Source organism: Piliocolobus tephrosceles, chromosome 13 (genome assembly GCF_002776525.5).
Source record: "Piliocolobus tephrosceles isolate RC106 chromosome 13, ASM277652v3, whole genome shotgun sequence".
NCBI lineage: Eukaryota > Metazoa > Chordata > Mammalia > Primates > Cercopithecidae > Piliocolobus > Piliocolobus tephrosceles.
Window position 1 is genome coordinate 27,653,499 of NC_045446.1, and position 117,272 is coordinate 27,770,770.

Here is a 117,272-nt window from a genome sequence, read left to right on the forward strand (position 1 = left end):
CTCTGAACATTTAGAACTCTATAACACTACCGATTTAATTTAGAAAACGCCTGCTCAGGTGAGCAAGTTTCTGCAGCAATGTGCTGATGATTTCATTATGCCTATAGGAGATACACAGAGTAAACATTATCATCCCCAAACCGGTAAGAGATTTGTTTGTCTGACAAGTTAGTAGAGGAACAAGAAATCAATCTCCTCTCATGGAAAATAGAAGAGACCCCAGGAACTAGAAAAGAGACTTGGCTTTTAGAGTGAGAACAACTGATAAAAATATATTTGAACAAAAGCCTCAGTTTCACCAATATTGTTTAAAGAAAGTTAAGAATCATGATGGTATAATCATTGTGTCATATGAAGTTAGCCACTCAAGTTGCTTTCAACATGGATTAACAATCTAATGGGTGTTGTGACTAGGAAAGCATGTCTTGTTTCTCATCAACTTTACTTGGCTTACACACAATGATGGTTAAGAATATTCTCTCTGGGTTGGGCCCGGTGGCTCACGCCTGTAATCCCAGCACTTTGTGAGGCTGAGGCGGGCAGATCACGAGGTCAGGAGATGGAGACCATCCTGGTTAACACGGTGAAACCCCGTCTCTACTAAAAACATAAAAAATTAGCCAGGCATGGTGGTGGGTGCCTGTAGTCCCAGCTACTCGGGAGGCTGAGGCAGGAGAATAGCGTGAACCCAGGAGGCGGAGCTTGCAGTGAGCCATGATTGCGCCACTGCACTCCAGCCTGGGTGACAGAGCGAGATTCTGTCTAAAAAAAAAAAAAAAAAAAAAAAAAAAATGGCTTTTTTAGGTGGTATCTGGGGACCAAGTGAACCATGTCCCCAAAGAACTTGGAAACAAGGAGCCCCACTGACAGATAAGTTAACACTGAATAGGAGGAAACAGAAAACCTACTGGATTCTTTACTGAAACATAATCAGTGATGTTGGGACCTCACCCTGACCCAAAAACAAAACATTTTTCAAAACTATATGCATCCTTTTGCTCTAAATCCTTAACAATCTACTGATTAATAATGTAGCTCAAGTCCTGAAAAAGGAGCTATCCAGGTACGGACAGAAGTCATCACTCACTGTAAATAATCACATTGGCATTCCAGTTTATTCATCAGTCTCGTGCAAACTGCATTAGTGAGTATCTGTCACCTTAAACCTGATCAAGTGTGAGTATGCTGATAAGGCCCATTATCTGCACCCCATGGACAGTGGCACATTCACAAAACTGCTGCTGTGTGATGCCAGTAAGCTGTTCTATGGCTTTATCCTTTCCATGGACATTGATCTTTCTCCAAACTTTTCACCTCTGTTTAAAATTCGATTTCCTTTGATGGTATTACTTAAAAAGCAGTATCTATACAATACCAAATGAGCTACGGGATCTATTTTACCTGGTCAGTGAAAACTCAGTTGAAATTATTTAGCATCACTGGCAGAGATGCAAGCCTAGATTTGACTATGATCTTTAATAACATCTGAGGTTAAATTTTTTTAGTGCAACAGACCCCTTTCAGAATCTGATGAAAGCTATAGATCCTCTTGACATAAAATTGCACAATCAAAAGATTTGGCATTTTGAATGATCCATGGATCCCATCTACAGACTGCTATATAAGAAGCCTGATCTCATGCAAATCCCTCATGTTGTAATGGGGAAACTGAGGCTCAGTGAAGGGAAATGACTAACCCAAGGTTGCACAACTTGGGTTTGGTGCCTTTCCAAGAACAATGGGTTTAGGTGAAATATCGAATACCTTTCAATAGCAGAAAGAGAATTAGGTCTTTAACGTCTTCAAACCAACAGTTATATGACCAATCACTTTTTCACTATATAAGAAATCATACTGACATCATGTAGACACTTTCCATAATGTGAAAACCAGGTGGTCAATTCTGCTTGGGTACCAGCCTCTCCTGCTACATGAAAAGGGATCCAGAAGTATCTCATGTCCCAGCTGACCCCCATTCTCTAAGCCAAACTGCATTTTGCCATTCAACTCTTGGCTGTTTATTTTTGTCTTTAAAAATGGGAAAGCAGAATTGACCAACCCAATCTGGAAAAAATTCCAGGCGTTATTAGTGCTTCCTCCTGCATCCTGGAATATATTAGGCGAACTTCCAGTTTGTCCAGTGATTTCAAACAGTTATAAGAAGAACCTCACAATTGGCTAAAAATAACCGATTTATCCAAACAGACTAAGCTGGTCAAGGAAAACAGACAATCTAAAGGATCTAAGAAGGTTTTTTCCTAAACCAAATTCTCTGCGAAACATTAACCAACATTTCTATGGTGTTTTGTATTTTATAAAGTGATTTCAGATGCATGCATATATCAATCTAGCAAAGAAAAGGAAAGAAGCAACAAATCCTATGAGCAGTGCCTTTATATTAAATATTTTACTTCCAAAACAACTCAGAAGTACTATTTCTATCCATAAGGAATCAGACTCAGAGTGGCTAAGTAATTTGAACAAAGTCACATAGCAATTAGCAAAGGCAGGATTCAAATCCTGATATCTGAGTACAATCCTATTTTCGAGACGACAGATGGAGGTTATGGGAAGTTAAGTCATTGGCCTCATATATCTAGCAACTAAGTGATAGGGCCTATATTTGAATTCACATCTCTAGATCCTAAAGCAAGCATTTATTCTATTGAGTCAGTATTTCTCAACATTCTCTGCAAAGCACCTAAATGAAAATCACCCAGTTACCCATTCTTTAGAGAAAATAGGTCCAGCATCAGGGTTCTAAAAGCATGACTTCTGGACCAGCTGCACCCCCATTACCTGTGAACTTGTCAGAAACACAAATCCCCGGGCCCACCGTAGACCTACAGAATCGGAAACTCTAGAGGTGAAATCCAGTGATCTGTGTTTTGGTAAGTCATCCAGGTGTTCCTGATGCCTGCTAAAATTTGAGAGCCACTGATCTAGCGGCAGTCTTTCCCTTAATCTCCTCCATGAAAGCAACTCATTCACACCTGAACCTTTTCTAGGGCGAACGACTGTAACACTTGTAACCTCACCTTAATAACCGTCAAAAGGTACTCAGTATTTGATCTACGCCCATCATACTCGGGAAGGCACCAAATCCCTTGGGGTTTGATCATACCACCAAATTTCATTTTAGTCTCTTCCTCAAACACAATTAAAAAACAGAGAACTCAAGGGTCTGTGAAAAAATTAAGCCTGAATACGTCCTCAGAAATTGACTCCTAAAGAAAAAGATTCCAGCAATATCATTTGCATAAGAGCATTTCATGACTCTGAACAGAGATTTTTCATGCAGAAACTTACATTAGAAAATGGAGTTTCCTCCAGGAGAATCCACCAGGGTGGGTTGTAAGGCTTTGTTTTAGAGCTGAGCTTGGCAACATGACGTCGGTGTGTGGGCTTTTCTCAGTTTCCTTATTTCTTGGTGGGTGGTTTGTTTTCTGACACTAACTGTTCTTCTCAAGCAGGTGTTGGCTAGATGGAATAAAACTAATTAGTCTGATTTGGGGAAAACCAGGTCTAGAAGACTGAAATTCAGACCATGTCTGTGTTATTTACTTGAATTACATGAGTGTTCCAACAAGGGGTGAAAACGTATTACTTTTCCTGGAGTATGCTACATTTTATCATGGAAAGCACAATCAGTAGTACCAAATACAAGTATAATGTTCGCTGGTTAAACCAACACGATCCTGCATCTCCCAATTTATTGCTTAGCAATTGAATTCACCTGGAGTCAGGACAGCCATGGGCAAAGGTCTTGCAAGGAATGATGCAACATTGCCATCTTGTGGTTTCAAGATGAAAATGACTGAGGCAGAAATAATATCCACCCCCATTAAAACAGGCTTCTTTCTCTAAGTGTCTGACCTTTGCATTTTCAGCTGAGAATTCGGCTGGTAGGGAAGAGACAAGGCCTATTTCCAGATGGACACAAGACACAGTAGAAACTGGGTAATCAGGTTTACCCTCCTGAGCTCCCGTTGTTCCTTCTCGTTCGATTCATTGAGCTCTCTCCCCACTCTGCTCGTCTTGTTATTAATAGAAGCTACTGTATGACTCCAGCTTGATCAGCCTCTGTCATTCCTGAATCTCAGCTGCCAGCCATTTAAGTGTGGCTCAGAAATCTAAATCACATGTTCTATTCCCTTTCTGATTCTCCAGGTTTCAGAGCCCATGCCCATCCATTAGGAACCAAATCTTATTCTGGTCTCTAAGAGAAAAAGAATAGAAACTCAGAAACTCTAACAATGATCACTCCAGCTGTTCATCTGCCTGATCCTCAACATTTTTTACTTCTTTATTAATCATGTAGGAGTTATGATAAGTGTAAATATCAAGGAGTCTGACAATCCATCGATACCTTTAGGGAAAGAATTTTCTAAATGAATCAAAGACATATCAGTAATCTTATGTATCTGCAGAAAAACAATCTCCCCCAAATTTGCATTAATTTACTTTCTCGATTCCAATAGCATATGCTTACTTATAATCAGCCAGTGAAAAACTTGACCACATACAATGTACCAAGCATTGGGCCATGTGTTTTGGATAAGATAATAAAACAGACCAGGCCCCAGCAAACATGTTGCTGGCCATCTAAGAAGGAAGATGTATTTCATTTTTAAAAATCTATCAGGGATATCAGTTTTACAAAGGAGGAGAAGTACAAAGTACAATTGTGGAATCCCTCTGCGAGATTTTCTCACCTTTCCCCTGAGGCAGCGGGGTGGTGTCACACAAAAAGCATGGGTCTTAGATCTAGGTTTGTATTCCAACCTTCACACACATCAGCTGGTAATGTGGACAGGTCAGTTTAACTCTTGAAGCCTCAGTTTTCTTATAGACAGAATCAATACATATTTCTCTACTTCATGAGAATAGCAAGAGGATTAAATGTGGTATTGCACGAAAAGATAGATGTTCAAGTTCCGGCACAGAATAAATGGTAGCAACTTTCCCTCTCCTTTCAACCAGGATGCTTCTGATAAGTCACTTGGTAACTTCTTCACAACTTCGCCTTAGAGCTGGTGTGCAGTACTTAAAAGACTGAAGAGTGAATTTATTATCCACCTCCCCCCCCAAAAAATCTGGTTACTCTATTTTTTAAGGGTTATCCCCATTTATTAATGACGCTACTGCATCACAGGGCCTGTGATATCTATGCTATTTCTAATTCTCGAAACTTTAAATACTACATTTCAAAGCTAAACACACATACAATTAATATCCGGAAAGTCTCATTATCTGTAGTGGGTGATGAAGGCTCCTTCTTTCTCCTAGTATGAATGACAGCTTTGGTGTTTCCTAATTAAGAAGTTAAATTCAAAATGTCTTTTATCCTCATCCCTAGAGGCAAACTGGCACTTAATGTAAAATGAAACATTTGGGATGACCATTTGAAGGCACGGTAGGAGATTTTAAAAGAATATGTATATCTGTTTGCTTGAATCTGCTTGCTATCAGCTCTGGTCAAACTGTCATGCTAATTCTCTCATGCTCACTCTCAGCTCTTCTGAATCAGCCAGGAAAGATCTTTTTTCCATATTTCCTCCACCTTGGGAGGCACTGCTTCCTGCTGATGCCTTTATAAACTGGAGTCTAACTTTGGAGTTTACAGAGAAGACTAGGAAATGTTCATTTCTAAAAGAATTTTAAGAAACATGAAAAAACCCACACACTGTAGCAGGATCGATATTCACTTATACTGCACTCCGAAGTACAAAAATAAATAGCCTTTTTATTCTTCTGTAATTGATCTGGTCTTTTCCACAGGCTCTCGCCCAGTTGATGGCAAGAGAAATAGATGTTTGTCTGACCTAGTAATTTAGACTTCCCGGACATAATCACATCTCTACTTGAATGACCTGGGTAAATGCTCAGTGTTTTAGAGACTGAGCCCCCTTGCCCTGCTTCTCCTACAATGCATCTTGGAGTATGGGAGAAAGGATGTGGCTCATGCAGCCTTGAGGAGGCAGAGGGGAGGGAGCTGGCTGGAGTCCTGGAGAGGCAGGTTGGTATCTGCTGCAGAGGGCCCAGGCTGGGCTGGCCCGGCCCCTGGAGACTACCGAGGCATGACCCCGTGCCCTGGGCATTCTGCTGGAGGCCTCTCTGTAAAGTCTATGGCTGTTGTACCTCAGGATGCCGGACTCAGCTCTTGCTTACAGGGTGGACACATCCAAGGCCTGGCCAGGAAGCCCTGCCCTGCTGTCCTCAGCCATGTGGCTCCTTTGTCCATGAAAGCAACCCCTTCCTGCCATATTCCCCAGTCAGAGTCTGCAAAATTCAGCCAGCAGCCCTCAGGGCATGAGGAACACCTAGCTACCTTTCAGTCATTTGAAAGTTAAGAGAGATTCAGGAAAGCCAAACCCAGGTTCTCCTCAGCCTAACCAGGCTATGTTGACCAGTGTCCTTTAAAGAAGCGGCCCACAGAATGCTACAGAGGCAACTGGTGAAACAAATCCACTCCTAGAATAACAAGCACGCTGGTGGTACACACACACATGCATGGGCTTCCCATCTTCTGGGTTCAAGCCCAGGAAAAAAAAATATCAAACCCTGTGTGTTCACCCCTTCCTCATTCCCTGCACCCCCTCTTTTCACAATGCCATGTAAGAAAAGGTAAATTTGAGTTTTTGCTTCTTCTAAAAATTGTTCTCCTTTGGGTCATTAAATCTTGTGCCCTACCTGCTGTCAGGCAAGGGGAGTAGCCTCTACACTTGGAAAAATCTTAATGCTTTAATCACCTGCGGCCTACTTCTTGATCTGGTAAAAACAAATAAACAAAAGCCAGGGGAAGGAGTAAAAGGAGTTCAAAACATCTAAAATTTTGTTTTACTGCAGAACCAGAAAATACTACTTTAAATATCAAAATTGGAATACTAACTTTTTGTATCCCTCTTGTAACCATTCTAAGAGGTAGGAGGACGCTCAAGTGAACTACAGAGATTTTGTGTAGGGAAGTGCAAAAGAAAAAGAAATCTCAAAAATACCATCCTATTGTACTCTGCCATGGCTCTTCAGTTCGATTCTCCAGATCCTTACTGAGTATCCACTACATCTTCACCATTAGAGTACTACAGGTAGCACAGAAAGGATACGACATGGTTTGTGGCTTCGAGGAACCTCAATCTAACAGGAAGAAGGACCCTACTCTTGAATAATAAAGGACAAGATCAGAGTTGCACAAATGAGCGGCGAAGACAAAAAAATGCTAGAGCTGGTAGTTCAAAAGGCACTCTGCAGAGTTCTCATTCCTCTTCCTCCACTGCTATTGTGAAGTTCTTTATTTTATTTTTAATCTCCCTGCTGCTTGAAAGGAAAGCACTGAAGCAAAGAGAAAGCAAGCCACCACTGCCCGCTCATGGCTGCTGACAGCCCTTTTTTCAGGATCCAGCAATTCTCTGAGGTATAAGCAGAGTGGATGAGGACACCTACAGGGTCTCAATTTTGCATATGCAATTTGTGCCCATAATTATTTTGATTGCTTCACAGGTCACATAAGGCTTTTCGAAGCAAACATCCACTAATTAAATATTATGCAAAATATGTTGCTCCTGTGCGGGCTTCTATATGTGAGACACATGCTACTAAAAAATCATATCAAATCAAACATGTCTGCATTGGTTTCATTAACATCCTTAAAGAGAGTAGTAGATGTAATTTAAGAAAGTCCATTTTGTATATGTGCCACATTTTCTTTATCCAGTCTAACACTGATGGGCATTGGGTTGGTTCCAAGTCTTCATAGCCATAAAAAAAAATGAGTTTATGTCCTTTGCAGGGACATGGACGAAGCTGGAAGCCATCATTCTCAGCAAACTAAAACAGGAGCAGAAAACCAAATACCGCATGTTCTCACTCATAAGTGGGAGTTGAACAATGAGAACACATGGACACAGGGAGGGGAACATCACACACCAGGGCCTGTCAGAGGTGGGGGAGAAGGGGAGGGAGAGCATTAGGACAAATACCTAATGCATGCGAGGCTGACAACCTAGATGACAGGTTGATGGGTGCGGAAAGCCACCATGGTACATGTATACACATGTAACAAACCTGCATATTCTGCACGTGTATCCCAGAACTTAAAGTAAAATTTAAAAACAATAAATTTTAAAAAGAAAGAGTCCATTTACATAGAGACTTAGAGGATGTAGAACTAAATGTTTCCAATGTTACTCTGGATTGTGTGTTTTTCTTTGCTTTTAAAAAAAGATTAGCATCAACATTTAATAAGCCAAATAGAGCATGAAGTGTAACATCCAGAAGTGAAAATTTCTTATACTTAGTTTTCTGTAGATATCTCATTTGAGAATCACTTAGATTTCTGCCAAAAGGAAAACACAAGAATAGAGTCCAGGAGACCTGCTTGTGGACAGGGTCAGGCAGACAGATAGACAGACAAGAAGAAAGAGAGAAAGTCACCTGTCACTGACACGTTTTTCCACCTCTGAAATCAGATCACAGATTCTCTGTTTTCTTTAGTCTCCTGCTCCACGGCCTTCCCCAGGGAATGGATCCACATCTGCTCCATCAGACTGGCCTGAAAAGCCATGGCCTCCAGGTGGGCCTTCCCTCTAGGCCTGCATGATTAACTCACATGCTAAATCGAATTTCTCTCCTGTACAAACCTTCAGTACTTAATACCACAGGGACAAAGATAATTCTCTTTCTCCACCAAGGTTTGATCATTTGAGGCTATAAAACAAACTGACAGTAGATTAACAGTATGCAAATGTATTATGTGTACACGCACATGGAAGCCACATGAAATAGAAGATCCAAAGAAGGACTGATGACTGAAGTTTTTATACTGTACAAAAAACTAGAGGCTGGGGCTCCTGGAGGAAGGTGGTGACAGATTCTGGGGGGATAAGGGGAGGAAGCCATGGATAAGCAAAACCTGTCTTATTATGCTGAATTATCTCAGGGAGCAGCCCTCAGAAAGAAGAGATGGGAGCTTGTGATTAAGTTCCTCTGCCAGACCTTCAAAAGCGACTGACCTTCAGTCTGCTTTGCCTGTGAGATCATCTTTCCTAGACCTAGAATAGGGGACCTCAGAGAAAACCTCTGCCCTGTTTGCTTTACCAATGTGGTTAGATGCAAATTTCCTCTACAAGATGATAGCTTTTCAGCGCTATTTCTGTGTCTGCAGTTTTTCTGAATAACCAGCTCAAAATATGCCAAAGAAGTGTATCTGGGGGCGGCATAGTCTGGTTTCCCACAGCATCTCCAGCCTGCCTTTCTGATTCTCACTCTGTAATCCTCAACACACAGCCTCAGTGATTCTTCAAGCTCTCCATGGCCTTTAGTCACCTTCTGTTTCTCAAATTCCTTGAAAAGATCAGAGACGGATTTGTCCATGGAGTGCAAGTCTGTACCAAGCTGACCTTTTTCTTTCAGAAGGCCCTCCAGGTATTGCCGGCCTCAGCTCTATCAAGTTCCTTCTGTTCCTGAGCCTCCCCAGTCATCTGGATTACGATCCCTTCAAACCCAACCATGATTTTACCCATCTCCAGACATTGCACTGGGAGCCCCTCCTACTTGCTTTTCTATTCCAGGCTCTTCCTTTAGGAGGCTTTAACCACACCAGGTCCTCCTGTGTGTCCTGCAGCCTTGTCCTTGTTGGGGCGGGACAATGAGCAGAGATAAGCTCATGGCCCCCAACAGGTCAGAAATGGTCCCCCACAGGAACAATTAGAGCTAAGACATCAAATCCCACTGGCTTTGTTTTAGACAGACTTTCAGAGCAAGGCTGTGTGTATCACAAATGCTGTTGGTCTCATTAGCCATAGGACTCAGTTTCTTAGGGCTGTCTTCTAGGAAAGGTCAAAATTAAGGGAGAAAAACTCTTTTCCCAGGACAGACTTCTTCAACAGAAAAGTTGCAGACTACTACAAATAATTTACCTCATTCCCTGTGCCTAGAATATCTGCTCGATCTCTGCAGCTCTCTTCTTTGAGGCCCGTGGCAGGCTCCAGGCCCTGCTGGGATCATGGAGATGCTGATACTATGGGTGGAAGGGCAAATACGAATCAGACAAAAAAAAAAGCCAATTCTTTTTGTTGCAAAGAAACAGGAAAGAGATCTTCCCCCATGCCCTTTTCTTTGGGCATTTACCTTAGAAAACTAGTAAGTGTAAGCTCTTTCTCTGCTGCTTTGAAATGTATATAAATCTTTTTAAAAGCTAAATAAGCCTCTTACCAGTTTTACAACCCAGGAATGTTTCCACAAGGACCTGGGAACCATCTCTTTGAAATAGAATCATTAAGGAAGATAAGGCTCCTATCTCTCAGTTTCCTGGGCAGGGTAGGAACCTAACTTCAATTGATGCCTGGATCCAGATTGCAAGTCTACCTCCTATCATAAAGAGGTGGGAATTTTATTTTTCCTTTAGATAAGGCTATTACCAAATGCAGATGTCACCTCCAAATTCCAGGTGATTTTAGAATGAGCTGCCTATAACAAATGGTGCTGGCAAATCCTCTTGAGGATCAGTTCTTGTTTATCTTGAGAACATGTATGTAATGGGTTGCATCTGCTTGGCTATGTAAAAGCGTGAGACTTCTTTCTGTCTTTGCCAAAATCACTTAATGGATTGCCTGGGATGTGTATCACATTCTGGTTCAATGCTTATTCAATAATAACACTTTTTTCTCCTATGTTTCTTAGAGAAGTTTAATGGATTGGCAAGAGGTTTTTCTTCCTTTGTGCTTTGCATATGTGTTCCAGATTTTCCATATTGCATGCTTATTACATATGTGATTTTAAGATATTTTAACATTATGCCATAGAATTAAAATAATTAAATTTATTGCTGAATGTTTAGTTGCCTTGGGTTAAAATAAAACCAAATAGAAATTAAATATCAGGAAGAATAATTCTATACTATCCTGGATAACCTCTAACATTAACTATTATAGGCCTGATTTCTCCATCTGAGAAATGAGGATTATATAACTCATATTAATCAATTACAGGTTTTTGGAAGCTGTTTAACATCTTCTAATATATCTCAAAGTACAGTAAGCATCTGGCTTAAGCACAATTCTCCAGGCCCTCCTGAATTTTATAAAGCTTTCTCTGATGAAGAGAGAATTCTTTTGAAATGATGACTCTTCTGTTAAGAAAGGGAGAAACCAAAAGTTCAGTGATTTTCAAGAAGTCAGGATATAAAAAGCAAAAAAAGGGGTCTCTTTGACATTAGTATAAATCTACCACCCTATGTCACCCCCATGATCTATTATAAAAATTTCTGTCAGCAAAATATTCAGAGATTTACTCATTGAAAGTGTTGTTCATTGTTTTAATTGAACACACTTTAAACCCTAGAAATAAACAGTTTCCATACATTTACTTACACTTGAAGAATTTCTTGGTGTCATGGCAAACCCCTATCATCTCTAGTAGGGATGGTACTAGTTTCAAGAGGCCAAGGAAGTGACCTAGAGCCAGCGAATGAGACATAGGGTTTTATCAGGGGCTTACATACAAGGGAGAGAGTCTGGTCGTGGTCGGACTGGACAGGATAACTGCACGGGCCAGGGGCACCACCTGGCCAGAAGAGCCACCCTGCATACAGCCCAGTGGCAGCAAGCTGGTCAGGAAAACTGCAATGGCTTGCAAACAGCATGCCATTTATATAGCATTCTCCCTTAATGGTTAGTGGTTTTGCCTGGTTTCAAAGTCAGAATTTGGTCATTTGTCTTCCCTCCCCTTAATGGCCTCTACCTGGGTGGCTTCGTTTAACCCAAAACTCAGGGCCCCATCCTCTATATGGCCCATGTTCCATGGGATGGGCCAGGGGCTCAGATGTTCCTCAGAGACAAGGAATGAAAACTTCAGGTCAGCTGCTCCCAGATTCCCTGTCTCAGAACACACATTCGGGTGTGTCTGCCATACCAGGTCATTTGAAGGGTATGCATATATTATTGCTATCAGATGCATTTACCCTACACTTGGCAATAAATAATGGCATCATAACAAAGACTAATAATGCTTTTTATTGCATTAAATCTTTTATCAACCCTAAATTTAAATAGGGTCGTGTAAGATAACTAAAGAATAAAAGACACAGGAGGCTCTCTGGTACCTAAATCTCTACATTAAAACTCACAAGTAGGCCTCCTATTAGGTTGGTACAAAAGTTATTGTGGGTTTTGGCATTACTTTTAACAGCAAAACCCACAATTACTTTTGCACCAAAAATGTTAGACTAAGCATCTTTACTAACTTGGATTTTGCCACTAATAACACAAGAAGTCTCCAAATTCCTAAGAGCCACAGAGGAGGCAGCATAGCTGAACAGTTAAGAGCATAGATTTGGAATCAAATAGATCTGACTCTGAAATCAGGCAAAACCACTAACTAACCACGTGATCTTGGTCAGGTTCTTTAATCTCGCTGCAAAGTTTCCTCAGCTGAAAAGTGAGTTAAAAAATTAGATGAGATAATACCCTCATAGCTACCAGATATTGTTCTAGAATTGTTTTATCCAGCTCTGTCATTCAAATATATATCAGAGTTCTTAGCTTTGTATATGCCAGTGTCTCAGTTTATGACTTTGGTAATTTGTCTTTAAAAAAAGGAAGAAGAGGTGGCTCATGCCTGTAACCACAGGATTGTGGGAGGATCTCTTGAGGCCAGGAGTTTGAGGCCAGCCTGGGCAACGTAGTGAGACCCCATTACCACAAAAAGTAAACAGAATTTAGCCAGGCATGGTGATGTGCGTTTTTAGTCCCAGGTACTCAAAACACTGATGTGAGAGGATCACTTGAATCCAGGAGTTTGAGGCTGCACTGAGCTATGATCACATCACTATACTCCAGCCTAGTCAAACCATGTCTATTAAAAAAAAAAAAAAAAAAAAAACAGGTAAAGTTGACAAAATAATTTCACAAATTATCAGGCAATCAAAAGCCAATAAAACCCAGCCTGACCTTCAAATAAGGCCCAAATTCTTTGGTTTGTCCCTTTAAGAAAGCAAAGCTATGAGTCCATCACTCAGCCAAAAATAACGTAAAAATCCAACTGCAGCTCATTCCTATCAGAGAGACTTATTGCTTTCAACCCAATTTATCATTCTATGGTACAAATCAGCATCTCTACAGCATGTTTCAAATTAATTAAAAGGCATTTCTTTCCATCCAAGGTATAATCAAGGCAATTTACTTCCAAACATAATCAAGACATTACATAAAGGAAGATTAAACATATGAGGAATTTTTTCATGTGTGAAGTTAATTGATTTTCCTATCTTTTTTTTTAGGTTTTAAATGAGAATTCTAAAAGAATAGATTTTCCAAAATATCTCAACTCAGCAGAGTTCTGCAATACTTCTTCAGTGAAGATCACACTTTCCAGTGAAATAACTCCCAGGCTATGGGGAACTAAGGGACACTCAGGTTGTAAATTTATTATGGGGCTGCCAATGGCTGCATTCAGAGCTCCTGGAACCCTTGACCAGAGCTCCTTCAGAATAATCAGAAGAGGGTAAAAAGAATGATGGAAACATGTTCTTTCTTTCAGTAAAACTCAGAGCTATGTATTTTAATAGTCCAGATAGGGACAAGATCATTAGTAGTTCTTAGAATGGGAGAGCAGTGGAGAGAAAGAACTTCTAGTCTTGTTTGTTCATCTCTGTTCTCTTGAAAAAAGTGTTCACTTGCAATATTCATCACCATAAAGGAGACTGGTAACCTCTGCTGAAAGCCAAAGAAATGCCTTATTTAGACAATAGACATGGCAGCCTCCATGACAAATGAGAACCCTTAATAGATTTCCCTGGTCCCAAATCTCTACTCCAGCATTTCTATGACCTCTTCAACTTCCGCCTGAGTAACTCCAGGGCATTCTCCTCTGCCATGTAAATATTGCAGGGGAGTAACATTACGGTACCATGAATAGTCACCACCCATGTTGGCCCACTATCTTCAACGGTTAAGTGTCCCTTTTATCATACACTTCCCCACACTTCCATGGAATCTACGTTTTGAAAGATTTTGCCAATAAAACAAACAAAATTATAAAAACACTACTTTGCTCCTCATTTTAAAAATTAATGTAGGACATAGGAGGTGTCCAGTTCAGCACAGGGCCACCAGCATCACCACAGTGAATTGATATAATCCCCATCAAAAGCCAGTAAGAGTGATGCAGAGCCCAGTTTCTAGAAGCAGAGCACCTGGGTTGGAATACCAGCTCAGCCACTTGCCAGCTGTGTGACTTTGAGCAAGGTAGAAAACCTTTCTGTTCCTTAATGTTCTCATTTGTAAGATGCTAGTAATAATACCTACCCTAAAGTATTGTTAAAGAGACTAAATGAGTTAATATGTATTTAAAGAACTTATAACAATGTCTGAAATAGAGTAAATATTTATTCATTCTAGCTCTTATTATTTTTAACAGCTTTAATCCTAGAAGTAATTCCAGGAAATATTCTTAGCAACTTGTGTGCCTGGATGTTTGGACCTAAGTGAAGAGCCTTGCATTAAGGTCTTTTAAAAGTTTTATCTTGTTTTCATGTGGCTCACAATTCAGCTCTCACCAGTGTAATTAATTATAGCTTTAACACTATCATTCTGTATCAAGTGAGGTGAAAATAAATGACAATCATTCATAATAAACTAAAGATGTCAGTAACACTAGCACTGATCACGTAAACTCCACGTTTTTCAAAGTGACGATTTCTTCATTCATAAAGTGTCAGTAGGAAGTGTATATTGTTTCCATTTCCCTGATTTAATTAGGAAACTCAAGATATAAGCTGTTATCTGATATAAGCCGAACATTTTGGGGAGTGGAGGATGATAATGGACCAAGGAAAGTCAATTAATTCTATCAAATTTTCTGGGGGAAATGGGTCAAAATGCCCTGAATGGCAAAGTATATTACTATGTCCATATGAAATAAACAATGCAATAATCTTGGCATAAGGACACTACTCTGAAAATGGCAGTAGGCCAGTCTTTCCAAGCACTGAAATAGGTAACTATCAAGCAGGTGAGAGAGTCAGGCTGTATAGTCTTCATACCAGCCACCATCAGGGCCACCAGAACTGTGACACTGTTCCCAAGTGCTGACTGACTCCAGGCAGACAACCTTCAACCTTTTTCACTACTACAATCATCTTTTGAGAAAGCTAATTGTAGCCAACAACAACAACAAAAAAGACAGACACCTCCTCTCCCAAGCCAGGGTCTAGTACTGGCTCTGTAAGCTTAAGAAGTTACTCTGTGGCTCAATTTCCTAACCGTAAAATGGAAATAATACTGATACCTACTTAGGGAGTTTTATGATAATTAAATGAGTTAATGTATGTAAAGCTTCTAGAACAGTACCTAATACAAACTAAATGTTACTCTTACTTTAAAAAAAAAAAAAAATACAAGTTTCTAAGCTTTTCCTCAAATCTAGTGAGCCAGAATCTGTGAATCTCCCTGGATGACTGTGATATGCAGCAGCTCTGAGAACCATGGATAGGCAATAATCACTTGATTATCTTATTTAAAGTCTCTCTGAATGGCTCAGGAACAGAAAGAGGAGATAGTTCGATGGATCTAGACTGGTGGTTCTCAACTGGGGCAGTTTTCCTCCCCAAGACACACTTGTCAATTCCTGGAGAAATTTTTGGTCGCCACAATTGGAAGAAGGTTGCTACCGACATGTGGAGCAGAAGCTAGAGGACGGACCCCACTACAAAGAATTATCAAGCCCAAAGTGTCAATAGAGCTGAGCTGAGGAACCCTGATCTGACCAGTGCTTCTCAAGTTTTTATGTGCATAGACCTGGGGGAGTCACGTTAAGGTGCATATTTTGACTCAGTAGATCCAGGGTAAGACCTGAGAGTCTGCTTCTCTAACAAACATCACCAGGGAGCTTGTTAGAGTATCTCAGGCCCCACCTTAGACCTGCAGGACCAGAATCTGTATTTTAACAAGCTCCCTAAAGGACTTGCATGCACATTAAGATTTGAGAAGCGCTATTCTAGAAAATCCAATCAGCTTCGAGCAAATCCACAGAAGAGAAAGCTGTTTTTCAGAAGTATTGACAAAGAATAAGACTGAACATTCTCCAGGCAATACTTTTTCTTACATTGCAGAACTGTGGGGATTTCATTAGCAGAGACTCAGGGATGGATTATTCAGACATTCAAAGTAGGCCTCAGTGTTCCTTATTCAAAGCTAGCAAAATCTTAAGAGTATTGTAGGAGACAGGAAGGAAGGGAGGAAAGAAGGAATGAAGAAAAAAAGAAAAGAGACAGTGAGTTTGGGAAATGCTCCATACCAGGTTAAGCAAAAATATCTTTACTACAGAACTTCTCAGAGCCTTTACTGTTCTAGAGTACAACTGGAAATTCCAAAAGGAGAAATTTCAAATATTTGGCCATAGAAACTTTTTATTCTTCAGCATCTCAAGGCCTTAATATTCTAAACTCACCTTTGGACATGCTAGTCTGAGTAAACCATTCTATTTACTGGAGTTTGAAAGGACTGTCATACACACATCTTTCTGGGCTCTTCAACCTCAAGGGACTTTATAGCCCTTAGGAACCAGAAGAGGCACTAATAAATAAGAATGGCTGCTATTCTAGTAACAGTAGTGCTGATCATGGAAACCCTAGGTTTTTTAAAACGGCTATTTCTTCATTCATAAAGTGTCACTAGGAAGTGTATATTCTTTCCATTTCCCTGATTTAATTTGGAAACTCAAGATACAAGCTTTTATCTGATGTAAGCCAAACACTTTGAGGAGTGGGGGATAATAATGGATCAACATTTTTACCATCTGGGACATACCTGACACTGTGATAGAAATTTAATATGCATTTTTCTCTTGTCCTTAGTATAGTCCTGCAAGGTAGGGATTACCCTATTTACATTTGAGAAACACGAGACATGGAGGGGATGAGAAATTTGCTCAAAACCACGCATCTCGGTGACACTTGATATGCTCAATCAACCCAGCTGCATTTGCTGTAACATTGCCTTCTGTGGCAAAGGGGTATGAAACTGAGAGCCTCACACTAGATCCCAATCCTGGCTACAGACATCTGCTCTCCCTGAGACCTGACTTCCTCTGTGCTAGTAAACCACCTGGCCTCTGTCTTGATTTCTAACCCACATCTCTATCCTCATTTGCTTGCCTTTGACATTTCTGCTTCGCACAGTGTCCTCTGCTGTGGCCAACTTTCAAGGGGACTTCCACCTTCCTCTTTTTACAAATGAACCCCTGGGATGGAGACTCACAGCAATAAGACTTGGGCTCACTCTTAGATTGCCCAGATAGGTTGTATTATCACCACTTCTACTTCTCTGCTTGGGAAAAAGCCCATCCAGCAAATAAAGGCATTGAGAGACTAGCAGCTCCCACTTGGGAGCTCCCTTTACCCCATTCGGTACCCAGTAAAGTCTGCTGTCTCTTGCTACATCGCAGCAACAGATGCTCCTCACGCCAGACTTGACTGGGCAGCTGACCTGGTCACTTGGTCCCCTGCTTTCATTATTCATTTCGCCTTAACAGATACATCTGCTTACAACAACCTATTATTAAGTAGTACTTATTTTATGGCAGGCAGCATGCTAGGTGTATGCACATATCATTCCTTTTAACTGTCACAACACTGCAAAATAAGTAATATTACCTCCACTTTGAAGATGAGTAAAGCAAGCCCATAGCAGATTCATTATCTATACAATCACCCAACTAATATATGCTGAAATCAAACCCTACCTTTTCTGACCCAGAACCTGTGCTCTCATTCGCTAACTGAAAACCCTCAATAAAGTAATTAAATGCTCATAAAATCCTACTGGAAGAGGAGGGAGAAGGGGTATAGACCAATCACACTTGTTTCTTGGTCTCCTCATGAAAAACACTGCATGAAGTTTTCTTGGCAAATATTTCCAATGACAGATGTACAAACCGAGGAAGGCTGCTGTAGCAGGAGATTGTATGTTTCCCAGCTCAAATTTACAACCAAACAGGACTTCAGTTTACGTCAAAACAAGATACTCAGTTGGGTTCATGAGCTCCACAGGGATGTAGATTTGTGAAACTCATCAAAATCACAACCCTGAAAAATGAGCAGTGTAAAAAACAAACCCACAATCTCAGCTTGGTTTATGGGGAAAAGATCAGCAGGTACCCTCTATACTGGGATTCTGGACGCAAAGGGAATTGTTCTTCTCAAAAGGCATCCTTAGGACATCAGTCCCTTCGTCTGTAAGATGAGGGAATTGAAGTAAACAGTCTCAAAAGTGCCTTCCAACTCCAAATTTGACAGCTTTCCAAAATGGCAATGCAATTTCAAACTGCCTGTTGGGAGCAGCTTACAGAACATTCCTTAGAAGGAAACAAGGAAAAGATTGGCCCTCTCCACACATAAGTTTTTTATTGCCTAGTCGAGTTCAGTCATATTCTTTCCCACAGTATGGACTCCTGGAATTCCTTCCCTTTTTCCACTTTTCAGAAACTCACAGATGTTACACACGTCAGGAGAGTCCTGGACTCTCCAGGACTCACTTGTGATTGGAAAAAGCCAAAGAAAGCAGGAACTAGCTCTGTTTCCCCTCAATGCCATTGACCTGTCATGGAATGCCATCACATAGATCTTTCTCAATTGGAAAGGCAATGACATTGTGTATTCCCCAACCAGCGCTTCTCAAACTATCTGGGGTGAAAGGTCAGTTTTCTGTTGTCTTATTTTAAATTCCCAATCCATCTCACAGTGATATTTTATTAAATATAATACAAGTAAACGCTGCTTGGATGTCACAGCAATTTCAAATTGTTATAAAAGTTTCTAAATGTTGTCTCTTTATTTCTAAACTTATCTTTCCATTGAGCAGTAACAAATGGTTCATAACAAACAGTTCACAGAACCACCCAGGACTGCAGACCACACTGAGTACTATTGCCCTAAATCCCTATTCAATTTTATTTCAGGCATTTATTAGGCAATTTCTATGTCTACATTAGGTGCTATAGGCACTGATGATATTTATGTGACTGGCCTAAAACCTCTTTTAGATGCTGAGAAAAATGAGAATGAGGCTGGGATATTGCAAAGTGATTGTATTATTAAATAATGCATAGGTTTTAACTTGAAAAGAGGGAAGATAGCGCCTGGCTATCCAAGTCAGAGAGTTATTATATCCAAGTCAGAGAACACGAGGTATAATAGAGAATGAAGCCTCATACAATATCATACAGGGTTATTTTTTAAAGTTCTGGACAATTCCCAACCCCTAATCAACACCATTTTTTTTTTTTTAATCTCTTGGAGGTGGAAGAGAAGCCTATGAAGCAAAAACCTAGGATTCACCCTCAACTCCTCTCATCTACTCACTCTTTCCATATAATCCCATACTATATGTTGATCAACTCTACCACCAGAACAAGTCCTCAATCCATCCACTCCTCTGCACCTCCACCAATAACATCCAAGCCAAGCCACCATCACCCCACACCTGGATTGCTGCAGGGCTACCTGTGAGCTGGTCTCCCTGCTTATTCTCTTGACTGGGGTGAGCTCTCCACCCCATCAAGCAGAGTTGATCTCTTAAAGTATAAAGCACAGTAAATGCTTAAACAACTTAATGGCTCTTCATGGCACTGAGATTAGAACTCAATACACTATCATAGCCAGCAATGTCACAGTCTCCAGAGCCCTCACTTGTCTGACCTCATCTCTAGCAACCTTTGCCTTTCCTCACTGCACTTCAGCCACACAGGCCTTCCTCATGTTCCTCTGAACACCGAACTTGGTCTTTAATCCAGCTATTGACTCAATCAGGAGCACTCTTTCCCCAGGTCATGGCAGGCCCAGCACCATCTTGCATCCTAGACTCAGTATACCAGTAACTTCCTTAGTGAGGCTTTCTCTTAGCACCCAAATGCTCGCTCTCACTTCAATCAGATTGATGTTCATTGTAGCATTGATTACTAATACGTATTAAGTCTCATTCACTGATAATTCTCGAGTGCCAGTGGCAAAGCAAGAGCTCTCAATAGGTGTTTATTGTGTGTAAGGAAAACTTCCAGCACTGACCCAGAGTTTGTGCTTCTTTTCTGCTTAGCAGTATGAAAAATTACGAATTCACTTCAAAAAAAAGTGCATTAAATGAAGCTGAGGATTTTTTTGCTGACTTACTCGGGATTTAATTACATGGAGAATTTTGATGAAAAGAAGGAAAAATATCATAGTGCATTAGAGTGGTAATGTGTGGGAGTTTTCATTGTTTACGTCTCCTGCCAGGGGTTTTATTAATGAGCTGGCTATCTTGTATGTGACAATGTATTACAAGTTCCATTTGGTTGTGGGTCAAGATAAAATAGCACAGTGCAATTTCAATGAAAGGATGTTTGCTTGGGGAATGGCAGACTCATTTAACACTTGCTTCTCTTTTTATGCACTTTAGTTGTGCACACCCCAAGTTACACAGACCCAGCCTTCCTACCATCTAGCTTATGGGAAGAGGCAGTTGAGCAAGCTGTTTGGCAATCCAGTTCGACTTCTGAAAAAATCCAGGAACCAAAGTGGCCCCTCAAACGGCCACCTTGCCTGACAGCCTTTGAATAACAGTGGGTCTTTTGACAGCCACCTCGGATGTTCTGAAAAGGGGGCAGGTATTCACCACCTGGTTACTTCTCAGAAGCAGCTCCAGGGGCCAAAGCAGAGGACTGAGCTCAGAAAGGTGGTGTTCCCCTTCAACAGACAACCTTCAAAAGGTGGGTAGCACCTCACGCCCACCTGTGTTAACTGTCAGCTGGCCACAAGAGAGAGTGCAGCGGTGGGAATGCCCCTGTTATCTCCAGCTTTCATCGCCTATGGTAGACAGAAGTTGCTCTTGTGGGCTGAAAGGGATGGGTTTCAAGGTTTTCTTGGCCTTTGATGTCAACTCTTCACCACCACAAGATAAGCATGTGCCATCTGTTGTGCAGCAAGGTGTCTAAAAGGTGAGCGAGACAGACATACACAGGTATTTGTCATTGGCACTACATAATGGAGATGAACCTGCTCTCTCCAAAAGAACATTGAGCTCACCTTCTAGAAAGTATAAAGAAAGGCTATTTACTTCTCTTAGCTATAAAAGGTAAATACTTAATTGAGGCAATGGGTCAAACTAGTGTTTTCTTGGATCATCACTGAGTTCCTTGAGGTATTGCATTGACTTCTCTTCCTTGTGCCAAAATCTGCCTCTCCGTGATGTTATAAAGTATTCCTTTTTCCTGCTCCCGCATCTCACCTAAGTGGTTGCTGAACATGTGGTAGACCTCAATTGATACTTTGTATTTTCTTAATACTTTCTATTTTGACCAATGATTGTTTTTAAATGTAATGACTATGCTATTTGGAGAAAATGAACATGTGGGCACACTTTTTGCGAAATTTATTTCATCTCTCATTCTAAACTCTTGTAAAGGCATTGAACGGATTGTTTATTTGATATAGAGCATATTCAAGCTTAATTTCAGCACAATGAGAAGTAAGCACTTTGGGTGCCATCTGTGTGAAACTTTTTATGAACCTTGCAAATTGAGGACAATAGCTAAATAAGATATAATAGACTTGTTCAGGAGTCATTATGTCAGTGAAGACATTTTCAGAAAACAAACATTATGACCAGCACTGTACATTGTCCCTGACATATAAGGGACTCACATGTCCTTACTTGATTTTGAACACAGAAGCATCTTAAGTCCAGCACCCAAACCTTCATCTGCAACTAGCACATATCCTTATTTTTTTTTTTTATCTTAAATTAAAACCCCTGCTCCTGAGCTCTGTGCACCTGCACATGAGAGACCAGATGTTCGGCTGTTTGAACACAAAACAACAACCAACACAGACCTATATATGTTACACTTACACTTAGTGGATCAGTAAATGGGGAAAGCAGAAGCAGGGGCTATAGGCAAAGCCCACAGGCCAGAACGATAAAAAGGAATAAACAGTGGAGTTAAGACAAATTCTGTATGCTTTTCCTCTGAGAAAGGTCAGCAAACTCAACTTCAGAAAAACAAAAAGGCAACCCAGACTAATCTGTGGAACTTTTTCACATTCGGAAATAGCTGTCTTCACAGCCAGGCACGGTGGGTCACGCCTGTAATCACAACACTTTGGGAGGCCGAAGCAGGTGGATCACCTGAGGTCAGGAGTTCAAGACCAGCCTGACCAACATGATGAAACCCTGTCTCTACTAAAAATGCAAAAATTAGCCAGGCATGGTGGCAAGCACTTGTAATCTCAGCTACTAGGGAGGCTGAGTCAGGAGAATCACTTGAACCTGGGAGGCAGAGGTTGCAGTGAGCCGAGATTATGCCACTGCACTCCAGCCTGGGTGACAGAGCAAGACTCTGTCTAAAAAAAGAAAAAAGAAAATAGCTGGCTTCACTACAAAAAATATATATGTACACACATACTATATATGTAGCTTGTATATATGTATTATATACATATGTACAAAAACACTGAGTCATCAGAAATCATTGGAGTCAATATGTCACAAACAGGATGACATTCTAACCAAAAATTTAAAGAAAGGCATAAAATATTTTTCAGGAACTGAAGCCTCTTCAGAAACCAGTTGACTTTCATTTTCCAAGGCTACATCCTCTATCAGTGCAAGACACCAACCCTCTTAAACCCAAAGGACTTAAGAAACCATTTTTCCAAAGACATCTGATACAGTGATTTTTTTTAATGCCTCAATCTGTATATGATTCAAATGGTTTCTAGGCTCTCCCATCCTTGGGCAGGGAGTCGCCTGGAGGAGAGAAGAAAACGAGAATAATTAGTGGCTTATTTCTGCCTGGTTGTTAAACACCCTAATTATTTCAGGCATCATTACCACCATTGCTCATAAGCCATCCTTTGAAAATACTTTTCAATCTAAATGAAAATTGATGTGAATTTCTTTTTGAGAATATAGCCAATATTAACACAATTTGGAGAGCTATTGGATTTACTTTTTCAATCTTAAGAGGGATGTCAATATGCTATGTGCACATGATGGAGGTAAAAATCTACTATCATCTGAACATCTGAAAAAAAATTTCTTCAGAAAGACTATACATTTTTGCAGACATAAAAGTACTATAATTATATATCATGTACCATAACCTTCGTTACTAACTTGACATTATTCTGACACTAAAATATCTTCCTGTATTCCTCATGCAAAATGTACTTACACTAGAATTATATTTTTGGGTCTTTTCTTCCCCACTTTGGTACTAGTTAGAATAACTTTTTCTGATTGTTATCTCTATAAAACAACATTCTGGTGCAGCCTGTGCAGACATTTTTCATTAGTTTCTTTACTGTAAATTCAATGGATTAATAAATCATGACATTAATTATCTGTTTCCATAACAAAATGTTAACAAAGAAACCAGACACCAGATAAATATTAGTTGAAAGAATATAAATTTTAATGTGATCCATTTCTGCAGTACTCAACCTGGGTTTTCTAAGTAAATGAAGTCAGAGATGAAAACCACAATGTGCAAGACCCAGAGCTTACTAAGGGGCAAGAGTGAATGAGAGCTCGCCTTTGCCCTTGAGGTTGAGAGAAAACATGTACACAAATTACTACAATACAAAGTGGAATGTGATGAGTGCCAAGAGTGTTACAAAATCATACCAAGGCTCTGCAGAGGATGAAACGACACCTGGTTGGGAGAATCTGAAAGGTTCATGAAGGAAATGACCCCTGGGATGCATCTTAAAGGATGAGCAGAAATTCCCTGGGCAGAAATGAGGAGTGACCATCCAGAAAGAGAGAACAATGAGAAGAAAGGCATTAGGTGGAAGGAAACACTCAGGAGCCACGTGTAGTCAGGTTTGTTGGTATCTTGCGGTGCATGAGAATGAGTCCTTGAATGCTAAATTGATACTTTTTAATAATTCAATAGAGAATAAGCAGTTAGTGGCAGTTTTTTTCTAAAAAAAAAAAAAAAGGATAGCTACACAAAGATTCATATAGAACATGCTAGAATTTAGAGAATAGAGGCATTTAGAGACTAATTAGAAAATAAGGAGGCTTCCAAAGGAGATAAGTAAAAACATGCTGGGCACAGTGGCTCATGCCTGTAATCCCAGCACTTGGGAGGCCAAGGCAGGCAGATCACGATGTCAGGAGTTCGAAACCATCCTGACCAACATGATGAAATCCCGTCTCTACTAAAAATACAAAAATTAGCCAGGTGTGGTGGCATGCACCTGTAATCCCAGCTACTCAGGAGGCTGAAGAAACGCTTGAACCTGGGAGACAGAGGCTGCAGTGAGCCGAGGTCGTGCCACTGCACTCCAGCCTGGGCAACAGAGCAAGATTCCATACCCGCTGCACCCCCTCCCAAAAAAAAAACACGAATTGAGAGAACACAGGCATTCAGAAACTAATTAGAAAATAAGAGGGCTTCCAAAAGAGGTAAGTAAAAATAGAGGCCTGAATTATGGCAGGCGGAATACAAAGGAGAGATTGAAATCAAAAGGTTATTTTTGCCCCTGCAAAATGGCTCTGGCCACCAATGTGGTGCTATAAACAGGATGGAGGAATATCTGGGTGAGAAAGAGGTGCTGCTTTAGAGTACAGTGTTCCGAACATATGAGTGACTTGTGCATGCACAAGGGAGCCCTCTCCAGAGAAGACCCAACACACTCATGCATTTCTTCCCTTTCTCAGTGTCAGAGACCCTAGAACTTACCTAGCTACAACTGGGTCACACCTGAGGCTTTCTCCAGCATGATAAGAATACCCAAGACCCTCTTTCAATGCACCCAGTCTCTATTGCTCATTTATTCAGCATCGTAAACTCATGTGCTTTCCATCAATATGCGCTATACTCAACATTATAAAGGATAAGGCACTGTGCTCACCTCCATGTTCTGATAGTCTAGTCCTGATGCAACTCTGGCAGAGAAGGATGTGTTTGCTTGGTGTTTACCTCTTTTAAAAAAAGGAAATTACTTTTTCTGCAAAGTTAAAATAAGAAGAAATTTAAAAAAGAAAATATTACACACATTGCAATAAAAATACACAAGATAAAGTTGAGGCAATCTCAGAAAATAGAGCAAAGAAATCAAAATAGGAAAACATTACAGTAGCAACATAAAAAGTTCAACATCTAAAAAGTGGACATTCTGGAAAGATAATAAAGAGGAAGTGGAAGGAAGAACAAATTTCAAGAAAATTTCCCAAAACTGAAAGATCTAAATTTCCAGGCTAAGAGGCTACTGAGTACTTTGCACAAAGGATGAAAATAGACCTATGCCAACACATATCACCATAATCAGAATATGGAGAATAGAAAATTGAGATCGTATAAAATTCCAAAGAGAAAAAGCCAAAAAGCCCGTGAATCTGGCCCTGCACACCCCTTTAGGTTCACCTCTTCTCAATCACCTCCTCCTAAGGCCAGTTCCCTTTCCACCCATATTCCCTCAAGTATAAGTCAAAATCACATATCTCTTCTGTTTAAAACCCTCTCATGGCTTACACTGCACTCAGAATACATAAAATACAAAGAAAACAGGGGAATTAGGCTTTAAGTCTGCCTCTAAAGTTTGATAACTCTTACGAGCATTAACATTCTTGATGAATGGATAAAGGATTCTGTTTTACAGACAGCTACAAAAATGAAATTGTTCTTCCTACCTACTTCATTTTCCCTTTCTAGTTCTCCTTTGGTCCTAAGTCCACATGTTTTAGTGCACAATGTTGGCAATATTGAAATGGCTCCATTGTCTGGGGAATATACCCTGGCTCTTGGTCTCAGTTGAGAAAAAATTTAGGACACGGACACACATGAGGAGTGGGTTCAGGAGCGGAAAGTTTAATAGAAAAAGAAAAGAGAGAGAAAATGCTTCCTCGTGTTGAGAAAGCAGGTTGAAGAGGGTCTCTTTTGTGGCAGAACGCAATCGGTTTTGTACAGAGGGCTGAAGAGGCAGTGACTGATTTACATAGGCCTCAGGGGATTGGGTTGACCAGGTGTGCCATTTACTTAGCTCAGGAAAAGACTGGCCCACCCACCCTAGTCTTTTATTATGCAAATGCGGTCTGGTGGCAGCCACGATGGTTGTACATGTGGTTTTATCTGGAGGCTGCCATGACACCTGGCACACGTGGTGACAGAGAAAAGAGGGTGGGAGATGCCATATTGGGTGGACCTGGCTTTTAGCCACAGGCATTGGCATATCAATGCTTGCAGGTCTGATTTTTCAAGCCACTTTTTGTTAGAAAAGAAATGTTTTAGGGGTTGCTTTTTATAAAAGGAAAATTCCAAGAACGTTCACCCTGTCTAGCTGCCTAAAAATAATTTCTTTTTTTTATTTTATTTTATTTTTATTATACTTTAAGTTCTAGGGTACATGTGCACAATGTGCAGCTTTGTCACATATGTATACATGTGCCATGTTGCTGTGCTGCACCCATTAACTCGTCATTTACATTAAATATTTCTCCTAATGCTAGCCCTCCCCCTGCCCCCTACCCCATGACAGGCCTGGTGTGTGATGTTCCCCACCCTGTGTCCAAGTGTTCTCATTGTTTAATTCCCACCTATGAGTGAGAACACGTGGTGTTTGGTTTTCTGTCCTTGCAATAGTTTGCTCAGAATAATGGTTTCCAGCTTCATCCATGTCCCTACAAAGGACATGAACTCATCCTTTCTTAAGGCTGCATAGTATTCCATGGTGTATATGTGCCACATTTTCTTAATCCAGTCTGTCACTGATGGACGTTTGGGTTGATTCCAAGTCTTTGCTATTATGAACAGTGCTGCAATAAACATACATGTGAATGTGTCTTTATGGCAGCATGATTTATAATCCTTTGGGTATATACCCAGTAATGGGATGGCTGGTTCGAATGGTATTTATAGTTCTAGATCCTTGAGGCATCACCACACGGTCTTCCACAATGGTTGAACTAGATCATAGTCCCACCAACAGTGTAAAATTTCCTATTTCTCCATGTTCTCTCCGGGCACCTGTTGTTTTCTGGCTTTCTACTGATCACCATTCTAACTGGTGTGAGATGGTATCTCATTGTGGTTTGATTTGCAGTTCTCTGATGGCGAGTGATGATGAGCATTTTTTCTTGTGTCTGTTGGCTGCATAAATGTCTTCTGTTGAGGAGTGTCTGTTCACATTCTTTGCCCACTTTTTGATGGGGTTGTTTTATTTTTTTTCTTGTAAATGTGTTTAAGTTCTTTGCAGATTCTGGATATTAGCCTTTTGTCAGATGGGTAGATTATAAAAATTTTCTCCCATTCTGTAGGTTGCCCGTTCACTCTGATGGCAGTTTCTTTTGCTGTGCAGAAGCTCTTTAGTTTAATTAGATCCCATTTGTCAATTTTGGCTTTTGTTGCTGTTGCTTTTGGTGTTTTAGGCATGAAGCCCTTGCCCATGCCTATGTCCTGAATGATATTGCCTAAGTTTCCTTCTAGGGTTTTTATGGTTTTAGGTCTAACATTTAAGTCTTTAATCCATCTTGAATTAATTTTTGTATAAGGTGTAAGGAAGGGATCTAGTTTCAGCTTTCTACATATGACTAGCCAGTTTTCCCAGCACTATTTATTAAATAGGGAATCCTTTCCCCATTTCTTGTTTTTGTCAGGTTTGTCAAAAACCTGGTTGTAAATGTGTGGTATCATTTCTGAGGGCTCTGTTCTGTTCCATTGGTCTATATCTCTATTTTGGTACCAGTATCATGCTGTTTTGGTTACTGTAGCCTTGTAGTATAGTTTGAAGTCAGGTAGCGTGATGCATCCAGCTTTGTTCTTTTGGCTTAGGATTGTCTTGGCAATGTAGGCTGTTTTTTTGGTTCCGTATGAACTTTAAAGTAGTTTTTTCCAATTCTGTAAAGAAAGTCATTGGTAGCTTGATGGGGATGGCATTGAATCTATAAATTACCTTGGGCAGTATGGCCATTTTCATGATTTTGATTTTTCCTATCCATGTGCATGGAACATTCTTCCATTTGTTTGTGTCCTCTTTTATTTTGTTGAGCAGTGGTTTGTAGTTCTCCTTGAAGAAGTCCTTCACATCCCTTGTAAGTTGGATTCCTAGGTATTTTATTCTCTTTGAAGCAATTGTGAATGGGAGTTTACTCGTGATTTGGCTCTCTGTTTGTCTGTTATAGGTGTATACGAATGTTTGTAATTTTGCACATTGATTTTGTATCCTAAAACTTTGCTGAAGTTGCTTATCAGCTTAAAGAGATTTTGAGCTGAGATCATGGGGTTTTCTAAATATACAATCATATCATCTGCAAACAGGGACAATTTGACTTCCTCAATTCCTAATTGAATACCCTTTATTTCTTTCTCTTGCCTGATTGCCCTGGCCAGAACTTCCAACACTATGTTGAATAGGAGTGGTGAGAGAAGGCATCCCTGTCTTGTGCCAGTTTTCAAAGGGAATACTTCCAGTTTTTGCCCATTCAGTATGATACTGACTGTGGGTTTGTCATAAATAGCTCTTATTATTTTGAGATACATCCCATCAATACCTAGTTTATTGAGAGTTTTTAGCATGAAGGGCTGTTGAATTTTGCCAAAGGCCTTTTCTGCATCTATTGAGACAATCATGTGGTTTTTGTGTTTGGTTCTGTTTATATGCTGGATTACATTTACTGATTTGCATATGTTTAACCAGCCTTGCATCCCAGGGATGAAGCCAAGTTGATCATGGTGAATAAGCTCTTTTTTTTTTTTTTTTTGAGACTGAGTCTTGCACTGTCGCCCAGGCTGGAGTGCAGTGGCCGGATCTCAGCTCACTGTAAGCTCTGCCTTCCGGGTTCACAGCATTCTCCTGCCTCAGCCTCCCGAGTAGCTGGGACTACAGGCGCCCGCCACCACGCCCAACTAATTTTTTGTATTTTTTAGTAGAGACGGGGTTTCCCTGTGTTAGCCAAGATGGTCTTGATCTCCTGACCTCGTGATCCGCCCATCTCGGCCTCCCAAAGGTGAATAAGCTTTTTGATGTCCTGCTGGATTCGGTTTGCCAGTATTTCATTGAGGATTTTTGCATCGATGTTCATCAGGGATATTGATCTAAGATTCTCTTTATTGTTGTGTCTCTGCCAGGCTTTGGTATCAGGATGATGTTTGCCTCATAAAATGAGTTAGGAAGGATTCCCTCTTTTTCTATTGATTGGAATAGTTTCAGAAGGAATGGTACCTCTGGTAGAATTCAGCTGTGAATACGTCTGGTCCTAGACATTTTTTGGTCGGTAGGCTATTAATTATTGCCTTAATTTTAGAGCCTGTTATTGGTCTATTCAGGGATTCAACTTCTTCCTGGTTTAGTCTTGGGAGGGTGTATGTGTCCAGGAATTTATCCATTTCTTCTAGATTTTAGAGTTTATTTGCATAGAGGTGTTTATAGTATTCTCTGATGGTAGTTTAGATTTCTCTAGGATCTGTGGTGATATCCCCTTTATCATTTTTTATTGCATCTATTTGATTCTTCTCTCTTTTCTTCTTTATTAGTCTTGCTAGGGGTCTATCAATTTTGTGTATCTTTTCAATAAATCAGGTCCTGGATTCATTGATTTTTGAAGGGTTTTTGTGTCTCTATCTCCTTCAATTCTGCTCTGATCTTAGTTATTTCTTGCCTTCTGCTAGCTTTTGAATGTGTTTGCTCTTGCTTCTCTAGTTCTTTTAATTGTGATGTTAGGGTGTCAATTTTAGATCTTTCCTGCTTTCCCTTGTGGGCATTTAGTGGAAAATGGAATCAAGTTGGAAACCACTCGGCAGGATATTATCCAGAAGAACTTCCCCAACCTAGCAAGGCAGGCCAACATTCAAATTTTGGAAATACAGAGAATGCCACAAAGATACTCCTTGAGAAGAGCAACTCCAAGACACGTAATGGTCAGATAAACCAAAGTTGAAATGAAGGAAAAAATGTTAAGGGCAGCCAGAGAGTAAGGTCGGGTTACACACAAAGGGAAGCCCATCAGACTAACAGCAGATCTCTCGGCAGAAACTCTATAAGCAAGAAGAGAGTGGGAGCCAATATTCAATATTCTTAAAGAAAAGAATTTTCAACCCAGAATTTCATATCCAGCCAAACTAAGTTTCATAAGAGAAGGAGAAATTAAATCCTTTACAGACAAGGAAATGCTTAGAGATTTTGTCACCACCAGGCCTGCCCTACAAGAGATCCTGAAGGAAGTACTAAACATGGAAAGGAACAACCGGTACCAGCCATTGCAAAAACATGCCAAAATGTAAAGACCATCGATGCTAGGAAGAAACTGCATCAACTAATGAGCAAAATCACCAGCTAACAATGACAGGATTAAGTTCACACATAACAATATTAACCTTAAATGTAAATGGACTAAATGCCCCAATTAAAAGACACAGACTGGCAAACTGGATAAAGAGTCAAGACCCATCAGTGTGCTGTATTCAGGAGACCCATCTCATGTGCAGAGACACATACAGGCTCAAAATAAAGGGAGAGAGGAAGATCTACCAAGCAAATGGAAAAAAAAAGGCAGGGGTTGCAATCCTAGTCTGACAAAACAGACTTTAAACAACAAAGATCAATAGAGACAAAGAAGGCCATTACATAATGGTAAAGGCATCAATTCAACAAGAAGAGCTAACTATCCTAAATATATATGCACCCAATACAGGAGCACCCAGATTCATAAAGCAAGTCCTTAGAGACTTACAAAGATACTTAAATTCCCATACAATAATAATAGGAGACTTTAACACTCCACTGTCAACATTAGATGGATAAATGAGAAAGTTAACAAGGATATCCAGGAATTGAACTCAACTCTGCACCAAGCAAGCCTAATAGACATCTACATAACTCTCCACCACAAATCAACAGAATATACATTCTTCTCAGCACCACATCACACTTATTTCAAAATTGACCACATAGTTGGAAGTAAAGCACTCCGCAGCAAATGTGAAGAACAGAAATTATGGGCCGGGCGCGGTGGCTCAAGCCTGTAATCCCAGCACTTTGGGAGGCCGAGACGGGCGGATCACGAGGTCAGGAGATCGAGACCATCCTGGCTAACACGGTGAAACCCCGTCTCTACTAAAAAATACAAAAAAACTAGCCGGGCGAGGTGGCGGGCGCCTGTAGTCCCAGCTACCCCGGGGGCTGAGGCAGGAGAATGGCGTAAACCCGGGAGGCGGAGCTTGCAGTGAGCTGAGATCCGGCCACTGCACTCCAGTCCGGGCCACAGAGCAAGACTCCGCCTCAAAATAAAAAAAAAAAAAGAACAGAAATTATAACAGTGCGATCAAACTAGAACTCAGGACTAAGAAACTCAATCAAAACCGCTCAACTACATAGAAACTGAACAACCTGCTCCTGAATGACTACTAGGTACATAACGAAATGAAGGCAGAAATAAAGATGTACTTTGAAATCAATGAGAACAAAGATACAACATACCAGAATCTCTGGGACACATTTAAAGCAGTGTGTAGAGGGAAATTATAGCACTAAATGCCCACAAGAGAAAGCAGGAAAGATCTAAAATTGACACCCTGACATCACAATTAAAAGAACTAGAAAAGCAAGAGCAAATACATTCAAAAGCTAGCAGAAAGCAAGAAATAACTAAGATCAGAGCAGAACTGAAGGAGAGAGAGACACAAAAAGCCTTTCAAGAAATCAATGAATCCAGGAGCTGATTTTTGAAAAGATCGACAAAATTGATAGACCACTAGCAAGACTAATACAGAAGAAAAAAGAGAAGAATCAAATAGATGCAATAAAAAATGATAAAAGGGATAACACCACCAACCACACAGAAATACAAACTACCATCAGAGACTACTATAAACACCTCTGTGCAAATAAACTAGACAACCTAGAAGAAATGGATAAATTCCTGGACACATACACTCTCCCAAGACTAAACCAGGAAGAAGTGAAATCCCGGAATAGACCAATAGTAGGCTTTGAAATTGAGGCAATAATTAATAGCCTACCAACCAAAAGAAGTCCAGGACCAGACAGATTCACAGCCGAATTCTACCAGAAGTACAAAGAGGAGCTGGTACCATTCCTTCTGAAACTATTCCAATCAATAAAAAAAGAGGGAATCCTCCCTAACTCATTTTATGAGGCCAGAATCATCCCGATACCAAAGCCTGGCAAAGACACAAGAAAAAAAGAAAATTTTAGACCAATATCTCTGATGAACATCGATGCAAAAATCCTCAATAAAATACTGGCAAACCGAAACCAGCAGCACATCAAAAAGCTTATCCACCATGATCAAGTGGGCTTTTATCCCTGGGATGCAAGACTGGTTCAACATACACAAACTAATAAATATAATCCACCATATAAATAGAACCAAAGACAAAAACCACATGATTATCTCAATAGATGCAGAAAAGGCCTTTGACAAAATTCAACAGCCCTTCATGCTAAAAACGCTCAATAAATTTGGTATTGATGGAACGTATCTCAAAATAATAAGAGCTATTTATGACAACCCACAGCCAATATCATACTGAATGGGCAAGAACTGGAAACACTCCCCTTGAAAACCGGCACAAGACAGGGATGCCTTCTCTCACCACTCCTATTCAACAGTGTTGGAAGTTCTGGCCAGGGCAATCAGGCAGGAGAAAGAAATAAAGGGTATTCAATTAGGAAAAGAGGAGGTCAAATTGTCCCTGTTTGCAGATGACATGATTGTATATTCAGAAAACCCCATTGTCTCAGCCCAAAATCTCCTTAAGCTGATAAGCAACTTCAGCAAAGTCTCAGGATACAAAATCAATGTGCAAAAATCACAAGCATTCTTATACACCAATAACAGACAAACAGAGAGCCAAATCATGAATGAACTCCCATTCACAATTGTTTCAAAGAGAATAAAATACCTAGGAATCCAACTTACAAGGGATATGAAGGACGTTTTCAAGGAGAACTACAAACCATTGCTCAGTGAAATAGAAGAGGACACAAACAAATGGAAGAACATACCATGCTCATGGATAGGAAGAATCAATATTGTGAAAATGGCCATACTGCCCAAGGTAATTTATAGATCCTATGCCATCCATTAAGCTACCAATAACTTTCTTCACAGAATTGGAAAAAAACTGCTTTAAAGTTCTTATGGAACCAAAAAAGACCCTGCATTGCCAAGACAATCCTAAGCCAAAAGAACAAAGCTGGAGGCATCACGCTACCTGACTTCAAACTATACTACAAGGCTACAGTGACCAAAACAGCATGGTACTGGTACCAAAACAGAGATATAGACCAATAGAACAGAACAGAGCCCTCAGAAATAATACCACATATATACAGCCATCTGATCTTTGACAAACCTGACAAAAACAAGAAATGGGGAAAGGATTCACTATTTAATAATGGTGCTGGGAAAATTGGCTAGCCATAAGTAGAAAGCTGAAACTGGATCCTTTCTTTACTCCTTATATGAAAATTAATTTGAGATGGATTAGGGACCTAAATGTTAGACCTAAAAGCGTAAAAATCCTAGAAGAAATCCTAGGCAATATCATTCAAGACATAGGCATGGGCAAGGACTTCATGCCTAAAACACCAAAAGCAACAGCAACAAAAGCCAAAATTGACAAATGGGATCTAATTAAACTAAAGAGCTTCTGCACAGCAAAAGAAACTAACATCAGAGTGAACAGGTAACCTACAGAATGGGAGAAAATTTGTACAATCTACTTATCTGACAAAGGGCTAATATCCAGATCCTACAAATAACTCAAACAAAGGTACAAGAAAAAAACAAACAACCCCATCAAAAAGTGGGCAAAGGATGTGAACAGACACTTCTCAAAAGAAAATATTTATACAGCCAACAGACACATGAAAAAATACTCATCACTCGCCATCAGAGAAATGCAAATCAAAGTCACAATGAGATACCATCTCACAGCAGTTAGAATGGCAATCATTAAAAATTCAGGAAACAACAGGTGCTGGAGAGGATGTGGAGAAATAGGAACACTTTTACACTGTTGGTGGGACTGTAAAATAGTTCAACCATTGTGGAAAACAGTGTGGTGAATCCTCAAGGATCTAGAACTAGAAATATCATTTGACCCAGCCATTCCATTACTGGGTATATATCCAAAGGATTAAAAATCATGCTTCTATAAAGACACATGCACACGTATGTTTATTGTGGCACTATTCACAATAGCAAAGTCTTGGAATCAACCGAAATGTTCATCAGTGGCAGACTGGATTAAGAAAATGTGGCACATATACACCATGGAATACTATGCAGCCATAAAAAAGGATGAGTTCATGTCCTTTGTAGGGACACTGATAAAGCTGGAAACCTATCATTCTCAGCAAACTATCGCAATAACAGAAAACCAAACACTGCATGTTCTCACTCATAGGTGGGAACTGAACAATGAGATCCCTTGGACACAGGAAGGGGAACATTACACACAGGGGCCTATTGTGGGGAGCAGGGAGTGGGGAGGGATAGCATTAGGAGATATACCTAATTAAATGATGAGTTAATGGGTGCAGCACACCAACATGGCACATGTATGCATATGTAACAAACCTGCACGTTGTGCACACGTACCCTGGAACTCAAAGTATAGTTAAAAACGAAAAAAAAAAAAGTTTACATATGACCTTCCCATGCCACATTTTGGATGAATATAATTTATGCTGATTAAATGTTATGTAACTGATCCTTAGGGTGATTGTGATGGCACAACATTCATTTTCCCAAGTAAAAAAAAAAAAAAAAAGAAATACCATGCACTCACCAGAGAATTGGAAGAGAGATCCTATTGAGTTACTGCCTGCCATGTTTGCCCATCTTTTCTAACAGACCTGTTTCCCTGAACTGTAAAAATTTCCACACATCACATACACATAGAACAGTCGTAGCAACCGTGGATAGAAAAGAAAGGAAAATTTAGCAACAGGATAGCTGGAAGAGAGCTGTGAGATTAAAGGACGGATTTGAGATTCACTCCATACTCACCACTCCAATGTGTCTATCTTCTGTTCTGATCCAGATCCTGGGCGAGAACCCAAAATGAAATGACTTCATTGTCTGGGGTATATATCCTGGCTCTTGGTCTCGGTCAAGAAAGAATTCAGGACACAGACACATGTGAGGATTGGGCTCAGGAGCAGAAAGTTTAACAGAAGAAGAAAAGAGAGAGAAAATGCTTCCTCGTGTTGAGAAAGCAGGTGGAAGAGAGCCTCATTTGTGGTGGAACAATTGGTTTGTACAGAAGGTTGAGGGGGCGGTGACTGATTTACATAGCCCTCAGGGGATTGGGTTGACCAGGTGTGCCATTTACATAGTTCCTGAAGAGACTGGCCCTCCCACCCTAGTCTTTTGTTGTGCAAATACGGTCTCCTTCTGGTGGCGGCCATGATGGTAGTACACATGGTTTTATCTGGAGGCTGCCATGAAACCTGGCACACATGATGACAGGGAAAAGAGGGCAGGAGATGCCGTATTGGGTGGACCTGGCTTTTAGCTGCTGGCATTGGCATGTCAATGCTTGTAGGTCTGGGTTTTCAAGCCACTTTTTGTTAGAAAAGAAATGTTTTGGGAGTAGCTTTTTATTAAAAAAAAAAAATTCCACTGAGAACTTTCACCCTTTCTAGCTGCCTAAAAATAATTAATTGATTACTGATATTAATACAGTATTACATCACATGAATTGCTCCTGAATAGGATTTTCAATTTAGGACGTCATAACAATGTTTCAAAAGAGCAATTGAGGAGTGGGTAAAGTTCCCATGAGAACCAACTTTCTCTCAATTCTCTATGGGATTCTGATGAATAAAAGAAAGAAACTTGTTGAACATGGAATGGTTCTGTACAACAGGCCATGCTTTCCAAATTTGTGTTGGTCATCAGATTTTCATCAGTCTAGGAAGTGAAAAGCTTGGGTATGCCTTGAATACAAAAAGTGCTCAATATACATCTAACCAAATTGAATTGATGAAATGGACCTCCAAATTCTTCAAGCTACTAAGCTTCTATTTTTAGGTTTGATTCATTTAGTAAATATTTATTGAACCCCTACTTTACTGCAGGATCTTTTCAGGGGTTGGGTCAGCTGCAATGTAAAGGCAGACTGGGTTCATGCCTTCTTGTAGCTCTTGTTCTAAAGGGAGAGTCGAATAATAAACAAAACAAGGGTGCACAGTGATAGGGATGGAGGCTTGTGGGAAAAAGATTAAACAGGGCTGTCAGAGAGAGACTCTGGGAAGATATATTTCACCTACGGTCTGAATAATAACAAGGATCCAGTCAAATGAAGACCAGGGAAGACCAATCAGAAGGAAAAACAAGAGTGAAAGCCCTAAGGTGGAAAGAAGACAGAATGTTTGAAACAAACAAACAAAAAAATACAAACTGGCCAGAACACAGTAAAAACTGAGGAAGATGGCGCTAGATGAGATTGGAGAGTCACGTAAGGGCCATATTACATAAAGCTGGGTAAGCAATGGTGAGGAGCATGGATTGCTTTTTTACATATGGAGCAATATTTTTCTAGAAAATTCTCAGTAAGATTGTCTCTGTTACATTATTTCACATGTTACTGTGTTCACTTACCATCAACTTCCAAGAAGCAAGCAAATAAAATGAAAATGTGTTTTTCCTTAACTTTTTCATATGTTTATTCAACCACAGTAACTTAATACATAGGGAAAAGTTCTTTTTTAAAATAACTTTTAAAGAAAGAGGATACTGTCCAGGAGCAGTACCTCACACCTGTAATCCCAGTGCTCTGGAGGGCCAAGGTGGGAGGATCACTTGAGCCTAGGAGTTCAAGACCAGTCTGGGCAACATAGTGAGACCCTGTCTCCACAAAAAAATTAAAAATTAGCTCAATATGGTGGCATGCACCTGTGGTACCACCTACTCAGGAGCCTGAAGTGGGAGGATCACTTGAGGCCAGAAGTTCGAGGCTGCAGTGAGTTATAATCATGCCACTGCACTCTAGTCTGGGTGACAGAGGGAGATTTGTGTCTAAATAAATAAATAAACAAAATGAGAATATAGTTGTATGTGTTTGGAGGAAAATAAAAGAGAATTATTGACAAAGGAAATTGAGGAAATTCAATATTGGAGCAGAATTTTTCTTCTGCTTCTTGTGCTATGCCACACAAGATGGATCCTGAAAGTAGAAAGATCATTCAGTGTGTCACCATGCTGAATAAGCCAGGACTGGTGCTGTAGGCTTGAAGTGATATTTTCCACTTCTATTTAGTTCGTGTTGCAATGGTCACATTATTTAAAGGTATTTTTAAAATTTGTGTGTTCTTCCCTCCCATTTTGGTGTATACACCCAGATGCTTCTCCTTATCTTCTACTCTTTATTAATCTTATTTTCGTTGCCACAACCTAATCCATGTAAGCATTTTCCATCCTTACAAGTGCAGGATTACTTGGTTAGGGTTTGCCAACAAGTGTAAAACATACCATTTCCATCAATTTAAGGGATTGCTAAGACTGAAAGGCGGTCATGAAGAAGTATTTGCTAGTTAGGGCAAGGGTAATAGTACAATGGAGACAAAACAATTTCATTCAAATGCTTTATGGGACTCATTTTCCACTGTCACTTTTGCCATAATACACAATTTCCCCTCAAATAATTCAGGTATCAAAAATTGTCAAGAGGAATGAAGCCAAGACATAGTATACCAACCCTACAGATAGAAATGTTCCACCTGCCGTCTTCTCTGCCTAGTTAAGTAATTAACTACTTCACTGAAATGTAGTTCTTTGTAAACACTTAAAAAGGTGGTTTCTTTGATTATAAAACTATTTAAGTCCATAAAATGGAGATGTTGTAAAAAATGATGAAGTCTTGGCCAGGTGCAGTGGTTCACACTTGCAATCCCAGCACTTTGGGAGGCCAAAACAGGACGATCACTTGAGGCCAGGAGTTAGAGACCAGTCTGGGAAACATAGGGAGACCCTGTCTCTATGAAAAACAAAAAACAAAAAACAAACAAACAAAAAAAAACCACAGTTTTAAAAAATCTCCAGACATGGTGGCTCACACCTGTAGTCCTAGCTATTCAGCAGGCTGAGGTGGGAAGATTGCTTGAGGTCAGGAGTTCGAGGCTGCTATGATTGTGCCACTGAACAACAGCCTGAGTGACAGAACTTTTGTCTCTTAAAAAAAAAAAAGTCTTTTTTATTGAAACTACCAAAATGCTATATATAGAGAACCAAAAGAGTATCCAATCCTGTGAACAATTATATAACAAGGTTATCTCAAGTCAAAGAGTACACAGATTGCACACTAAGATCTTGTCTTAACCTCACAATTCCTCTCTCATTTCCACATTGCACTAGTCAAAAATCCTTGCTACTTCTGCTCCCAGATCTCATCAAATCTATGCGCTCCACTTTTACCCACACAAACTATCCTTTGAACTTGTCTCCCTATTGACCTATATTCATTTTACCTCTCACATTCACGCTGAATTTATCTTTCTGAAATACATTTTTGATTGTGTTATTCCTCTCATGAAAACATTAAATAGCTCCATATCAACTAGAGAATAAAGTCTGCAGTACACAAGGCCTGTAGAATCTGGCTCCAATCTACATTTCTAACTTCCTCTCCTGCAGTTATCCTGTTTATCCCATAAACTAGGAAACTATGGTTTTACTTTAACCAAGCAATAGTTTGTCACACTCCATTACACCTCTGTGCACTATTCCCTTGGACTGGAATGCTTTTGCCCGTCTACTGCCTCAAAAAATCCTACTAATACTTTACAGCCAAGCTTAAACATCGGCTTTTCTGTAAGGAGTCCCTAGTTCTCCAAAACCTAATTTTAAAACTCCAACATGCTTTGTCCCAGTAGCTCTTGGTATACACCAGTCTCACAACAAAGATTACCCTCGACTACCGTGTTGTCAAATACAAATATGCATGCCACATGTGTAATTTCAGATTTCCTAGTGGTCTCATGATAAAGGAAAAAAGAAATTGGTGAATTTTAATAATATATTTTATTTAACTATTTAATCAAAAATAGTACCATTTCAACATATAGTAATACAAAAAATATAACAAGAAATTCACAGTTTTTTCACTACTAATTCTTTGAAATCCAACACGTATTTTGTACTGGCAGCATATTTTAAATTCAGACACTAAGCTGTGATAGTTAATACTGAGTGTCAACTTGATTGAAGGATGCAAAGTATCGTTCCTGGGTGTGTCCGTGAGGGTGTTGCCAAAGGAGATTAACATTTGAGTCAGTGAACTGGGAGAGACAGACCCACCCTCAATCTAGATGGGCACCATCTAATCAGCTGCCAGCGTGGCTAGAATAAAGCAGGCAGGAGATGGAAGGCAGACTTGCTGAGTCATCTGGCCTTCATCTTTCTCTTGTGCTGGGTGCTTCCTGCCCTCAAACATTGGACTCCAAGTTCTTCTGCTTTTGGACTCCTGGACTTACACTAGTGATTTGCCAGGGGCTCTCAGGCCTTCAGTCACAGACTGAAGGGTGTACTGCCAGCTTCCCTACTTTTGAGGTATCGGGACTCTGACTGGCTTCCTTGCTCTTCAGCTTGCAGATGGCCTATTGTGGGACTTCACCTTGTGATCGTGTGAGTCAATTCTCCTAATAAGGTCCTATATTTATATATATATACATCTTATTAGTTCTGTCCCTCTAGAGGACCCTAATACACTAAGCTGTTTTCCAAAATAACTGATCTGCATTTACATTTCATAAAATTTATAATTGAAAAAGTAGATTCACATACCCAAATTGTTCTAAATGTACTTGAAAGTTTTCTAATAACTGAATCAAATATCACTTATTCTGAATTAAAATAAAAATTAAATAGCTGAAAATCAGTTTCTCAGTCATAATATTGCAAGTACTCTAGTGTACTAAAATGCAGCTAGTGGCTATTACATTGAACAACATAGCTCTATTATAACTATTTGTGTATATCTCTTCCCTACTTAATTGGACCATGTCTAACCTGCCTGTATCCTCCCCACTGCCTAAAGCTTGAACACACAAATGGAGCTTTATGAAAGCTTGTTGAATAAGTAAAAATAAATATGGAAGTCACTTGACCCTAGGGCAACATGAAATCAAGAGCATTTTTTTGTAAATAACATAAATGGCATTTTTATGAATACTTACACACATTCACACACACACACACACACATAAGCACAAGTACATGCATACAAGCACAGGCCTGCAGCATTATTCACAATAGCCAAGATATGGAAACAACCTAAATGTTCATTGATGGATGGATAAAGAAAATGCAGTATATACATAAAATGGAATACTACTCAGCCTAAAAAAAGGAAATCCTGCTATATGCGACAACATGGGCAAACCTGAAGGGCATTATGCTAATTGAAATAAGCCAATCACAGAAGGACGAATGCTCCATGTCCACTTACATGAGTTATCTATAGAAGTCAAACTCATAGAAGCAGAAAGGAGGACGGAGGTTGCCATGGTTTAGGGGAAGGGGGAAATGGAGAGTTGCTGTTCAGTGGGTATAGTTTCAATTATACATGAATACATTCCAGAGATCTGCTGTACAATACTGTGCATATAGGTAACAAGATTATATTGTACACTTAAACATTTAAGAGAGTAGAGCTCATGTTAAATGTTCTTACTACAAAAAAAAAAAGAAAAGAAAAAGAAAACTAATAGTGAAAAACAAAACAAAAAAAAATGATTCTGGTGTGGGATACTGATAGCAAGGGAGTCTACGTCAGGGAGACGCACTGAGTGTATGAAAACAGCGCTGTCCTCCTCAATTTTTCTGTGAACAGAGAACTGCCCTGAAAAACAAAGTGTACTTAAAGAAGAAAAGAAAATCAGTTAAGTTTAAGTACATTCAATTTGTTACTAATTCCTACAATAATAAAAATTACTTGAAACATATTACTCCCCCTTCCTCTGGGCCTTCATCTCTCTTTTCTCCTTCCCTTAATGCATTTATGGGTATGTTACATAATTAGCATTTCATAATGCATTTTTATATTCTCCAGTTGTTTTGCCTTCTCAAGTTGTATTTTAAGCTTCTGGAGATAGAGCTCATTCCTTGTGTTGTGGGAAGTCAAGGACCCCAAACAGAGGGACCAGCTGGAGCCGTGGCAGAGTAACAATTGTGAAGATTTCATGGACATTTATCATTTCCCTAATAATACTCTTATAATTTCTTATGCTGTCTTTATGTCAATCTCTGAACATAAATTGTGAAGATTTCATGGACATTTATCAGTTCCCAAATAATACTCTCATAATTTCTTATGCCTGTCTTACATCTCTTAATCCTGTTATCTTCGTAAGCTGAGGATGTACATCACCTCAGGACCACTATTGTACAAACTGATTGTAAAACATGTGTGTTTGAACAATATGAAATCAGTGCACCTTGAAAAAAAAACAGAATAACAGCGATTTTAGGGAACAAGGGAAGACAACCATAAGGTCTGACTGCCTGCGGGGTCAGGCAGAATACAGCCGTACTTTTCTGCTTGCAGAGAGCCTATAAACAAACATGCACGTAGTGAAGATATAGCTGAATTATTTTCCTAGCAAGGAATATTAATAATTAAGATCTTGGGAAAGGAATGCATTCCTGGGGGGATGTCTATAAACTGCCGCTCTGGGAGTGTCTGTCTTATGCAGCTGAGATAAGGACTGAAATACGCCCTGGTCTCCTGCAGTACCCTCAGGCTTGTTAGGGTGGAGAAACAATCCTGCCCTGGTAAATCTGAGGTCAGACCGGTTCTCTGCTCTCAAACCCTGTTTTCTGTTGTTTAAGATGTTTATCAAGACAATACATGCACAGCTGAACACAGACCCTTATCAGGAGTTTTTGACTGCGCTTTGCCTTGTGATCTTGCTTTACCCTTTGCCTTGTGATCTTTATTGGCCTCAGAAGCATGTGATCTTTGTTCTCCTTTTGCCCTTTGAAGCACGTGATCTTCATGACATACTCCCTGTTCATACGCCCCCTCCCCTTTTGAAATCCTTAATAAAACTTGCTGGTTTTGCGGCTCAGGGGGGCATCATGGTCCTACCGATATGTGATGTCACCCCCAGAGGCCCAGCTGTAAAATTCCTCTCTCTGTACTCTTTCTTTTTGTTTCTCAGCCAGCTGACACAGGGAAAATAGAAAGAACCTATGTTGAAATACTGGGGACAGGTTCTCCCAATATCCTTGTATTTTGTAACCATTGTCACACATGGTTTAATGGTAATAAAGAAATGCAATAATTTAATGTATGACATATCATCAATTCTCAATGCCTTCTTTCAGTAAAGCCTTTCCCAATCAATTCCAGAAGCCAAATCTCTCAACAACACTCACATTGATAGCACTATCTCTGGACCTACCTAGGACCCAGACCTACTTCATATTAGCAATTTTTCTCTAATGTGCTACAATGTGTTTTCATGTGCAATTGTCCTTTACTCTCAAGGAAGTAGGATCATGTTTCTGACCTTTGGTACAGCACCCCACATCACCTAGTGCAATGCTTTCATCAAAATGGATCCTTCCATAGATGCTGCTTCCTGTTCCCATTTCCCACTCCCATCTCCTCCAACCAGCCACAAGATGCAGCAACAACATGGCAAGAGAGAATTCTGTAAGGGCTGCAATCTCCTTGGCCTTATTGCTCTATATCCCTAATAATAGGTAACTCTGATAAATGAGTGCACATATGTAAATTTCCACAAAGGGAATTATAGTAGGTTTATCTTTTATTCTCATGTTTCTTGAATACGAACAAAATTAAAATAAGCACATACACACAAAAAAATGCCTGTGAATCAGTCACAGGGTTCCTCTAAGTCTGGGCTGTTGTCCTTTCTCTTCTGCTTGCATAACTCTTTGATGGTCTCTATCTCTGCAGGACTAAACTTGGAGGTTAGTGTCACATTGTCATAGTCAAATTCTTCATCAAGTGAGAAGGGTTGAACTTCATCTCCAAGTATCTATAAAAGGTAACAAAGGAGGAAAAAACACACACAATCATTGTAAATGAAGATAAAGTTGAGAAAATTAACTCCCTAGTAATATTTAATTAAACCTTTTTTCAGACTTCAGCACTCTCAGCTGATTAAGCTGTTTTTAAGTAAAGGAATAAATTCAATTATTCAGTTTGACCTAATTTAAGCCTCTTAATATGCCCCATTTATACCACGCTGTATCTGAAAGAATATCATTAACTAATGCTGCCCAAGGCAAGAATCAGAAAGTCTCCCTTGCATATACTCATTATACATTTTACCACTTGTAGTGTCAGGACTAGAAAAGCATACAGAAAAACCAACAGTTATATTAAAATGTGAGAAAAATACACACTAAGATTTTTTATCAACCTTAAATAGATTTTCACCATTTGCCAAAAAAGATCTATATTAATAAAACATAATTTTTTAAAGATAAAAGTACACTACATTGAATATACTTCTTCAGATAATACCTATAACTCTTGGCTAATAACAGTAAAACTTGAAACATAGTTTAAATTTAAAAGTCCAGGATCTCTTTTTTCCTGCCAAGAATTTAAAAATATTAGTTTATCTGTAAGTAAAGTAGTTACAAAGAAACGTAATAATTTTGAATCTATTCATAATTTGTGAGTTTTAAAGACTTCCTAAAGGAAGGCAGATAAAAAAGCATATTTTCCAATAAACCAAGAGTATGCCTTAAATCTCTTGTATCACGCCCTAAAAAGCCTCTCCAAAAACAAATGGTGTGTGAGACAATGAAATCATCCAGTGCTTCTATTTAGCTCTACAATATGTATAGTGATGCTGAAATAATTGAAAACTATGGTTTATGCAAGAATGAAAAAATGTCCCAAAGCTATAATCAGCTTTAAATATTCTTGCATGGAAGATGATCTCATTGAGTGGCTTATGCAATGTTAGTAAAAATGTAGCATGTAGCTCAGAAACTATCTGCTGTTACTAAAGGTGAAAGAAAAAATAATGAGTAGTTATCTCCTACCTGTTCCACAAGTTATGTTTTGAAGTTAGGTGTGCAGTGCTAATAGCAAACGCTCAGCCATTTATCATCCTTTCTTAGTAAAATCAGCAGGAGAACAACTTCTGGAGATGTGCTCATTTCCTCTTTATTAGAAAGGACCTTAGTGCTTTCCTGACAAAACTGCCACTGAGTTTCCATGGTGAGTTTCCACCATGTGCCAGCCCTGATACTAGGAACCACGTGGCATCAGCAGTGATATTCAAACAACCCTACCGGTAGTACTGTTACCCCTACTTTATAAAGCTCTGAAAGGTTAAGTAACTTGCCCAAAATACAGAGTTAGTAAGGGAGAGAAGCAATATTTGAATCCAGGGTAATCTGCTTCAAATAAAGCCTCAGGTGCTCAACAGAAACACCAGCAAGAATTAACCTTGAAGTTTTCACTAAGCCAAGTCATAGCTCTTTGGAGAGAAGACCTTTTCTAAATAAGATGATCAATTCTCACAGCCTACCATTAGAAAACCGTACCCAAGGCTACGTGTAATACCATGACTAGCTTTTAAAACCCAGCTGTATACAAAAAACAAATCAGCCCGCAAGGCTGATCAGTCCATTTTGATCACTTTCTGAGATCAAATTTATCATCATCACAGCCAAAGTGACAGTGGGACAGTCTTGCTTAGATGGCTCAAATGCAGAAACACACACACACAATGACACAAGATGTTCATTTCCTGAATGTTAAGTGTTCTTGCTATCTCCAGCTCTACTCAGCAGTTTAAGTACTGAGGCCTGCAGGCTTGGTTGGCCACAACCCCATCTGGAGCCGATTCTAGCTGATCCTGGCAAAGCATAAGGAGGAGAACCTGTTTCCACCAATATATTCAGTCTGATGGGAATTTCGCTGCCTTTTCATGCCTGGGTAAAGGCCTTTCATCACATGTCTATTAAGCTTCAAGCTGCCTATACCTGCGTATGTCCCCTGTACTAGGTCTTTAAATTCTACCTTGAAACCTCTAAAACTTGCCTACACCTTACTAGCCATCCCCACTAGATGCAGTCACTTTGTCTTCACCCACCTCTCACTTAGGGGGTAGGAATACAATTTCAAATTAGACAAATCCTTTTGCCCTGTTAAAATCTCAGTGACACCATACCATGCCCCCAACTCCCTCTACAGAACACAAATAACCTCAATTCCCACCTCCTTCCCCTTACCTCTTTATATAATAAACATCTATTATATAGCAGATTCTGAGAACATAAAGTGATTATAGCAAAATCTGTGTCTACATGGTTTCATAACTTCAAGGAGAGACGGAAATGTAGGAATGATTTCAGTATCACGTGCTGTGCTCTCCAATACAGGAATGCAAAAAAGGGAAACAGAAGCACAGAGAGGAAAGTGCAGAAGCTTCATTTACTCTTCAATTTTTTTTTTTTTTTTTTTTTTTTTTTTTTTTGAGACAGAGACTCCCTCTGTCACCCGGGCTGGAGTGCAGTGGCACGATCTCAGCTCTCTGCAACCTTCAGCTCTCAGGTTCAAGCAATTCTCCTGCCTCAGCCTCCTGAGTTACTGGGACAACTGGCGCATACCACCAGGCCTGGCTAAGTTTTGTATTTTTAGTAGACACAGGGTTTCACCACGTTGGCCAGGCAGGTTTCAAACTCCTGGCCTCAAGTGATCCACCCACTGCAGCCTCCCGCAGTGCTGGGATTATAGGCATGAGCACCGCACCTGGCCTCTTACTCTTGATTGAGTTTTGCCACTCTCCAGAAAATCCTACTGGCCTCCCCACACATCACTTCACTTATTACCTACCTCATCCTAGCAACCCAGATAAAGTAAGTCCTGTATTTTGGACTTACTTCTAAACTTTGATCAGGGTTCCCATGGCCAAGTTAGTTCTAGATACGGCCCAACCCATTGCCTTCTTAAGATTCTCCCTTCCCTGAGGTCTCAAACTACCCTGTGGCTATAATATCCAGACTTATGGTACTAGAGATATAGAAATGTATTCTTAAATGGAAACATCTTATTTTCCTTTAAGTTTTTTTTAAATATATTTACATTGTTCTCTGTTATGGATGATGATTTTCTTCATCAGTCACTTGGTACTAACCATAACAATAACATGGAATAAAGTTTTCAGCAAGTCAGTAAAGATAATGTCAACATAAAGATTATTCATTTATAATATCCTTCAATGTATAAAAATATACTTAAAATATAAATTTCTTCACTAAGAAATTAAGGGTTATTAACAGCAGCTATTGTTAGATTTTCTAGGCAATCAGTTAGATACTGAGATATTAAAGCAAGAAATAAAGAAGAGTAATAATGTCACATTTGCAATGCCAAAACATGACATTCAGGACACTCTGAACCATTTTCGGGATACACTGTAATGTGGCCAGTACATCCCTGAGTCGAAATGTCAGAGGAATAGCTTCCTGCAATCATTCAGATATTGTACATTCTTTCCACAAACTCTACATTCCTATTAAATTCTAGTCACTGTGTTAAGTGCTGGGGATACAAAGATGAAGACCTATGTGAAATCACAAACAAATGAGATGAACTCATAAACCATTAGAGTAAAATGTGGTAAGAACAGGGTGATGGGAACACAGAAGGAATACCTGACCCAGACTAAGTTGGAGGGGATTGAGAAGGAATCAGAGAAGGCTTCTTGGAAGAGGTGATATCTAAGCCGACTCTTAAAGGGTAAACATTAGTTTACAAGTTGACAGAGAAGAGCTTTGCTGACAGGCGGAGTTTCCATGAGCAGACCATGGAAATAAGATGCAGAATTTCACATTTGTGAATCTGAAAGTGGGTCAGCATTGTCAGAGCACAAAGTGTAAGTTGGAGAGTGGCAAGAAACAAATATGGTGCCAAATCATCCTAGAGATGATGAAAAGTCTCTGAAGAATTTTTTGAAGGCAGGGAAGACACTTGGTCATCTATGCATTTCAGATAAATTCCTTCATCCATTTAATTTTTATTAAGCACCTACAATGAGACAGGTACTGGAGTAAAAAAAAAAAAAAAAAAATGCCCTGCCCTGTTGGAAATCATATGAGACAGATCACTATGAAGGTTAAACAGAAGGTAGATTTGAGTGGGATAAGCCTGGAGCCAGAAGAGTACTCAAGAACCTGCTAGAGCAGTTCAATAAGACATCAGGAGAAGAGGGGACTGGTAGCAGAGACTTGAAAAATCCGTAGAAAGTGAAATTGGCAGCACTCGATAAGTGACTGAATATGGAAATGTAAGAAAAGGAAGAATGCAGAAAGGGAAGCAGGTAAAGCACAGTTTAATTTGAATGTACCTGAAGGAATCCAGATGAATTGAATATACAAACTTGAAACTGAAAAAAAAAAAAAGATCTGAAGCTAGAGATGCCAATTTGAAGATGAAGACGGATTCAAGTATGTAGGCTGTGAAGAACTGTATGTTAAGCACCGAATCCTAAGGCACACCAACTCATAAGTGATGGATGGAGAGAAAACCCAAAGGAGTCAGGGAAAATACAATTTGAGAAATACGTAAAGAATCACAGAAGAAAAGTGAAGTGAGAACCAATGAAGCAAGAGTGCCAGAGGAAGGTCAATGGTGTCAAACATGGTAGAGAGATCCATTAAAAGGAAGACTGGAAAGTGTCCACTTTATGATTTGGCAATCAATTGAAATGAAGCAATTGGTGCCTTCATTCTGAAAACATCCAGGCAGGTGACTGGAGCCAAGGATATTTTACAGTATACTGAAGAGTCTAATAGCTTTTCAATTCTGGATGAAAAGAGAGAAAAAGGAACAGACAGTAGCCAAAGAGGTGTCCAAGATGAAGGGAAGCTTGTTTTCCTTATTCTGTTTAATTTTGTTAAGGATAGGAAAGACTTAAACCTGTTTACATGTTGATGGGAATGAACAAATAGAAAAGAGAGAATGACCCCAACCATGTTATTACTGTATACCAGAAAATCACTCCCATTTAGTGGTGAGGTTTGTTTATTTATTTGTTCATTTAATATATGTTTACTGTATGTCTACTATATGCACTGAGCTCGGCACTAGTTCTGACTTTGCATGTTAATTACGTAAGCTTATGATAACATGCATGAGTGAATTTAGTCTTCCAAAACAGGAGACACATAAGTAATTCAAAGTGAGCCCAGGTAGGTGCACACTGCAATTCACAAGGTATCACTGTGATCTTCTAAATGATAGCTTTGTTTGTTTGTTTGTTTGTTTTCTTGAGATGGAGTCTTGCTCTGCTGCCCAGGCTGGAGTGCAGTGGCGCGATCTCGGCTCACTGCAAGCTCTACCTTCCAGGTTCACGCCATTCTCCTGCCTCAGCCTCCTGAGTAGGTGGGACTACAGGTGCCCACCACCACACCTGGCTAATTTTTTTGTATTTCTTTTAGTAGAGACGGGGTTTCACCGTGTTAGCCAGGATGGGACAGCTTTTCAAATACAGAAAGATTGCATTTCTATGTATATATTTCAGTTATTGGCTGTTGTGGCATACTTTGGAAATTCTCTTCTTTCAAATTCAGTTCGTGTTAGGGTTCAAAGCCAAGGTTTTTAGATTACAAACTGAAATTATGATTTACTTCAGTGAAGACTTTGTGTAATGGAGCACTAAGTCCCCTGTTGCCAAACAAAAAACAACTATGAATTAAGTTATTAACTTATTATTTTTGCCTAAGGAGCTGAAAGAAATATGTGGATTTCAGGTGTCTAATTTCAAATCTAATTGAAACCTTTTTGTAGCCTCTCACGGAATAAAATTTGTGGAGTATTGGAAAACTTTCAGTCCCCTTAAAATTGCTCATGTGACTTATTCTAATAGAGGCACTGCTGATGGAGAGATTGTTTTCATTCATAGTACCACACAGGCAAATTAAAGAAAATAGAACTAATGCTTAAATCAATAATGGCAGCATTTAGCTGTAGGCTACCATACAAAGTAATATGGTAAATAAACTGTCTTTATAGGAGAAAATTTTTAGAGTACCATTATGAACTGGACAAACAGGAGAGCTCCTACTAAAATACCACACAAGTTTCTTCTATGACCTCTTCTACAGTTTTCAGGGGGAGGGGGTGGGTATCACAATTTTTTATCCTCCTAATAACAACTCTCTTTGTTCTGTAGAGCAGCTTCAAACTTCCAAAGTTCATCAAAATAGAGTAACTAAGGCAAGATAATTCTATACACATAATTCTATACACAATTATGCATGTGTGTAGAACCAGTGGTAAAATTAGGGAAAAAATCTGAACCAAAAAAATGTTAAATGTTTGAAGTGATGGATATACTAATTACCCTGATTTGATCATACACATATATATGTACTAAAATATCACACTATACCCGATAAATATATACAATTATTATATGTTAATTTAAAAATAAAAAAACTAAATTAGGTAAAACATTGAGTTGGTCCAATTCATATCAGAAAGTTGATGGATTCTTAATAGGCGATTAAGAGAAAGTTAGGAAGGACATGCAGAATATATTTTCAGCTTTTCAGACTGAAATCACAGAAAGAAACTATCATCTCTAATTCCAAAATGGTCTTTCAGTAAGCCCCTCAGGACCCATTTGCTATAAATTAATGATTATGTTCTTTTACTAGCTCTGGGTGCCTTAAAATAAGATGAATGTTATCAAACCAAAGCAGAGTTGGTACAGTACAGGTTGAGTATCTCTCATCCAAAATGCTTGGGATGAAGTATTTTGGGTTTCATATTTTAGAATATTTACAGAACATATACCAGTTGAGCATCCCTAATCCCAAAATCTGAAATCCAAAATGCTCCATTGCCTTTGAGCATCAGGTCAGCACTCAAAAGTTTCAAATTTTAGAGCATTTCAGATTTTCTCATTAGGAATGTTCAACCTTTACTGTGATTCTAGATGGTTGTGAAAAGTTACTCTAAAAAATGGTAATTAGAAATAAAAATTCCCAACCAAGATATTACTTCAGATATTCAAAAAACAGCAAAAGTTGTTCATCTGTGGCTTGTATCATTTAGATTCCAACATTTTTAAATGTCCACATTTCTGGTAAGAAATTTATATTCCTCTTAAACACACCATCATATATGGGGTCTCAACTTGAATTATACTGCTATTTGATAGATTCTGTTTTCATTCATAGTACCACATAGGCAAATTAAAGAAAATAGAAGTAATGTTTAATCATTCAGTTTTTTTAACCCATTAACTAAAATCACTTTGTAACAATTTCAATAATTGTACTAGATTATATATATTCTCTAATTGTACTGAAATAAAATTGTATTTCTATAAAAGTACTAGGTGCCATGTCTACTGGCTGGTCCAATAACTTGTATGGCCACAAGTGAAGTCAACAGCATGAACAAATCTTAACTGATTCCTTCTAGAAAAAGCCTTATAATTTTAGCTTTTTACAACTCAGAGAGAGCAATCTATAATTCAAAAAGTATATTAAAAAGTGACTGTCCCTAACAGTTTAGCTGGTAATCAATTTGGGAGTTTATTATAAGCCTGCATGCATCCTGGATACACTTTCATGATGTCAGTGAACAAAAGTACTTATTAGAAAGTGGTAATTTAAAAGCGAAATGTGTGAATTATTTCTGACTGAATGGCTAATTCTATAACAGAATATCTTCTAGTAACAAGACTAGTACCTCATGATTAAATAATCCAAAAAGACCCTAAGGATTTTATTAGAAAGCAATAATAAAGAGCCCTTAACAACTTCTTGTGCCTGATCCTGCTTTGTGTTCCAGTAAGGAGGGTGAGAAAGGTCACTACCAGCGCTAGCAACAGCCTCTATTGATACAAGTTTATTAAGCATATGTAGAAGAGCTGCAAAATGATAGCAAAAGATGACTTACAAGTTGCACATTTGCGAAAGATGTGCCATAGATTCCATTTTCATAGCTAGGTGACATTTCTCAGCCTCCCCTGTGGCTAGTAGGAACATGTGACTAAGTGGTCACCAATGGAATGTGAGCAGGAATTAAGGACCTTGAGTCCTAAGCCTTGGGGAAACAAGCTGTCCCCAGGCTCCTCTGTTCTGCCCTCCGGGTATGATGATGACCTGACCTGGAATACGCAGGTGAGGACGATGTCCTAAAATATAATGGACATCCGGAAAGAAGGAACCTGGGTCCCTGATGACCCCCCCAAAAAGGAGCCACCTGCTCATTTTAAGGGCTCTATATAGGCTGTTAAAGAAGAGAAATAAACATCTATCGCTTTTCAGCCATTGAATTATTATTGGGATTCTCTGTTATAGAAGCCTGGCCTTTCCTTAACTAATTCAAAAGTTTATAGAACCTTATCAATAATAATAAAAACAGCCTGTTCAGACTAAAAAGGGCAAGAAAACTGTCCATCCTTTCTATTGTGTAGTCCTTGGGTAGCACAGATCTGTAGCATAGCATACACTGTAAAACAAAAATGGTTTCCACATAAAAACATAATTGTGCTATGTGTTTAAAAAGAAATGTATGCATTTGAGATAGATGGCTGTGAGAGGGACCAATTAAGCAACCTGAATTTTATATTTTCCCAAATCTTAGAAAAATACAAAAGTATACAGCATTTCTTTGAAGGGATGAATTACAAAATCAAGGCAGTGTAGAGAATGACTGAATTCCCTGTAGAGTACCTCTTCCGTCTGTTTGTCCATTCTTTTTACAGCGGGCTTTGGCTTCACTTCACAGGTAGGAGGCTGGGCCACAGAAGGGATACAGAGAGGAATGCTGGTGCTTGCAGCTTGCTCCACTTCTCCTGGAAGAAGCAGCAAATCTGTTGGATACAAAACATTTCAATTGAGCCTTTTGCCAAGTTCACAATTTACCTAAATCGTTTAAATGCCCAGAAGTCAAAGAAAATGAAGCAAATATGCTCATGTAAAGTAGGTCCATTTCACAACGCCTGTCCCCCTTTGGGAACTGGACTCAAGGGTTTGCCCTTTCCTCATAATAGAAGCCATTAGTGCATTTACTTTTATTTTATCATTGCAAACTTACGAGTCCCCCCAAAATGTCTGGAGGAGTACTGTTTTTGGAGTAACCTGACTGTCCCTTTTCCTCTCAACTCAATTTCTACTTTTATATGAAAATAAGGTGGTAAGATGTTACTTTTGCTTCATTTTCCCATATTTTCCTGGAGAGATAAAGAGAAAGAAAATGGAGTGCTGATTTCATCCTGTAACAATATGGCAATATTTCAAATATATATATCAAAAAACAGTAATGCCAGAAGGAAAGTACTTTAACTTTCAGCAGAAAAATGAAATACTCTGTCATATTCAGAATGCATGGTCTAATTTTCAACACTTGCAAAGAACAGCAGCAATGTGTTTCCTGCTTGTTAAGCACAATCTCAAGAATTCAATAACCAATCTTGGAGTTCTGATTGACCCATTATAAGCGGATATGTCTCCTGATTTTTGCATGTGTGACAGTACATGGATGCATCACAGACAACTGATGATCTTTCACAGCTTTCTTCAAGGAGGACAAAAAAACAAATAGAAGCACAACAGGTTTCCTCCTCAGTCTGTTTTCATAGGACCAGAAGGTCTTGCTAGAACTAGCCAATAACTTGGAGCCGACTCTGGATGATGCTGCCCACTTCTCAAGGATGTTCCTAATTAAGGCACCAATTAAGTTCTCAATGGAAGTGATTAATTAATAACAGGCATGACTTGACTGCTGCAAATGCAGCATGCATAGGGAGATAATTGAGCAGGTATTGCTGTTCAAAAACTGAAACTTATTTGAAATGAATCTCTCAACACTATAGATATCCCCTTCACACACAAAAAAATATAATTACAAAATTCTTATGACTCCAGCAATAGAGAAAACAGTCTGGAAATAGAATTGTGGAGGGGAAATGGCAAAGAAGGTAATTCTGCTATGGCTAATTATTGAAATTTTAGACTATGATTTCATTAATTAGCAGAAACAAAAACAATAATAATAGCCAACACTTACATACTCATCATTTTGTATGCTTTAGCTCAGCTAATACTCCCAAAGCTCTATTATTTCCTGTTTTACAGGCAATGAGCTCTAAACACTGACAGTAGCCTCACTCAAGATCCCACAGCTAAAAAGGGCAGAGCTGGGCAGTCTATCTACAGAGCCCATGCTCTTATCCTACAATGCCACATTACGAACTTCTTTTAAATAAGCATTTTCATTACATATTTTATTTTACTGGATCAAATTAAACACTCAAACTCAGAACCAAGAATTGTCATTACTATAACACATTAGTATGGTTAGGCAACATTAAGTACATTTCCCAAACATTTCATACCCAGAGAAACAACATTTTAAAATTCAATGAGGTTGGTGGGAAGACTGCTTTTCTAATGCACCTATTTATGAGTTCAAAGCCAAACCCTCACTGAACGTCCTCGTGTAATAGCCCAGGACTGGTACCAATCTGGTGAGGGACCCACCAACAAGGAAAGCAACAAGAGAAAGGCTTGGGCCTCTCAACATGAAAACCTGACCCACTGGCTGACAGAGCAAACATCAGTTTAAATGTGAAATCAAAATCAATTCTGCTTTCAGGGCTATTTAAAATCATTGTTCTGGCTGACGGTATTGTGAAGCGAGGAGGATAACTGCAATTTCTTTACTGAAACTTCACTTCTCTAACCTATTTGCCAAGAAAGTAGGATTTTCAACAAAAATGGTTTCTTTCATAATAATTCTACTGCCATGCAAACAATTCTTTCAAAATAACAAGACTCAGTATTCTCCATGTCTTAAATTCTTGTCATTTGTTTCTTCAGAGTAAAAGCAAAATGCACCAATGCATATCTATTAATGCCTAACATAGCACCTCATACATAGTGAATTCTCAACAAATACTTGGAGATAGAAAATGAATTTTGTACACCTCAACTTTTAAAAAGAACAGCAAGTATCAAGAGTCTGCCTGCCAATAAGATGTTGTGGATGATGTAAAATGAGTATAACCCTTACCCTCAAAAACTAAACGTTACAGGAATAAGACTTTCATATATAAAATCAATCAAAGAATAATCAAGAAAAAATTGAATGGCTCTAACTCTAAAGATGACAGATTTATAAAAGGGCAAAAACAATATGAATGAGAAGAGCCTGGCAAGGCATGTTATAAAGAAAACTACTGCAATCATTTAGCCATTTTACAATCGTGGGTGGGTTATATATATATATTTATATTCTCTTGGGAGAAAAAAATACTGTATTCACTCATGGTAGGAAATGAAATTTCTGAAGTTCTCTGTATAACCTTCTAAAACAGAAATGCTTTAAGAGACTTAATCTGATCATATTAGTTGTTTCTGAAACAACCAAAGGCTTTGTTTTCATCTTAATGAAATGCCTTTGGCTTTGTTTTCATCTTAATGAAATTGGCATTATAGAGTCAGGGACACTTTCAAAAATGAATCTTGAGGTTGGACGGCAAGACTGGTTGAAGTATTTTAATCTCTTCTTTCTCAACCATATGTTTAGAAATTCTACTATTTAAAAAGTAGCTATTCATGCCATTTGTCTCTGTATTTTGTCAATGATCAGAAAGTCAAAGACTACAGCCATGTAATCAGTGTTACAAAGTGAGCAATCTACTTGACATCTGAAATTTTACATACAATAATATTTAATCTGCCTGGCATATTTATAAAATTAACCAATGTGTTCATTTGTTACCACATAAAACGGTCAAAATTTCCTGAAAGTTTGGGCATCCTAATACAAAAAGGATATAGATAAAAAATACTTTAGCCATCCAGGCCACTTCTAAATAGAGCTTCCAGCTATGATAGTCTCGTTCAGTAGTTCTTATTCTTAAAAATTATTGAAGATCCCAAAGAGCTTTTGTTTATATGGGTTATGTCTATCAACACTCACCATATTAGAAATTAAAACTGACAAGTGTTCTAATATTTGTATATTAGAATCATTACAAATAATCAAGTTATGTATTAAAATAAGTATTTTTATTAAAAGTCTATTTTCTAAAAACAGAAAATATTGAGAAGCATTATTTTACATTTTTTCAAATCTGTTATAATATCTAGCTGAACAGAAGAAAGTTGGATTCCCTATTTGTTTCTGCATTCAATTTTTGAAATATGCTGTTTTTTCATTGAAGTAAAGAAAATCCAGACTCACACAGATAGGCAGTTGGAAAGGGGAGGAGTATTTTAATAGTCTTTTTATATAGTTGTGGATATTTTTCTTTGATACTACACCACCATCTGAAAAATGATAAAGTTTTTCAAAAGTTATTTTCAATGAGCATTCTGAAAACATGTCAGTGAACTTTTTGTACTGCTACATTAAAATCCATTGGTCTATCTTGCACACTGAATGGATCTTTCTCCTATGTATAATTTTGTAAACATTATTAATTGGTCATTTGGAAAATACTGGTTCACTGCGTTATGTAGATCTTCCAAATTTTGACATATTTCATTATACAGTATAAAAATCACATTAGTTAATATCACCAATTTTGCCAGAGAAGCCTTTAAATATTGAGAAGCTGTCAAGCTCACAGTACTAGATACAAGTTCTCTAAAAATCTAATTTTCACTTGATGCATTGCCAATTTTATCATTGGCAACGAATACCATTAGTTATTAGCCTTGAAGAGACAGGCTCACTTTATTCATTTTTGAGAAATATAGTTTGTCAGTCATTCTTTCAAATAAAAATGGTGATTCATGAAAGAGAAAAATAAACTAGTTCAGCACACCACTCAATCACCCAAATGTTTTTCCACAACCACTGTATTTCGGTATATAACAGAAGTGCCGTATGAACACTTACTATTTTGGCACAAAAATCATTAAAAAGAGGTATACTTAAGAATCAAGATTTAATAAAATTAATAATTTTTACTACATCAAGAAATTTTCAATGAAAACTGGCATTTGTTTTTGATTATAAATTTATGACAGTGAAGATGAAAACTGCTAGTATAACTTGGTGCCACAAACTTGATTCAGACTAAGGTGCCAGCATCTTCACCCATCATTGCTTTTCCAACTTCAGTGCAAACATCAACACACATTCTGAGGGATTCCCAGACCACATCCTCAGGAGTCTGCTGGTCTAGCTAATGTCAGTCCAACCCTCCCACCATCAACAACTAGAAAAGCTAGATAAATTACAAAAATCAACTATTTAAAGGCATTGGAGAAGGATGAGAAACCAAGATTTCAGCCACAGTTCTTAAATATTTGTTGAATAAGAGTCCCTAGTCATTCAGGGGTAGCCTAAAGCTGCTTAAAGTTGCAAATTAAGAAATACCTCTTTTTAAAAAAAAAAAAAAAAAAGAGGTAACCAATGTCATCATTTGTATGCACTTGCTCATTAATGGCAATTAATCCCATTAATGGACTAAAAATGACTGGACATTGCTATGGTTAGGATATGGTTTGTTTGGCCTTAGCAAGTCTCATGTTGAAATTTGATCCCCAATGTTGGAGGGTAGGGACTGGAGGGAGGTGCTTGGTTTGAGAGTAGATCCCTCAGGAATGGCTTGGTGCCATTCTCTCCTGAGTGAGTGAGTTTTCGCTGAGTTCTCACTCTTAGTTTCCAAGAGAACTGACTGCTGAAAAGAGCCCGGCACCTCTTTCCCTCTCTCAGTTCCTCTCTCGTCATGCAGTTTCTGCACATGTGACTACCCTTTGGCTTCCCCAGAAGCACATGCTGGCTCCATGCTTCTTGCACAGCCTGAAGAAGCACGAGCCAAATAAATCTCTTTTCTTTACCCAGCCTCAGGTATTCTTTTACAGCAACGTAAATGGACTAAGGCAGAAGTACAGCACTGGAGAACCTGAAAATAAAAATCAAACAAGGCTGCCAACCTTTGAGCAGGAATCAGTGCCCATTCTCAAGCAATACAATCAGTCACAGCATAAGTACACCCACTGGCCAAGAGATGTGTGTAAGACAGCATGAATCTCAGAAGTAGATTAAAAAAAAAAAAAAAAAAAAAAAAAAAAAGTCTCTTGAGCTACTTGGACTGGGCCCACTGAGGAAGCATAAAAATAAAGATGAACAGAAAATCTTCCTATTCTAATGGTCTCAGCACAATAACTAATAACTGATCCAAACAATAATCGTGCTGGGTAAAAGTCTGGGCCAGTTTGTCTGAGGCCTGACAGTCACCAGGTTAACTACCTTACCTCAAATTCAAAAAAGGAAAAATAGGTTAACTTGATATCAAATAAACACAGTGCACAAAACTCTGTGGCAGACGCTAACCTCAGAAAACTGCTTAATACCATTGCTTAACAGAACTGGCTCCACTGAAAAACCATCTTCAATCTTTCCACCTGGGCTGCCAAATGATAAAACAAATATCAGAAAAGAATCATGCTCCTAAATCTTGGAGAATATTTATGAGAGTGAATGGGGTGAACAAATAAAGTCAGTGGTAGAAAAACAATATGCAAACAACTTCCTTGTTGCCCCAGGCAAATCTGTTGCTTAAACAATAACAACAGAATCTAATCAGTAAACCTCCCAGCTGCCAAAATTATACAAGCAACTTGACTATTTAAAATGTCACATTTCCCATCTGATATAAATATTTGCCTTCTGCTCACATTCCTGAAGTGTAATACAAATTAGGCCCAAAATAAAATTCACCTTGGCACAAACTATTTAATTTCTTTTTCCTTTAAATGACCCAGATTGTGCATTATGAAAATTGTAAAGCCCTGGTGGCCTTTTCAGTAATCAGAATAGATTGCTGAAGCCTAGTTTGATTTTCAGCATAGGCTTCGCACATCATTCTATGTGTGGGAAGGTCTTGACTAGTTCATTCAAGTCTTGGTTCAGCCTCAGTAATCTTTTATACACAAATATAAGAAGGCTGTTATCTGATTTCTGGAAAAATCATTTAGTAAGATGTTTTTATCAATATTTTAAAATAAATCTGCTAATTGAAAAATGTAACTTGAAAAAAATATTTAAAGAAAGCAATGTGAAAATACTGGAGAAGGTAAAAAGGCTAATTTAAAAGATTGACGGGCTGGGCACGGGGACTCACGCCTGTAATCCTAGCACTCGGGGAGGCCGAGGCAGGTGGATTGCCTGAGCCCAGGAGTTCAAGACCGGCCTGGGCAACGCAGTGAAATCATGTCCCTACTAAAATACAAAAAAATTAGCCGGGCGTGGCGGCATGCACCTGTAATCTCAGCTACTTGGGAGGCTGAGGCAGGAGAATTGCTTGAACCTGAGAGGCAGAGGTTGCAGTGAGCTGAGATCGTGCCATTGCGCTCCAGCCTGGGCGACAGAGTGAGACTCCGTCTCAAAAAACAAAGATTGACATAAGAAAAATCAGATCTGTTGGCCATGTTGGTTTATGTCTATATACAGACTTCTCATATTGGCAAGAAGTGAAAAATTTAAACCATTCACAAAAGCACCCAAAACATGTACTTTTGTGCCCTCTTATGAAATTTATTTTATATTGCATATGTATTACATGCAGACTAGAACCATTTGTATCCACATGTTATCCTCAAATTAATTATATTAATATATATTTTATATTATATATAATATAGATTATATATGTTTATATGTTATCTATTATATAATAGATAATATATATATTATATATAAACATATAATATATTAACACATCATATAATACATAATTATGTTCTATATTATTAATATTATATTATTATAAAATTATTATATTTTATTATTATGTATTATTATTATTATTATTATATTATTATATATAATATAGGAATTCAGGAATTGAACTCAACTCTGCACCAAGCGGACCTAATAGACATCTACATAACTCTCCACCCCAAATCAACAGAATATACATTCTTCTCAGCACCACATCACACTTATTCCAAAATTGACTACATAGTTGGAAGTAAAGCACTCCTCAGCAAATGTAAAAGAACAGAAATTATAACAAACGGTCTCTCAGACCACAGTGCAATCAAACTAGAACTCAGGACTAAGAAACTCAATCAAAGCTGCTCAACTACATGGAAACTGAACAACCTGCTCCTGAATGACTACTGGGTACATAATGAAATGAAGGCAGAAATAAAGATGTTCTTCGAAACCAATGAGAACAAAGATACAACATACCAGAATCTCTGGGACACATTTAAAGCAATGTATGGGGGGAATTTATAGCACTAAATACCCACAAGAGAAAGCAGGAAAGATCTAAAATTGACACCCTAATATCACAATTAAAAGAACTAGAGAAGCAAGAGCAAACACATTCAAAAGCTGGCAGAAGGCAAGAAATAACTAAGATCAGAGCAGAACTGAAGAAGAGAGAGACACAAAAAACCCTCCAAAAAATCAATGAATCCAGGAGCTGGTTTTTTGAAAAGATCAACAAAATTGATAGACCGCTAGCAAGACTAATAAAGAAGAAAAGAGAGAAGAATCAAACAGATGCAATAAAAAATGAAAAAGGGGATATCATCACTGATCCCACAGAAATACAAACTACTATCAGAGAATGCTATAAACACCTCTATGCAAATAAATTATAAAACTTAGAAGAAATGGATAATTTCCTGGACACTTACACTCTCCCAAGACTAAACCAGGAAGAAGTGGAATCCCTGAATAGACCAATAGCAGGCTCGGAAATTGAGGCAATAATTAATAGCCTATCACCTAAAGAAGTCCAGGACCAGACAGATTCACAGCCGAATTCTAGCAGAGGAACAAGGAGGAGTTGGTACCATTCCTTTCGAAACTATTCCAATCAATAGAAAAAGAGGGAATCCTCCCTAACTCATTTTACGAGGCCAACATCATCCTGATACCAAAGCCTGGCAGACATACAAGAAAAAAAGAGAATTTTAGACCAATATCCCTGATGAACATCGATGCAAAAATCCTCAATAAAATACTGGCAAACCGAATCCAGGAGCACATCAAAAAGCTTATCCACCATGATCAAGTGAGCTTCATCCCTGGGATGCAAGGCTGGTTCAACATACGCAAATCAATAAACATAATCCAGCATATAAACAGAACCAAAGACAAAAACCACATGATTATCTCAATAGATGCAGAAAAGGCCTTTGACAAAATTCAACAGCCCTTCATGCTAAAAACTCTCAATAAGTAAGGTATTGATGGGATGTATCTCAAAATAATAAGAGCTATTTATGACAAATCCACAACGAATATCATACTGAATGGGCAAAAACTGGAAGCACACCCATTGACAACTGGCACAAGACAGGGATGCCCTCTCTCACCACTCCTATTCAACACAGTGTTGGAAGTTCTGGCCAGGGCAATCAGGCAGGAGAAAGAAACAAAGGGTATTCAATTAGGAAAAGAGGAGGTCAAATTGTCCCTGTTTGCAGATGACATGATTATATATTCAGAAAACCCCATCGTCTCAGCCCAAAATCTCCTTAAGCTGATAAGCAACTTCTGCAAAGTTTCAGGATACAAAATCAATGTGCAAAAATCACAAGCATTCTTATACACCAACAACAGACAAACAGAGAGCCAAATCATCAATGAACTCCCATTCACAATTGCTTCAAAGAGAATAAAATACCTAGGAATCCAACTTACAAGGGATGTGAAGCACGTCTTCAAGGAGAACTACAAACCACTGCTGAGTGAAATAAAAGAGAACACAAACAAATGGAAGAAGATTCCGTGCTCATGGATAGGAAGAATCAATATTGTGAAAATGGCCATACTGCCCAAGGTTATTTATAGATTCAATGCCATCCCCATTAAGCTACCAATGACTTTCTTCACAGAATTGGAAAAAACTACTTTAAAGTTCATATGGAACGAAAAAGAGCCCACATTGCCAGGACAATCCTAAGCCAGAAGAACAAAGCTGGAGGCATCATGCTACCTGACTTCAAACTATACTACAAGGCTACAGTAACCAAAGCAGCATGGTACTGGTACCAAAACAGAGATATAGACCAATAGAACAGAACAGAGCCTTCAGAAATAGTGCTACACATCTACAAATTTCTGATCTTTGACAAACCTGACAAAAACAAGAAATGGGGAAAGGCTTCCCTATTTAATAAATGGTGCTGGCAAAACTGGCTAGCCATATGTAGAAAGCTGAAACTGAATTGCTTCCTTACACTTTATACACAAATTAATTCAAGATGGATTAGACTTAAATGTTAGACCTAAAACCATAAAAGCCCTAGAAGAAAACCTACACAACACCATTCAGGACATAGGCATGGGCAAAGACTTCGTGACTAAAACACCAAAAGCAATGGCAACAAAAGCCAAAATAGACAAATGAGGTCTAATTAAACTAAAGAGCTTCTGCACAGCAAAATAAACTACCATCAGAGTGCACAAGCAACGTATAGAATGGGAGAAAATTTTTACAATCTATCCATCTGACAAAGGGCTAATATCCAGAAACTACAAAGAACTTAAACAAATTTACAAGAAAAAAACAACCCTATCAAAAAGTGGGTGAAGGATATGAACAGACACTTCTCAAAAGAAGACATTTATGCAGCCAACAGACACATGTGGCGATTCCTCAAGGATCTAGAACTAGAAATACCATTTGACTCAGCCATCCCATTACTGAGTATATACCCAAAGGATTATAAATCATGCTGCTATAAGGACACATGCACACATATGTTTACTGCAGCACTATTCACAATAGCAAATACTTGGAACCAACCCAAATGTCCATCAATGATAGACTGGATTAAGAAAATGTGGCACATATACACCATGGAATACTATGCAGCCATAAAAAAGGATGAGTTCATGTCCTTTGTAGGGATGTGGATGAAGCTGGAAACCATCGTTCTCAGCAAACTATCACAAGGACAGAAAACCAAACACCACATATTCTCACTCATAGGTGAGAAATGAACAATGAGATCACTTGGACACAGGAAGGGGAACATCACACACAGGGTCCTATTGTGGGGAGGGGGTGGGGGGAGGGATAGCATTAGGAGATATACCTAATGTAAATGACGAGTTAATGGGTGCTGCACACCAACATGGCACATGTATACATATGTAACAAACCTGCACGTTGTGCACATGTACCCTAGAACTTATTATATTAGTATATATTATTATATGCAATGTAATTTATTAATATTATATCAATATTAATTAATATTAATATTATGTCGATATTAATGTTGATTATTAATAGTGTATTGATATCAATATTAATTAATATTAATATAATATCAATATTGTATATTATATATTATATAATATTATTATATTATAATATTCATTAATAATATTATATTATAATATTAATATTATTATATTAATTATATACACACCAGTATATATACCAGTATATATATACCAGTATATATAATTATATTAATATTATTATATTATAATATAAAATGTTAATTATATTAATAATATAGAATATTAACTGGCAATCTGGGGTGTTGGTTAAAATGCAGATCACCAGATGCCACCAAAGACCTTCTGAATTAGATTCTCTATTGGGAGGGAAATCCAGAAATCTGCATTTTTAACAAGGTTCCCTCTCCCAAATCACCCAAAACCCAAAACAGTGTGCTTCCTCTACAAATGTAGCTTCCTGACAAGTCCTTAGCTCTCCCTTCTAATCCAACTGGAGTCCCTATGCTGCTCTTATAGAAATTCAGAGCCACTCAGCGTATTAAAGTTAGAGAACCTCTCCCTAGAAGATGTGATCTCTCTAGACCTCTGATTTCACTCAAACCGAGTAAGAAATTAAAGAATCTGCAACATCTACTGGTTAATAGTGTGTTTGAGAAGCAATCCCTTCATGGAGTAGCGTGATGTTTGAAAGCAGAATAAAAATGTTCATTGCTTCCAATTACCAAAGCCTCTCAAATTCAAGCAGCTGAAGAAGCTAGAGTAGAGGTTTATACAACCAGTGTATAGATAGTCACCATCCCCAAACCAACTTTACCCAGTCACTTGAACTTCTGTCTGATTATGAATAAGCCATCCTTCCAACACTAATGACCATAAATCATGTTTATGACTACCTAAAGACAGTAAACAATAGTTAAACATCGACAACCAAACCTCCATGGAAACTGCTCCTTCTGTAAAATTAGGCATTGACTTTGATATATCCTGGCATATTAAATCAGGAATGAGTGTTTAAAAAAAAAAAAAAAAAAAAAAAAAACCTCCTGATTTTGAACATATTTCAAATGTCCTTTGAGAAACAAAGAATATCTATGCCTATCCAGAAATGTTAACTAGAAAGAAAAAAGTTTTCCTCTAAATAAACATCAACAGACTAGCATGAAGTCTTTTTCAATCCAGCCCATGGGGAAAAATGCCTCAGAAGAAACATTTACAATATATCTTTAGTATTAAGGGTTTAATTTACATAATAAATATTTTTAAAAGCAAAAAAAATGGATTTTCTTTTATTTTCTTTCGACTAGCTCACTGAAGCCTGCGTAGATTTTCTGTCTAGGCTTGGCATGTTATTCTACATGTGGGAAGGTCTTGACATTAGTTCACTCAAGTCCACTGAAACTTGGTTCAACCTCAGTAACCTTTATATCAGGCAAGACAGCCTTATTTTTGTGATCAATTCTGATATTTTTATGATTTTTATGATCAATAGGTATTTCATGTGTCCCTCAAAAATAATCTCAGATTACAAGACTGTACTTCTAAGAAATAAAGAGTTGACTTACAATGGCTCCACTTGAGACAATTACCTAAGAATCAATCCTGTGATGAATTGTTAGTGCAAGGGCACACCTTTATTTCATTTAAGACCAAAGATTTCACAATCTTCAAAAAGCTTTGACCTTTCAGCTGAAATTTTTGTTATTGAAAAAAATAGCTCACAACTTTAGTTTTTCCTATCTTAGGAGAGGTGGAGGTAAGAATTGCCAAAAACAGGAAAGCTGTCTAAAGCCTTATTTGTAGTTTCTAGAAAGAGGTCGTATAGAAAGGAAATAGAAAGCATACCCTCACTCATTTGGGGTTTAGTCTCTTCATCCGTGTCCAAATCTTCTAAATCTAGGAAATTGTCTACCTAGAAAAAAAAGAATTAACATCATTTTTAAGCAGAACAGACCTAAAGAAAAACTGCAATGAAAAGTCAATGAATCCACTTCCACAACACCTAACTGAGCAGCTGAATCCACTTTTCTCGTTAACTCTTGAGTCCCAGCTCAAGGCTTTTGTGTTCACTGTGCTTTCCCAAGAGACATCTGAAAGAAGTAGTAAAGTTGAAAGCTGGCCTGGATTTTGTAGGCACCGTAGTCAGACCTCTGCACTGAATGGGAAAAAAGTAGTCTGAGACTTTTTTAAAAGGGACTTTGTTCCAGATTCTATCCCAGAATATATACCACCACCATGACAGTCAAAAACAGTGTTTCTGGGTTTTGTTTTCATTTTATTGCTTTTGCCTCTCAAGCAAATGGTGGTGGTGGCTCTGGCTACTATCGTAACAGCAGGCTTTCTTACAGCACTCTGAAGAGCAAGAGAGAAGAAACTAAAGAAAACAGGAGAGAAAAGTCCATTCAAAACAAAATCACAAGAGAGGTGAGCAGGGCAAAAACTCAAGTGTTTTCTCTTTTGAGCAAATAAAACTGAAAATTACTTCAAAGGCAAAAAGTAGGGCAAATGACCTTTACAGACACAATAGCAGCATTTCAATGAAAAACTATTCCACATGGAATACTGCTTTCCACTGCAAGCTGACAATGAGACATTTTAGATTAACAAAATGGTAAGATTTAGACAGGAACTAATTCATCTCAAGTGAATATCTAAGAGTGTAAATAAGAAAATGATCTCACCACTGGCACGAATGAGACCTAGTGAAGGAATAAGGTGGCAATGCCTTTTATGCTCATGACCTAAACATGTGCATAACAAAATACCATAAAATTACAAATTTACATTTCATAATTGTAATTCAAAAGACAGGCTGGGTCTTTCTTCCCTCAGCTCTACCTGTGAGACTATAGCTATTACATAGGAATTTTAAATGGTACTTCCATTGCTTTTAAGTACATACCTGCAGTTATTATCTGGCATCCAAGAGAAGGCAAAAATTTATCTTCCATATAATAGTTTCACTACTGAATTTTGAAATTCTCTCATATTATATTGTTATTTACTTAGTGGTGTGTGCTAAGGGGGACTAGAGTCATGTTGCTATATCAAAGCACCCCTTTCATTTATTAAGCTCTAAGGAAAAAAGATTCAGAACCCAGCTGACCAAGAATAGTTTAAGATATTCAAACACCAATGAATAAAAACAAAACAAAACAAAACTTGCAAGGACAAAATCTGCTGATTTCTCCAACTTTGTCTAAGGGACAGTAGATGAGTCCTGTGTTTTTAGTTTGTTTGTTATGTTTTTGGTTTTTGCCAAGAAAATTGAATCATGCCTTACCTTCACCTTTTCTGCCCAATTCAGATCACCTTGAAAAGAACTGCCAACTTTTTGGCCTTCATCCATTACTATCTGAAAAAATACTTTTTGGCCTTCATCTGTCACACATTGATGGAAAAATGAAACAACCGAAAATAAAGAAGCTGATCTTGTAGCCCTTCAGATGACAAAACTCCCCTTCCTGTTTGTTAATTAGCTAAGCATAACAGACCAAATTCAGTAAGCCATAGCAGAGGTCAGGGAATAGGTTTCAGGAGCTCTGATTCTACTTCTGTCCTATAGACTCATCCACAGTGTAAGCTACAATAGACTACTTAACCTCAGTCTTCTCATGAGTAAAACAGGAATACTTCCCACTCCTATCCCATCCCAATGAACCTCTGATGAACAAATCAGAGAATGCTAACACAACATTTTCAAGTTACTAGAACACAATGTCATTCAACCATTCTTTTTTTCTCACATGCTGGTTAAAGACTGTCTATATAATATAATCCCAATGGTCAGTCATTGCCAGTAAAAAGTGAAAAAAGTTCATATCCCACAATTATCTCCTGGAAGCAAGTTCTGGAAATAAAGAATTATAGGCATCTGCTGTATATAAACATATTTCTAACACAGATATTTTTGTTCCCTTGTAAAAAAAAAAAAAAAAAAGAACACAATATACAATTCTGTCTACGATATTGCAAGGAAGACATGACGAAGCAGATATTAGAAACTTAAATGGCTTAAAAAGCAGAACAGTTTCCACTATAATTCCTTGATAATTAAAAACCATAGCTGAGGAGAATGTGAAGAGTCTATAAAGTCTTCAAGATTAGAAAAAGAGTATCTAACATTTACTGACCAAATCTTAGAGAAAAACAAAATAACTGATTCCACCTTGAGTTTGAAAGAGGTGAATCTAGGAGAGGTGAAAGAAAGCCCCATTTTACACAGGTAATTATAGAAAGGAACTCTTTTGTCCCAAATAGAAGAAGATAAGCTAAAAGAAATAATTTCAATAATTTATAGATGGCAGATCCTTAAGAACTTTTTAATAAAACTTGGGGATAACCAATTATCATCATAAACAATAGCTGTCAAAATCATGAAATACATGTAATGATGACCTTCAATAAAGTGCCCCAATGGTACTCCTTCTAGAATTAGGAGTTACCAGATCTAACAACTATCTAGTGTTTAGTAGGGTCTCTCTCTTTTTTTTTTTTTTTTTTTTTTGATTCATGAAGAATTCTTTTCTTCTCAGATTGTTTCTATAAATGTACTATGTTGGCATTACCTGTTCTTCCAAACACTGTGATGAAGTACGAAGAAAGATGGTTTTATTTCTAAGATGGCAGTTATTTGCTTCATTTTTATGAGTAACTTTTGCTGAGGTAAAAATGTTTTCTGAAGAATCAGTTCCAAACACTCCCCTTTCGGACACATGATCCTCTGAAATAAGAAGTTATGCACTATTAGAAAATATCCACAACACCCAGTCTGGTTTATTTTGTGTATATTGAGAAAGTTCCTTGCAACAAAAAAGAATACTTTTCAAAGAATTCTACAAACTGAACCCTTGAGGCATTACGCACTCTGAACTGTTAAAATTGATTTCTAAAATTGGATAGAAAGATAACATTATGTCACTCAACATATATTTACTGAGTGCCTATTACATATCTAGCACTGTTATTGGGCGATGTATTTACGAGACTCTTAGACATGACCTATCCCATCTTTTTCTAAATTTGAGGGATTTTTTCTTTATATGAAAGCAATTTACAGATGATTTTAGAAAACTTGTGAGGGAAAAAAGTAAAATATTAAAATCACTCATAATCCTACAAGCCAGAAAGGCCATAACAAAGTTTTTTCAGTGCCTATCTAAAATTTTTTCTGTATCCATGCACTTCTAAAAATCCAAATTCAATCATACTGTACATAACTCAACTTGCCAGCAGTATCTCTTTTCAGGTTATTGAACATTCCATGTAATTTTAATAGTTATCAAGAACTCCTTTATATAAATGTAAGATAGTTTATTTAACCAATTCCTTATTCTTGACTGTTTAAAATTATAAACATGAATATATTTGTACTAAATCCATGTACATTCATGATTATCTACTTAGGCTGAGGAAGGCATCTAAGAGTAATCCTAAATTAAGAGACTAAGACAATTATATCATGATGCTATTAAAAGAAACGTGGGGGAAAATAAAATGAAATAATTTTGGTAAAAGATAATGAATCTAGCTTTGGCCATGTGACATTTGAAGTGCCAGTTGAAACTGTAGTGGAAATGATCGAACAGCAGCTGCAAATGTAGGTTAAAATCTGGGACAGATTTCACAGGAGGTAAATATCTGGTCATCAATTACACTGAGGTAATAGTTTAAGCCATAACATTATTTTTAATATTAATAGTAATATTAAAATTAATAATCAGGGTTAACATTCATTGAGTGTCTGGCACTCTTTTGTGAGCATCTCATGAATAATTTCATTTAATCCTCAGAATACCACTAAAAGTAGACACTGTTACTATCCTCACTTTACAGATTAGAGAACTAAGGCCTGCAGAGAAAGAGTAACTCACTCAAGGCTATACAGATGGTTAAGCAGCAGAGTGGGGATCTGAACAGTGTCTTCTGACTCTAGAACCTATCCTTCTAACCACTGTGCCTTGCTACCTGCGTTAATGCAGCAAATGAAAAGAAAAGGTCTTTAGAGAATAGAAGAAAAAAGAAGCAGAAAGGGTGGGGGGTGGCAGGGAGCCAGAAAGGAGACAAAGAAAAATGGCTTACAATAGTCAAAGAAGAACTAAGGGTGCAGGGTACATTCCAAAACTGAAACTTGCTTCTTCTGACAATAGCAAGTACAGGAACCTATGTCAATGATCACTAGAAGAGTGATAAAGGAATTCAAAAGAAGTCAAGTGGCAGAAATCAAGCCATTGTTGGATTGGGCAATCCTACTCCATCCCCTTCCTAGCCTCTACTATAAAAATGTTCCAGAGACCCAGCAATTGTTTTATCTGTGAGTTCCTTAGGAACATCCCTAACTGAAGGGGTTACAGATAGCCTAACCCAGCACAATGCCCATGTTTGTTTCTCTTGACCTGTCAGTGCATGGCATCAAAATCAGTGAGATTCATGTTGTTGTAATGATCACAGCCTGGTACAAATCCAGTTAGCATCATTTGTTTGCTTCTGAATACCCTACCATTGGTAGAATTAAGACTTGTGAGGATATCTTTAGGATATAACACAGATATACTGAGAGGAAACAGAGATAAGGTGACCTAATCTATAATACATCATTAATAAGCCAGAGAGGGAAAAGACAAATATGAAATGCATCACACTCTCTTTAAAAAGGTCATATCCATAAATCACACCAGTTCAGGCCAGCTCTCTACTACTGCCTACTGCACCAGCACCAGTGACTTCGAACTAGCTACTAGCGGGAGAGGTGGCCCCTGCCTTTTGCCTCAACAAATCCTTGGAAATTCTGGTATGACGCACTCAACCTTGGCTTCTGTGGGTGGAGGGCTAGGGGGTGCTGAGCAAAGTATGGGGAGGGTTGCTAAGAATAGGCTGGAGTAACCAGCCCTATACAAGATGAGATAAATGAGGAAGAAATGATCTTAGGCCTTAGTCTCCCTGACTTCTTCTACTTTTACAGCCACAGAGATGTCCTGAATCAGTCCTAGGGCAAAAAACATTGGTAGCAGAGTAGAGCAAGATAGGCACAGAGACACTTGGAAATAGGAGTTAACTGAGGGATGAAAGGGTTCCTCAAACTTCATCAATGTTAAAAGGAAAGCAGACTTCCTGTGGCTACTGCCATGCCTTGGTGCCCTATTCTAATAAAAGGTGAAACAGTTTCCGTTTTCCCTGCTCATCCTTTACATCAAGTATAACCTAAATCTAGTAATTACTAAGAAAATACTAGGTACCCAGCACAACACTATTGTAATAATCTATTGACTTAAATACTTGAAAAGCACAGCGATGTCTGAAAATCAAAGATGTTCTACAAGGACGAGTTCTATTTGTTCTCACAATCACTCAGTGTACTCTCTACTATTTCTAGTAAAACACCCAGGTTATGTGACAGGTAACCAGATGAAACTCCTCTGAAATAAAGAACAAAATATAATGAAGTCTCAGCTTCTGATCCTGATGTTGGACTATTGTTGGAATCTCAGATCTAACAAAAATTCTTTCACTCTTTTAAAAATTCTCCTTTTATAAACACAAAGTTTTCATTTTTAAAAGACTGGATGATGTAGAAAAGAACTTGTTCGCTCTCTGACAAAAGCTACAGTTTAAGGCTCCTTTCTAAACTTCAAAATTGGTTTCACAAGAATATATGCTATATCCCTCCTAAGACCCAGAAGTGCTCCTTCTAAAGGTTTTTATCATTGTTTTTAAAATCCAGCAAATAATAAATACCTTGGCACAATGAGAAAGGAAAAAAAAGTTATTTTTCAATATGATAATGTCAAAATGGCAGATGCTGGCACAGCCCAGAATCCGAAGTGGCTGAAAGCCTGATTAAAGAGCCAGATGCCGCTTCCTATAGCAATCCTGGTGCAATCCAAAAGTGCCACCCAAATGTTCGACTCATCTTCTTCTGTTTCTGTTTTTCATCAGGGTCCTCTTCCACCCTTTCATCTTATCCCTAATGTTTCTTGCTTTGAAATAAATGTCAGACATAATACGGTTTAGAAATCTAACAGCAATATTTCAGAGAACAAGTAGGTTATTGAGACCTGAAAAAGCGTTTCTTTGGGCATTTCTGAGTCAAAACTTCAATACAGATGAGACAAAAGTTTTTTTCTAAAGGTTTTTCGAGGTTTCATTATTCTGAAGCAATGGAATTTCAATTTCCTTTTGATACCAAACAGACAAGCTTCCAACAGATCTCCCTTACAAGGCCCCCACTACACCTATAGGGTCTAATTTCAGACCAAAGGAAAAGGTTACACACCTTGAAAAGGTTGAAACTTTTGATGTCTTGATAAATTAAACACTAACCACATATTGATTATATATCTTCCAGACAAAAGTGATTTTTTTAAAGAACTCAATTTCGAAAGAAACTTTTTTAAAAATTCAAATTAATCTGTAAAAAAGCCAGACTAGTGCCCATGCAATGAGAAGCATTATCACACTTGCAGGAGAATTTTCACAGATCAGCACAACCAACATTAGAATTCACAACCAAATCTGCCAGCAACCTCGGAGTGTCTGTTCTTCCACACTCTGGTCAATAGCAACATAAATCAAGAGCATGTTCTCAGTTGAGAGGAGATATTGAATATATTGCTAGAAGGAAAGAAAAATTCATGGGGGGACAATTCTGTGCAACACTAGGCAATTGCAAAAAGCCTTCTGCAAAGAGAATAGGGGATAAGCAATCATGCTGATAACAAGGTTGGGTGCTCTGAAAGGCAGGGCGTGATTTTTGCATTATACTCCTTGCCTAGAGCAATGTTTCTCTGGACAACGATATTTGCTCTTGATTTGTCCAGCCAAGCTACTTCACTCCACTGCTTCTTGATCTCATGCTCCTTGGTATCTGGCCTCCCGTGGAGCGACAGTCGTTAGAACTAAATAAGCAATTTAAAAACCAATCAATCATAAATCAGAATAAATCCAAAGAAGCTAAATTCAGCTGACAAATGCTTTGTCTAAATTCCCTTTGCAGTGCTCTGAATTCCAACTGTTTTATGTTCCTCATTTGAAAGGGCACGGGGAGGAGAGGATTACCTCAGTCTGGCCAGTCAGGAATAACTGTGCTTTCCCCGAGGCTGGATGATAATTGACTCATTATTCACAGTCATAGCCATCAACCTGCCAAGGCACAAATGCACAACCCTGTCCTGGAAAAATGTGTGTGAAAAGCCCCAGATGAGGGACACAATAGCAGTAAGTTGAAATTTTTGAAATGTCCAGTGTTAGGCACTTACAGAGAGAAAAATATGAAGAGAGTGTAATGTTTCTGAAAGCTTATCTTCAGACAGAAAAAAAATTCTGTGTGGTGGCTGAATTACGGAGCTCATTCAATCCAAAAGTTATATTCTGGTCATCAACTACGTGCAAGGTGACAAAGATGGTTAACATTCAGTCCTTGTTGTCCTTATAGAGTTTACAAACTAGGAAGTTAAGCCATATGTGCAAACCACCAAAATAGAAGGCACCGATGGCAGATGATATAAGGGAGGTACAAAGACAAAGAATGGTAAAATCATAATTGGTTTGGGAGCATCACAAAAGGCTTCACATAGGACTAAGGCATCTGAGCTGAGCTTTGAAAGACAGCTACAATTTCAACAGGTGAGCACTGTGAAGAGGTCATTTTACACAGGGAAAATTCCCTGAGCAAGGCCCTCAACGTGGGAACGCACAAGGCCTGAGGAAGAATCACCGATTATTCCAGGAAGATTTGGGGACACATGGATGGGGTATATTTGCAGGGCCTGACAAAAACTCTGTGCTTGACCTACATCCTGGGGAGTCACAATTAGAGCTGTACTCTAAGAAGACAAACGGACAGAATGGATCAAAGTGGTTCAGGTACTAGAGACAAGAAAGTGTGGAGCTACCATAGTAACCCAGGTGAGAAGTAAGGGGAGCTTCAGCTATGGTGGCAGTGGTGGGAACAGAAGACATTTAGAAGAAAAAAAAAAGAGTTCGCAAGTGAGTTCTCTTTTGTTTTTAGAACAAAAATGAAGGCACTATCTCCAACTGATTATGTTTCCTCTCTCCAGGTATCACAGAATCATTACGTTATCTTTCCACTGCAATCTGTACAATACTTTTACATATAATTTGGCATGCCCTTGATAACTTTTTTTTAAACAATCTCTGTGATGGTGGCTACAAATAACAGCACGATGGCAACCTGTCAAGTAGATAACAGTTTGGTGCTAAGAGGCCACACATACCCATCCCATAAAATGAGCTTACCTTCCCAACTGACTTAGTCAAGACCACAGAAGAGGTGGCCCACACTGGGAACAGATGCAGCATATTTGAGCATAGCCTCCCACAGCTCCAGGATTCCTAACAGAGCAACAGCTGCTGGTGACAATGTCAGCACAAGGGAGAATCTGTTACATCCAAGTTTGTTTCTTTTTGCACTGCAACGCTTTTCTATGCTAAGTTTACAAGTCTATGCATAATTGATTTATTTTCTTAATAGGTAATATTTACAAACAAGTAGGATCCTCCTAGTTCTTGAGCTAAACCCAGGATCACAAAGACACATGCTTATCTGGTGAAGAACCCAGGGAGGATCTAGGTATCCATGAATAATACCCCCACTTTCCCACAGCTTTACTGGGTATAATTTACACATTACAAAACTCACTCATTTTAAGTGTACAATTCAATGATTTTTAGGAAGTATACGAAGTTGTACCACCATCACCACGATTCCATTTTTAGGTCATTCCATCACCCCAAAAAGGTGCCTGGAGCCTATTTGCAGTCACTCCCCATTCCTACTCTCAACCACAGGCAACCACTAATCTACTTTGTGTTGCTATGTATTTGTCTCTTCTAGACATTCCGTATCAATGGAATCTTATGATATGTGGTCTTTTGTGCCTGGCTTCTTTACCTTAGTGTAACGTTACTGAAGTTGGTCTGCTGGAGTGTGTATTAGTACTTCCCTTCTTATTGTCAAATAGTCCATTGTATGAATAGGACCAAGTCTTATTTTTCCACTCACTAGTTGATGAAAATTTGGAGTGTTTCCACATTTTATACCCCCTTAATGATGATACTGAGTTTGACCTAAGGACTGTCATCACTAATCCAATTCCATGCTGTCCCACATGACAAAATAAAACCACAGGGTAACTATGCAGTTTCACTTCCCTCCACACCCAATGGAAGAAATGCTGATGCTCATTGAGGCTATAATTCTCTAATCACCTTATCTCCACCGTACCATCAGAGTCACAGGATCAGGCCACTTTCTATCACATGGCCTGTTTTTCTTCAAATTTATATGAAATAGTCTGAAATTACCATCCTAAATTGTTCATTGCCTGTCTATTCCCACTAAAATGTATCCCTAAGAAGAGTAGGGATCTCACCATCAGGAACTTACTCACAGTTCCTGTAAAGTAAAATATTCATTCTCCACTCTAAAGGATGGGTAACAATTAAGACTGAAACATAGATTGATATTCAGCCCTTCAACCAGGAAGTTCTACACTGAGAGTTCACCATGTGCTTAACACTCTGTTAGGCTGGAAGAGGAGTTAAGAAAATGACACGACATGGCCTCTGCCTATAAGAAACATATCATCTAGTCCCTTAAAATTTTTACTCACTCAAAGACACAACATTTTACATATCTTTCAGCTCATATTTCCATGTTTAAGAATGTATCCAAAAGAAATGATTAAGTACGTGGGTGAAGATTTCACTGCAAAGCCAAAAATGTCTGATTTATTCCCTTGAACATTTTTATTTAATCGAGGACGTATGTTTTTGCAGATCTTTGAACCAGCATTTCCATGGGTGAAAATGTATCTAAAGGCCATAAATAAGAAGGGTGCAAAGATGCTGGTACCAAAATCAATCAATAAAGGCCAGAACCCTTGCAAGGACCTACAAACCTATCCATGCCCCATCTTTCCCTACCTCCATGCCCTCTAACCTCAGCTTCCACTCCCTTCACCTTTGCTCATGCAACTCCAGCCGCACTGGCCTCCTTTTTGGTCCTCAGCTGGGCAGGTGCTGCTATGACCTGGCCTCTGCACTCGCTGTTCCCTGGGCCTCAAATATCTGCAGACTCACCTCATTCCAACTTTATTCAAATTTTACCTTCCCAGATCATCCTATATAAAACTGCAACCCTACATCCTCCTGCCAGCACTCGTGATTCCTTATACCATGCTCTGGTTGTTTTCCCCCTTTCCAGAATACAAGTTTCAGTTTCCCCCTTTTAGAATACAATTTCCCTGAAGGCAATGATCTTTGTGTCTTTTGTTCACTTCTGTGAGTAACATTTAGCACATGGTAGATATTCAACAAACATTCACCAAATGAATGTGGGTGTGCAATGCAGCATCATTTGTAATAGACAAAAATTGGAAATAATTCAAATCTCCAACAAAAAGAGAATGGCTAAACAAATATCCATACAACTGAATACCAGGAAATCATCAAAACCCTGGTAAATAATATTTATTGCTATGAGGTGTTCATAATATAATGTTACATTAAAAAGCAAGTTACTTCTTATCTGTAGAGTGGTGAGAGGAAAAAAGCAAGTTACAAAAACTATGTGTAGTAAGAGCCCACTTTTATAAAATAATTATAATAAATTTGCTGAATATATAAATGAATGAAAATATTAGGTTGAGCCCTTACAGTAATTTAGGTACTATAAATATAGATAAATAAATATATTTATGTGCATTTTATATATTTTTATTTAATCCTAATAACAACTTAATGAGGTAAAAGTTATTATATCTATTTTACATATGATAAAACTGAAGCTCAGAAATGTTAAGTAAGTTTCCCAAGATCACCTAGTTAGAAAGTAAGAGTTTAGATTCAAATCCTTGTTGTCTCCAACTTCCATGTTCTTAACTAATAACTGAATACATATATACATATTAATAAACAGAAAAATTCAGAAAGGATGCATACAACCATGGTTTATCTATAGGACAATAGACTATGGCTTTATTAGTTAATTGCATATAAGTTTGCCTATATAAAAAAGACACCTAAAGTAACAACAGCTTAAACAAAATGGAAGTTTATTTCTCGCTCATGCACAGTAAGAGATATAGACAATCCAAGGATAATATGATTGTTCTGCACAGTCATCTGACCCAGGCTTCTATCTTTCTACTCTGCCATGACTACAGCACCAACCTTCTCCACATGGTCCAGGATGACACACCCCCACACTCTTGTTCCAAGCAAGAAGATGAAGAAAAGGAAGAAGAAAGCACATACCTCACTCCTCTGTAATTAGCTAAGGCTGATTTCAGCTACCAGATCAAGGAAGCACAAAAAATGGAGCAGCTCAAACAAGAATTTTATTTCTTTCTCCTGTAACAGTTTAGGACAGGTGGGTAGGTTTTGTTCCATGAAATGACCCAGGGATTCAGGCTGCTGGAGTTTTCTATCATCCTAAGCACATGGCCTCCATGTCTGGGTCTAAAGGAGTTATTCTAATGATTCCCAATTTCCAGCCAGGAGGAAAAGGATAAAAAAGAATATAGTGCATGTGTCTTAAGGATCTGACCCAGAAGTGGCACATACCAGTTCCCCTCACATCTCATTGGCACAAACTTAGTCAAATGACCATACCCAGCTTCAAGGAAGACTGGGATGTAATCTTTATTCTGGCTGGCCATAGAGTAGCTAAAAATTCTACGGCTATAGAAAGAGCATGTTTATTGTTTTGCTGTGTGTGTGGGTGTGAGTGTGTGCATGGGTGTGTGGGTGTTGGTGCCTCTGAGTATTTTCTAATTTTTCTACTATGAACAAAAAAACTAAAAACTATACTTATATTTGTAGAGGCAAAAAAGCATTTCTTCTAACGAACTTTCTAATCCTCAATCTAGGGAGAATACCTACATGCATCTTCTTCCTTCTTAAAAAGTTTTTCCTGGAAATAATGAAGAAGGAGGAAAAATATATATATATACACACATAGATATACACACATATATATAATTTTACATTTTTTTCTATTGCAGATCAAGATTCTCTTAATATTTAACTTTGATGTCCCTCTTTTAAATCACAAATAATTTTACCCTAATTGTAAAATTCTACCCTTGTATAAGTCTTTAAAACTACCAAGTACCTTTGTGTATGAAATACACAACAGAAAAGTTACCAGAAACAGTGAAATGATTGGAGGGGCATTTCCTGAAAGTACAGGCAATGAGATGCCTCCACAGCCTGGGTGGTCTCCCTAGTCTCGTCTGTGCACTTGCTAATGGCAAAACACTCACAAAGAACACAGTTCTGGCAGCAACAGACAGAGGTAGCAAGGACATTTCCCTGTGATGGAGTAGCTTTGACCTATAGGCACATGCACTATAATCCTTCAGACTTGGAACAGAACGTGTGCTGAACTAAAGCCCACCCTAAAATTCTGTAAGCTATAATATCCTAGCCTCTGTATCAGCAATCAGCAAGATCACAGTAAAATTATTCCTATAACCCATCATACTTTTTCACTGTCAAAATGCCTTTTAAATAATATACAATGGTGACATTCAACAAAAATGTCATATTTAAAGTAAAATAATTGTTCTTATGCTTTGAGTGGGGTGGGGAGTGTCACAATTTCATGAAAGCTATAGACCTTATTCATAGAAAAAAATATCATATATACAAAAATGGGCACAAAATGTTGAAAAATTCATTTATCTCCCTAAACTCCTCCCTGATTTCATTTAGAGTAAGAAACTATTTCTCAAAGCTGGTCTGAAAGTCCAAGTTCCTGATCTGCACACTAGTAGAACTACTGAATCTTGGGGCAAGATCCCTAAGAATCTGCTTTTTAATAAGTACCTTCCAGGTGATTTGTATATAAGGTAAAATTCCCAAGTAAAGATTCCATGAAGTAAAATCTAACAATGATAATTAAAAAGAAGAATCTGATACTTTATCTTTTGTCGACGCATGTAAATACATTTGCCTGATGATTGTGTGTAGACATAGTATTGCATCCATCCACCAGAGGCCAGTGTGGGATCATTCCCTGGATTGTACTCTTACATCATACAATATACCACGTACATGTATACAATACAATATGTACTACAAATAGTTGGTTTTAACTACTTTAAGAAATGGGGTATAAACAACTAACACTGTAGACAATATTTTACATTTTTTATATTTACATTCAAGATTCCTTTCATATTTAACCTTGATGTTTTTCTCTTTCATATTAGAGAATTAGAACCCCTCATCATAAAACTTTACACATGAGTGTTTAAAATTTACCAAATACTTTCATGTATATTTCATCAGATTCTCACCATAACCATTGGAGACATACCAAACAGGCAGAATCAGCCCTGATTTACAGATTGACAAGAGTAAGTGACAGGCCTGTGGTCTTAAGAAATTAGTATATGCCTGGACTAGTATCCAGGTCTTCTGACTCCAAGGATAGAAGTGTCCCTTCCCATTACACTGGCCCTGTCCATAACAAAATGAGAACTATAAAAGCAATATAGTAAATTATTTATAAAACTAAATATTTGCAACCTAAAAGATTTTCCTTCACCCTAAGATCATGCCCTATTGCCTACCTGCACAAAGTTGCATTTACTCAAGGCAACCTCTTTAACTCACCTACACTGGAGAAAGTTAGGAGTAGTTTTTCCCTCTTTTTAAAAAAGTAAATACTTCTTAGAAGTTTTCAAACTCTCTAAAGTAGAATAACATCTGCTGAACACATTTGTAATAATATAGGACTCAGACATTGGCATGTTGCATTAGAGCAGTTCAAGAGGAGACAAATTATACATGTCTTTCACATTCTCTCATTTCTTTCAGGAAACTCCAGGACAGCCTTCCCCCCCCCCCCCACCCCCAAAAATAGAGCTTAAAGTAAAATAAGAAGGAAAAAGTCTGAAAATTCACTGTTCTAATCATTCTTATTTTTATTTTATTAACTCATAGAGTATTTATTCAATCTAAAACTGAGACCCCAAAACCAATGGCAATATTCTAGATATGATGTTAATCAATACTAGGCAAACAGTTGATACTGTCTTACCAAATCAACCTCTAACTATACAATCTATAAACATATAAACATATAGATTGCTATTCTGCCTTCATACATTTAGAGCATTTGGGAATCACACTATCCTTTATAAGCAGATTGCAGCAGGAATGACATATCAGCTGATGAATTTTTCTAGGGTAGGGACCCTATTTTGTTCATCTGAGTATTCCCAGATTCTAGCTCAATGCTTAAAACACAGAAGGAACCGTCAATACCAAAATGACCTCAACATTAGCAAGAAGACCTGGATTGACACTATAATTAGGGATTAAACTCAACACTCAGAATTAGATGACTCCCTACAACCCCAATTTTCTAAATAGTAGTTAATATACAATAAAATCGAATGCAAAAGGCAAGTTAAGTCTGGAAAACACATGAAAATGGTATAATGATTCCTCTCTGTGCTAAGGATGCATGAACTACAAGAAGAGTGAGCTGATGGGCGTCACTTAAATCTACCTCCTCTGGAAGGAATCCAAATTAAGGGGAAAAAAAGACACTAAAAACCACAAACTAGACAGATTGTGGTTTGATTTTGATATAAGGGCTTGGTTAAAATAAAGTTTCCTGTTTGTATCCCTTTGGGTTTAGCTGACCATTTCAAAGAAAATATTATTGTTTCACGGCTAAAAGAACATTTTGCTAAAACCATTCAGATCTGAAACATGCCCATTCAATTGAATCAAAGGACACAGTCTTATGATCACCTCAGTTTCAAGTGGAACAACTGACCCTTTTCCTTCAAGTAATGATACACTTAGCAACAAAGAATAAAAATAATGTCTCAAATTAAAGAGAAATGCATATAAAACAAATACGCACCCACTTAATACTGTTCAAGTTGACTATTTAAAGATTGATAATGACCACCTTAAAAGTTTATTTAGCTATTAGTAGCTCTCTTCCATTCTGTAAAAGTTTAAAATCCCATTTGTCTACAAAAGTTCAACTCTCTAATTTATATGTACATATAAAATATATCAAATATATATAAATTGAAAAGATGTATATCTTTTCAAGTAAATCAAACAATTTTATTCTTTTCAAAGAATCAAAGAAAATGATTATTTTATTTGTAGGAAAAATAAATATTTTTAATTCCCATGTCTTCACTGAGAAAGCATATTAGAAAAGATATTTATTGGAACAAAATACTATGCATTAAAAACACTGCCAAAAATAAATTTAATGATTATAATTCAAAATGTCATACTCATTTAAATACATTTTCTTTCCTTATCCAATTACATGTAAACTACAGCAATCACAAAAAACAAATGATTATCTATGAACCAAATATTCATGTTGAAATGAATATGAATTATAACAACTTCAGCTGAAGGTTTATGCTAATATATCTAAAACAAAATGGCTTGATCAGCTCAAAATCTGTCATAATTTGAAAGGGGAAATTTCCTTCTGCAACTGAACCAGCAATTTTTTGTGTGTTTCATAATTTGTCAATTTGTTCCCTAAGTGTAGTGATTTAGTGATGACAAAAGAAATACAGAAACAAATGAAAATTGCTTAATTACAGCTTGCAGATGTTCCCCCAAAGAGAAAAAAAACAGGTTAATGCTGCTGATGCTGTTTCTTCCACAGGACTCTGCTATAAATTAGTTCACTTCATTCAATATTTTTTTCCTTCAGTGTTCTATGTGATGTTTGATGTTATGCTGTGATAAAGAGATTACATACACATAGTTACTGAATTTATGATCAATACAAAACTATCAACATTTTTTCTTACCCTTTTACTCTTTTTGGCAATACTAAAAAACACATCAATAAAAAGCTTTAAAATAACATCGCTTCCTTACTCGCTCCCTTGGGATGCAAGATTAATTTTTTCTTTATTGCCTAGTTACTTTTATTAGCAAGTCCTTATGTCTTCTGCAAATTTCTCTCGAGGTAACATTATCCCCATGGCCTATGTCCCATGGCCTATGTCTTCAGTTAAAGTAAGTTTATTGCTATTTGCTGTGATATTTTCAATTATCTTCTCTTTACTGTTAAATTCACATTTGCAAAAGTGCTTCCCGAGTTGTCTTTTTTTTTCTTAATGTGGCTAACGTTAAAAAGGAAACAGAAAGGCACTGCAAATGGCCTGTGAACTAAAAACACCACTCAATATTCAGTAGGGAATTAAATGACTGATAACAACAGCACAGAAAATGCAGCTTCAGTGCCACCTGGAAGCATAAAGCTGGTCAGTTCGTTTCCAACTTCCTCTGACAGGCAATCTGCCAGTTGCAAGGGTATCAAAACAATGTTAAGACCTCTGGTGTCTATCTAATACATGACAAAAAATAACTGCAAAAGGCTACACAGCAAGGATTATTTTTCTTGTTGTGTTTTCTTTTATGAGAGAAAGCTGTTTTTATGTTCTACTGAAATTCCTTCCCTGCTCTGAAATTGGTAAGAGGGCCAGCTGCTTTCTATATTTTTCTCTGTGGTATTTTTCTACAGCAGATTTTAAATTCATTCTTCAGATTGGGAAAAGCCTCTCTTTGTACCCTCATGGAAGTTTAAAGATGCATTGCTAATGTTCAAATTCAAAATAGCTTTGGGGACCAAGATGATATGTCAACTTTGGAAATGTGTTGTTTTATGTGCTGTCACCGGTTTCATTTTTAATTATATTTTTTAGAAGCTGTCAAGTATAAGTAGTGATATTCTTTTGGCTGAAATGACAACTCAAAATTTATCAGTCCAGAAGTGTAAACCAAATCCCAACCCAAGATTCTAAGCTCTTGACAGAATGAGTACTCAATAAGGAAAAAAAAAAAAAAAAAATTTAAAAGACTCCTGAAATGAGAACTGTGTAACTTTGAAGAAGTCACTTGGCCTCTGTGGGCCACAGTATCTCCCAGGCACAATACTTGTGATTCTTCCCTGATTCTTTCTTCTCCCTAATCCTCTGCCAGTCACCTTACTAAGTGCTGTCAGTCATTCCTTCACTGACAGCGTCTCCTAGGCCCTTTTGCTTTCCATTTTCTCCCCCACTACCCTAGTCCAGACCTCCAGCGATGTACTTCTGCTTAGCCCCCGGCTAGTCTCCCTGACTCCAGATGTTTTCTCTACTTCTTCTTTGCTCTACCTTTCAAAATCACAAGCAGTGTGTATTACTGGGTCTTGATTGTTTGTTTTAAAATTCTGCTATGGTTCCCAGTTACATAGTATATCAAAATCCAAACTTGAGCATCATTACACAGCCTCCTTTTCAGGCTCTCCCTTCTGTGCCATCCACTAAATGTGGGTATTCCTCAGGGTTGTACCTAAGGCCCTCCTGTCTGCCAGCCTGTCATTCTGTATTCTCTTTTCTTTTCATTGCATTTATTCAACCAATATTTAAGCATCTACTCATTCTGCCCCACCAGGCACTGCTTTAGATACAAGTGTAATAGTGGTGAAAACCCACAAGACACTAGCTGCATGGAATTGATACTCTAGAGAATACAGGGAAAGTGTATTTTGAGGTAGCACATCCATTCCTGTTGGCATATATTATCTACACAGCAGTGACCCCAGGTCTTGAGAAGAACTGCCCGACGCCCTAAGGAAGGCAGAGAACAAAGTGGTTCAGGGTGTGGGCTTTGAAATCACACTGACTAGGCCCATAGTCTAACTCCATCTCTTCTTATGAGGACAGCAGTCATACTGGGTTAGGGTCCACCCTTATGATCTCATTTAACCCTAATTATCTCTTTAAAGGCTTCATCTCCCAATACAGTCCACGTTGGGGGTTCGCGCTCCAACATGTAAATTTGGGAGGCACACAATTCAGTCCATAACAGCAAGTTACTTAACTTTATGCCTTGGTTTCCTCATCTGTAAGTTAAAAATAATAAAATGATAAAAATTAAAATGTAAGAAAAAACTCACTAGGTCATTATAATGATTAATCGAGATGATACATGTGAAGTGCTAAGCATTAATCCCTAGAACTTAATGCTATCAGTAGTAATATTAGACTTGTTTTGTAATAATCTCTCACTCAAAGATGTTTCTGTGAGAGAGGTATAATTGTACACAGGAGGGTCAGATGTCTGGAGTTTGAATCCTTGACCTGACCTCAGGCAAATTATTTAATCTACAATGACTTTCAGTTCCCTGAGCTATAAAAAGGAAGAATAATAGCTAACTCTTTGCATCACTGTGGCAATTAAATAAGTTACTCGAGACAAATACTTAGTAAATATATCCATAAGTGAATCTAAAATAAAGAGCACTAGACAGCCTCTGCCAACTCTATAATTTAAAAAGAAACATACTTTAAGCAATTATCTGATATTTTAAAGCAGTACAGACAGTCCTGCTTTTTAACAGACTGCATTATGAGAATCTGTAGCCTAAATCAGTGGTTCTCAAAACTAGTGGTACATCAGAATCACCTAGAGAGCCTAGAGAATATAACAATTTTAGACTCCTTGCTATAGTTTCATTTAATAAGCCAAAAGCCTAGAAATCTATACTTTTATAAAAGTCTGTCATCACAAAAGTCTTCCTGATATTCAGCCAAGTTTGAGAACTACTTGTCTATAGTAGAGCTGCTTACATATGTGGTTTTATACTTTCAAGTAGACATGGTAAAAAATAAATATGCAAATAAAATGTAAAGTTAATTTTAATAATTTATTTTATTTAAAGTAATTTTCTAAAATATCATTCAAATATAGTCAATATAAAAATATTAAGATATTTTACATTCTATTTTTATACAAATCTCCAAAATCCAGTGTACGTTTATGCTTATGGCATGTCTCAATTCAGATAGTAAATTTTCATCAGAAATATTTGATCTGTATTTAGATTTCATAAAATTTACATTTAAAAAAATGGATTCACCTACCCAAGTTGTTCCAAACACCTTTTAAAGTTTTCTAATAAATGAATACCAGTTTTTTTATTTAAATTTAAATTAATTTAAAGTAATTAAAATTTAAAATTCTGTTTCTGGATAGCACTAGCCATGTCTCCAATACTCAATAGTTGCATGTTGCTAGTAGCTACTGTGGTGGACAGTGCAGGCCTGTATGATCACAAATCATACAGTTACTACACCACTCATGAAATCTGTAATGCTGGAAAAGCACTGGCATCGCTTCTTAAATAACTCAATGTGAATTAAATAAATATAGAGTAATTTCTTTATGATTATACAATATTATTAAAATCTGAGAAAAACTGAAACATATTCAGTGGTTTTGAAACTCTGAGAGTTTGGAACTATCAAAGGCCAGCCCTCCACCAATTTATAAAGCCACAGGCATAGCCATTTGTCCTGAACATTCAGACACACAATGTTCTACCTAATAGGAAAATCAATTCAAATATTAACAAGTATGAAAAGAAAAAGGGAGGTTGAGTTGACAGGATTTTTTTTCAAAGACATGTTAAAAGAACAATAAAATGCTAAAAGCACAAAGTATTGCAAGTGAAATGAGAATAGCATAAAGAAAACTAGGAACAAAATTACACATCAAAATCTGATATAAAATATTTGATCTACACAGAAGAAAACAGGTTAAAGTAGACAAATATGGCAGTGAATAGAAAGCTGTTACTATGTGGCAATATAAAAACTCTAGAATCACTTGGAAAGCTGGATGCTAGGCACGTGAGAGAGAGAAACAGAGATTTGGAAATAACTACTGTAACTCCTGACAGTTACCATATGTAATAAAATGGAGTTGAAAAGATTTAATGTCAATTTCTACGTCATTGGCTTCTTAATTATACAATTTCTGTGTGACAGCAACATGAGCAGTAATTACCACTCTAAAAGGTGGGAGCAAATGCTTCCCAAATGGGATCATGTTGTAATCCTGGTATGGAAGAAAATTAAAAGAAATTGCCTTTTTCTTTCAGCAGTTTAGAAGTAACTCTAAACTTACTAAAGCAAGGCTACATATTCGTCTTGAAGATGTATTGTTTAAAGGAGATAGAGATATATCAGTACTAAAATCAATGCAACCATGACCCAAAGAACCATCACTAGCGTAGGCATTTTAACATCTTTCAGTTTCAGCTCTTTTCTGTCAAACTTTCCTGGTTCTACTTAATGTCTTGAAGCCCAAGGCAAGTTTGGGTTCAGTAGCTATCCCAGACTCATCTCAAGCAGCCCCTCTGATGACTAGACTTTATTGCCCTCCCTCCAACCACAGGCTAGGTAGCCCTCCTATAAACTCTCAGTCTCTACTGTGATACTTATCATGCATTAGTCTAATTTCCTGCTTGCTTATTTATCTCTATCACTGGATTATGAGTGCTTGAGAACACAAACTATATTTTATTTACTTTTTAATCTTCAGCACCTAAAATGATATCTGGACCATAACAAGACACTCACAGATTTAATGAATTAATGAATTAATAAAAAGTCAAATATAAGTATTTACATCAGTGTTTCTATAACCTAGAGAACATGATAGCAATATGACAGGCAAGAAGAAAGAATCCGTTTTTCCTTTTAAACACATATTCTAGAAATTCCCATAAATTAGTTACATTCACAGAGAAACTGAGATACAAAAGATTGAAACTTAGCTGCTTATCTTTATACACAATGTCAACAATATAACGATGTCTTTACCAACTATTAAAAAAAATCTGCATGCTAATTTTCTAATACATATCTTACAATTTGATTTACCCTCCTGAATGGAAGATACTACTGAGAATTCACTTATAATTGGCCGTTTAAAACTAATAATTACTGTCTCTTTAAACATTTTGATAGAACATTGTCTTTACTATCAAACATGTACCACGGTTTAAAAACCTAGTTGCTCTAAAAAAGAAAAAACTACAAAACGTGATCAACATAAATGTACTGTAGTGAGAATTATGCTATAATATTAACAGTTTCCAAATATTTTCCAAGAGTCTGAGGCAGTAATGAGAATTTCTTTCAACAAGACTATAATTTAATTTTTTCCAGAGAAATATTTTTAATAGGATTACTGACCCTTTTAACATTCTTGGAAAGAAAATGAATCCCATAAGCATTCTGGTGTATAACTATTATAAAAATAAATAGAACAGTCAATCAGTGGAAATGGTAATGGACTTGAGAAACTGAACTTACTAAAGAAATGTACATAAGTATGCATGGTGATAGCCGCTTTAACAGAGAAAAGGCTCAGTGTATATCAACAAAACAACTAAACACATTGAGACAAATGAAGGGCCTGGAAAGAAGCAGGGAAGATGGGAATTTTGGAAATACAGCTTTACTGTCTTTCTTAAATAGAACTAACCACATTTACCTTGATCAATTCTGCTGGCTATCACTCAACTCTTAGGCCTGTCCCTAAGTCCTGGTTTCTCAGAAGGTATTTAAATGTTTCAAGGGAAAAAAGGACACTTACTGATTTAAGAGACATTTTTACACTCACAACTCTTTGTGCTTTAAGAGGAATTTTTTCAGGTCATTAGTTTATAATGTGCACTGGTGCCTAGGGATATTTTGAAAGAAAAAAAGAAAAAACTAGTATGCTTGAAGATGCAGTTTATGGGACCTGCATCATCATTTATTTCAGTTCAATTTGGGGCCCAAAACTGAACCCAAAATGGAAGTTATCCCATCTACAACAGTTTTTTTCTTAGCATGCAATGATCATACTGGAATTTGAAAACAGAGTAAGACCCCTTTTCACAAAAGCAAATGTATTATAACCCCCTAAATATATCAAAGTCCTTGCAAAAAGTTTTTATTCTTCTAGGGTACAAAAATAAAGTCAGCCTTACAAACGATTTCCAAAATAACATGAATTATCAAAATGTCATTAGCATACCAAAATTCATTAATTCTGCCAATTTTACCCTTGTTTCCACCACCCCACCAAAGCCATTCATACTGCTATGTTTAGGTCCAGAAAACGCAAACAAAATTATCAGTCTCGAACAAAGCAGGTATCTTCCTAAACCCAGGTTCATAGACTAAAAGATAATTTGGTCATTCTCAAGATTAATTTGATCTACATATCATGTCCAAACAGATCATTCAGTCAGTCCCAAAGTTAACTAGCTAGTTCCTAAATGTTTCATTTCCACTAAGTATAAACAAAACCACCACATCTATGTTTTTTAAGTGTAAACGAAACAGATATCAATTATATTATATCTTGCCTGATAAAAGAAACAGGTTAGAATCACATTTTCTTTTCATTATAACTACTACTCTTCTTTTATATTTATACATTATAACTATAATTTCATTATAACTACTACTCTTCTTTTACATTTCTTTGGTACACATGAATCATTACTCAAATCATGAAGTCTGGTATCTCAACAGTGCCATGACCTCAGAGATTATGGAACTCCCTGTTCTCACCCTTAGGTACACATTAGAAACACCAGAGGAGGTTTTATAAAATACGAATCCCTTGATCCTAGCTGAGCTTCAGAGTGGGCTCTGATGTTGATACATTCTAAAAGCAAGTCAGGTGAGTCTAATGCATAGCTAGGTAGAGAACCAATGGTCTCAAAAATATGGATCAATGACCCAGAAAGGATCAAGTTTGAGAGCAAGCCGATGGCAATCTGAAGCAGAATCCAGAAGGAAGATAACAACTCAAATGCCACTTGAATGAATGAAGCAGACAATGTAAGCACACATTTTTAGACTTGTGTGAGTACCAGAGAGCACGACAAACTAAGGAGCTCACTGGGCAAGGGCTCCTGAGCTCTAGCTGACATTGCCATGAGGAAGTAACAGATATTCTCACTGGATCCCACCCAAAAAAACACAAATCAAGATTTTCATGTAAAATTACCCAACTTTCAAATGTTGGCTCAATTACTAAAACAATAACACTGGATGAGAGAAACAAATAATGAAAAACACAACATGGGTTTGGCCTCATCTCATCCAGTCTAAAGGGTTGTTTCCACTCTACAGAAACCACAACAGGAGCAGCAGCAGCAGCATCACAACAGCAATACCAATACCTAACACTCAGTAAGTACTTATTATATATTAGTCACTACACTAAGAGTTTCACATGGATTATCTCAAATAACCTTTCTCAACCTTCGAGAGAAGTACTATTATTATTCCCCTTTTACTCAAAAACTACCCCCGCCCATGATCACATGGCCAGTAAGTGGTGACCCCAGGATCCAGAAGTGTGCAATGTAATCCATCGTCTATACTATGCTATTTCTCTTTGAAATTTTTAAAAATAGGCTTTTAACAACCTCCACTCTTTGCATTTGGCTTTCTTAAAAAATAAAAGGATTATACTAAATGATTTCTCAAGTCATTTTTAGTTATCAAATTCTGTGGCTCTGACACCATCACATAACTCTTGGATGTATGAAGACTAGTATTTATATAATCAATAACATTAGGGCATTGGTCATGAGTGCCCTAGTAAGAATTACCTGATAAATGAATGGAATGAATGTTCACTAAACAGTCTTTCTTAAGAGGCAGCAAAAACATAAACTTATAATAAAATTATTTATCTCTATTGCTGCAGAACGTTTACCTCTCCATTTTACCTTGTGAACGATGAGCAAAAGTGTTCAGAAATTCTTCATCATTTGTTTGCTCATGACAATTAAGGAATTTATCCAAGACTTCTTTGATTAACTGATCTTCATTCATTATTTCCAATCCTGACACATGGGCAGACATTTCTATTCACGAGGCCACAGTATCTGCAAGACAAAAAAATCCCAGTTAGAGAGCAACAGGCAATATCAGCCCCTTTGAAAATATTCTGGATGGGTAGGTTGAAAAATCCCAAGGCCCCAAAAGAAAGATCAAGATAGTTACTAGAGCAACGACCTCTAGTTCAAGAGATCAGAGTTTTATTCATATCTTTGCTGCTGAATTGTTAACTATCACAATTTTATTTTTTTGCTTCAGTCTTCTCATTACTATCTTCTTAATTCATAAGAATTTTGTCATATACTCATAAGAATATTGTCACCCAATTACACAATTAGAAATTCAAAGTCTTTCAAGGAAGGAGGAACTTTAAAGAGTACTCAACTAACCACCCATCCAATGACAATAGCTTAGTGACTTATTTAGCAGTTACTGTGTACCAGGTGCTGTCTGAGCAATTTCTTTTGTTAATTATCAAAACAGTCCTAGATAAGGTCACAGAGTCAATACGGAGAAGTGCCAGCTCAAGAAGTCTGATCCTAGAAACCATGCCTTTAAACACTTCACTATCTGTCACTCTATTCACTGGGTGACCTGCCCCCCGCCACCGGCCCCCGCCTTCCCTACTATCGCTGACAAAAGTTGATTTGCCTGTGCATCAACACATCCAGGGACTGGTAACTCTGAACATTCCAAAAAAGCCTTTGCACAGCTCTGTTAAAAACTTTTTAAATTAAGCCTAAATCTGTCTCCCTGAACCCTATCCTAACTGGTTTCTGAGCCCCTAAGGTTGTACTGAAAAATTTCAGTCTTTCTTATACATGACATCTTTTCAAATATTTGAACAAGGTTATACTATCCTTTGTCAATCTTCTGATTTCATTCACTGAAACAAATTTATTTTTCAAAACTCAGCTCAGAATTCTGTTTCTCTCTGAAGACTTATCCTTCCATCTCCCACTACTGCAGGAAGAATTAATCTTAATCTATCTATGCTCATTCTGTACTAGGGTCTACTGTTAAATTCATCGTGCCATATTGGAAATAGTTGTGTACATTTCTCTGTTCTCTACTAGACTCAGAGACATAAAAGACAGAGTCCACATCTCTTCATCTTTGTATCCCAAATGCTTGATAGCTCAGGATGTGGCATAGAGCTGGCAGTCAATCAATATTGAGCTAACATTACTCATTTAGCAGTACAACAGTCAAGTATTGCTAGAAGCTGGCAAAACACTAAATTTTACTTGCTCAATTATTTCACCCGTGCCCTATATGACATGGTTTCAAGTCCTTAAATCCTCCTGATCAATCTATCTGGAAAACGTTTCACACTGACTGCACCTCTTTGTATATACCATCCACAACTGAACACAAGACTCCAGATACGATGAGATTAGACTAACTCACATTCTCAATATTCCACTCATGCTATACAGCTAGCACTCACATTCACACTGGTAGTGGCCATTCCACATTGTCATTCATTTAGCACAGTGTTAACCAAACACCTGTCAGTGAGACGCAATGCCTCAATCCAAGCACAGTTTGGACTTCATTTTCACTTAGGATATTTCACCTTGTTAAACTCCATTCATTCTGTATAAAGTATTCTTCTTACATAGCTTTGAGAAAATCATCTACAGAAAGCAGATATGTAATTACTGCGTAAGTAGCCAGTATACTACATGGGGGACCATAAAAAGTAGGGGTTTCTCCAATACTGTAAGGAAGGGAGAGCACCAAGCTTCCTTCTATCTGAAACAAGAGTACACATTTGTTAATTTTTTCTCCCACTTTTCCTTTATACATTTATCATTTTAAAAATACGAATAGCATGTATATGATATAAAATTATAGAAACCTTTAAGTATCTCTTGACTCTGCCAATTCCCAATCATCAGAGGTAAATGCTGTCAAGAGTCTAAAGAATGTACTTCTAAATCTTTCCCTATAATGTTTATAGAGAATAATAGATTTTTTCTAAAAGTGGAACCATATTATATGTCATTCTTTACAGCTTTAATTTAATAAGTTATCATGGACATATCACCACTTTAGTATATTCAGATCTAGCCTATTCTGTCAAACGGCTGTATAGTCACAGCCCAGCTCTGCCACTCACTGTGTAGCACTGGGCAAGTTACTTGACCTCTCTGGGTCTCTGTTTCCCCGTATCTGTAAAAATGTATTACATCCCATGACTTTGGGAGGCCGAGGCGGGTGGATCACCTGAGTTTGGAAGTTCGAGACCAGCCTGAACAACATGGAGAAACCCCATCTCCACTAAAAATACAAAATTAGCCAGGCATGGTAGCACATGCCTGTAATCCCAGCTACTCAGGAGGCTGAGGCAGGAGAATCGCTTGAACCTGGGAGGCAGAGGTTGCGGTGAGCCCAGATCGCACCATTGCACTCCATCCTAGGCAACAAGAGCGAAACCCCATCTCAAAAATAAATAAATAAATAAAAGGGATTACAGCTGTAAAGGTCTGTATTTCCTTAACCTCAATTCCAAAATACCAAAAGGCTCAGGAAAAAAAAAAAATTCATAAGATAATGCCCAAATGCATTTGGGGACAAGACCTGATTGAATTAACGTGAGAGTACTTACGGCTTTTATTCTACTCAGCGTTACTATTCATATATTACCCTGTAGAAATACCAGTGTGCTTGCATATAAGGTGCTTTCCCAGAACCAGCCTAGAGATTTTGTATAATATATGGCACATGCACTGATTACCTTTCTAAACTCCAAAAAGTTCTGATTTCTGAAGCACATCTGACCCTGAGGGTTTAAATAAAGAATCGTGAAGCTACACATGCCTCACAAGATCACTATGAAAATTAAATGAGTATGCATGGCATCTCAAAAAAATGTTAGCCAGGATGATGATGATGATGGATCAGTCTCAGGATTCTGTCCTTTGCCTACACAAAGACCTGTTAAAACTGTGCCCACTCAACATTGAAGGCAGTGATGTTATCTAAAGATAAATCAAGATAATTCCACATGTATTACAATTCCAGATAAAGCATGGAGTTGTAAAGGACTGAGTGAAAATTAAAAGTGTAGCTGGGTATCAACTTAAAACAAAAGAAACTGTTTCAAGCTATTTGTACCTAAAAAAGTTAGATATATGAAAAAGCACCGGTTATGGCTTATGCACATTTACTTGTAACACCACCAAGGCTTTAGCCATGCAAAGCTGAATAAATTGTGTTTGCAGTAGCTAGACAGTAAATAATGATAAGTAAACTAAAAAGTGGCTATTATTTCACTACATTAGCATGTATACTTCATTACAAGAATTTCAATGTCAATCTGCTTTTCCAGAATTGGAGCCTAGAAAAATTTCAGCAGTTTATCAATCTCTTCTTTAAAATCATCTTTGGTAAGTTACTTCAGCAAACAAATACCAAACAGATGCAGCCAGGTTGTGGTTTCCATTCCTGTAAATGTCTTCTCATAATGCTTTAGGAGTGTTAACAGAAATTCCTTTAAATTTCTTTTCTACTTCTCAAATTGGCATATTTTGAGTATTATTCAACACATCTCAGTAGTACTAAAAGCAAACAATTAACAGATTGTGCCAGCACAAATTCAAAATCCTTCTAGGCCTTTAATTTTATTTGTGTGGTTATCCCAATACAGAGATGACATGCTTTTATTATTTTATTTATTTATTTATTTATTTATTTATTTATTTATTTATTTTGAGACAGAGTCTCACTCTTGATGCCCTGGCTGAAGTGCAGTGGCGCGATCTTGGCTCACTGCAACCTCTGCCTCCCAGGTTCAAGCAATTCTCCTGCCTCAGCCTCCCAAGTCACTGGGATTACCAGGCACCCGCTGGTTGGTTAATTTGTTTTGTATTTTTAGTAGAGACAGGGTTTCGCCATGTTGGGCAGACTGGTCTCGAACTTCTGACCTCAGGTGATACACCTGCCTCGGCCTCCCAAAGTGCTGGGATTACAGGCATGAGCCACCATGCCCGGTCTTATTGACTTTTTAAAGGACTTCTGGAACATCCAGTTTCACAAACTGTCATTATTTTAAGAGTTTAACAATACCCATCTTCAAATTTAGAACTTGCCTTTTCTACAAAAATACAAACCTAATATTAAAAGTCCCCAGGGACTGACAGAACAGATAATCACTTATCAGACAGCCAAGTGGTTTATGCAAATCCTAGTGGTTTTCTAAAAGGAAGCAATGCATTTTCAATTACCATTCACATACTTTTGTGTTTTTATCATGAAGTATTTTTCTAAAAGAAAAACAGGGGGAGAGAGAGAGAGACACTTGCCTGGATAAGAGAATTCTTTGTTTTGGTTTGGTTTTTATGTTTTAAGGCTTTGAGCTCCACATGAAAGACTCAAAATGTCTTGTGATACGTAAATGTGTATAAATATCTGCTGGTAAATCACAAGCAACACTTTCACAATCACGGACCCCAGAAGGAAATACAGGGAGCATGCACTGCTCCTTGGACTATTACACTTCACTTGAAGACCACAGACCTGGTAAGGAATAGGGTTCACTTTTTACCAAGTCACTGAGAGATAGAAAAATCATATAACCTCCCTAAAGTCTTGTTTTCTGCTATCAAATAATGAAGCTAACATCCACCTAAGCTAGTTAATGTTATGTGCTCTCTGAAAGAACATTATTATGAAATATCGTATATGAAATTGTCAGCACTGATTCAGCACACCTTTGATGTTCACCTTCAGATACTTGTTAATGAACTTACTCAAACAAAATGCAACTTTCAGACACAACAGTCGACCTAAAAAAGTAAATCACCACGAGCTTGCTTCTCTGAAAGTGCACAGCGTACTTTTTAACAGCACTAGGGTTATATGTCTGCAAAAAAAAGCAGGGCGGGGGGGCAGTGGTTCAAAACTCTGAGAGTCATGCAGGTCTATCAAAGCCCACTTACTCAAAATTGTATTCTTCTGCTCAGTAACAATCTACTGCTATACCAAAAGGTAAGATGGGATATTGTCAAAATATTATCACTTTGCCTAAGGAAACAAAACTATCAACATTTGTACTTCAACAATTGTACAAGGTGTGTGTCCTTTTATATTTGTGTAAATGGTCAAATCTCCAAAAGACCAAATTGCACTCTAACTGCAGAGATTTAGTAAGACTGCACAGATGTGATTAGAACAGACCTCATATGAACTGATGTCTTCCTCCTTGACTGAACTACAACAGTTTTGCATCCTCTAATTTTTTTGTCTTTCAGATAATATCAAGAAGAAAGAAAAACATCCAATGAGAAATTCAGATTCTCTGACTTGAGAGAAAACCAAAGGTTATCTAGTCCAATCATAGGAATAAATGAGTATGGGAAAGAAACTTCATGTGGGGTTTCTGTCAACTAATGACTCTATTAATGAGCAGTAATGGGTAGTTCTCTCATCATAAATAGTAATGAGATGCTCATGATTATGAACTTTAAGGCATATCTGAAGCCTCAGGAAATTGAGCACAAAGCAGCAATCTTACCCTGGCAGGTATATTCATGCCTCCATTTGTGCTCCATACCCTAATGACATTCAAAAGGCCAGAGGCTGAGCACATATTATACCATTATATATTAGAGACCCACCAATACAAATGAGACAACAAAAGAAGAAACAAAAGGAATAAAGGGAAAGCAGAATACAAAACAAAACATCTCTTACAAAATAGAAAAGAACCTACACTCCTTTATTGTTTTTCATCAGGATGAAATAAAAAGACATACAATTAGAGCAAAAAGTATACACTGCACTTCAAGTCATGAGCTTCTATCAAAAGCCTTTTCTAACACGTAAAAGGCATCAAACTCTTCATTGTCACCAAAAAAGTTGATAGTATAAGCATCTAGACTTCTATATATTATTAAATTCCCCTAGGTATATAGCCCTTTTCAGTGAATATTAAAGGAAGTATTTGGAAGGAGGTAGGAAAGGTTTGGGGATTATCGTTGACTACAAAGCTTTAAGAGACAGATGAATTGCATTCCATGCAGCAGTAATAGAAGTATGTCTTACTAGCTATACGTTTCTCCTCGACAAATTCTCACCAAAACGAAGACAGCACATCCATCCTAAAAACTGCATATAATTTTTAAAATATGGGTTCAGATTATAAACAAAGACACCACAAAGGATGCCTTAACAAAAACAGATCTAGGTTCTTCCCTAAAGAGATTTATAATTTACATATTTACATATTCTTTTTTGTTTGTTTGTTTTTGAGACTGAGTTTTGCTCTTGTCACCCAGGCTGGAGTGCAGTGGCACAATCTCGACTCATTGCAGCCTCCACCTCCTGGGTTCAAGCGATTCTCCTGCCTCAGCCTCCTGAGTAGTTGGGATTACAGGCACACACCACCACACCTGACTAATTTTTGTATTTTTAGTAGAGACAGGGTTTCACCATGTTGGCCAGGCTGGTCTCAAACATCTAACCTCAAGTGATCCGTCCACCTCAGTCTCCCAAAGTGCTGGGATTACAGGCGTGAGCCACTGTGCCTGACTGTAATTTACATATTCTATACAACACTCCATTTTTGTAATAGCAATAACTCCGATTTTTATGTTATACTATACTTATGCAAGATGTTAACATTGCAGAAGGCTGGACCAAGGATGCATGAGACTTCCCTATATACCTCTTTGGAACCTCCTGCGAATACATTTTGTGAATCTATAATTATTTTTTTAGCTTAGAAAGGGGAATGGAAACAGAGACGAATGATAAGTCAATTAAAACAAAAGATATTTAGGAAAAGTAAATTATCACTAAAAGTTTACCAAGAATGTTAGAACCAAGTGTGTTGCTTTCCCCCTACAGAAAACTCTGGGAGACAGACTAATACTGATCTATACAATTACATGCATAAACAGAAACTTTCCTCTTGAAAAATTTGCTTCCCTTTCCTGTTCATTCACCCAAGCTACTTGAATGAGGTTTCTTGAGGCTATCATTCATTAAGCCCTGCTGTTCGTCATCCGCAGATTGTATAAGACCGGTTTTATTTCCCCAAGAATACTCTTCCTCCTAGCTGTTTAAGTCAATCCAGAAATGTCTGCATTGACTCACTGAGGCAGGTCAAGTAAGTATTAGACTGTTTTCAGTTACACAGCTATTAATTCTATCAAACAAAGAAAAATGCAAACCAGTGAAGCATTTGAACTCTCCCCACTTACTCCCTATCATTTTTTGAAAACAGATTAACTGTGTACACAGAATCTGTAGGATACACTTATAAGACAAATCTCAGGAAATCCATTGTTTTTGAAATCAGAAAGTCTGCCTTTTCACAATCATTTTTGCTTCTTTTTTTTTTTTAAAGAATTTACAGTTGTGTGGAATTACAAGTAAACACCATACCTTCACCCCCTAACAAAACTCCTATAAGCACACTAACTGACCTCTAGACATTTATCAAGAAAAATCTGCCATACACGTATTTCAACCATGTCCAAAACTGGTCTCCTAGCCTCAGAAATGCTATCAACTATACCAATGAGTTATGGGCAGCAACAGCGAGTAATTCAGTGAACATTTTCTTCAAGACTCCTGATAAAAATGTGAATCCATAAAGCAGTAGGGTTTCTGAGTCAACTTTATAGCTCTATAATCACGCAATATTTCAATCATAAAAGATTAGCTCAAACATAATCCCACCCTCATATAAGATACAGTGTCCCACTAATGGTTACTTTATCTATACTGCATACTATGATACAAAGGCATCCACTCTTAATTAAAGTTGTCCCCTTCTCTCCAACTTCCTGAGCCTGTTAGCCACCTGCACAGCACACAGGACTTTAAACAATACCAAGAAGTCTACTCTAAAGCAAAACCCACACAGCTGGTTAGGAGCAGGTGTAGACCAACTGAACTAAATCACCTAGGAGTTCATTTCAAAGTGTTTCAAAATGCCAGATCTTGCAAATAAAATCAACCTTTATTTCACTTGGCATTCTCTTAAAATAAGTAAGATTTTAGATTTGTTTCCCAGCTATTTTGAATTATAAATCCCTAAGGCTGTGGAATAATAAATGGGCTGTAAGAGCTAATACAGTGCTTCCCCAGCTTCCAATTTCACTCAATACTTTATTTGCAATTTTGCCTCAATGTACAAAACATAACATACACATGCACATACATATACAAATAATTTCTTTTTGCCAATATGGTTTCTATACTCAAAGGTAGAAATTAAGAATCAGGTCAGGTGCAATAGCTCATGCCTGTAACTCCAGCACTTGGGAAGGACAATAGAGGGGGAACACTTTAGCCCAGTAGTTCAGGACCACCTGGGCAGTATAGTGAGACCTTATTTCTACAGAAAATTAAATAATTAGCTGAGCATGGTGGTGTCCATCTGTGGTCCCAGCTACTTGAGAGACTGAGGTGGGAGGATGACTTGAGCCCAGAAGGTGGAGGCTGAGTTGAGACAAGATTATGCCACTGCATTCCAGCCTAGGCAACAGAGCAAGATCCTGTCTCAAAAAAAAAAGAATCGCAAACTCCTTCAAACTCCTTTCCTTCTCTAAAAATAAAATATTTCAGTAAATTTTTTTCTAGCAAGAAAAATTTTCCAGCCATACTCCTCTGAAATTTTTTTTCCATTTTGTTTTCAAGCAAAGAATCCACCTTAAATCAGAGAGCATGAAACTTTTATAGGAAGATACCAGTCATTCTGGTCAGGTGGCCATATCTAATTAATTGTTTTAAATAAAAAATGTCAAGTCACTTGTCATGTTCTTCTCTTGATAATCCATCATACTAACTGTAAATTGCTTCCTTCTATATATTTCCTCTTCCTTCCTCTTTTCTTTGTCAGTTTCAGTTGTGGCTCCTATTATGGAATTCATTCAACAGGTCAAACATCTCCCTTTCCAACACAATTTATCTTACTTCCTCAAAACTCTGCCACTTAGTAAAACAGTAATCATTGTCTATGCTTATCCTAATGCTATGAAAAGTTGCCACTGACATTATTTCAAATGCTAGTTAACTCACTGATAATGAAGTTTAAGCTGTTTCTCCATTTATAAAATGGTGATAGAAATGTTTGAGAGATGCACTACAGTTCTTGAAATGCACTGTCATGAATTCTGCCTCCCTCCAACCCACCATGTCCACAGATCCCTGCAGCTGTGTTACCCTTGTCAAGTTATGTAAACTTTTCTGACCCTGAGTAGTTTGAGTGTAAAAATAAAGAGATTGGGCTTGAGGTTGGCTTCCATCTTTTTTTTCCAATTATGTTTCCTTTTTGGTCCAATTATTATGCCAGGATATCCCATTACTAAGTTTTTATCTTTCCCATAAAATAATGGTTGTTTTACTCTGTAATTTCACTGACTTGTATTCTTTGATTGTGTACTGGTTTTTTGAAATTTACGGAAGGATAAATCAATATGTTCTTGTAGGAGTTTGAATTTGATTTTGTCTCAAGGCTTACAAATGGGCTGAGAAACTTATAATTGTGATTTCTTAATGAACTTCTAAGAACTTTTAAGAAAAGATGAATGCGGCAAGAATATAAGGCATGTTCATCTGCAACCAAAAGTTGCTTCATTCTACTATCATATATGTTCTTTAAGGCAGTGGTCCCCAACCCTTTTGGCACCAGAGACTAGTTTCATGGAAGACAATTTTTCCACGGACCACAGTGAGGGGGCTGGTTTCGGAATGAAACTGTTCCACCTAAGATCATCAAGCATTAGATTCTCATAAGGAGCACTCAACCTAGCTCCCTCGCATGCGCAGTTTACAATAGGGTTCACACTCCTATGATGATCTAATGCCACACAGCAGATCTGACAGGAGGCGGAGCTCAGGCAGTAAGGCTTGCCCACCTGCAGCTCACCTTCTGCTGTGAAGCCCTTTTCCTAACAGACTGCTGACCTTACCTGTCCTTGGCCCAGGGATTGGCAACCCCTGCTTTAAGGGCAAGACCTGTGTCTGATTTTTTTTTTCTAATTCTCCACATGGCTTTATATATAGTAGATGCTCAATAAATATAGTTTACTATTTTATGTTTAGTTTCAATGCTGAGGACTTTGGGAGATCAGGGACCTTGTATGAGATCACTGTAAGTCTAATGCTCTCCTAATGGTATAGCAAGGACTTGGAGTCTTAAAACCCATTTTCAAATGTGCTACTAATTTCTAGTCTCCTCAGGAGACAACTAACTTGTTCAGCAACTAATTGTTGTGCTAAAAATGGCCTGTTAGTAAAATCCAAAGGCTAAAACATGTCTAAACCTACCCACGGTTTCTATTTTTGCATTTCTTATTTTATATTTACAGTGGAGACATCCAACATATCAACTTTATGACAGTTGTCCTTATTGTTGCTCTAATTTCAAGTATCTTATATATAAAATACATAAATAGGTTAAAGAAATAACCCAACATCCTTTTGCAGATTAAAAAAATCATCATGGAAGGCACTAAAAGAGATGATGATGCTTTTTAAAGGATGGGTTGACATTTCAAATGATGAGAATCAACCAAGCAATTGAACTACACGCATCTGTTTAAAAAAAAAACTCAACCCTGAAAATATGCACACTAAAATTTTGCAAAAAAATTAAAGTACTCACTATACAAATATATTTATAGCATCTTCATTAGGTAAGATTTACTGTTTACATTCTATATAGTAGACATTTTAATCCATTAAGCCTTAAAACAAGGTAGTTACTACTCCCATCTTAGAGATAAGAAAACTGACACTCAAAAAGGTCACAACATTGAAACTCAAACCCAGATTTGCCTACCTCTGTTCACTACATTTTATCACCTCAGCCATATGGAAACTGATCAAATGACCAACAACAGTGGAAGGTCAGGTAAATTATATTACATTTACTTAATGTAATGTTATGCTACTATTAGAAATTATAAGCTGGGCAAGGTGGCTCACACCTGTAATCCCAGCACTTTGGGAGGCCATGGCAGGCAGATCACCCAAGGTCAGGAGTTTGAGACTAGACTAGCCAACACAGCAAAACCCCATCTCTACTAAAAATACAAAAATCAGTTGGGTGTTGTGGCATGTGCTTGTTATCCCAGCTATTTGGGAGACTGAGGTAGGAGAATCGCTTGAACCTGGGAAGCAGAGGTTGCAGTGAGCCAAGATCATGCTACTGCACTCCAGCCTGGGACACAGATGGGACTCCATCTCAAAAAAATTTAAAAAAGGTAAGAAATTATAAAGGTAATTTTTTACTATCAAGATCACTATGGAATATTAATCTCTTCCTTGGCTAAACACTTTACATAATCTCATTTAATCTTTTCTCAACAGCTTTTTGAAGTAAATATTTCTATTATCATCATTTCAGAGACAGAGAAACAGAGGCTTAAGTATTAAGATGACTTTACCTGAAAAAATAGCAGAGCTAGCAGAGAAAACCAGGTGAGCTTGACCCCAAAGCCCATTTTCTTACTCATTAAACTGTATTATTACACAGTAGCTACCTGATGTAAAGTTGGTAGAGGGCCTCGAATATTTATAACTCTTTCCTTCTGAGTCTTGCATTAAAGAAAATGAGACCACAAAAGAGCACTTCAAAGTCAAAATGAATAGCACTGGTATTAGTGGTCTCTGCTTTAGGACAAATAGTTTCTCATTTGATTCAAAATAGTATTTATTTAAACCACAGAAACTGCATGCATTTCTTCTGTGTTTTCCTAAAATGTTTTTAATTTTTAAAAATCAAGTTTTGACCAGATTTCTTTTTATCTTTACAAATAGTGAATTGTGTTGCCATTTTTGCTAGTAGTGAAATAGTTAAATCCTGAGGGTACACCCTGGTGGGTAACTCCCTCAACCATCTAAAGAGAGAGAGAGAGAAGAAAAAAAAAAAAGGTCACAGTCAGTTACTCCCATTAGATCAGTGTTCATGAGAACATCCGTAGGCACACATACACACTCTCTTTACACTCAGCCTTCTGCTTGCCACAGTCATAGTGCGCAGTCAGTGAATCTTCCCCAGGTGCTGACAATTCATACCTGGTTTAGCGGCAAAGATTCAGAGAGGCGTGAGCAGCCCCTCTGGCTTTCAGGTAGGTCTGATACCTTCATTTCTACCAAAGCTAAAAAATGGGAGCCTATGTTCATAAACTTTAAGGGAATGAAGATGCCACACTTCGGCAGTGTGTTAGTTACAAATGGATTTGGTATCTAGATAGGGAAGGGATGAGTAGAATTTGGAAAATGTGGGGCTTTCTGTTCTCTGGCAGCTTCAGGGCTTTAATTCTTAGGCCTTTAGAGCACTATTATTAATCTTAGTACATAAATTGTTCTCTGGCCTAAGTATAGGAAGGAAGATCTAATCCTGCTTTTACTGCCAGCAAAAATAAAATAATGTATGCCTCAAACCTGATTAACAGTGCAAGATAGTGTTATTCACACATTAAATGCCTGAAGTTACTTACATGAGGTTACCTGCTACTCTGGAGCAATCAGGAAAACATGGCCAGCACGGATCAGCAAGATTTAATGTTTCAGAGTACAGTATCTTTCTTTGGAAAAGAAAAAGTCGGTTCAGATGTGGGGAACTATAAACCCAGACCTCATACCATGAGTCCTTTTATTATACGCAACTATGCCCTAGCATTACAGTGAATAAATGAAAATCTCCCTGCTGAAGAATGTTAGCATGGGGTTGGGAAAATTGTATATCTTTATTGGTCCTATATTTCTGTCCTTTACAAAGAATCTTTAATGTGTTGACCTTGAAACCTCCCTCAGCTGAAGAACACGGTCTTATTTTTTTAAATCTGTCTGTTTCATATAGCCTATTAAAAGGAAAATACTTCAGTAGGTTATTTTAGATATAGTATAATCATTCAAAAACTCTTTTTAAAAACCAAGATGTGACTAATGCAGTCATATTGAAACCATGGAAGAGAAACAACAGTCTACTCCAGTGAAAAATATATTCAAGTCAATAAAGCAAAATTTCAAAAACTAAATGGGCAAAATAATGTGAAAACACTTTCCATATTCCTGTTTATTCTTTAAATGCATACATCATCTGGTTAAAGTGAGTAATCTAAAAATTACTCACACTTGAACTGTGTTACAAAAGGAGGTAATTCATCTTAGCAATAAGAAACTTTACCACTGTTTTTAGGGCCTTGAAATTACAAAATGAGCCAAAAGCAGGGCATCAAAGGGAAAACAGGTCAAAAGCCCTATCTCAAAAATCTTTAGGGGCCTAGACTAAGTTACAAAAGTGGACAATCCTCCTTACGTCTTGTCCAAGAAAATGTTTCTGTGTAATCTACAATAATCATGTTTTCACTTATGAGAAGCCAAAATTCCTACAGCAACCTTAAAGTGAAACCAAAGGGCGACAATGAAAACATTGTTTTAAAAGCAAGTGTTCTTGAAAAATCCCACAAAGGGATTTTTCAAGTGGTAATGGAATCCATGACCACTGTATGGCTTGCCTTGTATCTCAGAAGCAGTCACCACAGGTGTTTGTAACAAGCTGGCCTTGGCTTCGGTGTTCCCCCTACCCAAATTGGAACAACTCTCTGATCATAATCACTCAGGCTGAGTGTAATCACCTACAGTTTTCTGAAGTGAGGCTCAATAAGGTCTCCTTTTAGTTTCTATGAATAGCATTTTTCAGAGTTGCTCAGATGCCTTCACTCATGTAGGCTTGGGTAGGCCATGATATAAATAAAACACTACCCAGATTATTTTTAAGCAGGACAGGTTGCTGAATGGACAACTGAGGGAGAGAGGCTTGCTTTCATAATTTTGATAATAATGCTTCTCAGACACCATTTCCTCACCTGCTTTAATAACCCACCAGATAACTGTTAAAAGATCACCCCCTTAGGAGTCTCCCAAGTAGACTAAAAATAATAACTACAAGAGATTATTTAGCAGTAAATTACAGCTGATCTACAGAAGTTCTTAAAGCAAAAAAAAAAAAAAAAAAGAAACCCACCAACATCTCATTAGAGTGACCAGAGATTCTAAATAGTTCAAGGAATCTTTGCAGAAGGAATAAAGATAAATTAGATAAATTATAGTACCAACTAACATTGATTGAGTGTTTATGTGCCAGGCACTGTTCTATTTGACTTACACATGCTATCCCATTTATTTCTCAAAACAGCCCAGTGAATAGATACCAAGATTATCCCCATTTTGCAGATAAGAATAACTGAGAGAAAAATAACTTGCCCAAGGTGGTTACACAGCAACTAAGTGTTAGAGCCTAATTTGGACTCAGAGAATTCAACTTTAGGGCCTGCATATTTAATGAAGGTTAGACAAAGGATGACAAAAAGAACAAAATATTAACTATCTTCTGTTAATAAATTACTACCAGCACCCTCATCATACATGTTTATCCAATTCTTTTTAGTTCAAATGTTTATCTATCTATACCCATTGACCTGATTCCCAGATCCTAAAGCCCCTTCTCATCCTCTCCAACCTTATCAACTGCCATTACTGGCAGGTGCGTATTCACTAGACCTTAGTTTTCGGTAAATTTTTTAAAAATCATAATAATAACTATCATCTACTGTGTGCAAATCCCTGTTCTAAGTGCTCTACGTACATTCAACTATTAATCATAACTGACATCAATATACGAGGTTGGTAAAATTATTATCTCAGTTTTCAGATAAGGAAACTGAGGCACACAGAAGTTAAAGAACTTGCCCAAAGTCATGTAGTTAGTGGCAGAGCCAGGATTTGAATCCAGCCAGTAAGCATTCAGAGTCCATACTCTTAGCCATTGTTTATACTGCTTTTGAACCACATTAAGAATTAACTCTTAAAAGTCAAGTATTCTGTACTATTTTGTTTCCTTTAATATTTGGTGCATAGGACTTCACACTGCAAACAGGCAGTGTATTCCACATCTCTCTAAGGTAAACAATAATAAAATAGAAATTTATCAAGCTTCCTTCATCTAGTAAATATTCTTTTTGTTGTAACACAAGTATGAAATCCTGAATAATTCAAACATTTCGCTTCTTAGTCCCTGCTTACTTACTACAGAATTATTAAAAAATTACCTAAAAGTTTTTGGACTGGAAAGATGTGAAAAAGCCACTAACTCTATTTTCCTAGAATGAAGATGAAAAGGAGATGTGTTTAGGAACCGTCTCTGCTTCCCTAAGAGAACCCTAAAAACGGTAGTAAAAACAGTGAAGAAAACAAAGGGCCTTTAAAGTGCACTCGTTAAAACCTAATAACTGTATTTCAATTACTAAATGTAGAAGTGGTAAAAATCATTAACAGGCAATGTCTCCCCTGCACTCGAGGGATTCAAAGACCCATCTTTCGGTTCTGTAAGACAGTCACGGCTTTTGTAACCTCGGTGACCTCTTCAACCTCCCGCCCCAAGCATCTCCGAGGTCCTCAGGGGTGTAATTTTGAGTCGCGCTCCTAAGCATCCAGACAGGCAGGACACCGTAACGACATCTCTGCCGGGAGTCCCTTCAGACTGCGGTCTCCAGGCAACCGCACTCCAACAGAAGCAGTTGTGCTTCCTACCGGGTCACCTGTTCAAAAGTCCCCAGGAGAGGCTCCAACAATACCAGGGTAGCGGTTTGCCCGACACCGCTCCGGGCGCTGCAGCCTTCCGGCAACCCGGATGTTGGGTCGGTGTAGCCACTCTCACCTCCTATTCCCTAGTTTTCCTCCTTGGCTCCCATCTAGTCACTTCGCACCTTCCGCTAGTCTTTATTCAAAGACACATTCCAGGAGTCCCCTCTCCCAGAGCAACAAAGACAGATTTCCAAAGCGACACATCCCAGAGAAAACGGATTCTTGGGAAATGTGGTTCTTTCAGCTGACGCGTGGTGACTCTTTAAGGAAAAGGACTACAATTCCCAGAAATCCTAGGGAGCATAGTTCGTGGCCAAAACATGTCCCAGTTCCTTGGATGGCATGGCAGTAAAGGTTCTGTGGCTCTTTACTGACCTAACTCCTTGGATTTTCCTCATTCAGTCCCACTGCAAGCGTGTGGGAGGTCTTTAAAAAAATGCAATTTACATGTGAAGGAATCTAAATACGATGATTTATATGAAGCGATCTCTAAGTAATTTTATTTTATAATTCTTTCAGACAAAAATCCACGTGCCATCAGAAAATATGTCTCTGCAGATGGTAACAGTCAGTAATAACATAGCCTTAATTCAACCAGGCTTCTCACTGATGAATTTTGATGGACAAGTTTTCTTCTTTGGCCAAAAAGGCTGGCCCAAAAGATCCTGCCCCACTGGAGTTTTCCACTTGGATGTAAAGCATAACCATGTCAAACTGAAGCCTACAATTTTCTCTAAGGATTCCTGCTACCTCCCTCCTCTTCGCTACCCAGCCACTTGCACATTCAAAGGCAACTTGGAGTCTGAAAAGCATCAATACATCATCCATGGAGGGAAAACACCAAACAATGAGCTTTCAGATAAGATTTATGTCATGTCTGTTGTTTGCAAGAACAACAAAAGGGTTACTTTTCGCTGCACAGAGAAAGACTTGGTAGGAGATGTTCCTGAAGCCAGATATGGTCATTCCATTAATGTGGTGTATAGCCGAGGGAAAAGTATGGGTGTTCTCTTTGGAGGACGCTCATACATGCCTTCTACCCACAGAACCACAGAAAAATGGAATAGTGTAGCTGACTGCCTGCCCCATGTTTTCCTGGTGGATTTTGAATTTGGGTGTGCTACATCATACGTTCTTCCAGAACTTCAGGATGGGCTATCTTTTCATGTCTCAATTGCCAAAAATGATACCATCTATATTTTAGGAGGACATTCACTTGCCAATAATATCCGGCCTGCCAACCTGTACAGAATAAGGGTTGATCTTCCCTTGGGTAGCCCAGCTGTGAATTGCACAGTCTTGCCAGGAGGAATCTCTGTCTCCAGTGCAATCCTAACTCAAACTAACAAGGATGAATTTGTTATTGTTGGTGGATATCAGCTTGAAAACCAAAAAAGAATGATCTGCAACATAATCTCTTTAGAGGACAACAAGATAGAAATTCGTGAGATGGAGACCCCAGATTGGACCCCAGACATTAAGCACAGCAAGATATGGTTTGGAAGCAACATGGGAAATGGAACTGTTTTTCTTGGCATACCAGGAGACAATAAACAAGTTGTTTCAGAAGCATTCTATTTCTATACATTGAAATGTGCTGAAGACGATACGAATGAAGAGCAAACAACATTCACAAACAGTCAGACATCAACAGAAGATCCAGGGGATTCCACTCCCTTTGAAGACTCCGAAGAATTTTGTTTCAGTGCAGAAGCAAATAGTTTTGATGGTGATGATGAATTTGACACCTATAATGAAGATGATGAAGAAGATGAGTCTGAGACAGGCTACTGGATTACATGCTGCCCTACTTGTGATGTGGATATCAACACTTGGGTGCCATTCTATTCAACCGAGCTGAACAAACCCGCCATGATCTACTGTTCTCATGGGGATGGGCACTGGGTCCATGCTCAGTGCATGGATCTGGCAGAACGCACGCTCATCCATCTGTCAGCAGGAAGCAACAAGTATTACTGCAATGAGCATGTGGAGATAGCAAGAGCTCTACACACTCCCCAAAGAGCCCTACCCTTAAAAAAGCCTCCAATGAAATCCCTCCGTAAAAAAGGGTCTGGAAAAATCTTGACTCCTGCCAAGAAATCCTTTCTTCGAAGGTTGTTTGATTAGTTTTGCAAAAGCCTTTCAGATTCAGGTATATGGAACTTCTGAACCTATTTTAAAAATCATAACATTGATTTTAAAAATGTTTTTATTTTTGTTTATTTAAAATGCCTATGTTTTCTTTTAGTTACATGAATTAAGGGCCAGAAAAATGTGTTTATAATGCAATGATAAATAAAGTCACTCTAGAGCCTATACATTTTGAAAATATTTTACCCGAATACTCAATTTACTAATTTATTCTTAACTGAGAATTTCTGATCTGACTTTTTTTTATTCAACAAAACTTAAGCACCCAGAAGCAGTAATAATCATCAAGGTATGTTTATATTTCTTATATGAGTCTTGATAACAAATAACCTATAGAGTGGTTATGACAAATTTAGCCAATAATGAAATTAACACACAAAAGAATTAATTATTTTGTGCAATATAACAATTTGGCAGTTGGCCAAAACTTAAAAGCAAGATCAACTACATCCCACACCAGTGTTCTTTATATATATTCAAGCAACCCCTTGGTTTAAATTTATGCTTATGAACAAGTTAGTTCCTCATAGATTTACAGATGTAGATATAAATATACATATACATATAGGTAGATAATGTTCTCCACTGACATGAATGAAGAAATAAAGAATTTACATCAAGTTTGATATGTTTTCTTGAATTATTTGTGTGCATTTTCTTTAAGGATTTACCCTCCCCATTATGTGATGTATGAATGATGTGACAAAGTCAGTCATTTTAACTAATTATTTGTGGGCGTTTTCATGGAAAATTGAAGCCCATTTCTGCTTAGCACTCTGGAAAAAGGAAATGAGTAAGAATACAATAAGAAAGGCCCACCAAATAAATCTCGTGGAGAATAATAATATCGATTATTTCCCAAAATAATAGAAGTTAGAATTGCATCGCATTTACAGGCAGAAGATTTAAATAGAGGAAAAGAAATGTATTTGTGTGCGTGTGTGTGTAGTTAACATGTGGAGATTGCTGCCAGTGAATATTATAAAATCAGTGATCTTGCCAAGGTTTAATTAGACACTCGCTAGGATGAAACTAGTTGAAATGACTGTTAATTTTAAGGTTTCAAGACATCAATTGATAGCTAGATTACCTTAAAAACAAATTTCTTTCCTCCTGGAATATTTTCCTGAAAAAAAAAAATTCTGGAAAAACCTTAACTTAAGAGCTTCAGCCACAGTTACAGTGAAGACTCTTACTCTTCATTGAAAGTCTACAGTGTGTAAGGTACAACTAGCAAATTTAGGGGAAACATGAATTATACAAGAGATGAAACGCTGGAGCACAAGTTCTTCTGCTGATGGTTCCATGTCCCAGATACTGAAGTTAATTTTGATAAACTGAATCATGTTCACTCTGTTTCAATAATGTTGCTCGCTGAATATTCCTGTTGAACAATTGTTGCACGTTGATTTGATCTTTTGTTGTTTCCATCACCTATGTAAAAATAATAAAATATTAAAATCTTCTCTTCATATTGATTTACTCAAGTTATTAAGATATGTTACCTAAATAACGGCAAAATTAAACTAATTTTTTCAGGATCAGTCCACTTTGATTTTTTTTCTATTTGTTAGTAGAAAATGGCACAAGTTGGAGCAAAAATATGCTTTACAGAGTCCAAAAGTGAAATTTCCCCAAGGAGTAGGTATATTCTCTTTTTGATTTGTATGCAGTGATTCGGTAGCTAAAGAATTATTACCACATATTTATTTTGTAGCCAATGCATCCAGATATGGTAATCTAAGTGATTCAGTTGTGAACTCACTGAGTTTCTTAGTCAAACTCAGATCTCACCAGCATAGCTGCTTTTGGGGGAGGGGGTGTGTGTGTGCGTGTGTGTCAACAGCAGGCAGATTGGTCATACAGATTATATATTTGAGTAAAATTAAGTCTTTTTTATGTCATCTCAACAATCAGTTTATTCGATGTGACTTTAAGATAATGTCGCTGCTTTTCTAATAAGCTAATGCAAGCATTCAAATGAGCCACGTTAGAAGAGCAGACACCTATTTCAATAATATTGCCTTTGCCAAAAATGTTTCAGGGACTCACATTTCAATCAATCACTTTCAGAATCCATGGTTCATTCCCTTGAAAATGTTCAACAGCTGTACCTCTTTCTTCATTAAAGATGGATTTAATTTCTGGAAACAGACAAGTGTCATTTGAAATCTATCAGAGTGAGATTTTCAGTATTACACTACCACTTTATGTCAAAAACAAAGTGTGAATACAAGCTAACAAAATGGATTTTCTGATATGGCTTATGAATGGGTTTTAAAGGAAAGTCCCAAAATTGTTTACACAAGACTACAGGAGTAGTATCAAGAAATAAGTATATGGCTTCCCAAGGTAATCATTTCAGGGGACTATACACGTCTGTAAGTACAAGTGAGTTCAATGTGTTAGGGGAAAGGGAAAGTATAAAGAAAAAGAAATTGTTATTCCAAAGGCTCTGGGGAGAGATGAAGCTTGTCACATTTGAAGAACTGAAAGGTCAGCCTGGTTAAAACACAGTAAACAAGTAGGGGTGGAATGGCGTGAGCCCAGAGAGCCTGGCAGGGGCTAGGGATCCAATTTTTTGTCAGTAAAATAGAATCACTAAGGGCCAAGCACATTATTATAAACTGAAAAATAATGTATACTCTTGTTATATGTGTGTTCAAAAACATAGTTTCATTGTTCTCTATCATTGTGAAATAAATGCAGACACTGAGTAAAAATTATTTAAGAGGGTATTTGCCAGAGATTTTACCATAATAAACATACATAATACACATTCCAACTGACAAATACAAAATCTAGACCACACATCATCAAGGACTACATAAAAATATTTAAGGCAGCCTAAGTTCTATTCACTCTTTATATCCTAGTTTAGATACCTCCTCCCTCTAGAAGACTTCTCTGAACCCCACTATCTTTTACAGCTTAAATACTCAGGGTGCAAGAAATAAACCTGGCTGAATTTTTCTCTAACTCAGCTTACATACTATTATGCATCTCTTTGACTGTATGCTGGAAATATAATTTCAACAATTTTAGAGTTCTACCTATTTTCACCCAACTTTTCATCCAAGTTCCAGGGAGAAATATAATGCTGAGTTGTCAGGAGAGGGGTGATGAAAGGTGAAGTATCTGGTGCTTAGGGTCATCTTTCCTCCTCATCAACTTCACCTACAACATCCATCGCCATTATCAGACTTGGAGGATGATCCTGAATTGCAGCTCAGTCTTCACTGCAGGTCATCCTTATGTCTAGCCCTCTCTAAGCTGCTTTCTGGTCTCTGGTGAGCTAACATGATGACAAGGAGATCATTCTGCCTCTTCCTTTCCCAGCATAGCCACAGTTCTCTGTTTGGGACCATCTAGGAACTTGTTTATTTCTGTACCTTTCTTGGGCACATCCTACTACTGTTGCAGCTTTCTGGACCACAGAGTCTCCTCCAAACTATCACTGGCTAAACACACATCACCAACATTTCACCTCTGGATGTTACTTGTTTCCTAGGCTCTATCACGGAAGTAAGATGTACATCCCCACTGCTCCTAACTCCCAGAAACTAATCTGGGATTCCTAGTACTCTCCCCAACTCCACAGCTCAGCCCAAGGTATATGGTATGAAGAATTCTTTTCCCTGGGACCCACACTGTCTGCTCACTCCATCTTTGTCTCAAATTCACTTCTCAAAAATCGTTATCTAGGCATGGAAACAGTTTCTTGTCATGTTGCTTACCAAATACATACTTATTGCGTGAAAGAATGACTATTGAATGTCTGAGGGTATGACAGAATAGCTCTTACTCATCAGATACTCTTCAAAACATAATGCTAATATTTTCCATTTTTTCCATTTCCCCATGAAGCATAGACTATTTTTCCTTTTTCTTTTTTTCTTTTTCTTTCTTTTTTTAGATTTTTTTCTTTTTTTAAGATATGGAGTATCACTCTGTCACACAGGCTACAGTTCAGTGGCACCATCATGACTCTCTGCAACCTCTAACTCCTAGGCTCAAGAAATCCTCCTGCCTCAGCTCCCAAGTACCTAGAGCTTCAGGTGCATACCACCATACCCAGCTAATTGTTTTATTTTTTGCAGAGATGGGGTCTCTATATCTTCCCCAGGCTGATCTTGAACTCCTGACCTCAAGCAATCCTCCTGTCTCAGCCTCCCACAGCACTAGGGTTATAGGAATAAGCCACTGCACCAGCTTCCTAAGCATAGACTTTTCACACTCAAATCTTGGATAAAAGAAAGATCTAGGAGGAAAACTAGTCAAGTACTATCTCACAGTATTATACAACACAGAGTCCATCACATCCTCCTTGGTGCTGCTTCAACACCTTGTAATTATTTCTGTTGTTACACCTAAATGAGTTAAAAACTACTACTTGGTAAGTATTCTAAGTGTCTGACTCTTCCAACCAACTATGAGTTTCATGAATACTAGAACAATGTTTTTATAATTTTTTATGTCAAGTACTTAACATAATGCCTAGTATACCTTAGGTAACGTGTTATTAAGCTGAATTGAATTAAATACATTACTGAGTTGTATCTGACTTTTATTGTGAGTAACCAAAGTGATGTATACTTTTTCTAGCATAACACTAATTATACTTTGTTACATTTGTTATAACTACTTATAACTTATCTCTTCCTCCTCTTATCTCTTAGTTCCATCATGACAGAGATCTTAATTATTTATTATTGAATCTCCAGCATCCAGCAGACTGACTACCGCTAAACATACATGTGCTTATACAGATATGGCATATATGTATACACACACACACACACATATACACACACACACACACACACAAAGAGAGAGAGAGACAGTAAAAACTTAAAGCAACTAAAGAAGCAAGGGATATGAGCTTAAAGAAAACCAACCTAACTTCTGGCTGATGGCAAAGGTAAGAATAAGAAATATGTATTAGGGTAATTAACACTAGCTGCTATAACAAAAACTCTCAAACACTTCAGTAAGTCATTTAAAGTTTATTTCTTGCTCATGGAAAATCCAATGCAGGTGTTCTTATCAGGTTATTCACCTTATCAGGTTGTTCACCTGGGTGACTCTCCTCCAAGATTTGTCTCAGGGATCCAGGCTTTTTCTATTTGGCAACTCTAACATCTTTATCTCCATTGTGTGTCCTCAAGACTTCAGATGAAAAAGAAAAAAAGAAAGAAAAAGAGAAAATGTGGGGAAGGCACATTCACTTGTAAATATTTCAGCCTGCAAATGATACATAATTTTCTCTGACTTTCATTGGCAAAAGCTAGTGACATGGCCCCACCTAGATGCAAGAAGGCTGGGAAATGTAATTTAACTGTGTGTCTGCAAAAGGGAATTGTCAGTGTCAAGCATTTAGCCAGCATCTGACACAGTATACATTTTAAACATTCCAGCTGCAATAGCCCCATTTGCCCTGAAATAGTAATGAAAGGTACTAGAATAGCTCTTGTAGGCTACAAACAAAAGTACATACTGTGTGATATGGTTTGGCTCTGTCCACACCCAAATCTCATCTTGAATCCCCGTGTGTTATGGGAGGAACTGATGGGAGGTAATTGAATCACGGAGCAGGTCTTTCCCTTTCTTTTCTCATGATAGTGAGTAAGTCTCACAAGATTTGATGGTTCTATAAGGCGGAGTTTCCCTGCACAAGCTCTCTCTTTGCCTGCTGCCATCCATGTATAAGACATGACTTGCTCCTGATTTCCTTCTGCCATGATTGTGAGGCCTCCCCAGCCATGTGGAACTATAAGTCCATTAAACGCTTTTTCCTGTATAAATTACCCAGCCTCAGGTATGTCTTTATCAGCAGTTGAAAACGGACTAATATACAACCTGTGTATACTCGTTGCCACTGGTTTTATTACCTTTTATTACCTTTTGCAACCTCCTAACTGGTCTCCCTGCCTTTGCCTTGTCTCCTTCCAGTCCTCTAACTGTGCTGAAATCACAGCGAACATTCAAAAATAAAAGTCTGATGTTTCATTGATGAAAACTCTTCAGTGGTTTCCCATCTTCCATGAGAAAAAAAAATCCAAATGCCTCATTATGGCAAGATATGACTCTGTAGGCCATCCTTCCCTTCTACACACACCCCTGGTACTTATTCTCTATCAATGCTGGAAATCCTCCTCCTGAAAAGTCTGTCTTCCTGGTAAATAACTGTCATCTTTCAAGATTTAGTTGTTCTCTGTAAAGCCTTTGGTTTAAAAAATGTGGAATACTCACCCCTCTATCCAAACCATCACTTTTCATAGCACCTATCAACTTATAAACATTTACGTATATGCCTGATCTTCAAATAGAGAAGCTATTTGACAATAGGCTTCTTAAAAGAAAGTTTCTTTCTCAGTTGCATGTTCTTAACAGAAGGCATAGAGTCTCATGCGTTATAGTTGCTCAATGAATGTTCATTGAATTAAATTAAGTTCCATCTACAGGGACTGAAATTTATTCACTTCTGCAGCTATTGTCTTACTATCTTTCTGATCCTTTAATACATGAAGGAGGAGCTGTGGAAATAATGTGTTCTAAATATCTTGATCAATTAAAATATCTCACAGAAGTTGGAAATCAAAAGTACAGCAAAATTCACAGAAGGTGATGAGCTCTTAGGTTATATTTATTCTCCTTTCTGGTGAAAAGAGTTCACACAGGATTAGAATAGATATCATGGTAAATTTTGATAGAATAGACAGCTGTTGTAATACACAGTGACAAGAATTCCACATTACTTATATGCCACAAAATTCCACTCTAGCATAGAATATTGCTTTTTGGCTTGGACTTCACCGTAGATGATAACACATTTTCCAAACCTAATTCTGTCAAGAAACATCTAACACTGCACACTTATTTCTAAGAAAACCAATTCTTCACCTTGTCTCCAGATATCAATCCAAAAAAATGTGTGTATTCACTTAAATCACAATTTGTGAGAATAGAAAAGTTATCAATACTACTCCTTTTAAGAGGATGGTTAAGAATAAAAATCTCCTGAATCCATGGCTCAATTCCTCTACCAGTAGGCTTATTCAGGGTATACATCAGTAAGCATTTATTGAAAATCCAAGACTGACATTAAATATTATGAGACCTGCAAAAGAAATATAAAACATAAGCCTCACCTTTAGTGAATTTATACTCTCACTATAGAATGGGGAAAAGGGGCAGGACAAGAGAGTTGTGGACAATAAAATAATAGACTCAAATGTGAAACTGTGTAGTCCAGGCAGTCCGTGCAATAACAGTTCATTTTTTTCTTTAACTTGGGATATACTGGGAAAATTAAGAAATTGGGCTAAAATATTTCCGATTGTTTTAAATTTAAATTGTTGTCTTTAGCCCTGCTGAAGAGATGTTGTGATCAAGATAACTGGAAATGCAGAAAAGACTATTTGAAATGCTATACAAAATGTATAGTGATAACTTAAAAGAGGCAGGGTTTGTGTGTGTGCAAAAGATGGCTAAATCATCAATTTTCAATTACGAAAAAGTTTTAGTTTCTTGAGGAAAAGATGAAAAAATGTCTATGTGAGATTAAGTATTTAGTTAGACCTGGATCAGACCTCAGTATAAAAATAATTTGCAGGTCTTGGCCTCCAAGTAAGTTGGTATGTATTTTGCGATGGCACAAATATGTTGTCATCATCAAAAAGAAGAAAAAGATTATGTAAAGGCCAAAAGGGGGGGGAAAGAAAATTTCCAAAGAAAGAAGGAAAAAAGTCAGGGAAAGAAACACTGACTTCGTGAAAAAACAAATGAGGCTATCAAGGACTGAGGACCTTCCTTCATCTCCTCCTGCCTAGAGTTGGGCACAGTCATCTAAAGAAGTGAGACATGTGAATCAGTAGGCAGGTATCATTGAGGAGAAAAAAATACTTGAAATTGCTACCCCATCATTTAGCTTCATTTGCATAACTCTTCTCAAACTTGGATCAATTCCCTCATACTTTATAGCTTCCAAAAGTATTTCACTCGTGCCCCACTGCTGTTGTGGTGTGGATTGCCTCATTGGCCCGCCTCAAACTCTTCAGTGGTTTTTTTCCTTTGCACTTCTGATAGCACTCAAGTCCATTGGGTCCTGCATTATAAAACCTCTGCCTGATTCTCCAGAGCAGCTCCTCCTTCAGGTTGCTCCTGAACACTTACCTTCCTTCAGTTCCTAAACACTGACAATTGCTCTCCCCTCACAGGGTCTTTCCACAGACTAACTTTACTCCAGGTCTCTCACTCCAGGTAACCTACCTGATCTCACCCACTCATTTTCCCAGTCTCCACTAAAAAGTTCCTTTTTGCTAGATGCTTTCTCTGATACTGCAGGTTAAATTCTATTGTCCTATTGTACTTCATACTGCACCTATTGTGCTCTGATCACATTTAGTGTTTTTCCTCCATGACACCTACTAGAGTGTGTGGCAGTGCATTTAGAGTCCTATTGTTGATTTGAAGTCTATCTCTCCCCAGCTGTTTGTGAGCAGAAACTGTCTATGTTCTTCACCACTGTTTCTCCTCTGCCAAGCCTACATTGCCCACAGAAGGCATCCTACAAATATGTATTTAATATATAGGCTGAAGTAACTAGAAAGGGTGAGAAGGATGCAGACTTTACCTGGGTCTTAAAAGGTAAGAAGGTGCTACATTCTGAAAGGTAGAGGTAGCATTCAAATATTCAAATGTTTAAAAACCCAGGTCTAGAGGCCTCCAGCAGTGCTGCAAGTTACTTGCTGGATTGTGGAGCGATCCATAGTTCCTGAAAGATAGAGTAGGGCTGTGAGAATAGCAAAAGGGCACTTGGGTCTTGGGCCACAGGCTATTCACCTACAAATACAAACATATTTCAATATTTTTTTAAATGGTATAGCTATAGAGAGACAGCCAGACTGAATCTCAGCCCTGACTGGAAAGGAGCTAGGAAACCTCCAGCTAAGGTAGGTCTATGGTGCTTAAAAATGTGTGGATGTGGCTCTGCCATTTTCTAGCTGAGATAAGCTTCAGTTATTTCAAGTGTAACATGGAGATAATAGGAGTATCCACTTCAAAAGGATCAAATACGAAAATGTATGCAAAGTGGCTAGCACACAAAAAAGTTTGGTAAATGATAGCTATTATTACTATTATTTATTATTATTATTAAAAGCACTGACTAAAAGCACTTGGACTGTAGCCAGTTCTGCCGTTTTCTGAGTGACCCTGGAAAAATCAACAACTCTGACCAAAATTTTGAGTATATAAGTGATGCTGTTCAGATGTTTGTTCCTCCAAATCTCACCTTGAAATGTAATCCCCAGTGTTGGAAGTGGAACCTGGTGAAAGGTGATTGGATCACGGGAACAGATCCCTCACGAATGGCTTGGTGCTCTCCTCATGATAATGAGCAAGTTCTTGCTCCAAAAGTTCGTGCAAGATCTGGTTGTTTGAAGTGTGGAGCACCTTACTCCCGCCCTTGCTCCCACTTTCAGTATGTGACACCAGTGGCATGCTTTCTGAACAACCTGTAGAACTGTGAGCCAAATAAACCTCTTTTTCTTTTAAATTATCAAGTCTCAGATGTTTCTTTATAGCAATGCAAGAATGGCCCCATACAGAAAATTGGTAACAAGGAGTGGGACTTTGCTATAAAGATACCTGAAAATGTGGAAGTGGCTTTGGAACCGGGTAACAGGCAGAGGTTAAAATTGGAAGAGCCTGGAGGGTTCAGAAGAAGACAGGAAAATGAGGGAAAGTTTGTAACTCATTAGAGACTGGTTAAATGGTTATGATCAAACTGCTGATAGAGATATGGATAGTGAAGGGTAGGCTAATGAGGTCTCAGAGGGAAATGAGGAAGCTACTGGGAACTGGAGTAAAAGTCACCTGTTTATTCCTTAGCAAAGAGCTTGGCTGCATTGTGTTCACATCCTAGAATCAGTGAAGGTTGAACTTAAGGGTGACGACTTAGGCTATCTAGTAGAAGAAATTTCTATGCACCAAAGTATTTAAGATGTAGCCTGGCTGCTTATAACAGCCTAAGATCAAATACAGGAGCAAAGGAATGACTTCAATTTGGAATTTATATTTAAAATGATAGCAGAATGTAAAAGTTTGGAAAATTTGCAGCTTGACTTTGTGATAAAGGAGGAATTCAAGCAGCTACAAAGCAACCACTGGCTTCAGAGATTAGTGTGACTAAAGAAAGCCAAGTGCTACTATCCCAGATAAAGGGAAGGTCTTGAAGGCATTTCAGAGATCTTTGAGGCAACCCTTCCCATCACAGGCCCAGGGCCTAGGAGGAAAGAATGGTTTCGGGGGCCAATCCCAGGGCCCTGCTACCTTGCACAGCCTTGGGACACTGCTCTCTGCATTCAGGCCACTCAGCTCCAGCTTTGGCTCAAAGGGCCCCAGATACAGTTCAGGCTGCAGCTCCAGAGGGCACAGCCATAAGCTTTGGCAGCTTCCACATGGTTTTAAGCCTGCAGGTGCCCAGAATGCAGGAGAGAAGAAGGCTTGGCAGCTTTGCCCTAGATTTCAGAGGATGTATGAGAAAACCTGGGTGCTAAAGCAAAAGCCTACTCTATGGGTGAGCACTTGCAGAGAGCCTCTACTAGGAAAATGCAGAGGGGAAATGTGGAGTTGGAACCCGCATACAAAGTTCCTACCAGGTTATTGCCTAGTGGAGCTGTGGGATGGGACCACCACCCTCTAACCCCGAGAGTGGTATGGCTACCTGCAACTTGCATCCTCAGCAGGGAAAAGCTGCAGTCACTCAACTCCAACCCTTGAGAGCAGCGATGGGGGCTGCACCTTGCGCAGCCATAGGGGTGGAGCTGCCCAAGGCATTGGAAGCCCACCGTTTGCAGCAACATGCCTTGGATATGGGACGTGGTGTCAACAGACATTATTTTGGAGCTTTAGGGTTTAATGTCTGCCCTTCTCGGTTTTGTGTGGGGCCTATTACTCCTTTCTTTTGGCCAATTTCTACTTTTTGGAATGAGAATGTCAGTCCAATGCCTCTACCACCATTGCATCTTGGAAGTCAATAACTTGATTTTTATTTTACAGGGTCAGGAAGAAATTTGCCTTGAGTCTCCAATGATGAGACTCTAGACTTAGGACTTTGGGACTTTTAAGTTGATACTTGGAATGAGTAAAGACTTTGGGGTACTGTTGGGAGGGGATGATTGTATTTTGCAAAGTGAGGAGAACATGAGATTTGGAAGGCCAGGGGCAGAATGCTATGTTTTGGATATTTGTCCCCTCCAATTCGCATGTTGAAATGTAACCCCAATGTTAGAGGTCAGGACTGATGGGAGGTGATTGGATTATAAGGGCAGATCCCTTACGGATGGCTTGGTGCTATTCTCATGATGATGAGCAAGTTCTTGCTCAGCAAGTTTACATGAGATCTGGTTGTGTAAAAGTGTGCGGCACCTCCCCACCCCTGTTCCCATTCTTGCCATGTGACGCTCCTGCTCTCCTTTCCCTTTGTGCCATGATTGTAGCTTTCTGAGGCCTCACCAGAAGGTGAATTAGACGCTAGTGCCATACTTACTGCAAAACTGTGAACCAATGAAACCTCTTTTCTTCATAAATTACCCAGCC

General features: G+C 38.0%; 2 protein-coding genes across 9 annotated transcripts; one reads left to right on the forward strand and one right to left on the reverse strand.

The window, feature by feature from the left end:
* Window positions 1–42,741: 42,741 nt before the first annotated feature.
* IFTAP (intraflagellar transport associated protein) lies at window positions 42,742–103,736 on the reverse strand. 6 transcript variants are annotated; one of them, XM_023185550.1, is made up of 6 exons: window positions 103,637–103,736; window positions 87,791–87,949; window positions 66,762–66,916; window positions 64,039–64,105; window positions 51,693–51,832; window positions 42,742–43,012 (listed from the first exon to the last, which is right to left on the reverse strand). In XM_023185550.1, exons 2-6 carry the CDS (start codon window positions 87,924–87,926, stop codon window positions 42,848–42,850), a joined length of 663 nt encoding a protein of 220 aa, XP_023041318.1. In that variant the 5' UTR covers window positions 87,927–87,949; window positions 103,637–103,736; the 3' UTR covers window positions 42,742–42,847. The 6 variants fall into 6 exon arrangements, with proteins under 6 accessions (XP_023041318.1, XP_023041319.1, XP_023041320.1 ...); XM_023185551.1 differs by having other exon boundaries at window positions 103,588–103,736; XM_023185552.1 differs by having other exon boundaries at window positions 103,469–103,736.
* On the forward strand, window positions 99,817–106,288 carry RAG2 (recombination activating 2). Of its 3 annotated transcripts, none has more exons than XM_023185547.1 (3): window positions 99,817–99,994; window positions 103,035–103,423; window positions 104,034–106,288. In XM_023185547.1, exon 3 carries the CDS (start codon window positions 104,061–104,063, stop codon window positions 105,642–105,644), a length of 1,584 nt encoding a protein of 527 aa, XP_023041315.1. In that variant the 5' UTR covers window positions 99,817–99,994; window positions 103,035–103,423; window positions 104,034–104,060; the 3' UTR covers window positions 105,645–106,288. The 3 variants fall into 3 exon arrangements, with proteins under 3 accessions (XP_023041315.1, XP_023041317.1, XP_023041314.1); XM_023185549.2 differs by having other exon boundaries at window positions 99,860–99,994; window positions 103,229–103,423; XM_023185546.2 differs by lacking the exon at window positions 103,035–103,423 and having other exon boundaries at window positions 99,860–99,994.
* The last annotated feature ends 10,984 nt before the right edge of the window (window positions 106,289–117,272 follow it).

Bases quoted from the DNA above. Each gene is read 5' to 3' on its own strand.
- IFTAP (XM_023185550.1), bottom strand. From the start codon at position 87,926: ATGTCTGCCCATGTGTCAGGATTGGAAATAATGAATGAAGATCAGTTA. The intron at 66,917-87,790 runs GTAAAATGGAGA...TTCTTATTTCAG, and splicing joins TTTTGCTCATCGTTCACAAG to AGGATCATGTGTCCGAAAGG. The intron at 64,106-66,761 runs GTAATGCCAACA...TTTTTTTTCTAG, and splicing joins CACAGTGTTTGGAAGAACAG to GTAGACAATTTCCTAGATTT.
- RAG2 (XM_023185547.1), top strand. From the start codon at position 104,061: ATGTCTCTGCAGATGGTAACAGTCAGTAATAACATAGCCTTAATTCAA.